The sequence below is a fragment of the Primulina eburnea genome, chromosome 1 (genome assembly GCF_022965805.1).
Source record: "Primulina eburnea isolate SZY01 chromosome 1, ASM2296580v1, whole genome shotgun sequence".
In the NCBI taxonomy this organism is placed as follows: domain Eukaryota; kingdom Viridiplantae; phylum Streptophyta; class Magnoliopsida; order Lamiales; family Gesneriaceae; genus Primulina; species Primulina eburnea.
In genome coordinates, this window is record NC_133101.1 from 125,271 (window position 1) to 234,406 (window position 109,136).

General features: G+C 35.5%; 9 protein-coding genes, 2 long non-coding RNA genes and 1 pseudogene across 21 annotated transcripts; 9 read left to right on the forward strand and 3 right to left on the reverse strand.

Annotated features, from left to right (window-relative positions):
* Window positions 1–1,021: 1,021 nt before the first annotated feature.
* Window positions 1,022–8,926, forward strand: LOC140824439 (uncharacterized). 9 transcript variants are annotated; one of them, XM_073186223.1, is made up of 13 exons: window positions 1,022–1,159; window positions 1,759–2,149; window positions 2,235–2,371; window positions 4,876–4,989; window positions 5,091–5,174; window positions 5,847–5,884; window positions 5,954–6,014; window positions 6,128–6,266; window positions 6,419–6,582; window positions 6,668–6,791; window positions 6,919–7,011; window positions 7,123–7,209; window positions 7,344–8,926. In XM_073186223.1, the coding sequence occupies exons 2-13, from the start codon at window positions 1,832–1,834 to the stop codon at window positions 8,688–8,690; spliced, it is 2,706 nt and encodes a 901-aa protein (XP_073042324.1). In that variant the 5' UTR covers window positions 1,022–1,159; window positions 1,759–1,831; the 3' UTR covers window positions 8,691–8,926. The 9 variants fall into 9 exon arrangements, with proteins under 9 accessions (XP_073042324.1, XP_073042160.1, XP_073042281.1 ...); XM_073186059.1 differs by having other exon boundaries at window positions 5,847–6,014; XM_073186180.1 differs by having other exon boundaries at window positions 5,847–6,014; window positions 7,353–8,926.
* A 4,623-nt stretch (window positions 8,927–13,549) lies between these two features.
* Window positions 13,550–16,605, reverse strand: LOC140809788 (protein FAR1-RELATED SEQUENCE 5-like). Its single transcript, XM_073167524.1, has 3 exons — window positions 14,186–16,605; window positions 14,025–14,089; window positions 13,550–13,950 (listed from the first exon to the last, which is right to left on the reverse strand). The coding sequence occupies exons 1-3, from the start codon at window positions 16,345–16,347 to the stop codon at window positions 13,931–13,933; spliced, it is 2,247 nt and encodes a 748-aa protein (XP_073023625.1). The 5' UTR covers window positions 16,348–16,605; the 3' UTR covers window positions 13,550–13,930.
* Window positions 16,606–19,757: 3,152 nt separating this feature from the next.
* Window positions 19,758–20,655, forward strand: LOC140809798 (uncharacterized). The gene is made up of 3 exons (XR_012113179.1): window positions 19,758–19,825; window positions 19,948–20,003; window positions 20,088–20,655. It is a non-coding gene; the product is annotated as an uncharacterized lncRNA (long non-coding RNA).
* A 17,797-nt stretch (window positions 20,656–38,452) lies between these two features.
* Window positions 38,453–40,549, reverse strand: LOC140825066 (probable adenylate kinase 7, mitochondrial). The gene is made up of 4 exons (XM_073186624.1): window positions 40,190–40,549; window positions 39,737–39,877; window positions 39,059–39,292; window positions 38,453–38,866 (listed from the first exon to the last, which is right to left on the reverse strand). Exons 1-4 carry the CDS (start codon window positions 40,514–40,516, stop codon window positions 38,702–38,704), a joined length of 867 nt encoding a protein of 288 aa, XP_073042725.1. The 5' UTR covers window positions 40,517–40,549; the 3' UTR covers window positions 38,453–38,701.
* Window positions 40,550–55,137: 14,588 nt separating this feature from the next.
* Window positions 55,138–57,513, reverse strand: LOC140825274 (ribulose-phosphate 3-epimerase, cytoplasmic isoform). The gene is made up of 8 exons (XM_073186987.1): window positions 57,400–57,513; window positions 56,919–56,923; window positions 56,771–56,833; window positions 56,578–56,684; window positions 56,199–56,296; window positions 55,985–56,077; window positions 55,859–55,900; window positions 55,138–55,576 (listed from the first exon to the last, which is right to left on the reverse strand). The coding sequence occupies exons 1-8, from the start codon at window positions 57,511–57,513 to the stop codon at window positions 55,421–55,423; spliced, it is 678 nt and encodes a 225-aa protein (XP_073043088.1). The 3' UTR covers window positions 55,138–55,420.
* Window positions 56,244–57,631, forward strand: LOC140825339 (uncharacterized). The gene is made up of 3 exons (XR_012116658.1): window positions 56,244–56,470; window positions 56,527–56,835; window positions 57,397–57,631. It is a non-coding gene; the product is annotated as an uncharacterized lncRNA (long non-coding RNA).
* A 1,514-nt stretch (window positions 57,632–59,145) lies between these two features.
* LOC140825203 (uncharacterized protein At3g27210-like) lies at window positions 59,146–61,731 on the forward strand. The gene is made up of 3 exons (XM_073186872.1): window positions 59,146–59,485; window positions 60,862–60,942; window positions 61,109–61,731. The coding sequence occupies exons 1-3, from the start codon at window positions 59,326–59,328 to the stop codon at window positions 61,567–61,569; spliced, it is 702 nt and encodes a 233-aa protein (XP_073042973.1). The 5' UTR covers window positions 59,146–59,325; the 3' UTR covers window positions 61,570–61,731.
* A 531-nt stretch (window positions 61,732–62,262) lies between these two features.
* Window positions 62,263–68,793, forward strand: LOC140825137 (histidine biosynthesis bifunctional protein hisIE, chloroplastic-like; annotated as a pseudogene).
* An 11,779-nt stretch (window positions 68,794–80,572) lies between these two features.
* On the forward strand, window positions 80,573–81,366 carry LOC140814433 (uncharacterized). Its single transcript, XM_073173414.1, has 2 exons — window positions 80,573–80,962; window positions 81,049–81,366. The coding sequence occupies exons 1-2, from the start codon at window positions 80,573–80,575 to the stop codon at window positions 81,364–81,366; spliced, it is 708 nt and encodes a 235-aa protein (XP_073029515.1).
* A 158-nt stretch (window positions 81,367–81,524) lies between these two features.
* LOC140814438 (uncharacterized) lies at window positions 81,525–82,145 on the forward strand. Its single transcript, XM_073173426.1, has one exon. It carries the CDS (start codon window positions 81,525–81,527, stop codon window positions 82,143–82,145), a length of 621 nt encoding a protein of 206 aa, XP_073029527.1.
* Window positions 82,146–82,922: 777 nt separating this feature from the next.
* LOC140825390 (F-box/kelch-repeat protein At3g27150) lies at window positions 82,923–84,988 on the forward strand. Of its 2 annotated transcripts, none has more exons than XM_073187179.1 (2): window positions 82,923–83,027; window positions 83,557–84,988. In XM_073187179.1, the coding sequence occupies exons 1-2, from the start codon at window positions 83,004–83,006 to the stop codon at window positions 84,817–84,819; spliced, it is 1,287 nt and encodes a 428-aa protein (XP_073043280.1). In that variant the 5' UTR covers window positions 82,923–83,003; the 3' UTR covers window positions 84,820–84,988. The 2 variants fall into 2 exon arrangements, with proteins under 2 accessions (XP_073043280.1, XP_073043364.1); XM_073187263.1 differs by having other exon boundaries at window positions 82,935–83,027; window positions 83,463–84,988.
* Window positions 84,989–85,395: 407 nt separating this feature from the next.
* Window positions 85,396–92,053, forward strand: LOC140825512 (ATPase family AAA domain-containing protein FIGL1). Of its 2 annotated transcripts, none has more exons than XM_073187451.1 (13): window positions 85,396–85,759; window positions 86,247–86,385; window positions 88,152–88,517; window positions 89,048–89,283; window positions 89,460–89,587; window positions 89,680–89,798; window positions 89,871–89,963; window positions 90,323–90,424; window positions 90,812–90,914; window positions 91,105–91,188; window positions 91,256–91,351; window positions 91,460–91,534; window positions 91,682–92,053. In XM_073187451.1, the coding sequence occupies exons 1-13, from the start codon at window positions 85,452–85,454 to the stop codon at window positions 91,729–91,731; spliced, it is 1,899 nt and encodes a 632-aa protein (XP_073043552.1). In that variant the 5' UTR covers window positions 85,396–85,451; the 3' UTR covers window positions 91,732–92,053. The 2 variants fall into 2 exon arrangements, with proteins under 2 accessions (XP_073043552.1, XP_073043480.1); XM_073187379.1 differs by having other exon boundaries at window positions 85,397–85,759; window positions 91,460–91,587; window positions 91,682–92,051.
* The last annotated feature ends 17,083 nt before the right edge of the window (window positions 92,054–109,136 follow it).

Consider the following 109,136-nt stretch of genomic DNA (forward strand, 5'->3'; position numbering starts at 1 on the left):
AGAAGTCTGTATCTTTTTCTTTTCTTCTTTTCTTTTGGTTATGGAGGAGTACACAGTTTTGATAGGAAGATACAACAATGTGGCAACTGCGAAAGCAATCAATGGATGAAGAAATTTCAAAATGTGACATGTGATTATTTCAATTGTGATTGTTTTGGTCACACGAAGATATATTGCCCTAACTTGGTTGATCAGAGTGGAGGTGGAGGCTCAATGCCAAGGTCTTACAGCTTAGTATCTTGAAGCTTCGAAACTAGTGTCGACTCGAGGAGTTGTCGGTGACTGGGATACGCAGATCGAGACGTCATCAGCCGGCTGATGACAGACGTATGTATAATCCTAAAGACTTAAATAGTGATTTAAGGATCATTATGAAGAAATTTGAAATAAGTTTATTAATTCTGGATCTGACAAGATAGTGATTTCATTATGTTAGTATTATCTAAGTTCAGACGAGTAGACTTTCTGTCAGCTTGTTTTAGTGAGATATATGATGTACTCATTGAGATATCCAAATGTAATATACATACTTATATATTTAATATTTATCAGTTGCATGCTATATGTTTTATGAAGAGCTCGACCAAGCACCTCCACCCACCTGGGTCGAACTCGAGCTCTTCACACATCGACTCACTCTCCTGGGTCGAGTTGGTCGAATTCATAGGTTGAGTTCGACCTAGTAAAATTCAAAATAAAAAGTTGATTTCTTATCGAAACGTGATTCTCTCGTTCGATTTTTTGTGGACGAATACGTTGTAGACTCATTGTTAGCCAGAGGGTCGAGAAGAATGATATATTTTGTGAAGATTGAGAAGGAATGAATTGAGATGTAGATTGAGTTGAATTGGGTAAGATTGTGTCGCGTAAATTTTTTATTTAATTAAATTATAAATTTTATTGTATTGAAAATTAAAATACATTAATAAAAAAATTAATTTTTAAACAAATTTCGAAAAAAGATTAAAAAAAAAAATTACATTTACTCTTTTTTTTTAATAAACACTTCCAACAACAATCCGTTTTTCCTTTTTTTACCTATTAAATGTGGTTTGCCTTTTCCTGTTGGGTTTCTGTATCTCTCTTCCTCTTCGTCAATCGCATAACGACTCGCGGCGTCGAGCTTCCTTTTATCTCTCGGTCGTTCACTACTTTTCAGGTATTCCGATTATATTTCTAGGATTTATTTCATGTTTTCAATTGACCGTGCGTCTGTCTTGTTAATTTTTCATTTTGCCAATTGTCTTTTTGGATTCAATTAATTGCGGTTTGCCTTTTCCTGTCGGGGTTTCTGCATCTCTCTGATTTCCCATTCTGTTTGCGATTGCCTTCCATTTTTCACTCCCCCGTTTTCTTCGTTGTCAAACGACATTCTAACTCGCTTTTCTGTTTCACTATTTAGTTTTGCCGCGTGAAATTTCTTCATTGTTTTAGGTTTTATGCCCCCCTCCCCCGCGAAACAAAAACAAACGTATTAATCAGGTGGCTGGGCGTTGAATGCTTCGTCATCTTATCTCTTTATCTGAAGAATGGTTGAGTTCCACAACGCATGGTTTTGACTATATTTGCTGAACTTTTTTAGAATCACAAATGTTATATAAGGACGTTCGTGGGACAAATATAGTGATTTTGGTTGAATCTGGTGTTTTCAAGGAACAAAGTTATCGCTCCGAGTTTGTATATTTTAATTTGGTGTATGCTTAACTGTTGATGTTATGATTTTTCTAATGATTTTTCTAATGATTTTTCATGTTGAAGGAATAGATTTGCTTGCTGAGGGCAAAATAGCCAATGTTCCATTGGGGACTCTTGTGATATTCTTTTTTGGAATATGACAGCCAATCAGCGGAAAAAAAGGGTGAATGCTTCCAGTTTGGTTGGCTGCAAATCTTATGAACAATATATGGTAAAAAGGAAGAAGTTGAAGCCACTGCAGCTGGCCCTGAATATGGCATCTACTATCTCTCTAGAGTGGGATAACAAGAAGAAGAGTGTTGTCTCAAAGAGGGATCAGATTGGTATTTCTCAGAGGCACTGGATTCCATTTATTGAGCCTGGGCCTCATAGCCATAATATATTGGCTGATGTTTTTTCTGTTCCTCAGGAGATATTTGAATTAGAAAATTTATCTGAGATTCTTTCCTATGAGGTAACTATGGATGCATGATTCCATAAGTCGTCCCCCCGCCCCCCCTCCGCAGGAATTTTTCTGTTCAATGAATTGTTATGTATAGGTATGGCAGAGTTTGTTCTCCAAAAATGAAAGAAGTCTTCTATCTCAATTTCTACCCAAAGAAGCTGAGCCTGATAGTCTTGTTCAAGAATTGCTTGCTGGGGATAATTTCCATTTCGGAAATCCTTTCCTCATATGGCAAGTCTTAATATGCATTCTTTTCTTTTGTACTATCTATGTTTCTGTATATTTCATTGAACAACTCTTGGCCTTTTTATCAAATAAATTTTCTTATTTTGTTTTGATCGAGTTTTAACACTTTTTCCTCTATCATATTTTTGGTTTTGTGTTGGTATCTCGTTAAATTAGTCTCTTTTATTTTTTCTTTAACTTATTTGGTGATATCCTTTCATCAACAATTCAGCTGTCATGGTTTGAATCTACTTTGTGAGGCCTTAAAGTTGTGCCTTTTGGTTTCATTTATTTTGAAGACTTATCCAGCAAGGACTGAGTCTACTACAACTCTACAAGAAATTGTTGTTGTTTTGTCAAATTTACAATGAGTGAGGGAATGCATCAAAAGTACATTGCACATATTTGTTAAATGCCCTCAATGTGTGTGCATATGCTCGAATTTAAGTGAGGCTCAGCTCTTGTGCCTCGACACATGCGAAAACTTAGTTTTTTGATGTAGTGTGCCTCATAAGTCTGTAAAACCAAAGTCTTAACCTTGGTGTATGCTAAACATCTGAGGTTTTTTTAATTGTGTGTTAATTGCATGGATAGTAAATTAGGTGTAATGCGAGATAACAATGCATCATCTTGTTCATAGATTCATGAATATTTATTCATTGTTATTCAACAGTTTTTAAGGTGTTATGAATTTTTCTTCAAATGTTAAGCTTTACAGTGTTACCCCTCTAGGTATTTCACTTTAATAATGTATGTGCCACGCCTTGATATTTGAGCCTAGGCTTATGATACCAATGCTCCTCAACACACATCACATTTCTTACAACTATGATATTCCATCTTACGAGGATCTGCTAGAATAATATCTTTAGCACATTACTTGTTGTTTTTCTGTATTCATTGTTTTCCCAATGCTCTCAGCATTACACGGATGCTTCCCTTTGCTCATCATTGAGTAAATTCTGAATTTTCTTTTTCCTAATTCAAGGGGTATTACTTTTGATGAGTTGATCGGGGTATCACTTTTCTAAGTTGATCCAGGTATTTTCGTAAAAATCAATTGGTGTCACAAAGTCGGACCATTAAAAGCCTCAACCTTTAGATATTCTATAGTGTGTCACTGAGTCGGACCACAAAGAACCCTATCCTTTACTATAGTATAAATAGATAGGATAGATACTAATAATAGTCCTTGTTCAGTTAGGTAATAGTAATTCTATTGCTATTAAGTTTCTAATTTTAGTGCTATTAGGCAGTTTAAAAAATAATCTACAAAATACATCAGGAAATAAAAAATAGAAAAATTATTAAACCGTGTTGCATCTATCTTCTACTCTCTCACCCTGGAGTTTCGTTGATGCAAAGATAGAAAGTACTGAAAGATGCTTGAGGCCTTGGAACTATTGGAGATGTCACGCACATGTAAATCTATTTTATAAGCATTATCTGAATCTTCTTGAGAACTTGGAAATGATCAGTTTTTTGTCCTTGTGCTTACTGTAAGTGTGGACTAGAGATTTGTTCTTCAGGAAATGTACAATTACCAAATCTCCCTCAGTAAAAATCTTTCATGAGTCACGACTAAGCTTGTCTGCATCCAACTTGTACGGAGAGTTAGCCTCCTTGAGATTTTTCCACTCTTCGTTGTGAATCTGTTGAATTCATTACAAAATTTACAAAATCCTCCGTATTATAATTAATGAGGAAGGCGAATCAAATGCGTAGTATGCTTTGGAACGCTAGTATGGACAACATTAAAAGATGTTTTTTTTGTAGGGTGTTTGTCACATTGTTTAAGGTGAACTAAATCTGTGGAAGGGCAGCGTTCTATTGCTCTGGTTTGTCACCACTAGGTAGTATCACGTTAACTAGAGTATGATTGGGGCACTTCGATTTGTCTGTATTACTATTCTTCAAGGAATGTCGAGCAACTCCAGGATGTCCTTCAAAAATGATTTAGGAATTCTTCATCCATATTAGAAGTTAGGGAATGTTGAACACCATGTAGATGCCCAATTTGTTGGAAATAAGCTAGAGATGCATGCGGGGCTTTATGGCAGGGCAGAAATCCTGGCTACTTTATTTCAACTGAGAAGGCTAAACCTGTAATATTTCTTTCTTACTAACCAGATTGCAGTTGGATAGTTGGGACTGTGGCATCAATGCAATCTTCTTTTTGAACCACTGAAAGGTGAAGGTATTATCACGATTTGAACGAATGACCTCAACATCGTAGTGCCAAAGTTTTCCATATAGTTTATGGCAGTCATTTATATCTGCCACATTGTACAAAATCTCATCTTTTTTAATTTCGCAAGTAACAAACAAACTTCACAAATGTTCTAGCACTTGAACTTCATGGTCCTTCGTAATCCGTGTGATTTTGTGAGGGAGGAATGCTCTTCATTTCTGAAGAGAATTGATGTATCCAATTTGAACGGCTTGGATGTGCTTTTCAGTTCCTTGAGTAAGTTTTAACTGTCCAGTGATTTTCAGTTTTGTTGCCGCAGGGGTGCTTCTCTCTGTTTTGGAGAGCTCCATCCTGATAGTGTTCTTCACGAGGAGCAGTGCCTCAAAGCTTGCAAGAAGGCCTATTACTCACATTTACGAAAGTATCATAACGAGTATGGAGTTTTGTCAACTATATATAGTTCTGTTTGATGAATATCTCGGATGTGTTTTTGCTTTAAGTTGTTTGTCTCATGACATGTCCTTCTTTTGCCAGCATGATTGGGAATTTGCAACTGTGGAAGGAAAAATGGGCTGGTTGTATGGATCCTGGAGTGGATATTGTGCATAAAGTACGGAGGTTGATCTCTTCCTATGCCTATGTTTTCATTATTGTCACATTCTATTTGTAAACTAAATAACCTGACTTGGGCTTTGTGTGTCTGGTTCTGTGTTTTAGTATGCTTGTTGGGTCGTTGAATCTTTGGGCTTTTCCACTATTCTCTTGGCATAATTTGGAAGGAATTGAGGTCAATAAATATATTTGGAATCGTATTACTTTGATAGTAAAAGTCTTTATGATGGTGTCACTTTGGAATTGTTTATTGACCCATGGAAGTTTTATACTTATTCTTGGTATGTGTACTTTAAATTCTTTTCGCATTTGGATTCTGTACCTTAAGCTGTTGCCAGCTCTGAACCTGGCTGAGGTTTTGTATGCCCCTATATTTCTGAACATAGTTTATCTTGTACCTGTTTGTTTTAAAGATGGTCCCTGCTTCCAAATAACTATGCTATTTACGTTCAACTTTTATAGCATTTTTTTCTTATATTACATTACAGCCTTCCTTTATCTTTTTAAGTCAGAAAAAATGGCATCTTAATTTTAAATCAACGAAATTGCCTCGTTATAAATGCATGTGATTTTTTATATTAATTTTTTTGTATACGAGAGACATTATACTTGATCATGTTGCCTTGTTTCTTTTCCTTAGGTAGGCTTTTCTGATTCTGAAATAAAATTTATGAGCAGGACTAGGAATTATGCTGAGAAAAATGTGCCTCTATCAGGTACTGGAATTTATGATGCTGAAGAGAACCTTGTTGCGACACCTGACTCTTGTTCTTGGGCTAATTCAGAGAAAGAGTATGGCAGTGATAACCAGAATCGGGAAATGGTGCATGGGGATTTTGAAAGAAGGTTATTCAGTTTTACTTCCTCCAACTTATCTTTGTCCCTCCTACTATGCAATCTCACAAGAAAGATCTAAGCAGATCTTGTTATCTGATTCTTTCATCTAATCAAATGTGCAGAAAAGTCTGCTTGAACAAACCAGGTGATTGTGAGTTCAGTTGGCAAGAAGTGGCTGCAGTATCTAGACAAGGAGGAAAGCTACACGTACACAATATCCAGCATGAAGATGATGGAGCCAAATACATGTCTTATGTCAAGGTGGTTTGGTGCAACTTTAGTTTTTCGGTGAAAAATTCTGGCAGCCTTTCTTGGTCGGCATTGCACAATTGTATTTTGCTCCCCTGTCTCATTTTGGGTGCCTTTTAAATATCATTAACGATTTTGAGGAAGTTTTACTTGAGGTTTCTCAGGTTAGCAAGCAACAGCATGAACGAGTTAAAAGTAGCATGAAACATTCTGGCATTAGCATTCAGCCTAGGTCTCTGAATAATGTTTTGGGTACCATTGACGCACTTAATGTGCAACCATTTGAGAAATTCGAGGAGGAAGAAGAGAAGAAGTTGCATGATTACTGGTTTGTTATTGATGTTATTTTTGTTTTTGAGCTTAAAATTTAAGCTCTTTAGCATCCTCTTTGCATTATGATATTCTCATTACAGGCTAAAATTGGTAAAACTTGACATCCCTGATGGTTTCGTTTACTGGAGAAAGAGTCGATCGTCGAGGCAGCAGTTAATACAGTCTCTAGGTGAAGAGATGGGAAAAAAAGTAAAGCCTGAGGAGGTTTGTTGTCTTTTCTTCCGCACTAAAAAATTCTGATTTTCATGGGATGGACCATTCATCAAAGACCTCCTTTTACAAAATTCAGAAAACATCCAGTACTGCTTTTTTCCTCGATACATTTGTGTAGGTTATTCTGGATAGGGACAGAGAACGTTCTAATAAGCTTATGAAACCCTCAGATGATAGCGCTTATGAATTCCTCCCTGCAATTGCTATTGAGGTTTATTAGCTTGGTTCTTTTCTTAATTTTTTATGATTTTCCTGTTGCTGACTCTTTTGAAAGTGTAGTTTCTTGTGCAATGAAACATTTAGTTCATATTTTTATGGTCAGGTTGTGGGGAAAGATCAATTTGATGACATGCTTTTAGAGCAGAGGGATAATGAGCTGGCAAACGATGAAATTGTGTCAGTACAGCAGGTTGATTTGGCTGCTTTTCTGTTTTTGTGTTGGCCCGAATATCAGATTTTGGAAATAGATATACTCAGTTAAGTGGCGGTTGATGAACTTTTCATGCAGTGTTCATTTATTTTTGTTTCTTATGTGACGATCAGGCTGAAAAGATTGAAAAGATGGATTGTGTATTTGCTGAGCAAGCGCAGGACACAGTGAAGATCGAGCGTGGTGATATGCCTGACCATGTTTGCAGTAAGGATCACCATCAGCAGCAGGTTGCTTCAATGGATAAAAGCTCTATGAATAGTGACGTGTTGATAGAATCATGCAACCCTGTTGTTCGTCAGGATAAGCATCAACAGCAAAATGGTTCAGTTTCTGGCAATCTTCAGATCAAATCCCTGGAGATTGAATCCCTTGTCAACAGTGCTAGTGCAGAAATAGATGATGCTCCCCCTTTTTCAACGTACATGGGAAATGTAAGTCGTGCGAATATTCCCGTTGACCAGCGGGTTCCTCTTACATCTGCTAGTGATGTTTGGCCAACAGGTGATGCTCGTGGTTCCTACTTTCAATCTGCTGCCGCTAGTGATGGATATGCTTCTCAAGAGTTGAAGCTTGGGAGAACACGGTTAATACAGGAGCTACCATTGCGAATACCTGATATGGAAACAGACAGGCAAGATAAAGATGCTGGGAAGGATATGCTTCCCAGGCGATCTGACCATTCGTCATTCTTCAACTCCTACTCTAACCAAGATCAAAGTGAATCACTCTCGTTCTTCAAGGGCCAGAATAGTTTATCATACCATCACGAGCAAAAGCACTTGGGTGTAGATTTCCAGCGCGCTAATGATCTGATGTACGCAGGTCAATTTGATGGGCATTTGATGGAACAAGTTCACCCATCACTTCATTTATGTCCAAAGCCGAAGATATTTAATGATTTTTACATGCATCAAACCCTTCAGGACAGTATGTATTCCGATGGAAGTCGGTTTAACATGCCAAGGCAGGAGCAGGTTCCGGTCAATATTCATGATTGGGCCGCTGTTAACTCGGTAAGCATGACAGCTACTTCTCAACCTCATTTGAACAGTGTAGAGTTGAATCAGAACTGGTATTCAGGTGAGAGCGGTGCCCAACATGTCTGGGCTCCCTATGAAAGTGGTGTCCATAGCTTTAGTGGCGGACGTAATTCAGATCAAAGCCTATTCAGCGTACTTTCTGAATGTAATGAACTGCGACCTTCTGCCAATTATGTTCCGATGCGCTCATCGGAGAGATTCATCCAGGCTGGAAACTACAGTGGAATTGGTGAAGGAATTCCGCCGAGCAGCCTGGCACAAGAAGCACCTAATGCATTTAACTACTTGAATGGTCACGAGGCAGGCACCGCTGGTGTTAAAATCAGTAGCCTGGGGTGGATGGGAGTCCCACAGCAGAATCCTGGGGTACATGAGTCATCCATGGATAAACCTTTTTTAAGGTCTTGGAATCAATAAGGACCTTGTTTGTTCGGTGCAACATCAATCAGGAGAGAGTTTCTGAAATATGTAATAGCACACACAAAGTTGTTCAGTTCAGCGCACCTGCATTTTGAAGCTGCCCTAACGTGGCGCAGAGTACACACGTAGAGCCAGTCTGATGCCATGTATGTACATATCTATATTTCTAATTAAGAATGGAGTGAGTGCCAGCCGTTGAATAAACGGGTACAAGGTATGTCCATTGCGTCAGATATTGCATTGTCTTATTTCCTAAATGAATACATTGAAAGTATTTTTATTATTTGTAAAAATAACAAAAAAATAAAATTATTAACATAAACCACACGCCACTTAAATTTTTTATTTTCGTAATTCCATTAATTGAAAAAAGCAAGGTTCTAAAAAGCATGAAGCGTTTTGAAACGTGGATGTCGAGTTCCAAGCTTTTTAAGTTTAAGCGAGATTAGCACGGGTTTAAGCGTGAAAATACGTTTTTATCTCGTAATTGTAATTATCTCAAACTAATAAATTGATAAAATAATACATAAATATGATAAATTTAAGTTTGATACATTAATTCTCATATTTATAAAAATATAAAAATCTCAAAATTACAATCTTTATTTGTTTTTGCAATTAGACTATATTAAAAATTACTAAATATTTGTCAAATCATTGTCATACATGATTAATCATAATTAAAATTAAAAAAAAAACATCTAAATTATAAACTTAATTTATTATTTTAAAATAAAAAACATACCTTCAATAATTAAAATTAAAAAAAAAACATCTAAATTATAAACTTAATTTATTATTTTAAAATAAAAAACATACCTTCAAAATATAAAAAAAAATGTGATTAATTGTACTTAAACACGTTTAATTAAACGTCTTTATTACACTTAATTTGGTCAAACTTAGTTTGACCGTTTTTTTCCGTTTTTCTCCGAAGTGGGGTGTTTTTGTCGAGCTTCAAGTTTAAACGTGCTTAAACGGAGCTTAAGCGTGCTTTTTAAAACACTGGAAAAAAAAATACTATGATTTACTCTTTCATTTTTATAGATGCATACAATTTTCAAGTTTTTTCCAAGTTCTTTTATTGCTTAAAATATTTAAGTTATATCAAATTATTGCAAAATGAAGCTATCGGCTCAATGGTCTGGATTTTTTTCCTTATCAATAAATAAAATATATTACCCGTATAAACACACTGGGTAGACGAATATAATGAAAGAATAACAATAATGTCAACTACTTGACAATCATAACCATATCCTATATAAAAGTCTTGGGTATATAGATTGAAATTCCAACGATAAACATGTAGTTTAATGCTAAAGAAGAATCTACCAATATTCACATCAGGTTCTTCAAATATCTTTACTTTCCTTGCTGTCCAAATCTATATTCACATCTATATAACTCTATGTTACCTATAATTATGATGACTTATAAAAATGTGGATGCTGAATAAATTTTTTGCACGGTGGTTTTACTACATTACTCAAAAATTATTTATTGTTTATATCAATTGTATGGGTATTGATAGAAAAAATATATAAAATTTAATGTCAAATTTGAGACATTAAATTTATAGAATTTAATATATTATTTATTCATTTAATTGGTCCATTTATTTTTTTAACTCATTAAACACATTAGGATCATAATAGTATTATTATTTTTTAATAGAAAATTGAAATATAATAAACTTTGAAAATAATATTACGTAAAAATTGAATAAATATTTGATAATAAAAATATATCAGAGAAATAACATTTTTTTATAGATAATTCTAAGAAAAAATATTGAAAGACTAAATCTTGGAATAAAAAATATATATTTTATTAAAAATATTAAAAGATAAAAACATTTAAATTTTTTTTTTTTTTTGAGAAATCTAATAACAATGATACATTAAAATATATCTATAAAAGTGTTCGTCAAAAGATAAAAATTACATCTTTATCAATACGAATCTAAAAACTCAATAAAGATATATATGTAAAATTCTAATTGTTGTAAGGGTAAAAATAAAATATCACATTTTTTAAATTTATTTCACCTAATATATAATTAATTAGTAGTCTCTTAATGAATTACTATTGCCTAAGAGTTTTGGTGATCGAAAAAATCAAAACAACACTTAACTGTTTCAAGAAAAAATGCAATCTTCTGTGTATAACAGGAACCAGTTCAACCGTCTAAACTTACAGCCGCCTAGTCTTCAACCGCTTACCATTCAACCATTTGAAGCAGAAGAATTTCAAACTTTTAAAGAACTTCTCAACCGGCTGTTCGAATACTTTAAATCGAGTCATTAAAGAGCTATTTATTGCTTACTTAATGAAAAATATTCTTTGACCGGTTCAGGACGTTCTTTGGTTTTGCACCGCTACGAGTCAATCATGTCTGCGCCAATCCCGATATTGATCTGCATTTATGTCACTGTCCCAGAAAAGAAAAATTACTTATATCCTACAAGTTCTGATGGTAAAAACAGTTGCCATAAAAGAATACTCAGCAGTAACTTTTGAAGGAATGAAATTCAAATCTATGTGAGCAAAGAGAACATTAAATGCTTTGCTGAAGAATATTTAATGTATTTGCAGCTGATACTGACACCTCATTCCAAGGTTACAGGTTAACGTTATTCATTTCTTTCCGACTGTTGGAATGACAGCTTATATAAGAAGAGCTGGAAGTATGCAAGACAAAGACACAATCGTCAAGCTTTCAACAGTGCGATAACTACAAGCCTCCATACTTAAAGAATCTGAGCGCAATGAAAGATCATATACATCATCACTCATCAAGCATGCACTCAACAAAAAAATATTTGATCATTCAAAGGACATTTTAGTGCTACGAAAATAGATTGTTTTTCTTAAATCAGTAACATTTGATTATTTGACTAATTGTGGTGTCTGGTGAACCGTTCAAAACAGGCAGTGCGATAAGTCCTGATTGGAGTGGATTGTTGCAAAGATTTTTGTAAAGCCAAAGTCTTTTAGTGGAATTCTTCATATAGAGGAAGAAGGGGTGACGTATGAGTCTTATCTCCGAACATCCATAAAAATCACGTGTCTTTACTTTTCGCAAGCTTTTGCATTTCTAACCATATCTTGCTGATTAGACTGTCAACCGGTTGAAACTATCGTTAGAAATATTGAAATTTTTTCCGCACTTTTCAAGTGATTCATATTTCTAACTATTTCAGAAAAAATTTCAATCGCCTAATAATAGTTGAAATCAAATTTTAAAAGCAAATATTTTCAAAGATTTTATTCACCCCCTGTCTAAACTCTTTCCCGATCTTAACAAGTGGTATCAGAGCGGGGTTCTCTCGAACATCGATATCTACAATTTATACATGACATCTTTCAACAAAATTCATATTTTTTGTAAAGAAGACTATGATGACTGGAAGATTCGTATGCAGACACATTTAGCAACCCAGGACGATGACATGTGGTATGTCAACACTGACGGGCCTATGAAGATCTTGAAAGTCAATCCAGCTGTGGTTACAACTAAAGGTGCTCTCCAAATGGTTGAAAATCATCGATCTGAATGGACATTTGAGGACAAAAAGAAGGCAAATCTTGATAACATTGCAAAAGACGCTCTTTATAAAACCCTGGATAAGAACATATTTGTCAAGATTAAAACTTGCTCGATAGCAAAAGAGATATGGGAAAAATGCACACAAATGTGTTAGGGAAACGACTAAACCAAAGAAAACAAACTGACAGTCGCTATCTAGAAATTTGACCATACAAGGATAAAGCCAGGAGAAATCATTGCAGAAATTGATGACTAGGAATCGGCTGAGCAAAAATATCCAATGTATGTACATGCTTATTTTATTAAATTGTATAACTAAAAAGTTACATAAATATTATCGTCAAAATCAATCATCAATAAAAACCCAAAATATGTAATGCATGAAAAAGGGATATTAATGAGTAATTAAAAGATATGGATGTTATTTTCTACTATAAAAATATATCTACATATATGAAAGCATGAAAAGTGCAAAACGGGCCTGTTTTTGTACGGTTCTCGGTCATCCCAAAAAACACTTGTTATACGCTGGGCTTCCCACCAAACCAAAAGCATTCTTTGTCAAGAGTAAATTGTTTGTTCCACAGATGTTGTAGCCGGTTTCCCCTTCTCCTTTGTTGCTCCTATCTGCTTTCCTCCTTTCTTCTCAGGTTTCTTCTCCCCTCCACCTTCTCTGTTGTAAGTCTCCTTCCCTACCTCCAATTACCTTCTGTTTTTTTTTGGCGCACTGTTTTACTTACGTGTTGTCTTTCCCCCTCCACCGTGCTCGTTGTTCGGCTTCCTTTCTACCGCCGGCTAACTTTCGGTTTGTTAGGAAAAAATGAGCTTTGTACTCATTTAGAATCCATAAAATAATTCGAACGAGCTACGTAGCGAACGGAAATATTTCTCGATTACCAATAAAGGTGAATGAGAAATTAATTGAGTTCAAATTTTATCGAATGAAAAGATTGAATCGAAAGGATTATATATATATATATATATATATATATATAGGGAATTGATACCCTGGGCGCCCTTTGATGAGCGTCCAGTGGGCGACAGCTGAGCTGTCGCCCACATGTGCAGTTTATTTTTTTTTTAAAATTTGACGTTTCGCGACGGTTTTAAAAATCCGTCGCAAATGGCGACGGATTTTAACAAACCGTCGCAAAGCCCACATGTGCAGTTTATTTTTTTAAAAATTTGACGTTTTGCGACGGTTTAAAAATCCGTCGCAAATGGCGACGGATTTTAAGAAACCGTCGCAAAACGTCAAATTTTTTTTATAAAAAGAAAAGAGGGGACAGAGGGGCGTTCCCAAATTTCGTGTCCCACCTTCGCCCAACAGCCCACAAATGCATTAGACAGGTGGAAATTAGAAATAATTTACTACGCGACACAAACATGATGTTTTACGTCGACCACAGCGGGTTTTTATACATGTTCCATAAGTCATATGAAAGAGAACGATACAACAATATGGCAGCAGGAAAATTAAAACACCAAGATTTCTTGACAGAGAATGGTTATCATATTGAATTTGAAAATTCTACAATGCTAATTCTTGAATTAAGCAGAGGATCCTTCTCATGGTGACAGAAACCTCAAAGCTCGATGTTTCATCCACGACAGAGGTTTGATAAAGCACTATAAAATGGTTACCCCATCGCACATATTCAACTTGATAAAATAATAACCTTTATCAAATCCAGTTGTTAGAACCTGTAAAATTCAAAACAGTTATGAATAAAAAAAATATTGATGATTAACAACATATATTTAGAGATTTAAATTACCATCTATCGATCCAAAATCTTCGTCATTTGAGCTTTCTTCTTCGTTTTTATTATTAATAGTTGACCTGAAGAACGTTGAGTATGCCACCATATATTAATTTTGATGATTAACCAAATATATACAAAAATACTAAAAATTTACATTGTTGATAAACACATACCCGTCTTGCAAATTTGGACAGTTACGCTTGTCATGCTGCACACCTCGGCGTCCACACCCACGACATTTTCTTCCCTGTGTGGTTGCCTTCTCCTTTGATGACTTTAATCTCTTCCCACATCCCTTTGTTCTAATTTTTTGAGGATCAACGATATCAACAGCCCTATCTGTGGCTCTTCTACATTGACTTCCACCGCTTACTGTTGTAGTCATATTCAAATCTTTCATTTTGTTGCCAATATAATCAAACTGTGCATTCAAGAAATTTGTTCCCTCAACAGTCAATGATGCAATATCAACTAATGCAGAAGCTTTATAGGATAACCTCAAATGTCTTGACATCAAACATCTTTCTGGAGCTTCAACCACATTTGGCTCATCTGTAGGAAAAAATTCTACATTCTTTGCTGCTTGCGTCCAACGTTTCAGTATATATTTATCAGGCAAATGAAAGACTTGGTTTATACGAAAAAATGCTAACATATGCCTGCATGGAATGCCCTCAAACTGAAATTTCATACAACTGCACAATATATCATCCCCTTGTATGACATGTGTAAGCACTCTTGGTTTCGAAGAAGAAGAAGCTTGAAAATTCATTACCTTGTAAATCCCAAACTCATTTCCCACAGATTCTGTTTGCACGTAATAACCATGACTCTGACTCATTTCTTCTAGAAACTCCAACCATTTCTTTTTCGTGTAAACCGTCACCATCTGAGATTCCATTGGCCATTTGGACTGTAGCTTGGGACGCTCATTCATATCGACATGATCTGCAACTAACTCATTGTGTCTTTGGTGCCGGAGTGCCTTATTGAAACGAATGATAAAATCCATCAATGAGTTCTTGCTAGATATATATCTCTTGAAAAAAGCATGTGAACTTTCGGACCGCTGACTACTTGACATACCCGCAGAAAATACATGATTAAAATATGCTGGCACCCATTTATGTCGCAAATCAAACATCAACGACAGCCAATCATGTTGTTCCAAGTTAGCATTAGACATAGCAGCTTCCCAGGAACTCTCAAATTCCTCATCTGTGGAGGAATGTAGAATGGCATTCCTTATGCTTTCGTAGTGATCACGGAAAGTCATTGGGTTTAATTTCTCAGAGAATTTGTTCAGTATATGCCACAAACAATATCGATGTGTTGTTCGAGGAAAAACTTGTGATATGGCTTTCGTCAGAGCCGGATCTTGGTCAGTGATAATCAAGTTTGGGGCACCTTGACACATGGCTTCTAGGAATTTATTAAGCAACCAAACAAAAGAATCTGTTTTTTCGTCACTCAACAATCCACAACCAAAAAGAATGGTCTGATGATGATGATTAACTCCTACAAATGGTGCGAAAATCATCCCATATTTGTTGGTGTTGTATGTAGTATCAAACACAACCACGTCACCAAAAGCAGTGTATGCCCTTCTTGACACATGATCAGTCCAAAAACACCTGGTAAATCTGTTGTCCGAGTCAGTCTCATAATCAAAAAAGAACAATGAATTCTTCTCTTTCTCAGATTCGAAGAAATCGACCAATGTTTCTGCATCAATACCCTTATGCTCATCCCTAACACTTTGCTCGTAGTTTCTGATATCTCTTTCTATGAAACCTACATGTTCAGGCCCACCAGACTCTATCTCAAATAATCTCATTTGTTGACAAGTTGGCACATTGGCTTCTGCAAATTGTTGACTCAACATTTTTTTTGATGCAGAAATACCGCGATGCGAGCGTAACAAATGCACCTTCGACGGAGTCGATAATGAATGATTATGACTTTCAACGAAAGTACTGACAACCCAACCCGGACCTGTTTGTTCCTTGACAACTGAAATCTTGGACAAACATCTGGTTCTAGTCTCACCACGGGCTCTTTCTTTTCTTGGTTGATCTTTTTTTGTCTGTTTGCTCCATCGAATATCATCTGTATGCCCTTCTTTAAAGCATACAAATTTCTTCCATACAATTTCGTTTGTTTTCTTACTTTTCTTGCTATTACTCATTCTCGCGCTAAAACCGGATTCTCGGGCATATTGGTTGTAGAATGAGAATGCATCCTCTAACGAATCAAATCTCATACCAATCTGGGGTTTCTGATCATCACCGACTTGGGGGATGTATGATTGTTCATCTCCACTATATTGATCCATTTCATCTACAGTGGCGCTAGGCAGACGTGGGGTGGTGCTCGAAAATCTTTGCGGGCGGTAAGGTGCTGGCGAGGATTGTCTGGGGATTAACCGAGCACGATTAGCGACGGTAACAATATAATCATATGAGAAACAACATCAAGTATAAAATATATTTTAACAAAACATACTAGAAATGAATAAATTTATAAATACTCCAGATACATAAATAGCTAGATCATCAACACCATTTCCTAGTGCAATTAATTAAATATGCAGACTTACACTTCACAAACATTAAAGGACATGTATGCCAATACACCAGAAACCTTCAAAATCATAAATTGGAAATTTCTTCGGAATATGAAATTTAGAACTACATCGATTTACCTTCTGATGTCGTCGGAATATTTCCCCGCACGAGAGCTCCAGAAGTTCGCTCAATCTTCTTAACGTAAAGATTTGAGCGTAGGTGGGAGAAGGGCTGTTGGGCGAAGGTGGGACACGAAATTTGGGAACGCCCCTCTGTCCCCTCTTTTCTTTTTATAAAAAAAATTTGACGTTTTGCGACGGTTTGTTAAAATCCGTCGCCATTTGCGACGGTTTTTTAAAACCGTCGCAAAACGTCAAATTTTTAAAAAAAATAAACTGCACATGTGGGCTTCGCGACGGTTTGTTAAAATCCGTCGCCATTTGCGACGTATTTGTAAAACCGTCGCGAAACGTCAAATCTTTAAAAAAAAATAAACTGCACATGTGGGCGACAGCTGGCTGTCGCCCACTGGGCGCTCACCAAAGGGCGCCCAGGGTATCAATTCCATATATATATATATATATATATATATAAATATATATAAGTTAAAAAAAATATTGAAATCACACGGCCAATGGCTATGTGATTTCATGAATTGAATTTGGACATGGCCGAAAGGCCATGTCTTTTGTATTGAAATGATGCTTCCAAAAGACATGTCTTTTGATTCAAGAGTTTTCATTTTCTATAAATAGGACCTCCCACATTTCATTTGATTGCACAATTTTCTCTTCTTCTCCTTCTCTCTCAAGTTTAATTCTTTATGCGAATTTTAAACACTAGCGCTTAAAGTTCAAATTTTCAAGATATAAAATCTTAAGTTTGAATTTTCTAAGCTTATACGCTTAATTCGAACTTTGGGATTAACTTTGAGAGTTGTCTTCTAGTTTTGAGTTTTTTAAGCATTTGCGCTTAAATCCAAGTTTTGCAAGATATAAACTCTTGGAATTGGATTTTTAAGTTTAACGCTTAGAATTCGAAATTAGAAAATTTTCATACCATCTTGATAGCGTTCTAAACATCTCAAGTTCATGTGACTTTAAAATTTGTAGTGCTACTATTTTAAAGTCGTAGTCGTTGTATCTTGGGAAACGAATTGCCAACAACCGTGAGAATCGGGGCGGGGCAATATCGTTTTAAGGAAAAAGAGTCAAACTCTTGCCTCAACTATTTTTCTCCTAGCCATTTGGTTCAACCATATCTATCCCCAAATTTCCCAAGTCAAAAGAATACCATACCAACAATCTTAAAACGATATCCGAACTAAAATGGCCTCAACAAGTACAACGACTCCTCCAACTGTCCATCATGGAGAAAAACCTGAAAAGTTCCATGGTGTTGATTTCAAGCGGTGGCAATAAAAAATGCTCTTCTACTTGACCACCTTAGCTTTGGCGAAATTTCTCAAAGAAGATCCACCTACTGTTGATGGAGGAGAACAAGATACTCAAAAGAGGGCGGCAAATTTGCTAGAATGAAACACTAGTCTAAATCCAGCCTTGACAAGTGATGATCCCGACACAAGATTCTTTCGAATATTCGGAACATGTAGCATATCAATAAGAGTTAGTTCTTTGTCGGATGTCATCTTGAGCACCACTTTTCCAAGTCCCACGATTTTTGACGTAGTAGAGTTACCCATGAAGAGTTGTCGTCCACTAATTGGGGTATAGGTAGAGAACATCTCCTTTTCGGCACAAACATGCCTTGTTGCTCCCGTGTCTATGAACCATTCTTTTGGATTGTCCACTAAATTGGCTTCAAACACAACCGCGAAAAGCATGAGATCCGACATGTCATTTGACAATTTCTCATCTTCGGTGATGTTCACTTGGTCCCTTGACTTCTTTTGATTACCTTTCTTTTCTCGGCAATCTTGTGCCAAATGGTTAGGCTTGCCACAATTGTAACAATTGCCTTTAAACTTTTTGGTCTTTCCTTTCTTTGGACCATTTCCTTGGTGCTTTCTCTTCTTGCTAGTGTTTTGTTCCACCAAATTTGCTCTCGCCTCAAAATTGCTCTTTCCGGCCTTCCTTTCGGATGCCCTGTTGTCCTCCTCAATTCTTAGGCGCACAATCAAGTCTTCAAGATTCATCTCTTTGCGTTTATGCTTGAGATAATTCTTAAAGTCTTTCCACATAGGAGGCAACTTTTCAATCATGTCCGCCACTTGGAATGAATCACTAAGGTTCATTCCTTCCGAATGAATTTCTTGCAGAATTACTTGTAACTCTTGCACTTGGGCCATAATCGGTTTGAAATCAATCATCTTGAAATCCAAGAATCGTCCGACAATGAATTTCTTCAAACCGGCATCCTCAGATCTATACTTCTTGTCAAGTGACTCCCACAATTCTTTTGTCGTTTTCACTTGACAATACACGTTGTATAGTGCATTGTCTAGTCCATTCAAGATATAGTTTTTGCATAGGAAGTCGCTATGATTCCATGCATCAACGGCCGCCCTTTTTTGAGTATCTTGTTCTCCTCCATCAACAGTAGGTGGATATTCTTTGAGAAATTTCGCCAAAGCTAAGGTGGTCAAGTAGAAGAGCATTTTTTGTTGCCACCGCTTGAAATCAACACCATGGAACTTTTCAGGTTTTTCTCCATGATGGACAGTTGGAGGAGTCGTTGTACTTGTTGAGGCCATTTTAGTTCGGATATCGTTTTAAGATTGTTGGTATGGTATTCTTTTGACTTGGGAAATTTGGGGATAGATATGGTTGAACCAAATGGCTAGGAGAAAATAGTCGAGGCAAGAATTTGTCTCTTTTTCCTTAAAACGATATTGAAGGTTGTTAAAAAATGTCTATTTTCTGTGTGACTTGATGTGTTGGTCGGGAAGTTCATATGATTTACTTACTCTGTTTGTTCCAAAATTCCTTTTTATCTATTGTTTTTCATTCAACTAGGTTTCCTTGAAGGTTAGTTTTAATCAAAAATGGATTTTTAATTAATTGGATTTTTAATTAAATCAAGTATTACGCATAACTTTCTTCATTTATGTGTTTGGCATGTTTACGTGATATACTGCTATAAATTAGGTATATATTTACCTAATCAATGCTCATATTTGTACTGTATGTAAGGTGCGAATTAGAACATTCTGAATGTCTGACTTTATAGCCTCAGTAAGAAGAGGAAATGTCCATGCGGTTCAATTTCACACAGAGCAGAGTGGAGGTAAGAATATTTCTCAGATCCCTGTTGACGGAATAGAGGAAATTGAACCGGTCTTTATGTGTTTTATAGTATCCTGTACATGAATTTATTCATCTGATTAATCACATTAATGAGTTTTGCAGATGTTTGCCTAACTGTTCTAGGAAGGTTTTTGTATCCCAGTCCAGAGATAACAAAGGTAACAAGTGCTCCAGTATTATTCTTTGTTTCTGTGGTTATTTGACACGGTACCTAACCAATAACAATTTTCATGTGAAGACAGAAGCCAGTCCCAGGGACAACATCTAAGCTCGCTAAGAGGGTGATTAATGCTGATAGCATGATATTGAAAAGCTTGGTCTGACAGTATGTTTTTCACCACTTGAATTCAGATTTATGGGATTAGAACATTCTGAATGTCTGAGTTTTGTAAGGGCGCCAAAACTAGCATACAACGAAATATAAAAATGGTGTAGACTTCATTAGAGGTTGGAGCATCATTTCATGTATTCATCCCTCATCTCTGCAACCCCAGCCAAAAAAAGAAATCAATGTTTTTAAAAAATGTCTATTTTCTGTGTGACTTGATGTGTTGGTCGTGAAGTTCATATGATTTACTTACTCTGTTTGTTCCAAAATTCCTTTTTATCTATTGTTTTTCATTCAACTAGGTTGCCTTGAAGGTTAGTTTTAATCAAAAATGGATTTTTAATTAATTGGATTTTTAATTAAATCAAGTATTACGCATAACTTTCTTCATTTATGTGTTTGGCATGTTTACGTGATATACTGCTATAAATTAGGTATATATTTACCTAATCAATGCTCATATTTGTACTGTATGTAAGGTGCGAATTAGAACATTGTGAATGTCTGAATTTATAGCCTCAGTAAGAAGAGGAAATGTCCATGCAGTTCAATTTCACACAGAGCAGAGTGGAGGTAAGAATATTTCTCAGATCCCTGTTGACGGAATAGAGGGAATTGAACCGGTCTTTATGTGTTTTATAGTATCCTGTACATGAATTTATTCATCTGATTAATCACATTAATGAGTTTTGCAAATGTTTGCCTAACTGTTCTAGGAAGGTTTTTGTATCCCAGTCCAGAGATAACAAAGGTAACAAGTGCTCCAGTATTATTCTTTGTTTCTGTGGTTATTTGACACGGTACCTAACCAATAACAATTTTCATGTGAAGACAGAAGCCAGTCCCAGGGACTAGGGCTGGGATCGGGTAGGGACCCGTCCCGTAACCCCCTAACCCGATCCCCGTCCCGATAAGAATTGGGAATAAAAAAAGATTCCCGATCCCGTACCCGACAAATATCGGGACCCGAATGTTCGGGATCCCGAATGTTCGGGATCGGGTCGGGAAGGGAGACAAAATCCCGATAATTTTTTTTTATTTATGTCCTGAAAAGAAGGCTCTTAAATCGTGTTTAGCTTCAGATTCAGGTACTACATATCAAGAAAACACTTCTTTTTCATAGGGATTTTTCAGTTCCTCTACATGTTCATGAATTCATAGGGAGCAAGAAAAGTGATCAGGCGAAGAAGAAGAACATAGTGAAATTCGGGAAAGATGTGATATTCAAGCAAGAAAATCGACGGTGAGTCGTACAAAAATGAACAGACAAAATTCAGAGAAATTCGAAAGAGTTGCGGTAATGAAATTCAGAAATTTCCTACAAATCATGTAGCTTTGTACAGTTGGATTGTAGTATCCCGATGCCTAATTTGAGTTAATTATTGGATTAAATATATTTCGGTGGGATCGGAAGGACTGAACAGAGTTCGGATCGTCCGAAGCGGGTTCGGATCGTCCGAAGAGGGTTCGAATCGTCCGAAGACAGGTGGCTGGACACGTGGAAGACATGCAGAGTTCGGATCGTCCGATCAGGGTTCGGATCGTCCGAAGACAGGTGTCTGGACACGTGGAAGACATGCAGGGTTCGGATCGTCCGATAAGGGTTCGGAAGGTCCGAAGTGTACAGTGGATCGGATCGTCCGATCGTTGTCTATAAATAGAGGCGCGAGGCTTCACTTTTTACTCGCCAATTCCGAGTGTTCCAAAGCGTTTTAGTCGTTTCTGATGGGTTTCTAGTCTTTTCCCGAGGTTTAGGCTCTAGCGGGGAGCTACTAGTCTTGTAGCGGAGCTGTGCTCTAGTTGGGAGCTAGCGGCATCAGTGGGCTGACTACGGACGCAGGCTTGATTCTAGGGCTGATTGCTAGGATCTACTGATTTGAGGTACGAAAGTACTATCCGAGATAGCAGGATTGAGTATGCTTTACTATGTGTTGCATGTTTATATGTTGCATTATTATCTGTCATATGATGCATGGTTTATTATGCGGCATTTGCATAATAATGTTGAGCCTGATTATCTTTGAGATAGCCTGTTGAGAGGGTGCTCAGCCCTCGTTTGTTGTGGATGGTTGGACCCCGTTGGCCGACGGTGGTCAGGTCACCGGTATATCCACAGGTTTATTTTGGTATGGGAGCCACCTCCTGGTGCGACGGCGCAGAGTGCTACATACCTTGACGTCATTTACCTGAGCAGTATTTCGATATACCCAGATCCTGGTATCCAGTACATTTTGCATACATGCATGTCATAGTCTTGTATACTCATGCTTTCGGTGCTGAGCGTTTTATGCTCACGTCCTCGGTTTATCTCTGTTTTGGACACCCTATTCGATGGGGCAGGTCTCAGGTTGGACGGTCCAGGAGGGAGTGGACAGGGAGCTGGCAGAGGTTGACTTGTAGTTGTTGGTATTTGTTCTTGATATTTAGTTCGATCTGGTTGTTTAAGTATTTTGTACTTACAGATTCGATTGGGTTATATTACTGTTTTTCCGCTGTTTACCTGATTCAGTTTAAATGTTAAATTTTGCATGCTTAAGTTCTGATTAATAGGTGATTCTGGAACGGGTCACTACATTTATGGTATCAGAGCATGCATTAAGATTTTGGGATTAGGAACTGTTCTTTTGGGTTTAATCTCTGGTAACTTTTGTAGCTAAGAGATGTCTGGTTTTGACGACGATGCTAGTAGTCATGGCAGCGTTGGACGCTGGGGAGACCGCGACGATCGGGAGCGTCGTCGAGAGCATCGAGAACGTCGTCAACACCGTCGTGATGAGCCTCGGAGTTTTAGTATGCATCGGTTCTTGCAGATGGGGCCGAAACCTCTTTCGGGCGGTGAGACTCCGGATGTTGCGGAGAACTGGCTCGAGAGGATGGAGAGCTGCTTCAAGACTTTTCAGTGCTCGGCGGAGCAGCAGATTGATACCCTTGATTTCTTGCTGGAGGGTGGTGCGCGCAAGTGGTGGAGGTCTACCTCTGCACCGATAGTTCAGCGACAGGGTCGAGTTCTTTGGGCCGATTTCCGAGCCGCTTTCATGCTGCTTTACTTTCCGCCAGCTCTTCTGCAGACCAAGGCGATTGAGTTGATCAATCTGAAGCGGGGAAGTTTGTCTGTTGATGAGTATCAGCAGAAGTTCTTTGAGTTGCTTCCGTATGTTCTGCATGTCAGTGACAATGCTATGGCCAAGTATAACCATTTTCTTCAGGGCCTCAATCAGGAGATTTATGATCGGGTTGTTGTCTGCGATGATCCGACATCGTATGAGGGTCTTGTGAATCGTTGTCGCCAGGCTGAGGGCAGTTTGCTGAGTGGTCGAGCCATGCAGTCTGCTCGTCCTACTAGTTCTTTGGGTCCCCGCGCCCAAGCATTCAAGAAGGCTGGATCTACTTCTTCTTCCTCTGGATCTGGAGGAATTCACCATTTTGGGAAGAAGAAGGGCCCGTGTCAGCATTGCGGGAAGGATCATCCGACGGAGCGTTGTCGCAAGGTTGCGGGTGCTTGTTACAAGTGCGGTGAGATGAGCCACATGAAGAGAGATTGTCCACAGACGGGCGGAGGATCAGGATCTGGTTCTCAGGCTTCAGTTCATCAGAGGCCACAGCAGGGACAGTCTACTCAGGGTTCTAACCTCCGACCGCGTACTCAAGGGCAGGTCTTTGCTCTTAACCAGGATCAGGCGGCTGAGGAGAACGAGAGAGTTATCGCAGGTGTGTTTTTATTATGTGGATTACCTGCTTACGTTCTCATTGACACTGGTGCATCTCATTCATTCATATCTGCGAGATTTGCTAAGCGTCATGCATTACCTTTCACTTCTTTGGACGTTGTGGTATCTGTTTCCACACCGATGGGTCATTCGGTGCTAGCTAAACGTCTAGTTTTGGGTTGTCCTCTAGAGTTTGAGGGTAATGTTTTAACTGCTAATTTGATGATTCTTGTGATGGAGGATTTTGATTGCATTCTGGGAATAGATATGCTGACTGTGTTTAGAGCTACTGTGGACTGTTATCAGAAGTTTGTGCAGTTTCGTCCAGTTGAGGGCGACAGTTGGTTTTTCTATGGAGAGGGAGCGCGACCCCCGATGCCCGTGGTTTCTGCTCTGAAAGCCTGTCGTGCTTTAAAGTCGGGCGGGGAAGGCTACCTTATCTATGCTATTGATTCATCCGCAGATAGTGTCGGTATCAGTGACATTCCAGTGGTTTGCGATTTTCCGGATGTTTTTCCCGAGGAGATTCCTGGTTTTCCTCCCGTTCGGGAAGTGGATTTCGGCATTGATTTAGTGCCAGGCACGGCACCAATCTCTAGAGCTCCTTATCGTTTAGCTCCATCGGAGATGCAAGAATTGAAACAGCAGTTGCAGGATCTTCTTGACAAGGGGTATATTCGACCCAGTGTGTCCCCGTGGGGAGCACCAGTTCTTTTTGTCAAAAAGAAGGATGGTTCTATGCGGCTCTGCATAGATTATCGGCAGTTGAATCGTGCGACGATAAAGAATAAGTATCCGTTGCCACGGATTGATGATTTATTTGATCAACTGCAAGGTACCTCTGTGTATTCCAAGATTGATTTAAGGTCTGGTTATCATCAGCTTCGAGTTCATCAGGGAGATATATCGAAGACTGCATTCAGGACCCGGTATGGGCATTATGAGTTTCTGGTTATGCCTTTTGGGGTGACGAATGCACCAGCAGTTTTTATGGACCTGATGAATCGGGTATTTCGGGATTTCTTGGATAAGTTTGTTGTGGTGTTTATAGATGATATCTTAATCTATTCGCATGATCAGCAAGAACACGTACAACACTTAAGGATTATTTTACAGACACTTCGCGAGAATCAGCTTTATGCGAAGTTGAGTAAATGTGAGTTTTGGATTGACAGGGTTGTATTCCTTGGTCATGTCATTTCTAGCAAGGGAGTTTCAGTTGACCCGAGCAAGGTGGAAGCGGTATTGAACTGGTCGCGTCCGACGACAGTAGCCGAGATCCGCAGTTTTCTGGGATTGGCTGGGTATTATCGCCGTTTCATTGTCAACTTCTCTCAGATTGCTAAGCCACTCACTCAGCTCACTCGGAAAGATGTTTCATTTGAATGGACATCAGAGTGCGAAGAGAGTTTCTTGGAACTTCGCAGACGTTTGACATCTGCGCCTGTTTTGGCTTTACCGTCTGGATCTGGTGGTTTCAGTGTTTACACCGATGCCTCTTTACAGGGACTAGGGTGTGTTCTGATGCAGAATGAGCATGTGATTGCTTATGCGTCGAGACAGTTAAAGCCTCATGAGGAAAACTATCCTGTTCATGATCTGGAATTAGCAGCGATCGTTTTTGCTTTGAAAATCTGGCGCCATTATCTGTATGGTGAGCGATTTGAGATCTTCACTGATCATAAGAGTTTGAAGTATCTGTTCACTCAGGCTGAGTTGAACATGCGTCAGCGTCGTTGGATGGATCTACTCAAGGATTACGATTGTGAGATCAAGTATCATCCAGGATCTGCGAATCTCACGGCCGATGCTCTTAGTCGCAAGGTGAGATTATCTGCTCTTCAGACTTGTGCTGTATCTGGGATTATTCAGGATTTCTGTTCGATGGGATTCAATTGTATGCATCGGAAGGGAACGGAGAGTATCCGTATAGCTACTATTTTGTCTGAGCCAGTTTTGTATTCTCGGATTAGATATGCTCAGATGTCTGATTCTAAGATTCAGAAATTAGCTCGGTTGGCTGATGGAGATAATACTTCTGGATTCCACTATCAGTCCGAGGGTCTTTTGTGCTTATCTGTTCGTGTTGTTGTACCGGAAGATGACACTTTGAGGGAGGAGATTTTGTCCCAGGCTCATCGTAGCAAGTTGAGTGTTCATCCGGGGAGCAACAAGATGTATAAAGATTTGAGGACTCGATTTTGGTGGAAAGGTATGAAACGTAATGTTTATCAGTATGTCTCCAAGTGCCTAGTCTGTCAGCAGGTGAAGGCTGAGTATCGACGACCCGGAGGTTTGTTACAGAATCTTCCTATTCCGGAGTGGAAGTGGGAGCATATCACGATGGACTTCGTGACTCACTTGCCTATGTCTGTGGGGAATAGAGATGCTATCTGGGTGGTAGTGGATCGACTTACTAAGTCTGCCCATTTTCTTCCGTATAACAGAGATTTCACTTTCGATCGGATGGCACGGTTGTACATTCAGGAGATTGTACGGTTTCATGGTGTGCCCGTGAGTATCGTTAGTGACAGAGATCCTCGATTTACATCTAGATTTTGGGGCAGCTTTCAGCAAGCTTTGGGCACTACCTTGAGTTTGAGTACTGCGTATCACCCAGAGACTGACGGTCAGTCAGAGAGGACTATTCGTACTCTTGAGGATATGTTGAGATCTTGTGTGATGGATTTCGGGCCAGCTTGGCAGGATCATCTGCCGCTGATAGAGTTTGCATACAACAACAGTTTTCATAGGAGTATTGGTATGTCTCCGTTTGAAGCATTGTATGGTCGACGTTGTCGTACTCCTCTGTTCTGGGAAGAAGTCGGAGAACGACAGGTCGAGGGTCCAGAATTGATTCAGCAGACCATGGACAAAGTTCTTGTGATCAAACAGCGGATTAAGACTGCTCAGGATCGACAAGCGAGTTATGCGAACACCAAGCGCAGACCTCTTCATTTTGATGCAGGCGAGAAAGTGTTTCTCAAGGTATCACCTTTTCGGAGGATTCTGAGATTTGGACTCAAGGGTAAGCTATCTCCGAGATTCATTGGTCCTTTTGAGATCTTAGAATGTGTGGGAGATTTGGCCTACAGATTAGCTTTGCCACCGTATCTGTCTAGTGTTCACAATGTGTTTCATGTGTCCTTGTTGAGACGATACGTAGCGGATGAGTCTCATGTTTTGCATCCGACAGAAGTTCAGCTGAATCCGGATTTGTCTTTCGTGGAAAGACCGGTTTCGATCTTAGACCGGAAGGATAAGGTACTGCGGAATAAGACTATTCCTCTTGTCTTAGTGCAGTGGCAGCGCCGAGGTACTGAAGAAGCTAATTGGGAACTAGAGAGTCGCACGCGGTCAGAGCATCCAGAGTTGTTCTAGTTGTAGTATTTTCAGTTATGATTGTAATTTCAGTTGTGCTTTCAGTTGTAATTCATTCTTAAGTTGAATGTATTGTTGTTCAGAATTGTCATTCTTCAGACTCGATTTCGCGGACGAAATCCTTTTTAGGGGGGGAGAATGTAGTATCCCGATGCCTAATTTGAGTTAATTATTGGATTAAATATATTTCGGTGGGATCGGAAGGACCGAACAGAGTTCGGATCGTCCGAAGCGGGTTCGGATCGTCCGAAGAGGGTTCGAATCGTCCGAAGACATGTGGCTGGACACGTGGAAGACATGCAGAGTTCGGATCGTCCGATCAGGGTTCGGATCGTCCGAAGACAGGTGTCTGGACACGTGGAAGACATGCAGGGTTCGGATCGTCCGATAAGGGTTCGGAAGGTCCGAAGTGTACAGTGGATCGGATCGTCCGAAGTGGATCGGATCGTCCGATCGTTGTCTATAAATAGAGGCGCGAGGCTTCACTTTTTACTCGCCAATTCCGAGTGTTCCAGAGCGTTTTAGTCGTTTCTGATGGATTTCTAGTCTTTTCCCGAGGTTTAGGCACTAGCGGGGAGCTACTAGTCTTGTAGCGGAGCTGTGCTCTAGTTGGGAGCTAGCGGCATCAGTGGGCTGACTACGGACGCAGGCTTGATTCTAGGGCTGATTGCTAGGATCTACTGATTTGAGGTACGAAAGTACTATCCGAGATAGCAGGATTGAGTATGCTTTACTATGTGTTGCATGTTTATATGTGCATTATTATCTGTCATATGATGCATGGTTTATTATGCGGCATTTGCATAATCATGTTGAGCCTGATTATCTTTGAGATAGCCTGTTGAGAGGGTGCTCAGCCCTCGTTTGTTGTGGATGGTTGGACCCCGTTGGCCGACGGTGGTCAGGTCACCGGTATATCCACAGGTTTATTTTGGTATGGGAGCCACCTCCTGGTGCGACGGCGCAGAGTGCTACATACCTTGACGTCATTTACCTGAGCAGTATTTCGATATACCCAGATCCTGGTATCCAGTACATTTTGCATACATGCATGTCATAGTCTTGTATACTCATGCTTTCGGTGCTGAGCGTTTTATGCTCACGTCCTCGGTTTATCTCTGTTTTGGACACCCTATTCGATGGGGCAGGTCTCAGGTTGGACGGTCCAGGAGGGAGTGGACAGGGAGCTGGCAGAGGTTGACTTGTAGTTGTTGGTATTTGTTCTTGATATTTAGTTCGATCTGGTTGTTTAAGTATTTTGTACTTACAGATTCGATTGGGTTATATTACTGTTTTTCCGCTGTTTACCTGATTCAGTTTAAATGTTAAATTTTGCATGCTTAAGTTCTGATTAATAGGTGATTCTGGAACGGGTCACTACATGGATTCTCAAGAATCGTGTACACAGAATGCAGTATTCTCACTAAATTTTCATTATTATGACCAAGAGTGAGTCATTCATTCTGTTCATTTTTTATTTTCATCATTTAATTTTATCATTATTGTTGTTAGATATGAGAAATTAAATTTGAAGAATGTTTTAAATATTTGCACTTTTTAATATGACCTAGAGTTTGATCAGATTTATATTTATAAAAATATATATTTTAAGTATAAAATTTAATATTTTTTTAATCAAATCAAATTAATAAGATTCATTTATGTTTTATTTTTTTGACGAATAAAATCAAATGTAGCTTGTTATTATAAAATATACTTAATATAAATATAAAATTACTAAAATGTTTTAGTATTATGATTGTATTTGAAGTAAATTACTAAAATATACCTAAGCGAAATAATATTTTTCATATATTTTAAAAGCAAATGATAGGTGCACAAATATACATTCTATACTATTCTTGATTTTTTTTAATTTCTTTTTGTTTTCCATTTGTTCTCTAACTACTAATATGACTAACTAATTTAAGAATATATACATATAAGTTAATAAAATCTTAAATATATATAAAATAACCCAAATAAGTATAAATATTATGTATAGATAAATTTTTAAAAAAATATTTTAATTCAATAAATAAAATTAAATTTTTATTTTTTTCAAATAAAATTAAATATTTAAATTTATTAATATATTCGGGTCGGGTCGGGTCGGGTCGGGAATCCGTCGGGTATATCTTATATTCCCGATCCCTTTCCCGATTCTGAGCGGTTCGGGAAAAATCCCGACCATTCGGGTCGGGAAAAATTCGGGTCAGGAAATTTTCGGGTCGGGCCCGGGTCGGAAGTCGGGAAGGGTCGGGAACTTTCTGATTTTTGCCAGCCCTACCAGGGACAACATCTAAGCTCGCTAAGAGGGTGATTAATGCTGATAGCATGATATTGAAAAGCTTGGTCTGACAGTATGTTTTTCACCACTTGAATTCAGATTTATGGGATTAGAACATTCTGAATGTCTGAATGTCTGATATTGAAAAGCTTGGTCTGACAGTATGTTTCTCCATGATGGACAGTTGGAGGAGTCGTTGTACTTGTTGAGGCCATTTTAGTTCGGATATCGTTTTAAGATTGTTGGTATGGTATTCTTTTGAGTTGGGAAATTTGGGGATAGATATGGTTGAACCAAATGGCTAGGAGAAAAATAGTCGAGGCAAGAATTTGTCTCTTTTTCCTTAAAACGATATTGTCCCGCCCAGATGCTCACGGTTGTTGGCAATTCGTTTCCCAAGATACAACGACTACGACTTTAAAATAGTAGCACTACAAATTTTAAAGCCACACGAACTTGAGATGTTTAGAACGCTATCAAGATGGTATGAAAACTTTCTAATTTCGAATTCTAAGCATTAAACTTAAAAATCCAATTCCAAGAGTTTATATCTTGCAAAACTTGGATTTAAGCGCAAATGCTTAAAAAACTCAAAACTAGAAGACAACTCTCAAATTTAATCCCAAAGTTCGAATTAAGCGTATAAGCTTAGAAAATTCAAACTCAAGATTTTATATCTTGAAAATTTGAACTTTAAGCGCTAGTGCTTAAAATTCGCATAAAGAATTAAACTTGAGAGAGAAGGAGAAGAAGAAAAAATAGTGCAATCAAATGAAATGTGGGAGGTCCTATTTATAGAAAATGAAAACTCTTGAATCAAAAAACATGCATTTTGGAAGCATCATTTCAATACAAAAGACATGGCCTTTCGGCCATGTCCAAATTCAATTCATGAAATCACACAGCCATTGGCCGTGTGATTTCAATATTTTTTTTTAACTTATATATATATATATATATATATATATATATATATATATATATATATATATATAATCATTTCGATTCAATTTTTTCATTCGATAAAATTTGAACTCAATTAATTTTTCATTCACCTTTATTGATAATCGAGAAATATTTCCGTTCACTATTTAGCTCGTTCGAATTATTTTATCGATTCTAAATGAGTACAAAACTCATTTTTTCCTAACACGGTTTTTTATCGGTATTTCGCTTTGCGTTTTTCCCTCGGATTCATTCGAATAGGGTGTTCCTCACTCGGTTTTTCTTTGAAAGACCTTGCTTTTTCCCCACGGTTATTTGTAGTGTTGTTGTTTTTAAATATTGCTTTACGATTTTCTCGGCTACTTTGTTTTTGATCTAACGCTTAGCCTCGACACCCAAATATCTAGGTTATGTTTGCCATGCGATTTTTTTGTGCTTATTAATGGGATTGATTTTATTTGTTATTGACCATAAGGATTCGATCTCCCAACTATCTGTAGCGTTGTTGTTTTTAATGATTGTTTGCTTATGCTTTGCGGTTTTTGGAGCCTGTTTTAACGCTTAGGTTTCTAGGATTCATTTGAATTTGGTGTTCCACGCTCGGTTTTTTTGGAATGACTTGTTTTTTTCCCCGGTTATCTGTTTTAACGCCTAGCTCTGGCAGCCAAACCATATATCTTTGATTTAATTTAAGAATTATAGTTTCACCTATGCTGATCAAAGGGTTGTATATTTTTTGTTATTCATTCGCAAGAATTGATTTTATTATATTCAACGAACACACACACTTAAACTATTTGGTTTATTTCTATTTCCCTTATAGAGAAAAAGCTCGACTCCCTTTGTTTTTACAAAGGAAAAATACAATCCTTTTAGGAAACATTGAAAAACTCAGGCTTAGATTGCTTTATGATTTCAGGGTATAAATTATTTTGTTTGCTTAGCCTACTACTGATTTGTTAGATTGGTTAGCTTAACTAATTTGTTATTTTGTTGACATATCCAGGTTCAATTTGAATTTGCTATGTTGAGGTAGCTGTTTTTTCCTTAAGAAGCTTAACCAACTGAAACCTATGGTGATTTCCTCTACTCGTACTGCGTGCAGGTTCGATCTTTTATTTTTGAGTTATTAGTTCATCTTCTATTACTCTTTACTTTGTTGTTATATATGTTGGTTTTTTTGTTCATATTTGTTATTATTATTTTGTTATAGAGAGCCTTTATTTATTATCTTTTGTGTTACTAAATCATAGTTCATAGCCCAAATTGTTTTTGGTATAACCTTGTCATATTGCTTAATATTATGAATTAGCTACGATGCCGCGGCAAAAAAAAAAAAAAAAGAAATCTCAGTAGATATAAACAATCCTAATAACTTTCGTAAATGAAAATTTGTTTGTCCAAATGATAGTAGGTTTGAAAAAAAATTCAGCGAGGATAAAAAAAAGAAAGCCATAATTTGCAAAAGGGTGATGTAGAAAATAATATGGGTGACCTATTATTGTGTATAGCAAATGGTCTAGATGTAATTCCGGCTGTGCCAGATTGTAAATATTGTGGTGCCAAACGCATATATGCTGAGCCACCGACATTTTGTTGATCTTCAGGAGAAATAAATCTTTTACCTTCAGAAATGCCTTCTGATTTGATACAACTATATACTGGCAATGATGACGACACAAAGGAGTTTAATATGTGCGTTCGTTGCAATGCCTAAATAACTTTTCTAATGTTCTTGGTATACAATTTCTTTCTGTTTGATATATCTATTTTTAACTATTTCAAGTTATATATAATTTAACATTTTATTAATGACTTAACTACTAGCTAATTTGTTTCGCTTCTTTGTACTTTTAGTCAATAAATGACATATATAACCTTTCAGTCATACTTATGCCGACTAAATCTCAACATATGGTATAGCTTTTGCAAATATATTGTTGTTTAATCTTACCTACGAACAATAATTTCTGTTCGTTAAGGGGAAAAAAATTTAATCAAATCCCCACATTTTCACCAGCTGTTTATTTCTATTAATCTAAATTAGTATGATTAGATTTCTAGCCTTTTTCTTTTATGATAGATTAAATTTCTACGAATATACACCAACTAATAAACTCGATTCTAACTCACCTTACCGCTGTCTTTGTTTTCTTCAGGTACAATCCCACAAGCGGAAACCAGGAATGAAATTATCTTGCAGTAATAGAAACATAACTAAGCTTTTTGGTTTTCCTAGACATGTGCTATCTAAATACAGTTCATCGAATTTATGTAAATTAGCATGCTATTATGATGTTTAAACTTTATTAATATTTTGATAACAATATTCAATAACGTATAGCTTGTCACTTAGCTTTCCTAAAAATATCAATATTCACAAAAACTAAAAAAATGAAACTTTTGGTTTATAAATACATAAAAATTCCTTTAGGTACTGTAGGACCGAGTGCTTACCGCTTTACCAAAAGCTATAGTTGGTGGTAATGGTGCAACTCAAATCTTTTAAACCGCACAGCAGCTCAAGCAGCACGGTTCGATCGCTCTACCAAGCAAGGACAATTATTGCACCCAACAATCTCCCTCCCAATAATTGCACTCCTTGCAATCAATGGGAATCGAACCCGTGACCTTGGCTCTGATACCAATTGTAGGACCGAGTGCTTACCGCTTTACCAAAAGCTATAGCTGGTGGTAATGGTGCAACTCAAATCTTTTAAACCGCACAGCAGCTCAAGCAGCACGGTTCGATCGCTCTACCAAACAAGGACAATTATTGCACCCAACAGGTACCTACAAAGCTTTTTACACACTTCATTATTTAACCAACTTAAAAAATTCTATAAATGTCACCCATTTTAAAAAAGGCTTATATAAATACATATATACAAATATGAATACATATTTAGCGTTTTTTAATTATAAACAAAATTTACCATTTACCATATACGAAATTGGACAAACACCTAACAACATTTATCATTTACCGCATAAAACCTTGGGTCAAAACATCAAAAAATTTGAGGTCCCTATACCTAGTATAACATAATCTTTATAACAAATATAAATTATAATGATCATTGGTTAACATTTGTCAAATTATTAGAGCTTTTGCATATGATATTTTAATATTTTTTATTTAATTATTTTGAAATTTAACTAACTAATTCAACAAATACAAAAACTAACATTTTTATGAAAGTTTCTTTGGTTATATTTCAAATTTTCATGGTGAAAATCAAAATTTTAGTTTAAATTTTTTATTTAATATTTATTTTTGAGTTTATTTGATATTTACTATATAATCTTATGCAATGTGTATTTCATTACACATGTTGATTTATTTATTATTTTAAAATTATATTTAACAAGAAATTAATAGTCATCGATGTAGTTTACAAAATATCGATTATGATATGAAATTAATTATATATGATATAGAATTATAAAAACAAAAAATAAAAATTTCCGTAGGAGGATAAATATTATTTAAATTGAATATTATAGGTTATATTTTAATATCAATATTATTATTTCATTAGTTTTAATATCGCTTTGATGAGTTAGTTACAAGTATTTTAAATTGATACTTATTTGTCATTAGTGCGCTTCACTTATGTAAATTATAATTTATGCATTTATAAAATCCATAATTTGGTTGATTTTCAGGTCATTATGCCTTATATGTTATTCGTCTAATACGACAATATATTAAACTCAGATTAATAACAAAATTATTCAAATTATTTTTTATAAAATAAATTTTTTAATTTTTATTATATAATTGGTATTTGCTTCATGCTATTACATATAAAAGTGTAAATCATCAGCTTTGTTTTACAACTATAAAAAGATAAAAATTACCTCCTTGTCAATAAAAATAAAAAAATCAATAAAGATATATGTATCAAATTATAATTTCTGCTATCATAATTTTATATTTATTTTATCTAACATATAATTAAAGGTTATTGAATTATAATTGAAATATACATTGATTGTAGTAAATTATATCATTTCAAAAATAAAATGTAACTTTCATATTAATATTATCAAATAATTCATCTTCATAATATCTATAAATATTTTATCCTTTTAATTTTCTCTTTACATGTATTTTTATAATTTTAATGCAATTTTATAATTATATTTTTAGTGTAATTTCTAATTAAGTAATAAATTATAGTATCACAAGAATATATATGAAAAAAATTAACTATAAATGCAATAGTAGAATAATATGATAAATATAGAATAATATGATGTTTAGTACTAACATATTTTATAGTTTTTTTTTAACTAAAAATTGAAAATAAAGAATTTAATAAACTATTTAGGAAAATTTATATCAATAATTATTGAAGCTAATATATAAATAATCTCATAAAATATGAATTTCTTAAAAAAATTCAGAGAGTTTAGGCTATGATAAGAGAATTTAAATAGAAATTTTAACAAAATTATATATCAGACAAATTTATAAATTCAATACACAAAATTTGGTATTATTTGAAACATCTATTGATATTGTTTAAGATTTAGATATTAAGGGTCTAAAAGTAAACCTGATGTTGGTTCTCAAAAACAGTGAAATCAAAATTGGAACTAAGATATTTTCTTGGTTTCAGTTCTAAAATCAACTCTCATAATATCTATATATATTTAAGGCATAATTGGTATTAAAAAAAAATTAGCTTCATTATCTCAGATGTTGTATAATTATTTGTATCAGAAGGCTTGATGAAAATATAAATTATGTTTTTTTAATAAGTTTTCGTTGACTAATTAAAATTATAGATTATAAAACATATATTTATTCATATATATTTTTCTTTCAAGTGAGATAAAAACTATCCAGATGAAAATTTACAATGTAATACATATATAATTATAATTTTAAAAGATAGTAAAAATTAAAAAAATATGTAAGAAAATTTGAAGAAAAAAAATTAACTATAACAAATGTATGTGTTATAGGCATTATTATTTTATTAAATTATATAACTAAAAATTTACATGCATTTGATCATCAAAATCAATCATTAATATAAAAAAATCTTAAATATGTAATGCATGAAAAGATATATTAATGAGCAATTAAAAGACATAGGAAATATTCTGACAGGATCGATTAGGGGGACCATCTTTGAGCTATAATAGCTCGATTCTTGAAATATTGAACACTGATTAAATAAATTGAGTTTGGTTTTCAAACCAAACGGAAGACACTCAAAATAATCCTTTGTAAATATCAATTAAATATTTTGTAAACCATTTAAAATATATGTAAGTTGAAATGAGTAAAAATATTTTGGTTGAAGTATTTTATGAAACACTTTGTATGCAAGATTTTGATATTGGAAGAACATATAAAATTCTTCAATAATGCATCTTTAAAAACAATGGAAATGATAAGTAAATGTAATAAATAAATAGACACGAATTTGTTTATGGATGTTCGGAGATTAACAACTCATACGTCATCTCTTTTTCCCTTTGGGAAGAATCCACTAGAAGACTTTGATTTATACAACATCTTGTACAAACTCATTTCAACTTAGGACTTATCTCTTTCCTAATTAAAACTCCTAGCACACTCTCGATTTCAGGCCGCAACCTCACAATCTGCATAATGTTTAACGTCTTCTATGCCAAGACTACAAACACAGTCTTCAATTTCTTTGTGTGAAGAATCACTCAGCTAATTTTTGAAGTTCATTTCTCTTGTATATATGTGAGTGATTGTGTGTGAGGAATTTATCATTTACAATGTACATCTCAAATGTATCCTCATACAAGGGATTGTGCTCTCAACTAGCAGATTTCTTTATGCTAATTGCTCATGCTTTGAATCCTTGTCAAAAGCTCTTATTTGATCTTCAAGATGTTGTATTTATAGGCCCCAACAATGATATATGCATTAGATACAAGAATATGACTGTTTGAAAAGTTTCTGTACAGTTTCTGAAATTGCGATGGTCAAATTCGCCTTGTTGGACATTTTCATGAGCCTAAACTGATCAACTATGGTCAACTGGTCAGCAACTCAACTGATCAGCAGCTCAACCAGTCAGCAGGTCAATCTGGTCAGCAGTTCAATCGGTCAGCAGGCCAACCTGGTCAGCAATTCAATCGGTGTGATAGGGACCCACTAGTTTTTAAATCCCCGCTTATTCCGCTAACACCGGATAAGCCGCATCTATCTAATAGTGGACGGGCAAAGTAAGTTCAATGGATTGAATCCAATAAAACAGAATGAAAAGCCCGGGTGGAAGCACAAAAGGCGCTGATTTCAGCTTGTGCAGAACCAATAACTTCACCATCATTTATCAGTATTTAAGCTTTGATTCAGACTTTAACTTATGAAGATGATTTGTAGATCATCGTCTTATCTTTCCAATGCATACTGAATCTCTTCATTCTAATAACCGAGCTGAGAAATATGATCAAAATACTGCAACTGTTCATACTCAACTGATTGATATTTTTGTGCAATCAGTTTGGTAATTCAGCGAACAGTTTGGCCTAGATAACATCCGATTTTGCCCAACCGACTTGCAATATGAATTGTTCCAAATTGAGTTTTCTGATTAGTCAATTTAATAGATCGTCATTTGAATCATCCAGCTGAACGATATCATCAAAAAACGAAGCTCGCCAAAAATCCAGTTTGGCTAAATTTAGTTTCAGTTTCTTTCTTGTGTTTGCAACTTCACACGTGAGTAAATATGTTAGAAATACAATAACAAGTTTTGTTAACCTTAAAATAAGATTGCGAACATGAAATGTTCCAACATATTCTACTGTAGAAACAATATATGACATAATTCTTATAACAAATATAATTATAATTATAATTGATTAGCATTTGTTAAATTATTATAGCTTTTACATATGATATTTTAATATATTTATGTAATTATTTTGAAATCAAAAAAATTAATTCAACAAATACAAAAAATAAATTTTTTTAGCGAAGTTTATTTCTTGAGTAATATTTAAAATTTTAATGGTGAAAATCAAACTAATAATTTAAAATTTATATTAAATAATTATTGTACGAGTTTATTTAATTTTATTTGATATTTACCATGCATTTTCATTTGAATATATATTCCATTACATATGTTGATTTATTTATTATATTAAAATTATATTTAACAATAAATTAATAGTAATCAATGTTAGTCTAAAAAAATTGATTCATTTATAAAATTAATTATGCGTTATATAATTCTAAAAACAAAAGATAAAAAAAATTACGTATTAAATATTGTTTAAATTTATATATTTTATTATCAATATTATTATTTCATTATAAGATTTTAAATTGATAATTATTTTTTCTTAGTGTTGACACAAAATGGATCCTCGCTTCTCAAGAAATCACAGACGAGGGATGGTGACCTTGATGAATGAGATTCGCCGATGAAATCTATCCACCTTGACTTCTCCCGGTCATCTCCAACTTCTCTAAAGCATACTTGGATATCAAACAAGAATGGAAGCCTAAATGCTGTAAGATATCAACTTTCTCGTGGACGTATGAATGAATAGTGAATAAACCCTTCACTCTGGAACCAGCAAATTCAGTTTACCAAGTGGCAGAGATGAGAGAACGTTGTTAACTTCAGCAGTACTGACATGCAAAGGCATTAAGTTGTGTGTTTTTCTCTTCGTACTTTTTCTTCCCTCTTCTTGAGATTGCGTTTGATGTACACGCAGGAAGAATCTGTTGCAAACGAATTTCCTTTTTATGTACATGTTATCGATCGATTTTCCCTCGGTAGTTTAGCTCGTTTCTTCTCTGTTTTCAGATTTTTGATCAAAACCAGAAAGGAATCATATCGTCAAACAACCCCATTAAACCAAACTATAGTAACATAAGGAAAAAAACAAGAGTGCGATGTTCACAAAGCTTACTTAGTGGGCAAAAATATTTTCCAAGAAAGATGCTACCATGAATTTACTCATTCAATCTCATGGAATATACCGTTTTGCAAAATTTTGCTCTCGGCTCAATCAGTTTACACTCAATTCGGTAAACATATACTCAAACAAAAAGAAGACAACAGACGTCTCTCAAACAAAACTGGATATACTTGCAACAAAAACCATCCAATGAACTCTTTTCTAAAACACGCATATTCTTGCAGATGCATACAATCACACCAGGGTGAAACAATCAAAATTAGTTTGCCATCATCATGCAGTCAATTTCTGTGACGACTTGGCCCTCGATGAGACAGAACTCATGTGCTGCAGCTGCAATGCAGCCAGAAGACCTGGCCAGGTATCTCCAGGTGCACCAGCCACTTGAAAGTCTAGAAGTTTCTTCTGTTGCTTGTAGTATTCTTCGACAGGCTTCCTCTGAAGAACAGCAAATTTAATACAACAGCATCGTGAAAATAAAAGTAATGACAAAGAGTCAAGGCATTATGGGGTCAAAATCACAGGTGTTGAAAAGAAGTTTTAAGGATTAGCCAAAACCCCATATATATATATCAAAGGCAACCAAGATTAAAGGGCCATTGTGCATGATTTAAGAGATAATGGAGGTACCAGTTCCATATGCACGCGAAGTTTCTCCTTCCAGATGGCATCCGATTTGGAGATGGAGGGTTGCAAGCGACCAGCCTCTGGATGAAAACTTAGATTAAATCCCGAATTAGACATGCGATGGAATTCTGGTGCAGGAGAGTAAATTCCGTTGCCTACAGGCTTCTTCACCGAGAACTCATCTGAGCACTTGAGATTCAGCACCAGATCAATATCAGCTATTTGGTCGAGTATCTCCTTCGAGGACAAAAACAAAGACAGGTTCAGGAATTACTGTAAAATGATCAGATACCTATCATAAAACAAGTTAAGAAAAAAAAACAAAAGAAAGGAATGTCACATTTGTGAAAAGAACGCACCAGCTTCTGAAAAAATAAAATATTCTCCATCCTAAGGAGAACGGGATTCACATGCATGTGTAAAAACTCATAATTCATACTTTTAAAATAAGAACCAATTGAAGTTATTACTCAATCAAATCTTGATCATTTGAAAATTATCACATATCCGGAAAATAACAACGTGAGGAGGACTTCAATTCGAAAATTGCTCCATAGCTCTTTATCATTTGAAATTATCAGAGTACATAGGTCATCCAATATCTAAAACAGTAAGATATCCAACAAAAAAAGGGAAGGGGTCGCCGTTAAATGATATAAGAAGGGGGCAAGTAATACTTACAGCTTGCACCCTGGTTCTGGGAATTCCATCTAAAATGAAGCCACTTTCACCCCTGCAGTAACCTTCTTCCAGTCTCTTTGACAGAAGCCCAAAAATTACATCTTCCGGAACTAGCTTCCCTTGGTTCACCGAGCTAGCAATCTGGATCAACACCAACTCATAGGACAATTACAATGTCAAATTCTAAAATGGAAACATGTCCCAAAGAATAATCATAACCAATGTCCCAGCAATAGTATGGTAGTTAAAAATAAACAAATCCAAAAATTGTAAATTGCAAATTCATGCACCTAAAGATGACTTCAATTTCTTATACACTTGATCATTCCTTCTCCAACAAAAGAGGATTATAAATAACAATCAAAACTTTCAAGATTTCATATTTTTCCGTAAGATGCAACTTTCTTGGAAGAAACAGTGGGGCACTTTAAAGCAAGGAAATTGAAGGCACACCTGTTTGTAGAGAGGAGAGTTAGGATTGAGTTCTTGACGCACAAGCGAGCCCATGGAAATATGAGGAACCTCCAAGAGCTTCGCGAGCCGCTCCGCGTACACGTGTCGGTTCACCATTGGGTCTCCCATGATGACCCACTGAACGCCCCTTCCCACGGTTTCCCATTCCTCTAGGTCCTCCATTCCTTTCCGCTGCACTTGATCCTCAACATCGTCGTAATCGTAGTCCAGCTGAACGGCGGAAGCTGATCCGTAGCGGCGGCCGTTTGGCAGACGCATCCGAGTGGACAGCCGCGCTGCCACGCTGATCCGGCGGAACACTGACATGGCGGGTCACAGATTCGGAAAGGGTTTGGAGGTACGGAGATTTGTGGTTTTAGAGGGCCACTTTGCATTCATTAATTGACATTGGTTTTGTGTGATATTACAGTATCTGCCACTTCCATGGGAAATTTGCATCTGTTACGTCTATGGACCGGAGCATACAGAAGATAATAATATATACGCAATTGTTAATCAATTTCTTTCTTTGAAAGTTCTTAAAAAAAATCTTTAAAAGTTTCCAAAAAAAAAAAAATTTAAAAAAGTCATAAGTAAAATAATATGTTATTTTTGGGAAACTTTCCAATCTGACTCGTAATCCAAACAGTGTGAATTTTCAGCTCATTTCAAAAAATAAATTGGTCGAACTAAAGATAAAATGTAGCATTTGATATTGCATGTCATTACGAAAAAAGAATATTGTTTTATCGATATATTATGATTTTTTGTTAAGTAAATCTCTGAATTTTTCTACAAAACATATTAGCTTTGGTAATGCGCGTTTGGAGGAGTGCTTAGCATTATGTTTTTGATTATCACAACAAAGATCATGATGGTATCTGGTTTTTATCATTGCAGTGTTTTGTCAAAATTTTTATCAAAATATAATGATTTTGTATGATTTATCAAACTAACCCGCTACCCAGCCTCTTCTAGGGGTGGGATAAAAATGAAATCAAATTTAATCAACATTTATCTCCTTTCGTTTGTCTCTCAGAACTCTTGTTGTCTTCCTCAATACAATATAACAAGAGTTCTGAAAGATTATTGTTTTCTCCAGTTGTTGCGGAGACAAATGTTGTCGAGCATGGTCAAAACTCGAAAAGGAGAAACTTTATCCTTCCAACAAAAAAAAATAGTAAATAGCACAAAGTTTTGTTATGTGTATCTTCTTAAAAGTAAGGATGAAGCAATGGAAAATTTTGTCCATTACAAAAGTGAAGTTGAAAATCAAATTTAGCAAGAAAATTAAGGTGCTAAGAAATGATCGTGTAGGCGAATATGTATCATCATTTACTGAGTTTTGTGCTTAACATGGTATCAAACACGAAAGAACTATACCTTATTCTCCTCAACAAAATGTCATTGCGGAGAGAAAGAAGTGCATTTTAAAAGAAATGATGAATGCATTGTTATTAAGTTCTGGTTTACCTTAAAACATGTGGGGTAAGCTATTATAACAGAAAATTACCTTTTAAATAAGGGGTTCCGAAAGAAGTAAGATAAAAGTCCATACAAGTTATGGAAAGGTAGAGGTCATTCCTACCAATACTTGCGAGTGTGGGGGTGTCTTGCCAAGGTAGTTGTACACACTCCAAAGAAAGTAAAGATAGGACCAAAAACTCTTGATTGCATTTTCATTGTATATGCTCAAAACAGTAGTGCGTATCGTTTTCTTGTACATGAATATCAAATACCCAATATTCACCAAGAATACGATAATGAAATCAAGAAAAAAAGTTTCGTTCTTTGAACACATGTTTCCTTACAAATCTAAGGAAAAACCAAGTTCATCCAAAATATTATATGAGACGATTGTAAATAAACATGAGCTTAACCAAGATATTGAACCTAGACGTAACAAAAAAGCTAGGACTGAGAAATCCTTTGGTCCAGATTTCATCACTTTCATGATGGAAAGTGAACCTGAAAGCTTCAAGGAAGCAGTGAGTTCATCTGAGGGACCTCTATGGAAATAGGCTATCAATTCTGAAATGGAATCCATTTTACAAAACAATACGCGGGAATTAGTAAATCTTCCACCTGGAAGCAAACCACTAGGCTGTAAATGAGTTTTCAAAAGAAAAATGAAATCAGATGGAACCATATATAAGTATAAAACCAGATTGATAATCAAAGGTTATCATCAATGCAAATAGTTTGATTACTTTGACACATGTTCTCCTTTATCGAGAATAATCTATAATCATGTGATACTTGTGATTGCCGCCTTGCGAAATCTTGAAGTACATTTAATTGATGTAAAGACACCTTTTTTAAATAGAGATTTAGAAGAAGAAATTTATATGGAACAACCTAAGGGATTTTCTGCGACTGGGCAAGAAAATAAAGTTTGTAAACTTGTGAAGTTTCTGTATGGCTTAAAACAAGCACCAAAGCAATGACAAGAAAAATTTGATAACCCCATGATAGAAAGTGGATTTAAATTCAGTGAATGTGACAAATATGTATACATAAAGATTACTGAAAATGGACATGTCATTTTATGTCTTTACGATAAGATGATTAAATCCACCAAGAAGTTATTAAACTCAAGATTTGACATGAAAGATTTGGGCTTAGTCGATGTGATTCTTGGAATTAAAATTCATAGAACATCCAAAAGTCTAGTTCTAAATCAGTCACATTATGTGGACAAAATACTTGAGAAATTCAATAAAGATGACTCTGCATTGGCTAGAACTTCGATAGATACCAGTCAGCATCTATCAAACAATCGAGGTGAGAGTATATCTCAATTAAAATACTCTCGAGTCATTGGAAGTCTGATGTACTTAATGAGTTGTACAAGACCAGACTTAGCTTATGCAGTAAGCAAATTGAGTAGATTCACAAGTAATCCAAGAGTTGAACAGTGAAAAGCAATTATCAGATTGCTAAGGTTACTTAAGGTACACTAATGACTTGTACTGCATTATACAATATATCTCGTTGTCATTGAAAGATATAGTGATGCTAACTGGATATCTGATATGAAAAGCTCAAAATCTACAAGTTGATTTATATTCACTTCAAGAGGTGCAACAATTACATGAAAATCTTCTAAACAGAATGTAATAGCTAGATCCATGATGGAATCTGAGTTTATAGCTCTCGACAAATGTGCTGGAGAGGCTGAATGGCTCCGTCAATTCTTAGAAGATGTTCCAGGATGAGAAAAACATATGACATCTATTTGCATACATTGTGATAGCCAATCTGCGATTGGAAATACACAAAATAATATGTATAATAGTAAATTTAGGTATATACGTCATAGAAACAATATCATTAGACAATTACTCTCAACTAGAGTTATCTATGTTGACTATGTAAAGTCAAAAGATAATATAGCGGATCCACTAACCAAGAGATTAAACAGAGAGTTATTTGTGAAATCGTCAAGGGAAATGGGGCTCAAGCCTCTAGAATAAATTGGTGCGAAGGAAAACCCAACCTACGCTGATTGGAGATCCCAAGAACTAGATTTAATGGACAACCTAATCGCATTGATTTGGTATCACTGTGGGAGTTATCCTTTGTCCATTCCTATTATGAAACATTGAATGTTGAGGATTAGCTTACAGCTTTTAATGATTCTGATGAGAAGAATATAGAATCACCTATGTGAGAGAAAATTGGGGCCGCTTCGAAGAAATTGTTAGGCTCAATTCTAGACCCTCTCGCAGAACCATGCATGTGTTCATGGCCAAAAAGAACACGATCATGAGAACTAAATAGTATCAGGGAGAGTCTTGTGTATAGTATGTCTTAATTTTCATAAACGGCAGAACATTTCAAGGACATCATGTCTACTGGTCAGCTAGTAAAGCAAATATATTTCATAAGGGAAGGTTCAAAGGATAACACCTACCTATCATATACAAGATTCAACTGTAGAACTTTGCCACCAAGATTTGTATCAATTTTCATTCTTGTGGGGGGGATGTTGGAAATTTCAAGTCAATTTAAAGATTGAATAAAAATTATGTCTCCTGAATGTGGGAGTGTCTTTTGACTTTCTACATTCTTGAGTTAATTGAAGACTTTTGGCTCTTCATATTCTTGAGTTAATGGAAATAATATTTGAGTTAATTAATCTTGCATGACACTTGGTGTGCATTTTAGGACTTATAAATTATAAATAGTCTTCATTTCCTCTTTCTATATGCATATAAAAATGGTTTTTACAAACACTGAAGATCTCTTTCAAACATTCTCTTTCATTTCATATTGTTAGTTTTCCATTTGGCATCCGTTAAATTTCGGTGATAAAGTGAAGGTATGTTTTCGGTTCGCCAGTGTAGTTTCTCCATGCTAAGTTGCTATGAGGTTTTGCCGTTATATCCTGGGAAACAGTTGTCCGCTGAGATCCTCGAAACACCATCGAAGGAGACAAACCTATTTTAAGGAAAATTTACTTCGTACCGGACTCGGTTTGATTTACTGTTTTATTGTTGTTATTTTATACACGATATTCATACTTTCAATAGTATGCTCATTTTCGTATATTGTTTTTGATTGTCGACTACCGAGACCTCAACAAGGCCTGCCCAAAGGGTGAATTCCCTCTGCAAAACATGGATATACTTAATCAACGACAGTGGTTCGAAAACTTTTCATTTAAAGATTGCTTTCGTTCCCTATTTCTATATTTCTGTTATTAACAATTTGGCTAACATTTCTTGCTCTATTTAGCTTCGATTTTGGAAGTTTTGAAGCTCGAATTCATCTTATATTGGTCGATTTGCGGGCTGTATCGAGCGAGAATTTTACTCATTCGATTTTGTTCGACTTTCGACTCATATATCACATTAATATTATTTAGTAGTTAGTCTATTGTTATAGATTATGAAATTGTGCGAATTTGAGATAAAATTAGATCTCTAAAATTGTGTCCATTATTTAATTGTGATTATTTAAATTGTCATAATATTGATGTTTATGAACATTTTAGTTTGTTTTTAGTCTAAAAAATCTATTGTTTTGAATTTTGGAAAAATAATTCATCGGTGTGATAGTTGAGAATTATTTATGTTACATTTATTATTGGATTTTTATTGTGATTTCTCCTTTTAGAAATAAACGGAAGTTGAATAATTGTGAAATTAGGTTTTTTTTTGGGGGGGAATTTTTTAGATTTATTATTGTATGTTTCTTGTTGGATAACATCATGAAATGAAGCAAAGAAAAACTATGGAATGATATATTTTAAAAACATGTTAAAATAGCTCTTTTATCAAGATGGTAGGAAGATTTTTAGTAAATTCTATGATTATTTACATTAAATGGAATGGGTGTTGATTGAAAAAATGATAACAATATAATAATTAATGAGTCTGATTATAAGAAGAATTGAAAAGTATTGATTCAATATAATATTAAATAATTTTGTTCCATATTAAGAGTAGGTCTCTCGTGAGACGGTCTCACGAATCTTTATTTGTGAGACGGGTCAACCCTACTGATATTCACAATAAAAAGTAATTTCTTAGCTTAAAAAGTTTTTTTTTCATGGATAACCCAAATAAGAGATCTATTTCACAAAATATGACTCATGAGATCGCCTCACACGAGTTTTTGTCTCATATTAATATCCACATATTTTTATTTTTATATTTATTTGAACTAGAAAAATGCACGTGCGTTGCACGTAAAAACTTAAACTGCTGAAAATATATGTGCGAAATTTTGATAATATTTAAATGAATTAAAACATGACTAATAATTTTTATCAACTGAAACAAACTAAGCCATAAAAAATAAAAAAATCATGACCATAGACGGTATATGAATAAGAGAAATTATCTTATCCACTTGACACACTTTCAAATATGCTTCTTGGTTGATTTTGAGAACTCAACAACTCTTTGTCGTAGTTTGTTATAATATGCATATAACTATTTTAATATGCTCAGCAAGTATCTGATCGTCTTTAACATATATTATGTTATTTACAATCCTTATCCGGGATCTGACATGCTCATAGTTTGCTTCTTTATCACGACGTTTTTTCGGTTTTCTACATTGTTTTTATCTGATAATCTTAGTTTTCTGGCTATTTTTTTGTTGTTAAATGATTTTTCAGCTTTTGATAATCATCAACTATAACAACTAAGAAAAAATGTTTTTATTCGCGATAAGTTTTCACTGTGACTAAAAGTATGTATAACTTATATATTCTTCAACAACATAACCAATGAATGGTGTTGCACCTTCTTCAAATATTGTGATATTTGTGATATCATTTTTATATATTTAGTATCAATATTATAAATATATAGCTATAAGGTTAATAAATTTTTAAAAACTATTTCTCAATCACTGTGAGAAAAATAATTGAAATCTCTTCAAATGGTCATATCTTTGAATTGTGTCCTCATTTAATTTGACGCAATTCAAGAAAGTCATCTTCATCGTCATTTTTTGGAAGCTTTGAAATAATGATTGCGTGCATCATGTCATGAGGATGATATAGTTTCAATCTCATTTGTTGTGTTTAGAATGTAATATTATATCATTCATTGAAACAAAATAAATTTTCTTCTATCGAGCTTATATTTTTTTTTATAATATTTTATATCTTGTGGAACGATATACAAACTTAATTATTGTATTTTAAAAATATTGAGAAGAGATACGAATAATGTAATTAAGATATGCAAATGAGATATCATTCAAATATATGTCAAAGTATTTGTTATATTCAATATCTCATCTAATAATATAACCATTTAGATTTCATGGACGAGGAGTTTTCTATGATACCATCATATATGTTATGAATTAGTGGTTAGACACTTTGACTAAAAAAAAAAACAAAAACAATCTCGTAGTCACATCGAAATATATCGAGATAATATTGGAGGAAATAAAGTGAAACTGGCTTAATGTCTCAATAAAATGCACAAAATTGATCTATTATATCGTGTCAACAAAGTTTTAGAATTGTTCTCATACCATTATAAATAGAATGAGAATTATGCACAATTTGTTTTTTATGTATTTTTTTTTCTGAATGAAGAATTTTTTTCTTTTTGAAAAACTATTTTATTGAGAAATATTGACATTTTATATGACATTCATATGTCGGACAACCATGAAGTAACAACATAATCATTATATAATACTTAATGTATACATACAATTCTTCAATTTCTTCTTCATTGTGCTTCGTTTAAATTTAAATCTGAATCATTCTTGATCTTAATATTTTGCTTTAAATATGATTTAATATATATGTATATGTTTCATGTTACTTAGTTGAACCCAATTTCAAATATCTATAAAAAAATGTGCTTGAATTATATCATACAGAAATTAGGACATAGTATGTAAAACCGAGCGCTTGTCGCTTTACCAAAATCTATATTTAGTAGTAATGGTGCAACTCAAATCTTTTAAACTGCACAGCAGCTCAAGCACCACGGTTCGGCCGCTCTACCAAGCAGGAACAATTATTGCACCCAACAATCTCCCTCTCAATAATTGCACTATTCGCAATCAATGGGAATCGAACCCGTGACCTTGGCTCTGATACCAATTGTATGGCCGAGCGCTTGCCGCTTTACCAAAAGCTATAGCTAGTAGTAATGGTGCAACTCAAATCTTTTAAACCGCAAAGTAGCTCAAGCACCACGGTTCGACCGCTCTACCAAGCAGGGACAATTATTGCACCCAACATAGTAATACACAACATTATTTTTTTTATTTAACATGTTTATTTTTTTTTCATTCACTATGTTTGTCTTAACTTTTTTGTTCAAAATTTGACGCATTTCGTAGACTATATGTATGAAAAACCAAAAAATTATATAATTCACAGAAACCATTTATTATTCTCTTCGTAGAACAGAAGACCCAAAATACGTGGCTTTGATTGGTATACTCTTATACTTATTTTTATAAACAACAAGACACATCATATAATATCAGAAAAATCAATTACCGCCAACAATACTAACCAAAACGAATAAAAAAATCATAACACAAACAACCTCGATAAGGAAAAAATGATAACTCAAAGTTTAAAAATAATTTATTTAGTACAATAACAAAGAAATTGAAGTATATACGAGCAATAAAAAGTATAAATCACTCTCAAATTAAATATTAACTCATATTATTCATAATTTGTATAAATTTTCCAATATTTTTTTCAAATAAAGAGAAGACACCTTATTAATGTCATCGTTTTATAGATATTCATTCCACTTCTTTAAAAAAACACAAATGAAAAATGGTGCCTTGAAATCATAAGAAAACCATTTAGAAAAGGAGCCGTACAAATATAATACAAAGTCATACAATTTTTCTTAAACCATAGAAAAATATTATACTATCGACAAATATATCTAGCAACAACAAAGCATGTGTTAACTTGTGATATAATTAAAACTTAGAATCATGCATAATCATTGAATTAGAACAAAATCGCATGCCAAAAATATACTGGATATTATAGATTTTAATAATTTATCCATATTTGTCGTTCATCAGAGGACTCTTAGACCTACCAAATTTTGTAGTTCACCTATTATTTTCATAATAGATAATATCACAAAAATAATATAAGCAAGAACATAAAAACTCAAATTAAAATGTCTTCTATCAATCTAAGTAAAAAAAAAATTGATTAGAGAATATAATAATGTCGTAAAAAATTTAAATATTGATTTATGGACAGAAGTTTGGAAATACAATTGTCTCAATAAATAAAAAATATTATCTCTTGATATTCTGAGACATAACGTAAAAACGAAGAATTATTTCAATTTTTTTAATATTTTATAAGTCACTTCAAACTAAGTAATCTAAGCAAACAGAAAACATGCATTATGTGTTTAAAAATTAACAAAATATCTCAACAATAAAAAATTGAAAAATTACCATTTTTGTTGGATATTTGATTTTGTTTCTCTTTTCTTCGTGCAAACAACAAATCACATAAACAATCCAAAAACAATTACATGATCAATACAAATGACATATAACAATCAAACATGTTAACGCTATGGTAAAAAAAACTCCTCATTGCAAGAACACAAAATGATCAAATGGAGCATATTATTTAGTAATATTTATTTAGCAGCATTTATAAAAAAATTGACTAAATAACTTAAAAACAGTGTTTGAAATCACTTACGTACAAACATTTCTCTCAATCACATATCTATATTCACACATAAAGAGTTTGAAAATATTTTTATTCTAAATGGGAGAAAGAAATTTTGTATGGCATTAATATTTATTAATAATTTATTTTTATTCAGTCCGACTCATCTCCCTTTGTCTTCCTATTATTATTTGACGGCAATATATAAATTTAAGTGATTAAAATTAAATTTAAAAGTAAATTAAAATAATAATTTGTTTGATTGAGTTAAATACACTATTAATGATCTTATTAAACTAACATAAAAAAATGACTTAAATAACAACATTAACATGACAAATTGTAAAACAAAAAAAATAATATAATAGTAAGCTCACAAATGAAAGTCATATATTTAATAGATTAATTAATAGATATTATATTATTTAATAATATGTATTTAGCATCATATATTGAAAATTGATTAAATAACTTAAATGTTTGCAATTAAATCACTTACATACAAACATTTTCTCTCAATCACGTATTTTGTTGATACATAAGTAATCTATATATATCTACCTTCTAAATGGGAAAAAAATGTTTTATATGACCTTAATATTTATTAATAATTTAATTTTATTCAATCACACTCATCTCTATTTGTTTTCCCATTATTACATTAATGTTCGTAACATTAACAATTTATTTAAATTTATAACATTATGATAGTGATTTTCTGTGAATTTGATGTCAATGTAAATATTAAAGTAAATAATTAAATTTAAAAATAAAAACATATTAATGATTATTATTAAATGAATATATGAAAAAAAAATATATAATTATGATAGTGATTTTATGTGAATTTGATGTCAATGTAAATATTAAAGTAATTAATTTTAAATTTAAAAATAAAAATTATTAATGATTATTATTAAAAGAATATATGAAAAAGAAAATATGTAGTAATTAATTTTAAATTTAAAAATAAAAATATATTAATGATTATTATAAAATGAATATATGATAAACAAACAAAAAAATAAACATGTATTTATGATAGTGATTTTCTGTGAATTTGATGTCAATGTAAATATTAAAGTATTTAATTTTAAATTTAAAAATAAAAATATATTAATGAAATGATTATTATTAAAAGAATATATGAAAAAGAAAACGTGTATTAATGATTATTATTAAATGAAAGCAAGGATATTTATGTAAATTATTATTATTAAATGAAGGTACGGATATTTATGTAAATTCACAATTCACATTCATATATTTAGATTAGTATTAGCATATAGATATAAATATAGATTAAACATCGACATATAAATTTAAAATTTCTTATTTTCTGTTTTGTTAAATATAAATTTTTTTTGTATTATTTGTAGAAAAACTAAAATTATGAAAAATATAATCAATACATAAATTATAAAAATAAGTTCGAAACCTCTATTAGCATAATTTTTTGTATTATTTATTTTAATAAAAGAATGTATAACACTATTACTATTATTTATAAGGTATTTTCACAAAATCAAATAATTTTATAAATAATATTATTACATATTGATTCGAATCATTAGTTGTTGAATAAATACTTTGATATTATTTGTAGTCATGCCATGAAAGTGAGTGAAAGAGTAATAAATAATAATTAGTCAATGGATTAATAATAATTAACTAATTACATAAAATGAAGAAAAAATATCATTAGAGTACAATATTATTAAGGATAATAGAGGAAATTCACAATTCAATCCGTATATTTATATAGATATAGATTTTCTTCTAATAGTTGGTCTGTCTCGTTTCTTCCGCACAAATAATTCAAAACAACGGATTCTTCTTCTTATTCTTACTCGCAAATAAACTTCGTGTCTATCCACAAAGTCAAATCGCGTTTTGATGATTGCGGAGGTGCTGATGGATTCCGACGTAGATGGGTTGCTTTGCTTGGAGGATTTCGTGAAGATTGTAGAAGGCGTAGGAGAAGAAGAGAGGGCGAGTGATCTGAAGGAGGCCTTCAACACCGCAGGAGGATGCATTGCGCCAAGAGTTTGAAAAGAATGCTGAGTCGATTGGGAATTTGTTTCGAGGAGTTTAGATTATAATGTCCGCGTAGCTTGAATGATATTGTTTGAATGATACATATATAATAATGATCTTCTAACATTTGCTAACACCACTGCCGCATCAAATGAATAATTCTCCCCCAGTGAATCATCCATCCATTCCTTCAATCCCCTTGCATCCTCTGACGCCAAAACATGCTTGATCTCATCGGAAAATTTCACAAATTTCACTTACCCTACGTCGCCTTACGTTGTTATCGGTGCTTTCCTCGATAAAACCTTTAGCAAAATCACTCCATAAGCAAATATGTCAATATTAGGGGTGATCATACCTTCATTCACGTACTTTGGTGCCAGGTGTTAAATGTCCCACATCGGTTGGATAATTAACCTGAGAGTTGTATATATGGGCTTGGACAATCCTCACCTCTTGAGTTCATTCCTGGGCGTGAAAGGGATGTGTTAAATGTCCCACATCGGTTGGATAATTAACCTCCAGGTACCCTTTATTCCATCCTACGGGAAGGCCAGGATAGGATTCTTGACCCTGATCTGCTCCAAATTCAACCCACTTGGTCATGCCGAAGTTTTCGATCTTTCTTCGTCCAGAAACATGTTCCAACTCTTGAGGTTTCTGTGGACATTGTTGGGCATCATTTTCTCGCACCCAAAGTACATCGAAAGTTTTAATTTTTTTTTTTTGACATTCGAAAATATCCTTGTGCGTCATATGTTAGTAGAAACATTCATAGGGCGTATAGATGCTATACCTGCATGTATATAACGCTTGATTCCAAAATGTTCCGATTTTTAAGTGGATATAGTCCTTTTTGTAATTCCCTATAACGGATCTTCGAATGGTTGATCGTCAAATTAGGTCCACGATCAGAAATCACGTTCCTCGCTTGGATTGCATTGGAAATCGTAAGTGATTTGTTCGTTGAGACTATGAACTCCGAATTTTGACGTCATTCCCAAAAAAAAAAAAAAAAATAAACAGGTATGGAAGATATAATTGTAAATCTTTTGTCATTTTTTTCTTAATGATTTAGAATATAACAAGTATTCAAATGTAAGAGAATGCATAAGTAGTTACGTCTCAGGATTTCGAATATCCCAAATTTTTCTTTGAGCCAATGCGACGGCAAAGGCGTGGAGACGGAAGACAATTGATGGCCGAAAATATTGTTTCAAGGACAAGGGATGACCGAAACTTGTTAAGGGAGGGAGAAAGGTTTTTGAGAATTTTGTGCTCTAGTATTGTGTGCAAAAACTTCGGTATGAATTATGACCCCTTACGGTATATTTATAGAGAACGACCCCTGATCTCATCAGGAGTCTCTCTCCCACAAGGATTCATAATCATTGTCCCACTAGGACTCTATGTTTTCATTATACTAAAATTCTCATATTATGAATATATAATATATTTATGAACTTTTGATTATGCATGACATATTAATACAATATATACACATACTGTATATCACAATATAAAATTTATACACACATGCCCTTTTATAAATGCATAGATATATTAATTAAATTAATAACCATTATTTAATTATGTAATTAACTTATTAGTTAATTATCTAGACTCCTAAACATTTTATGGGAATTTGTACATATTAATAATCACTATTACTAGTACCATCATTTAACAATAGATTCACAATTCACTAAATAAATGATTCTGGACTCATTATAACCCTGATCGACAATCCGAGAGCGTCGATGTATCAATGATACAAATCTTGTTCATATAATGAAAATTGAAAATTGTGAACTCATTCATTAAAACAGACAGTTTCATTCTCCTTTCTTAATCAGCAATTAAACTAACTTTCATTTCTTATATCCTATGAAACCAACTTATGAACTCTTTTATAAGCATCCTATTTGATCTCCATCAAACAATAGTCGCCAAAACTCCTTGAATTTTGACTTTCTCAACAGGAGAAAAAAAATCCGATACTTGTGTGACCATCAATGGTTCAGGGATACAGCTAGTCATCATACATCGTTTCTGATTGCACCCATCGGATCATGGTAAGAGCGTCTAGCAGCATCGCCCCATAATCTCCTAGGTATCACTCCTGCAAAAACCTTAAGTCGTGATTAGCGTACAGTACAGTCCTTTCAACATATATATCTCGATCGGATCTACAATCATTGGTTTATCGAGAATTGCATATGAATTTAATAATGATATGATTTATCTTTGAGCAATAGTGTCATGGTATGTGCAACTGATCATCTTTCCAAACTGCACATGTCTTATTCTGGCTAGAGATTCCTTACACTATTAACTCATCAGACCATATAAGATATCTCTACCCGTAGACAAACGACAAATTTTCAACTGCAAATGCATTTGCTCCTACGTATTTCGAAAATATATGGATGTCTAGCTAAGAAAACAATGTGAAGGCCAAAAAAGGGATGTCTAATATAAATTTATACAAGGCTGTCTACAAAATTACAAGGAATTTTGGGACATGATTCTCGATCTTAGCATTTAATGTTTTTTTATTAAATTTGAGATCTCTCATTTTTTATTTTTATTTTTTGAAAAGTAAACATTCATCAAATCGGTAAATCCCGAGTTTACAATACTAGAAAGCCAAGATGGAATATTTTCATCTTGCCAAAGTAAATTAGAAGAGCTACTGAATGCTCTATGAGCAAGAGAGTGTGCCACGGAATTGGCAGAACGGTGCATATGCTTGATCGACACAAAATGATTCACTAGGAACATAGAATTAACTTCAAGAGCCAATGCACCACAAGGACCAGTGTCCAAATCTGGGTTGAGAACTACACGAACCGCCTCTTTGGAGTCCGAATAAATACAAACAGAAAAAACACGTACTTGTAGACAAATATCTATACCACAACGAATAGCCAGAATTTCAGTTGCAAGGACACTACCAGGATTACAGATGATAAGAGCACGTGCACCTCTAGTTACTCCCCGTGCTGGATGTTTCAAGAATAATAATCAGCCATCTTGGGATCAATAGTTACCCAGAAATACTACAATTAAGCACAAGAAAGAGAGATCTCACTCCCATAATAAATTTAGTGTGGGAGCGAGATCTCTCTTTCTTGTGCTTAATTATAGTATTTCTGGGTAGCTATCGATCCCAAGATGGCTGATTATTATTCTTGAAACATCCATAACGGATTGAGAGCTTTGATTTTTTTAAAAGGTAATAGAGATTTGTTTGCTCCCAAAGTCCTATATTCGCTTTGTACATTAAACGTAGTACTTCATCCATAACAAAAATTGAACAAGCTTTTCTAATTTTCATCATTATGTCAAAAATTCATTACAACATAAACATTAAATTTTTAAGTTCGCCGTGGTGCATCCCATTCTGAAATTATAAACAATTCATGCACGATTACAAATGTATACTAAACCTAGCACACATAAATTTGTAGGATTCATAAAATAATACCATAATGCATACCATTCCAAGGTGCGGCTCCGATGCCAAAAAAAACTGCACTTTATCTATGGAAAGTTTTTGAGTTAGCACTGAAATCAACACTTTTCTTGGGTGTCGGGGGCTGCACACGTGACAGCACGTGAAGACTACACACAAATACACATAAAATGAATTTATAATTCAAATGGTGTCTAGGAACTGTGGTATCTTGAAATTTGGTAATAACAATTCTTCAAAACCCTTTCCACTCAAAAATTTTATGGTGAAATAAAGTAGAGGATATAAGGCATGATTAATAATCACCTGCCGTCGGAGAGTACAATTTTTTCCACAAATACCATGTAGGAGAGCTACACATTTCTTCGTCACCGTGTTTATCCAGTATTATTCAATTTACCACTAAATTCTCTTACCAACAACCTCATGCATCTATGAATACAACAGTAGTTAACAAAGGGTCCGCAACTAAGTCTGTGCAACAATTTTTTTATTCATTCTCTGTTGCTGAATTTCCATGTGACGAATAAAGTACGCAACATTGTGCAATAACAAGGAATCAATCACTCTGCAGTTCCTGCTCCACACTCTTGCGCAACAGAGCTATAACCTGAGCAGGGTCTGGAGCTCCAAAAACTGAACTTCCCGCCACAATGCAGTTAGCTCCTGCTGAAGCTGCCGTATCAATTGTTGAAGGGCCTAAACCACCATCCACCTGCAAACTCACAAATTTTTCTCAGCTGCAAAATCAAAAGTATAACAAGAAAGCCCCGTTGATAATAACATTGGTCTCTTGAACAAGTTCAATGATACATGACATATCAAGTTCCAGGACTCCAAAAGTTATCAAGAGCCAAACTTGGTAAATATTTTTCCACAGACCATAGCTTGGGAGTGAGATTGCACTTCGCAGCTAATGAATAATGCTGAGATCACCACCTTAAAACCTATGATATGAACAGAAATTAAAATTGGTACAAAACCTACCGAAACTCACCTCTATATCAAGTGATGGATACTTCTTCCGCAAAGCACGAACCTAAAGATTCACTTGAAAATATGCATCACACAAACTAAACTTGAGTAATTCACAAATGAATATTGAGGAGAATTATTCATGCACCTTATCCATCATTTCCGGCATAAATTTCTGCCCACCAAATCCAGGTTCCACAGTCATAACTAGAACCAACTCCACAGGATTTTCGTCTTCAAGCTAGCAAGTATGAGAAAGGAATAATTTTCTTTTAACAGTATTTGATACAGAAATAATTCTTCAGTCTCATGCTGTCCATTTACGTCTAGGTATAGCCTTAGGAAATCAGAAGGGATCTTACAAGTGGATACACTTCTTCAATAGAAGTTCCAGGCTTCAAGGAAACACCAGGTCTCATTCCCTTTGACTTGATCTTTTGTACAAGTTCTCGCCAATTACCTGGCAAAGATACCTAATTATCATTTTTATTATCATCCTTTGCACGTGATCAATCTACAATGACAGCACATCTTAAAGTCACTGAACATAATGTATGACTGCAATTTGAGTCAATTGGTTTTCCACTCATAGTCTACAGCAAAATTTTAACATAACCAAAAGATATTAACTTGAGTCAATTGGTTTTCCACTCATAGTCTGCGGCAAAATTTTAACTTAACCAAAAGCAGCTCAATTCATTACAGTGATAAACGAGATATGTCCAAAAGATACTACTACACCTTTGGAGACCTCCACGTGAAAAGTGAAACCAGAAGCACCAGCTTTTCCCAATGGTTCAACATAATCTAGAGGATTGGTGACCATTAGGTGGCAATCTAAATATGCGCTGCAAAAGAGATGCTCATGATTGACATTTAGACAAGGAACACCACAAAGGTATGCCATTTGTATCAGTAAGAACGGAAAGTTTACTCTGTATGCCTCCTCAGGCTTTCAATGACTGGAGAACCAATTGTTAGGTTCGGAACAAAGTGACTGTTGAATAAAGAATAAACATAAGTCATAGAATTCACCAGTTATGAGTGTACATATGTGATCGTTGACAGAGAAACCAACCTACCCATCCTGCAAAACAACCATCCAAAATATTTATATCAGAAATCATGATAATGTAATCAAGCAATTTGTTCCAATAAGCTGCAGGAAGCAACAAACAAAGTTCCAAGTTTGAAGACGGATGTCATTAAGAGTCATAAGAAGCTGAAGAAAGCCATAACGTAAGCGGAAAAAAATATACTGAAGCATGATAGCTATCAAGTACCAAATTTCATGTTTATACAGCAGATAACTTTACTATTCCCCTGCATATCATTGTTGATTGTCCTTTGACATACAGTCCACAATAATGTACACTCACCCAGTTACATCAATGAAAGTGCCTCAAAGATTAAAAAAAAAACAAAAGAAACACGATACATTCGGCATAACTAGACTGAGTTAAGAGTTGGCGAAATATTAATCACCATCCAATGTATAAAGTTCAAATCCATTGAACTTTGTGCGACAGAATTCTGAATATATTTGCAAGGAAGGGAAAGTACCATTATATCCATGTGAAGCCAATCCGCGCCGCATCGGACCATCCGCTCCGCCTCCGATGCCAAATTTGCAAAGTCCGATGACAGCATGGACGGCGCAATTTTCGGCTTCAACATCGCTGAATTAAATGCAGCTCAGGCAAATCTACAGAAAATAGTACCGTTCTCAGCTAATCGATCGAAACAAATCCTCGCTCTATACCACCAAGAATTCCAAGAACAAAATGAATTGCTTGAAATCCTATTGTATTTGGGCGAAAATTTCATTCACCTCACTCTCTCTCTAAGAATTTTCAAACCACTCTGTCTAAATTCCAAAGTTGCGGATTTGATTTGTTTGGTCTGCTGTGTGCAATCTGGACTATCGGGAAAATGCTACGAAATAAGTGGGCTTGTGGGCGCCAAGGCGTAAAAACTAGAGGCCCGACAAAATTTTCGACAAATTTAATGCTAAGCTAAAATTCATATGAATATATATCTACATTCCTATTATATAAAAAAATCTTTCATTTAGTGGACATTGTTTTTGTTTCTAAAATTGTCCATATACAAATATTTTTTTCTCAATATTGTCATTCAAATTATTTTCAATATTATATTACTCCTTCAAATTACATTACAATTATAATTTTATACGCACCTTGTGTGCATAATTTACTAGTATATATTAAAATTTTGCAAGCCCAATAAAATTAAGGAATAAAGATGTCTTCTTTAATTTTGAATTTCATGTTCAACAGTTCGCTAAAATTTTATAACCAATTTTTGCAATTTGTGTGTTAGTTTGTAGACGGTAATATGTTCGAAATAATATAGGTAAACCTCATGTTGTTTACAAATCGATTTCTCGTTATTTCCTTTGTTAAACATTCTTTTTTTAGAACATAAGTTTGGTCAAATAGTTGGTAATTAAATCCATATGTGGCTCGTGATTGTTCTATGCACAATATGTAGCATGATGATACAATTGTTCATGGAGTGTCTACAGTGAGTTTTTGCTGGAGCACCATATCATCTAAGCTCATGTACATAATCCGGTTGATAATAAACAAAGAAATAAAGTAGAATATAGGAGTTTAGTACCAACGTAGACTATCAGAAAATGTTAGTTGCCTAAAGATCAATTTTTTGAAGGGAAAAAAAATTTCATGTTAAAAATAACTCAAACAGTGGAGGTCATAATTATAATAAGAAGAATGCATCATGCAATATGAGAAAATACTTGTCTGATGGGGGATCACCAGCCAAAAGGTCAAGGAACTAGCCATACCCTCGATCGAGGATCATGGGCTATGAGGTCCCATCATTATGATATGGGATCATGGACTATAAATTCGAATGATGAATTAGTTCTCAAGATCGTCTTATACAGATTTGAGGGATCAATAATATAGTGGAATATTGTTGGATTTTAAGCCAACGTTGGAGGACCATGTTTCCCAAGATCAATTAACCAGCAATGCCCCAAATGATTTGGATTATTATTGGTTTCAAAATGGAATTTTTTTTTTTTGGGTTATTAAATTTTCATTATATATTTAGAATATTGTAAAGGCACCATTAATTACGATTATTATTATTATGTAATGATAATTCTATCCATTTTTGTTTCTTCAGCCGGTTGTCGGCATTCACGAGAGGACAAATATGGACCCCAAATGACAATTGTATTTTTATTCAGAATCTAGAAGAGTACAAGGATAACACCACGCAGGCGAATGCTATTGTCGCTATTGATGAAATAAACTGCTCAGTGAGTTTATCATGATAATCAATTATTATTGTTGATTGGCTGCGAATGAGTTTTCACGTACACTTCTGCTCTCTCTCTCTCTCTCTCTCTCTCTGAATGTGGAGCAGCTCAAACAAACTACTTCTAACCCAAAACAAATATGGCAACCTTATCTATGATTTCGTAGGGTTGTGCTGATGGGTTCGTGTGTTTCGGTGCACAGGGAGCCGGAATCTGCCATGAGACTCCGCCTCTCATTCGGCTCCAAGAATGACAAGGTATTCATCCCCGATACGGTCAACGCCGGCGATCGCGCCGTCGCTGTGGTGCCAAGCAACTCTCAGTGGTCGCGCTCCGGTATTGTGATCATTTTCATGATTTCCTTTTCGTCTTTTAATTTCATCATAGGCGTTTTTGTAGTTATATGCATACAGCTTGCTGTGATGGCCTACCTTGTCTCCAGTTTGTTCTTTTCCACGACTCCCGATTCGCCATTAAATTTCTTTTCTAAACAATATATCTATATACTGTACTGTACTGTACTGTACTACCAAGATTTGATTTTGATTTCTTGTCCACTGCGTTTATGATGTACGTCTTGTGAAATTTTTATGATTATTATATCTTATCTTATTAAAAGAATGAGAATTCCGAAATGCTTTGACCGTTGTAGAATGGACTAGTATAATCAGTGAAAGTTGTAGTTTTGAAAATCACAGCTTCGATTTGTATGTCCTGGTTGGTTTTTGTTTGTTTTTTGTGTGAAGATTTGGTATCAACTTGTTGGTGAGTGAACTATCGAGGTCATTCGAATTCTATTTCATCATGTGGCTTAGGCTGAGATTCATGATAATGTGAACAATAAGTGTTGGAATCCGACAAATCCCCCACCTTACTTTGTCTAAATTTGAAATATATTGTGGCTTACAAGTTGCAGCACTGAGTTTTATAAGATGACCTTTAAATCTTGCGTTAAATTTTGCACATGATGCTTGGAAGGTCTGTATCTTCTGTTCTTGTTATGGCTTATATTTTTTCATTTACAAATAAGTTCTTGAATCCATTATCTGTGATTTGTGTTTTACTTTTAAGCATTTCCTGTCATTTACCAAACTAAAGGCTGAGTGACCCCTAACAAGAGACTCCCTAAACCTAACACTTGTCATTTTACGGACAAGGCCATTGTTGTTGATGTTAAAGGCTCTGCACAGTATGTCTCCCACCCAATGGGGCCTTTCAACAAATATTTTATTGGAATTGATGAATGCGGTTATATTTCTTTGGCGAAGTTACTTGTTTCTTTTAATTTCTGACAATTGCCACACTATGAGAAGAAGGGGCAGAATATTGTGGTAGCAGACAATAGTGAGCTAGTTGTTGTTTTTCTTCTGACATGTTTTGAACATTTCTCATTGATATTATTGGTATATTGATGGAAAAAGACTATGTTGTTAAACATTGCTTCCATGTGATTCCCAGGGCACTCTGTGACCTGTGTGTTCTTGTACGTTTGATGAAAAGTTCATAAAGTTATTTGAAAAGGTTGCGAGTTTGTTTTCTTATGTTGTGGACAATGAAGCCATCTGGATGCCAATTTTACGCAGTTTGAGTTCTGGCTTAAAGAAGGCCTACATTTAGAACTCACCGACTTCTGGTTTCCGCTGCATTCTGATGTATAACTTTTAACGAATTGATTTATGATATGATGTGGGATGGTTCTGATTTTTATGCAGGTAGTAAAGAGGAAGCCTTCTTTGACTCTCAACCTTGGTTAGATTCAGATGGTGAAGATGACTTTCTCAGTGTTAATGGTGGTAAGAAAAAAAAACCAACAGCATTGTATTTTGCGAACAAAATTTGACCTTCAGCTTCCAGCCTTCCACCGTCATCCCCATGGCCCCAACTAGAATTCTGTCTTCGCGGCAAAATCAATTACTTTTCATGAAACTAACCCTGCATAATGGTACCTTTTCTTTGCAGATTTCACCCCTTCTCGGGGGAATACTCCAGTTCACCCCAGCTTCTCAGTTGGTAACCCAAGAGTAAATGATTCACTCGTTGTGGAAGGAACTTTTGATTCCATACATACACCATCTAGTCCGGATAAGAAAAACAGACTTTCTGATCTGTTTAAAAAGAGTTTACATGCTGACCGGTACGTTGATCAAGAAAATACGGCAGGGGGCGAAAATGCTGTTCCTGCAAATGTCGAGACTAGGGTGGCTAATGTAGGTCTCCAATATCCAAAATCTACAAATGGGGCCCCTCATCTCTCTGGAGCTAACTCTAGGGGCAGTAGTGAAAGAACTCCCAATGGATTGTTCGAAGCAGACGACAACTCAGTGAAGTCCGCACAATGTTGCCTTCCAAGGTTGCTTTCAAGTCGTAGCTTCAACGAAAGGAGAAAGAGGATGAGCCCTGGCCGGAATCTTGGCTCATAGATATTGGCTTCTATCTAAAATTTGTCACCGACAGATTCCCTTCACTTTTGAGAATGTGTCTAAATGTAAAAAATGAGAAATATGTTTAAGAATGCTAGAACCTCTCAAAACTAAAGTCTTGTGTGACCTTGGAATCAATACAAGTACAAGAGAACCTTGTCATAGTTCACTAATATTTCTCGTGTCTGCCTTTTTTGTTAGGCTGGCCAAAGGACATCAAGTGCGTGTGCACATTCTTTGTTGTCGCATCATCCGGGACAGTTTACATTAATTCGAGTCTGCACATTCTTTGTGGTACGGGAATAGATCTCTTGATGTAACATAGAGTGAACCAACGGTTTGTTTTGATCGATTGGCCAATAAGCAATGCAGAAGGGTAATGCCATCTTGTTGGGATACTTTTGAGTTCCAATAAATATCACGATAATTAATCGTATGAAATATATTTAGTTAGTGCGTCAGTCACCTATGACTAACAAAATTTTTGTTGGAAGTTGATTTCAAAATAGATTTATATAATAAAATTTCATGATTGATGCTTGAAATAAAAATATTCAATCAGACAGCAGCAAACACTTTGTTGATCTCTAAAACTTTTTCTTTTAAAAATTTCCAAAATGAAAATTGAAAAATCATTTTTCAGAAAAGCTGCACACTCCCTATAAAGAAATTTCAAGTAAATTAAAGAAGAAATTCAAAATGGAAATTGGGCCTTTGCTTTATTTGAGGCCCACCCAATTTGAGCAGAAACCCAAATACTCGCAGGCTCAAATGTGTCCTGATCGTTGAAGAAAAGAAGTAGATGAAAAGCTAAAGCGGCTCGGCTCCAATGGCTGCTATTCGGCGCAGATGAGGCTTTGGAGAAGGGAGACTGATCGGAGTCCTCGACTCTCGTAAGAATTACCCCGTAGACGAGGCCTTCAGTCTCCGTAAAGCCGCTTCTAAACTTGGATTGGCTTGGCGATCCCTGATTCTAATCGGTACAAAATATGCTTGCCAAATTGACATAATGTTAGAAACTACAAGTTTGTTTGAGGATCTTTTGAGTCCTATCTGTTATTGTGGATGTAAATTTGATTTGAAATTGCGTGTTGAAGTGATCTTGGATATCTATTGAGCTGTAAATGGAGATATATTTTGATTGTTCGATTTCTTTTGCAGTTGCTTTAATCTATTTTCTGCTTTTGCATCTTACAATGTTTTGAACTTTGGAATTTGGGGAAGAAACAACTATGAAAAAGTTTGGTTCTGAAGGAAAACACCAAGTAAATGCTTGGAAATATTTTGTAGTTTGTACTTTTTCACTTGCTAAAATTCGATGCAATTTAGCCTATGAAGTAATAGTTATCATCCAACAGAAAATGAATATACAAATTTTTTGTTTATCATATGGAGCAATATTTGCACAAACTCGATTGTTGTTTTTTGTCGCCCTTCGTTGTCCTTTCTGGCAATATTAATTTGTGCAACGTTAATTCATTATTACGGGCATCAGACATTCTTTCGTAGTCGTACCTAGCTGGTTTTGATTTATAAATTTTTGTTCCTTGCTGGTAAATTATGTTGATATGCATCTTTTATGCATCAGTCAAGCATTTGAACAGGCAGGAAAGAGTCCAGACTACATACTCATTAAGGATCGACTTTAAGCCCTTACCTCTTTGCTTTGGTTATGCATGAGCTGACGTGACATATTCAGAATTAGGTACCTTCATGTGTGTTATTTGCAGATGATATTGTCTTTATAGAAGAAACTAAGGAATGTGTAAATAAAAATTAGATAGATGACATTAAACATTTGAGGGTAAATGTTTTAGAATTAGCCGCGAAAAAACGGAATATTTAGTTTGTAACTTTGGTTTTGAATCTATACAAATGAGTAGCTCAATTGAGATTGACGGTCGAGAAGTCCCAAAGTGTTAAGCTTTTTGCTATTTCTATTATCCAAAAGATCGGACATTCGAGATGATATAGACCCTATGATTAAAGTCGGGCAGATGAAATGGAGGATGACATTAGGAGTCTTGTGCGTTAGAAGGATGCTTGCGAAATTTAAAGAAAAGCTATGTTTTATGGCTCGGCGTGTTGAGCCGCTAGAGAACTACATATGCATAAGATGACAGTAGCAATAATGCGTATGTTAATATGGATGTGTGGCAAAACGCGGGAGGATAAAATTATGAATGAATTGATTATGAGCTGTTTGGGTATAGCTCCATGGAGGTAAAGATTAGGGTTATAACGTCTAACATGGTTTGATCGTGTGAAGATGAGATAAAAAACGACCCCAATCTTACATATCTTACATTAGCAGGTTAATGAAATGTGTAGAAGGAGGGTTAGCCTTGTGGGTAGATGAAATTGAGGATGACATTAGTAGCCTTGTGCGTTAGAAGGATGCATGTGAGATTGAAAGGAAAGCTGTGTTTTATGGCTCGGATTGTTGAGCCGCTAGAGAACTACATATGCATAAGATGACGGTAGCAATAATGCGTATGTTAAGATGGATGTGTGGCAAAACGCACGAGGATAAAATTATGAATGAAATGATTATGAGCTATTTGGGTACAGCTCCGTAGAGAATAAGATTAGGATTATAACATCTAACATGGTTTGATCATGTGAAGAGGAGACAAAAAACGACCCTAATCTAACATATCTTTTATTGGCAGGTTAATGAAATGTGTAGAAGGAGGGTTAGCCTTTGAAAACTTGGTTAAAGGTGGTTAAGGAGGATGTCTTTGATCTTGGTTTAATAGATGACACGCTAGAAAGTCGCTTAGTTTGGAAAACTAATATCCATGTAGCCAACCTGCAACTAACGGGAATGCGCCATGATGATGATATATTTCTTCCTCTTCTCCTTATCTTACTATTGTTGGTGTTCCCCAAGAACCAAAACCAAAAACTTAGCACAAATTAAATTTTTCGTTACATTAATTTTTTTTTAATTAATAGAAATTGACCGTACGTAGAAACATGTATGAGTAGAAGTATAACTTGTAATGTCTATCGAGGATGGTACAAAGGACTTGTCCTAATGTGACCGTAACTGTAAGCTTTGCTGCTACACACGATCTACCAAAATCAAGTTCATCGACCGAAATAATCTACCGCAAACAGATGTCATCAGAAAATATTTGAGATATACAAACTAGATATTTGATATCATCTAAAATAAACAAAGTCAAACAGATGTATAGTATGTGTAAAGCATGAAGAGCGAGGTGGATGGATCGATTGCCAAAATTTTATTAGAAAATATTCCTCCTTTCCAAAAAGTGGCGTGCAGGATAATGGAGAAAGAATAAAAAAAATTGATTTTAATTTTGAGTTTTAGTTGATTTAATTAAGGTTTTATGAGTATAAGCAGTTTATGCTTTTAACTTGATTTAGAATTATTTCCTAAATAGGTAACTGGATATACTCCAATAAAATATTTCATACCAATCATAGTCCAGAAAAGTAAATCGAAAATATTTCATGACTAGTGCAATGTGCTCATTATTACGTTGTCCATATAATCAATTCTATTTTCGAGACCCCTAAAAAATTGAAGCTTTCCAAAAGTGGAAATTGTATTGTGACCCTTAATATTTTAGATGTATACTAGACATGGGATACCAACTTTTTCTTAATTTAGAGTCGAACTCATTTGTTATTTTGTGAGTACTGCCCACATGCCCATGTCGATCAATTAAACTCATTTAATTATCGATAACATAGGCAACAAATGTAATTTTCCAGACAGGGTAGTTTTTCCTGCCAATCTTTTTTCCTTTGTGTAAACGAGTATGTGAATAAAACATCTTTCAATTTCCGTTGTGTGAAAATGAGTATGTGAACAGAACAACTTTTAAAGATGGAGATTGAGTTAGCGTTCCATTACGCCCCCTCTCTGTAGAGTTCAAGATCGAAAGCTTTGCATGAACGTTGAAAGAAGATCAATGATGACCCTATCCTAAAGGAGAACGCTGAACAGAACCTGCTAAAGCAACTCCTATAAGAGGATTGAGAATAACTCTGTTGAGAGACCTTTGCTTATTCTTGAATAACTGTGAAAAAATGGACATCACATTGGTTAACACGGATTATCAATTGTTACGAACAAAGATGATGAATCACATAAAGAAGTGCCTTGAAAAGCAAAAATTAAAGAAAACTGACTAACTAATTTAGCCAACTCCTCAAGGATCTAACTAAAAATTAACTTCTTATATTTAATAACAATCAATAATGAAATGGTTAACTATATCAATCAAATAATAAAATCCATTAATAAAAAAACAGTTAACACTAATCACACACACATGATTATCAACAACAGAGTGGTTCATATATCACTCAAAACACTTATCACACACATGATTTCATACATCAAAACAGATCTGAAATCAGATCGAATGTGCAGATCTGAAATTATTAGGGAGTTCAACATTATTGGAAAAAAAAGTTGTACAATTCTATCACCTATCTCCTTTTTTGTCAGCTTCCATCTCCTTTGTCTGTCCTGTCTCCATTTTGCATCATTTCCATCACTTTCTGTTGAAATAATTGTGTTCCTTTTATCTCCTGACGTTTGATATTGATCATTTCCTGCTCGAATTGTTCATTAGATGCCATCTCTTCTTTTTTCAGCTTCAACAGTTGGTCTAACTTCTTCTCGGCGTTACTCTCAGTGTTCGACTCGATCTTGACTCGACATACGAGACGATGGGTGCTTAAAAGTGGTGAGGCTGTGACTTCCATCGTCTCGTATGTCGAGTCGAAGACTGACAATAATGTGCTTCATGAAGTTGAAAGTGAACATAGTTCCTATTTTAATTCAAGTGAAACACGGTTGGGCCCATCCACACTATTATGGTAAGTTCCATATTCGTTGGTTAGGACATAGCTAAACCCTGTATGGTGCCTAATCTTCTGTAGGATTGTTGAAAGAAAAAAAAGAAATTTTAAAAGAAAAGAAGTGAGGAAGGCAAATTATCTTCTTTTTCAGTGTAAAGGTAAGGTTTTTGTTCCAGATATTTCTTGTTTTAGAGAGCTTAGATCCCAATGACACCTTTTCTGCGATCCGAGTTTTCAATTTCTTTTTTTTTTTGTTTTATTTATCTTATTTGAAATTTGGAAAAAACGAATTTTTTGGGAAATTAATATTGAATCAATGGCAGGCCTTTTTTGCTCGATTTCTAAACTCATTCATCTTTTTATGCATCTCATTCACAACAAATTTTTATTGTTCTTTATTTCAGGGCTTTTCAAAATAAATGGCACTTCCATACACTAATTGTTTTCAACTTCCGAGAATTCCTATGAAATGTCATCTTTCTGTTTCTCCTATGGGAACACAAAGCCTGGCCCCTGGATGTATGCTTGCCTTAAAACTTAGGATCCAGCCTTTCACGGAGAAGCCAAGGTGAAGTGATGACGACATTTGGATTAGATTGTTATCTGTGAATTTACATTGAGCTTATGCTTGTGATTTTTTAGCTTGATCTTGACTTGAGGTAGTTTTTGTGCTTGAATTTAACTTAATAAAGATGAACAATTGAGCATATCTTCAGAGCTTGCTTACTTTGATTAAATAGATAGTCATTTTACAAGCATTATATGCGGTTTGGACTTTGGACACGAACCAGAAGTAGTTTTAATTATCTTAAAGCTAGTGATCACTTGACTTATTCCGAGTTTTAGCAGTTGTTAACAATTTCCACATGATCATCAATTTTCTGGTTAATAATCTTACAATCACTTCCATCACTAGTAAGAAGATCTAATATGCCTGTGGGACAGGTATTGTTCAATTGTTCCAGTATGGTATTTTGCCAAGTCTTGTAAAGATTAATAGTATAACGCAATATCTAAGGCTTATTTATTGTTGTTTGTTTCATTTTGTTATAACTAGTCCTGTATAGGTTAGTCCGTTGCTGGATGGAATCAAATGGGATGACAGGTTTGATGGTGGCAATAGCTCAAAATGTTGATACCGGAGCTGTATTAATGCAAGGGTTTGCTGACAGGGAGGCACTTTTAGCAACCATTTCCTCCAGAAAGGCTTTTATAGCAGGTCAAGATAAACTTTGTGGACAAAGGGAGAAACCTCAATGAATTTCATCAACGTCTGTGATATCTTTCTTGACTGTGATCGTGATTCTGTAAGTTCGCCTTGTTTTCCAGGTAATTGAATCTTTGTAGGTGATTAGGAGTGTGCCTGTTATTGTCTGAATGAGAGTTTGATTCATTTACCAGATCATTTTTCTTGGCAAACCTGATGGGCCAACTTTGCCACACTGGATCCGAGACTTTCTATTATACATTGGTTGATGAAGTCCTAAATGATCCACGGGTAACAGTCGAGCTTCATGATGAGTTTCTTATTTATTCAAACTAGAATTAGTTTAGTTTTTTTTATCTTTTTGGATAACTGTGAGGATTTCGATAGTACATTATCATATGTTTCTCTTTTGGCAGGTTGATTGTAATAAACTCTCATTAACGACTTCGTACTCTTTAGAATCAATTATATGCAAACGAAACTTCAAGTTTTGAGAGCAAACCATCCTGGACTAAGCGCTTACTCCTTGATAACAAGTTACTATTCTAAAAAATCAGGTGGGATTTTCTAAATTTTGCAGATGTTTATTTACAAAAAATTTCAAGTTCTAATTACAGCTGTATTGTCTACTTGTACTTGTTGCATTTACAAGAGAGTGGTATACAAGTTTCCTGAATGAAGTGAGTGGTCTGTAAGCTGGTTAAAAGATTTCGTTAAAGACTGGTTCAATGCTTTTGTTACAGAGAGGAGGCAGATGAGTTATGTCGGACACTGGTGGAAAACGAGAATCCATCAAGGACAGCTTCTGAGATGGCAGACTTTCTGTATCATTCAATGGTTTTACTGGCTCAGAAAGGAGTAAAAGTTGAAGAGGCTCTACAATTTGCACAATCAGGCATTGAAGAGAAAACCAGTCGCAACTCATAGAGTCATAGTACTGAATGATAGTTGAGAATTTGCCACTTCTGATTAACTCAAGATGCTGAACATCGAACGAAGAAATACATTGCTGTTGTTTCTTGGTTGAAGATGGCTGAGTCGAAGTGAAGGTAATTTGAGGGTGGCATGCTGTGAATTTGGTGCCAAGTGTAACTTCGTAAGTTGTGTCCTTATGAATGAATTACCATATCAATGTAGTGGATATTATATCTAAGGATATCAATTGCCGATAACCGCAAGCATCATAGCTGAGTAATATTATCTTAAATACAAAAAAAAAAAATGTCTCGATCGAGTATTTTAATGGAAATTTTAATTTGTTACATGCATGATGGATGCATCCAGATTTTGATCGAGAGCAGTAAACAAAATAATTTTTTTCCGAATTATATGCATATGATATTACAAAAGTTGTTTCTCTCTATAGTTGGAAATGTATTTATTTATCAGTCATTTAAATAAATTGCAAAACACAAGATGAATTATTCATGTTGGTGGTGTAGATGAACATGTGATAAATGATAATGAGTTTGATTTTTTTTTTTTTTTAATCAACATTTTCTTATTTGAGTCTGTTATAAAAGAATGAGGTTTACTCGATTTATATAGTTTGCATGCTACAGTGTTAAAAAACTCGTAGATTTACCTATTGCCCACCCCAAAAATAGCTGATGCAAGTTCTCTCTCACAAACAAAAAAAAAATTAATTGGTAATACAAGATAATTCCAATAACTATATTAAACCATCACACTTTATGATTTCCACGAAAGATAAAGCACCAAACTAAATTAACAACCCGATAAGTAAAGCATTAACTTTCTTCCTCTCCAATTGGAATTAGTGCTACAAAACGTAATCCAATCAGCTTTCGAATTAGTGGAATGCCCCTCAGCTTGTCTAACATTAATGGTATATATAATAGTAATTATTGAGCCTTTTTCATTACTATAATCTTTCCAAATCTGTGGGTTTAAAGCTGCCAAATTTGGCCCAATCCCAGGTTCCTTTTATTAATGTAAACGAGTCAATTTTCGTAAAAAATCTTCTATTTAAATCACATAAAGAAAAATATTATTTTTTATTACATATATAGACAATATTGACCACATTCTTAAATGAGTTTTGAAAGAAAAAAAAAAAACCTTCACAAATTTGAAATCAAACGTTTACTCACGTGTTTTTTTAAAAAAAGATATATAGATATAAATTTTTATTTATAAACTCAATTAATTAGTTAGTTTTAAAATACAAAAAGGAGAGAAAAAGTTCCACCAACTAATCAATGGACAGACAACACATAAAATTTGGAATAAACAATTTGTTGAATGCTGTGATGCAACAAATGACACGTCCAATTACATTCCACTATATAGGTTTGGTGCCTAAACAATTTCTCTTTACTTGGTCCACATATTACATTATGTTGAAAATAAAATATTGAGTGTTGGAAATAAGAGTTATAAATATTAAAAATTAGTGTTTTATAATGTATGTAATGATGTATTTATTTTTTGATTATTTTCAAAGCAATTCTATAAATAGATCTCTCAATTTGTGAAGTAAAACACAATTAAGTAGACAAAATTTTATAAAGTGTGTAGTTTAATATATTTTGTGAGTTTGAGATTTTTACTTTTTATCGTAAATTTTTACTTTTAACATGTTATCAGCATGAAACTCAAAGCTTCGGTTATTCATATTTTTCCAAGCTTCAAAACACAAGAAAAAGATAAAAATATTCAAAATTAAAAATATTTATTTTACTGTTTATTTATTTTTATTGTGTATATATATAATATCATGTTATTATATAAAAAGAGCATATGACACCTCATTATAATAACGTGGTATGATTATATTATTACACAGCTTATATATATGGCAGAAACTTGTGTGAGACGGTCTCACGGCTCGTATTTGTGAGACAGATATCTTATTTGGATCATCCATAAAAAAATATTATTTTTTATGCTAAGAGTATTACTTTTTATTGTGAATATTAGTAGAGTTGGCCCGTCTCACAAATTAAGATCCGTGAGACGGTCTCACATGAGACTCACTTTATATATATTTATTATATATATATATTTGAATAATACCATGTTATTATATAAAAGGAGTCTGTTACACCTGATTATAATAACGTGATGTGATTATTTCACTGTTTATATATTTTTATTTTGTTATATAATAATTATATATATTTGTATAATGTCAAAATATTAAATAAAAAGAATCACTGACAACTGATTATAATATTGTGATGTGATATATATAATTATTTAAACATGATTAGCATTATACACATCATATTATTACCATAAAATTTACATATACATACATTTAATTTTTTAAGATTTTGTAACGGTCATAAACGGCTAGTTTTTAATATATAAATATGACTTTACAAATACATTCAATCACTCCAAACTTACTTTTCTTCTCTAAAAATTTTCTTCATCTAAATTTTCGAAGAAGAAGAAGATGGCTCTTTCAAGATTATTTTGTATAATTATTTTGGTTATTATATTCACTAATCTTGTATTTATCGGAGAATATACGCCTCGTGTTTTTTCTTTATTTTTAATAATGATTGTACTTATAATTTATCCGTCATTTTTTATTGTCATATTAATAGATTTAGAACATAACTAATAAAATGCATTGTTATTTTTCTAGTATCATCATGTCAAATTTGGAAAAAGCTCGAATTTGTTGCGCTCGACATTACGGGAAAAAATGATATGCCATGGACTCTTGATGTAGAAATGCATCTTGAGTCATTGGGTCTATGTGAGACCATTAAATAAAATTATATCTCATCATCACAAGAAAAAACAAAAGGTATAATATTTTTGCGTCGAAATCTTGATGAATGATTAAAATACGAATATTTCATTGAAAAAGATCTCATGGCTTTATGGAAAATTTTAAAGAAAGATTTGAACATATAAGGGAAGTTATACTTTTGACCGCCCGTGATTAATGGAATGCGTTAAGATTCCAAGATTTTAAAAAAGCCAGTGATTACAACTCGGCGATGTATCGAATAATCTCGCAATTAAAATTTTGTGGACATGAGATTACGAAATCGGAAATGCTTGAAAAAACATTTTTCACTTTTCACAAATCAAATTTAACTCTACAACAACAATATAGAGTGTGTGGATTTGCGATACATTTTGAACTTATCACATGTATTTTTGTGGTGGAAAAGAACAATGAAATGAGAAATCATCAGTCCCGACCCACTGAATCAACAACATTTCTAGAAGTAAATATTGTAAGTAAACATGAATATAAACCTGAAAACCAAAATCAAATTCAAAGACAATGTTTTGGTCGAGGTCGAAATCGAGTTGGTCGTGGTCGTGGTCGTGGTCGTAGTCGTGGTTTTGAAAACAATCGAGATAGTTACTATTATATATCATCTCAAAATCGCGTCACGAAACACACACTGAAAAGGCATCATGAGAACATGAGTGTTGATGAAAATCACTCAAAACGATTCGAAAGTTTTTGTTTCAGATGCGGCACTCCAGGACATTGGTTTCATATTTGTCGAGTCCCCGAACACCTTTATAAGCTCTATAAAGAATCAATAAAGAGAAAAGAAAATAGACCAACTTCACTTAACACAGTGGTCGTTTGAGTGATTCAACTCATTTTGATGTTGCAGATTTTCTGAATGATTTTTCTGAGAATGATTAATATATTGGAGGAATTGAAATGTAAAATATTTTATTTTTCATGTGCTCATATGCTAATATTTTATTGCATAAGTATTATATACTTTATATTTTTCAATAGATTATATATATATGTCAGTAATTTTTTCATTGCATATTTTTTTTGAACAAAGCTAAACAAGGAAATAATCTCATAGAAGTTTGCATACCTGATAGTGGTACAACGCACACTATTATCCGAGATAAAAGATATTTCTTGGAACTAAAACCAATAAAAACAATGGTGAATACAATGTCAGGTCATGTAGACTTGATTAAAGGTTGTGGTCAAGCACATTTTTTGTTACCTAATGGTACAGAATTTCTGATAAATGATGCTTTGTATTCACCACAAGCGAAAAGAAATTTGTTGAGTTTTAATGACATATATTCACATGGGTATGATACTCAGACAATGAATGAAGGATATGAGAAATATACGTGTCTTATCATATATAAATCAGGAAATAATGTAGTTGAAAACTACCAATGCTCCCTATCGGATTGCATTATACATATAAGTCCAATTAAATCAAACATTGTAGTTGACAATTCTTCAATATTAATCAATTGGCATGATCGATTAGGATATCCTGGTTCAACAATGATGCGAAAAATTATAGAAAATACATATGGTCATCCACTGAAAAACCAGAAGATATTTCAAAATAAAAAATTTCAATGCAAAGCATGTTTTCTTGGAAAACTTATTATAAAAACATAACCAGCTAAAATCCAAACTAAATCACCTTTGAAACGTCCACTACTCGTTTTTATTTAAAATTAAATCAACCAACTATTATTTGAAAATCCACAAAGAAAATAATTCGAAACATAAAATCATAAATCATCAACCAAACCTAACTTTAACACTTTCAAAAATAAGCCTAACTCTAACATCGTTTCAAAAACCTCTCAAAAACATCATAAAAGTTATAAAATGTTTACGTAATCATAAATCATAAACTTATTTTATTTGCGAAAAACTAGCGCCGATCCTCGGGTTGTGTGCACCTTCAGTCCAGCTAGTTCAGCCATCAAGTCCTCCATTAACATCAACATCAACATCATGCTCACATGCATCGATCACACCTAGTGAGTCTATTAATCCAGCATACCTTAGTCAAGATAACAAGTAATATATATACAATCACATGTAACAGTAAAAATACTTTTTACTTAAAATAGCTTTTCATGAACATGCATAAACATAAACTTTTTTCTTTTCATCATAAAAATTTTCCTTTTCATCATATACATATGTGTTTTCCCTTTTATTGAATTTAAATCGTTAATTGTGACTTTTGTATCAGCTGATGGTCGCTGGATCCATCTATGTGTAACCATGGTACTGGGCGGTGGGGACATCAACGACACTTTCACCCGTCAACGGAGCCTTGGCCTTACATATCATCATATTATGTCGATGGAAATACGATCGTCGGGCTCTCTCTGGGACCTTCTCCCGTAAACAGGTTCCTTCTGGGGCCTTTTCCCTCACGATATCTCCAATCATATCATCATATCATCGTATTAGTCAAAATTACTTTACCTCCTCCAATGTTTTATATCTCATCACTTATAAAATTCGTGCATATATAAATCATTTTTCTTTTAAATCAATCATGCAACACGTCTTTTAGCGTTAACGTTTCATCATAAAATTTTATAAACATTTAAAATAAACATACTAACATTAATTACAACATTCAAGACACTGTCAAGACGTCTAACATTTTTCAAGCGTAAAATGACTGGTTTACCCCTAGAAGCATAAATTTCCCTATTTATACATAGACCTCGAAGCGACGTCCCAAATCATTCCAAACCTAACTTTTACCTTAAAACACTTCCTTAAATATTCCTTAGGCTTAAAATTTAGGTTTTCGATAATTTTCACGATTCGTTTTTAAAATTAGAAGTGCATCCCGGTTTTGACTCTTATTGACTCGAAACTTAACTAAACTTTACCAAACTTGAACCAAAGCTTAATAACACCTAAATAAACCATTTTCAACCCAATTCAAGCCCAAAAATTCCTTAGATCATGCCTAGGGAGATGCTGTATTTTTTAGCACAAGAGTCCTAGTTCTAGTGCGAACCTAGGCTAGCTTCGACCCCAGCCCCTTAGCCACACGACCAGACCCTTGGCCACCCTCTTAGGACCATAACCAAACCCTAGGTAAGCTTCTAGATAGACGCTGACCCGCCTAGACGTCGCAGCCCCTCGACAACCGCAACCTCCCTTGTATGTGCGGCCCTATAGACGCACGATCACCCTTGCCCTCGACTCTCTCATCGTGCAACCTATCTAAGACCCTGTCTCGACCCTCCTAAGACCCCTGGACGTGCTCTTATAAGCAAATAGCAGCCACATGCCCTAGGAAACCCTAGCCGAAGAGTCCAAGCGCCCAAGGAGTCTATTTTTATTCAGCCATGAAGCCCTCACGTCCAGCCCTTGTGCTGACTCCTAAGTGGCTCCTAACCATCTAAAATTCATCCCTTTTGGTGTACCTACCATGTCAGCCCCTTTAGGTATCCTTAACATGAGTTTTTGAATCATAAAACATGAGTTATATGCATGTATGCCCATAAAAACGAAAATAAAACTTGTGCCACATATTTTTCATGCAAAGTCTAATCAAACAAACATAATATGTTGTGAAAGATGTTTAAAAGAAAGTTAAGGCGTGCCTTTGTATATATTACGCACGAAAAACGGCTTGCGATGCGAGGACGTCGACGTGGAAGCGACCCTATGCTGAATTTCCTTCAAAAACCATGGCTTTCCCTTCTAAAATACGTGTATGTGTGTGCTTGGCTTGTAGAGGAAGAGTCATTGTATTGTTTCAAGAGGTGGGGCGTGAGTTATGTGTGTTTTTTGTAGGTTTTTGGCTTTTTATTTTGATTAAACACTCAAGTGCAAGCCTAGGCCCATTAACCATGGTATATTAGGACAATGAAGCATATTACTAAATATTTAAAATATTTTGTTAAGGAAAATTCATGAAAATATTAGTCGAGTTCTTAAAAAGTTTATATTTTTTTCAAAAATCGAATACCATTAAAAATAGGACTCGACGTATAAAAACACATCATTTTAAAAAATATCATATAGCACAAACATATTTTAAATAATTAAAAACAATTATTTAATAAAAATGTTTTCCCTTTTTCAGCATTCGGTCTTCGTTCCTCAATCGCATCTCAAATAATCTTTTAAAAATACAGTTTTATGCATTCATGTATAAATTATATTTTAAACATGTAAAAATGGCTACCACATTTAAAAAATGCAATTAAAATAATTTATTTAAAACACATAAGAAATTTGATAATTTTGCATGCATGTGGTTCACGTGGACGTTCGAATTTTTGGGATGTTACAACCTATGTTTCTTTAACGTAATCATGGTGATATTTGTGGACTAATTCATCCACCATGTTGACCATTTAGATATTTTATGGTATTGATCGATGCCTCCAGTAGATGGTCATATGTATGTTTATTATCAACTCGGATGTGACATTTACAAGATTACTTGTTCAAATAATAAAATTACTGAATCAATTTCTCGATCATACAATCAAGAAATTATACTTGATAATGCTGGTGAATTTACTTCCCAGACATTCAATGATTATTGTATGTCAATGGAAATCACTGTTTAGCATCATGTAACTCATGTACATACAAAAAAGGGATTAGCTGAATCATTGATTAAACGTCTACAACTGATTGCTAGACTAATGATTGCGAACACAAAACTCCATGTTTCTATATGGAGACATGCCATTTTATATGATGCTGCATTAATTCGTATCAGACCAAGTGCATATCATAAATACTCTCCATTGCAACTTGTCTTTGGTAAAGAAATCTGAGAATTTTTGGATGTATGATATATGTCCCTATTGTACCGCCTCAACGAACAAAAATGGACCTTAAAGAAAGATCAAAATTTATGTTGGTTATGATAGCCCATGAATAATTTGATATCTTGAACCTCAGACAGGTGACGTGTTTACAGAACATTTTGATGATTGTCATTTTAATGAAGAAATCTTCTCAATTTTAAGGGGAAAAAATAAACATATCAAAAATAAAATTACATGATATACATCATCATTGTTACATCTGGATCCAAGAACTAAACAATATAAAAAAGATATACATCAAATTGTGCATTTGCAAAGAATAGCAAATCAAATATCAAATGCATTTGCAAAAACAAAAGGGGTAACTAAATTATATATACATATTGTAAATGCTCCTGTTCGAATTGAAATTCTAAAGAAACAAATTGAAAACGATCATGATGTCATAAAACGCTTGAAGCGTGGAATGTCAATCGGTTATAAGGATAAAAATCCTCGAAAAAGAAAAAGCATAGAAAAACATGATGATCACAAAATAGAGAATGATATTCCGGCAGAAATACATGATGATGAAAATATTCTGTTAGAACCACAAACTAATGAGAATCGTGAATTCTCTATCAATTATATTAATACTGGAAAAATATGGAAACAAATAGATATAAAAAAATTGATGAGATATTTTCTTACAATGTGGCATTTGACATCATAAATGGCAATGAAGATCATGAACCAAAATCTTTTGGTGAATGTAAAAATCAACCAGACTAGATAAAATGGAAAGACGACATCCATGTTGAATTGGATTCGCAAAATAAATGTAACGTTTTTGGACCTATAGTCCTTACACCTGAAAGTATAAAATCTGTTGGGTACAAGTGAGTTTTTATTCGAAAGCAAAATGAGAAAATTGAAATAGTAAGATATAAAGCTCGATTTTTTGCACAAGATTTTTCTTAAAGGCCTGAAATTTATTATGAAGAAACGTATTCTCCTGTTATGGATGCAATTACGCTTTGGTATTTGATTAGTTTGGATGTATCTGAAAATTTAGAAATGCGTCTTACTGATGTGTTAATATTCAAGATGCGTCTTTTTCTGTGAAATTGCAAAGATCATTATATGAGTTAAAGCAATCCGGTCGAATGTGGTATAATCGGTTAAGTGAACACTTAATGAAAAGGGATATGTTAACAATTCAAGATGCCCTTGCGTTTCATTAAGAAAACAACATCCGGATGCGTAATTATTGTTTTATACATTGATGATTTAAACATCATTGGAACTAATAAGGAAATTCAAATAGTTGTGTCGTATTTGAAGGAAGAATTTGAAATGAAAGATTTTGGAAAAACAAAATATTGTCTGGGTTTACAAATTGAACAAAAAAATGTGGAATATTTGTTCACCAGTCAAATTATACAGAAAATGTCCTTAAACATTTTAATATGGATAAATCAAATCTTTTAATTGCTACAATGGTTGTTAAATCATTAAACATATAAAAAGATCCATTCCGTCCATGTGAAGATCATGAAATTATTCTTGGTCCAGAAGTACCATATCTAAGTGTTATTGGTGTCATTATGTATCTTGCAAATTGTATAAGACCTGATATATCTCTTGCTGTAAATTTATTGGCAACATTTAGCTTATATCCAACAAAGAGACACTGGAACAGAATTAAACATATATTCTGTTATCTACGAAGAACGACAGACTTGGGATTTTTGTCTTCAAAAGATACAAATCAAAGCATAATTGGTTATGTTGATGCTGAGTATTTATCTAATCCACACAAAGCAAGTTCCCAAACCGGATATGTATTTACTCATGGAGGCACTGCAATTTCTTGACATTCATAGAAACAAACACTCGTAACAACTTCATCAAATTACGCCAAGATTATTGCACTACATGAAGCAAGCCATGAATGTGTGTGGCTAAAATCAATGATCGAACATATCCAAATTTAATGTGGATTATCATTCGACAAGAAACATGTGATACTATATGAAGATAATGTTGCATGTGTTGCTCAAATGAAAGAAGGATACATAAAAAGCGACAGAATTAAACATACTCCCCCTAGTTCTTCGAATTATCCAAGAGCTTGAGAATAATAAAGATATTGATATTCATCACATTCAGTCAAGTGAAAACTCGTCAGATCTCTTCACAAAGGCACTTCCTACGACAGTTTTAAGAAATCATATATATAATATTGGGTGCGCAATCTACGAAATTTGTGAAGAATCATTCGTGTTAACATGAGGGGTTGTTTACGCGACTTCACTATTTTTTCCTTACTATGGTTTTTATCCCAATGAATTTTTCCTAGTAGGTTTTTAACGAGGTAGTATAAAAACACGTAATGAAGACCATTATGTATCATGATCATCATCACAAGGGGGAGTGTTAAAAATATTTTGTGAGTTTGAGATTTTTACTTTTTACCGTAAATTTTTACCTTTAACACATTAAAATTAATAGGTTTCATTATAATAATTATTATTACGCTCCTTCGGAACATTAAAGTTTAGAACAAAATATTTCCTGTTTGCTTGCTCCCAATGGTTAAAGATCCAAAATTCAGTGTAAGAAGACAATAATCTCAAACAAAATATGAATATTTCAATCACCAATGTTGGCCTTGAAATTTTGTTTAACCCAAATAAAAAACCATCAAGCCCCCGTCAGGGGCGGATTCACTCTAGGTTCTATATACTATATATTTTATTATTTAGTATATATATTATTTGACCCATAAAAAAAATAATAAAGTATCTATAATTAGTCTAATGGTTAAAGACTTTCAAAGTTTACACATGTGGTCCGCGTTCCATTCTTCTTAGGCGTTGTTTTTTGACATTGCTCTGCAATTTTTTTTTTTTGAAAACCTAAATAAAGGCCTAACTTAAAACCTGCGTAGTTGGTTAACACAAACACAATCAAGAAACCTATTTGAAATAATAACATAACCTTGTACAAAACATCTGCCATATTGTTGTTTGATGAGTGAAATATTGTGGGACACGAGTTCGGAGACACACCGGAAGGAAAGACGAGGATTCGTGGAATTTTTTCCGACGTTTAAGAATTGGGCAGCAGAGAGGTAAAATTATTGCTAATTTTCTGCTTCATGTTTTTATATGAAAAAGGTTTTTAAATTTTAAAACAATACATTATATCTTATGGATAAGCTTTTATTTCTCCTATTTTTATCTCGAATTAAATGTGATTACATGGTTGAAGTACCTTATGGGTAAGCTTTTTTATGATTTTTTATACTATTATCTGTGATTCTTAATGATAGGGTTATATTATAGCATTTTGGCTAGAGAAATGACTTTTGACTGATGTTAGAATTATATGAGCAAATGCACAAGAATTCTGCTGAAGCAAAGCAAAGGGAAGAGAATATATACCGATGTTAGAATGATATGAGCACCTTGCAAGTTTGAATTTTATGAGCTTGGAAAGATTTTAATAGCTAAAATTCGACTTTTTCATTGTCACATGCTTCATATACTTCAAATGGGAAAATCAATTATAATTGATAAGTTTTTTCAAAGGAAGAGAATAAATGAACTAGATACATCTACTATTTTGACCTCATCAACAAGATCAAATAACAATGATCTTACATCTTAAATTTCTCCTAAAAAAGATTCAAAAATATAGAAATTGAGGAGATTGATCTCAATTCTTTGGAGCGTGATCCAGGATTGCGTCGACAAATTTGGGAATATCATCATAACCAACGTGAAGAGATTCGTCAAACTTATTTGAATATAAAGGCATATCAACCTATTCTTGGATAATATCCACTAAATAAAAATATTAAGCACCTTCGAAGATTTCAGTCTACTTGGTATGATAAATTTCCTTGGTTGGAGTATTCACTCGCTAAATTTAAGGTATATTGCTTTCCATGTTTTATCTTCAACAAGCCATCAGGATGCACAAATCAAAATGCATTTAATGTTGACGGGTTTGATAATTGGAAGATAGTTAGAAATGGAAAAGCTTGTGCTTTCTTAGGTCATATAGGGAAAGATAATGTATATTCACCCCATCAATGCTGAAACGGAATATAATGATTTGATGAACCAACCACAACATATCTCAAGGAGATTCGAAAATTTTAATGCTGAACAAGATGCAACTAATCTTCTTCGGTTAAAAGCTCACATACATGTGGTAAGATTGCTTGCACTACAAGGAATTCCATTTAGAGGTCATGATGAGAAATCTAGTTCGTTTAATCGTGGTAAATTTCTTTAATTCTTGCATGTGCTAACCATGTACAATAATGATTTTTCAAAGGCAATTGCGAGAGCTCCAAAGAATGCCAAGTATACAAGTCATGATATTTAGAAACAAATACTTCATGTGCTTTCAATGAGAGTGAAAAATGCAATTCGTGAACAAATTGGAGTGGTAAAGTATTGCATAATTGTTGATGAAGCACGAGATGAGTCAAAAAGAGAGCAAATGTCTATAGTATTGAGGTTCGTGGATACTAATGGATTCATTCAAGAACATTTTTTTGGACTTGTTCACGTATCTGATACTGCTGCTTTGATTTTAAAGAATGCTATATATTCTGTTTTGGGTCACTACAATTTGGATGTTCAAAATATTAGAGGTCAAGGTTATGATGGTGCTAGTAATATGAGGGGTAGGTTTAATGGATTACAAGCTTTGATTGTAAAAGATTGTAAAAGTGCTTATTATGTTCATTGCTTTGCTCATCGGTTACAACTGGCTTTAGTTGCAACATCAAAAAATGTGACATCTATTCATCAATTTTTTGATAAATTAACTTTTATAGTTAATATTGTTGGTTCTTCATGTAAACCGACGATGAATTGAAGAAAGCTCATGCGGATGATATTGCACATTTGATTGCTATTAATGAACTCGAGACTGGGCGTGTACTTAATCAGATAGGTACTTTACAGCGAGCTACTGATACATGTTGGAGTTATCATTTGAGATCATTAGCCGGCCTAATTAAGATGTTTAGTGCATCGTGTACGGTATTGCTTAATGTTATGGAGGATGGACTTCCTTCTCAACAAGCAGATGCTACATCTATATATGATGAAATGACTTCTTTTGATTTTGTATTTATCTTGCATCTTATGAAAGAGGTTATGGGGATCACAGATATCCTTTTTCAGGCTTTATAAATTAAGTCTCGGGATATAATAAATGCAATGGAACTTGTAATATCTACCAAGAATTTACTTCAACATATAAGGATAACAAGTGGGATGATTTGCTCATAAAAGTGAAGTCTTTTTGTGAAGTTCGAAATATTGATATTCATGATTTCAGTGCTCCGTATATGGACAGACAAGGTCGAGTCCGTCTTCGTCAAGGCAATTTCACCATTGAGCATCATTATCGGGTAGACCTCTATTATGGTGCAATAGATTCACAATTACAAGAAATTAATAGGCGCTTTAGCGATGATGCTATGGAGTTGCTCATTCTGAGTAATGCCTTAAATCCTAAAAATGCGCTAGAGTCTTTCAAAATTGCAGATATATGTAAATTAGTTGAAAAATTTTATGCACAAGATTTTACAAGAGATGAAAAAGAGCAATTGGAGATTCAATTGAAGCATTACAAATATAATATCGTCAAAGGGTCTGACTATAAAAGTCTTTCAACCATATCAGAGTTATGTCAATGGTTGATGAAGACTAACAAGTCTGTGACACACAATCTCATTTTTAGAGTGATTGTACTTGTGCTTACTCTTCCGGTTTTCAATGCTGCTACAGAACGATCATTTTCTGCTGTTAATATTGTGAAAACAAGACTTCGGAGCAAAATGAAGGATGATTTTCTCTCGAACGCATTAATGATATATATTGAGAAAGAAATTGCTAGAAATGTGAGCATGGAAGATATCATTGAAGATTTTGAAAAATTAAAAGAACGTCGAATTCTTTTTAATTAAAAATTTGTACTTGATACTTAATTGAGTATATCTTTCAAGGAACTTTTGGCTTCCATCTTTTTGTAATATCTTAATATTACTTTTAAATATTATATTTTTTTTAGTTATTGTATTCTTATTATTGAAATTTATATGCAAACATATAATAATTATTTTCTTATTTTTACATGTGTGGGTTGAGTCAGTCCCTCACACATATAATCTTGCCCGTTGATGCAAAAAGATGTTGGTTGTTGCCGCGCGGAAATTTATATAGTTGTGAGATTAAAATATTGTAATTTCAAGAAAGAAAAAAAAGGAGCTTTAGATGTATTCTGCCCACTGTTATACAAATATATATATATATATATACACACACACTGCGCACTGTCCAATTGAAAATTCCATGATTAATGCTTGAAAAGAATATTCAAACATACAGCAGCAAACACCAGCAAGTCAGCTGCTGTACAGCCCGCTTTTCCCTCCCCAATCTTTTTCCCCTCACAGAAAAGGCCTTTTTGAACACAAGGAAATATAATATAGAGAAAAACCCCACCTGCTTTCCGAAATCGACGATGAAATTGTTGGTTTTGCCGTTTTTTAATAATTTTCCCAAGTTTTTTAATCGTCTCAGCAAATGGAAGGGTCCCATTCTCTCAAGAATCCAGTCCCGGTTCTTGGATTACTTGAGCCTCTCCTCGCCTCAATGCCCGCACCCCCCACCCCCTCTTTTCTTTTTGCAATATATATATATATATATATATATATATATATATATATATATATATATATATATATATAGCTCCTTGTAGGGTTTTGCAAAGTCGTTGTGTGCTACGGTTCTTGAGGGTTGAATGTGTGTGTTCTTGGTTTTTTATGCCTCGGCTTTTGAGTGCGCTGGTACGTTTATTTCAAAGTGTTTCTGTTTGTATTGCTAGCTCTTGTATGTAATTAATTAGTGGCGCATAAATGTACATGTCGTTTGTTTCAGGAATATGCTTCCAAGTATGTTCAGATTTTGGTATTTTGTTTTTATGGTTTGAATATTATTGCGTGGCTTTTTTCATGGGTTTTAGGTTTGGGAGTATCTAATGATGCTTTTGTGATTCAAGCGTGTTTGGTTAAATTAAGGTCGTTTTGTAACGTGACCCACTCATGGCATCTAATGATTCCATAAATCAGTTGATATGAAAATTTTGCGTGAAAACTTTGATCTTGAGAACAAATGTTTTCCACCATCCATTTAGCAAAATTTATTTCTTATTTTAACTGAAAAAACGAACCATCGTAATGAAAAAAGTTCCATCTTCCATAATTTTTTCTTCTGCTTCACAGGATCATGTGTGTTGAAAATTTGGACATGGTTTGGTGGTGTCGTATTTGATAATAATTTCTTATATTCTACAAATGTCTGACGGAAACTATATAGCTAAAGAAGAAGAGAGATTTAGAAGAACCTGCTGATTCTCTGCTCAAACTTCATGGGCCAGATTTGAATCATAGTAAAATTGATTGGATTCATACTTCTTACCCCAAAAGTAACATGATGCCCGAAGATGAGGAGTGGTCAGATCACAGAGGATTTAATCCATCTGGGAATGATAATATGGTCGATTTGTCCAATGGACCTCAGGATGCAGATTATCCACGCATGTCTCTTAGCTACGAGTTAGAGAATCTTATTTTCGCCAGGTTCCCAAGATCAGAATATTGGAAATTATGCTTTGTGAATAAGAGGTGCTTGAATCTTTTAAGAAGCGGTGAGCTTTACAAGATCAGGAACGAGATTGGGTTCAAAGAGCCTTCTGTTTTCATGTTCACTAGTGGTGAGAGTAGTTGGTGGGCATTTGATCGTGAATTCAAGTCCCGTATGCGGCTCCCGGTTCTGCCATCCGACCCTTGTTTTGCTTCTGGAGATAAGGAATCGCTCTGTGCTGGAACTCATCTGCTTGTTTCTGGCAGAGAGATAGATGGCCTAGTTATTTGGAGGTACGAATTGGCTAAGAACATTTGGTACAAGGGTCCATCAATGATATGCCCACGATGCTTGTTCGCTTCTGCTACATGCGGTAGCCGTGCTTATGTTGCTGGTGGGATGGGAACAGCATTGAGAAGCGAAGTCTATGACACGGCTGAGAAATATAATCCCGACAGTGGTTCGTGGGAACCTCTCCCTAAAATGAAGAAGAAGAGGAAGTTTTGCTCCGGTTGCTACATGGACGATAGGTTTTACGTGATTGGAGGGAGAAACGACGATGGGGAACTAACATGTGGTGAATTCTTTGACGAAACTAGAAACAGATGGGAGCTTTTACCAGAAATGTTAAAAGATTTTCCTACACAGTCATCACATTCACCACCACTTCTTGCTGTTGTAAAGAATGAGCTCTACTCACTGGAAGCTTCTTCCAACCAGGTGAAGTTGTACTTGAAGCATTCAAACACATGGAAACAGTTGGGGATGGTTCCAGTGAGAGCTGATTACAACAGAGGATGGGGAATCGCGTTCAAGTCTTTGGGCAATGAGCTACTTGTAATAGGATCGTCATCTGTTTCTCCTGCTGGTAATCACATGGCTATTTATACTTGTATCCCGGATTCTGATTCGGATGAGTTGCGGTGGAAACCTCTGGACTGTGGAAGCAATGGGCTTAGCCACTTCATCTTAAACTGTTCTGTTATGGTAGCCTGAAGAGGGGGATACAAAGAGTGTATTGACAGTATGTTCTGGGAATCTTAATACTAAGTATGTATGTATGATGTATCCAACTACTTTTTCTTCTGATGTATATTGTAATTTGTACTTTATTGTTTTTTGGGCAGTTTATGGTTCAATGGAATTTGAGACAAAAGATTATTCATTCTTGCTTCCATGTAATAGTAAGTTTCTGTCTGCAATAATTTAAATCAACTGAATAAAAAACTAGTTCCTGGCAATTTTGAAACCAAAATAGGAATGACAGATTTGGTATAACCATTTGTTTCTCGAAAGAGAGAGAAAATAAAGACAAAAATAGAAACGGTTTGTTCTTCCAACTTTGTTCTTATAATATCAATATTACATTTTTTTTTTATTTCAACAAACAATTTTTTAAATTTCTACGATTCAAATAGTATTTTATTAGTATTTCGATAATTTATCAAATTTCATTTTAATTTCTCGATAATTATAAAAAAGATTGAACATATTTGTGCGTGTAAAAATAAAGTCAGGCCTTACCTTAATAATGATAGTGGGCCGAGCCCATTTGAGCTGAAGGATGGCCTGAGAGTATACCCAAGAGCTGTCTTTGCTACTCTATCTGCTCGAACCGGTGGTGGAAAATGGCGGGAAAGGAGCTTCCTGCTGAAATCGCGAAACCGAATGTGAAATCCGATGGCGATTCGACGACTTGCTGGAGAAAAGAAGTAGATGAAAACCTCAAGCGGCTCCAATCGCTGCTATTCGGCGCCGATGCGGCTTTCGAGAAGGGTGATTTCTGGTCCGCGCAAGTGCTAGCTCTCGGGCTTATCGGATTCCTTGATTCTCGTACACATTCCCCTGTAGACGAGGCCTTCATTCGCCCCATTCTCCGTGAAGCCGCTTCTAAACTTGGATTGGCTCGGCGATCCCTCATCCCTGATTCTGATCGGTACAAAATATGCTTGCCAAATTAACGTAATTTTTAGGAATTATAAGCTTGTTTAAAGAATTTTGAAGTCCTATTGTTATTGTGGATTTAAATTTGATTAGTGAGTGTGTGTTCGTGGATATCTATTGAGCTGTAAATGGATTTCCATTTATTTGAATTTTGATCGTTCCATTTCTTTTGCAGTTTCGTTAATCGATTTTTCTGGTTTTGCATTTTACAATGCTAATTTGGGTAATAAACGACTATAAAATGTTTCGATCTGAAGGAAAACACAAAGTGAATGCTTCGAAAGATTTAGTAGTATGTACTTTTCCACTTGCTAATAGCACTTCGTTGTCCTCTCTGGCAATATTAATTTGTGCTGCGATGTTTATTCGTTATCTACAGGCATTAAAACATTCATTCTTAGTCGTGCCTATCTGGCTTCGATTTATAATCTTTGTTCCATACTGATAAATGATGTTGATATGCATCTTGCATACATCAGTCAAGCATTTGTACAGGCTGGAAAAAGTCCAGACCACATATTCAGAAAGAGTTGTGATATTGACATAGAGAAAGTCAAGCAGTCCAAGTATTTTCGTGCTCTTTTACAGCACTCATGCCAAAGTCCTACAGAAGGATTGGTACGTTTTACTAATCATATATACCTTCCTTCTGTACCTATCTTATTATTGTCGTCGTTCCCCTAGAACCAGAACTAAAACTTAGCAGAATAAAAAATTTTCAATTCATTTGTTTCGACTCATACAAATTATCCATACTTAGAAATATATACTAGTAGAAATATAACTCGAGAGGTCTATCGTGGATGGTTCAGAGGGCTTGTCTTAATGTGGCCACAACGATAGACTTTGATGCTACACAAGATCCGCCAAAATAAAGTTCACCACCCAAAACAATCTACCACAAACCTATGGCATTAGATAAACATTTGAGGTATAAGACAAGATATTTGGCATCAACTCAAAAACAAGGTCAAACCGATATATAGTATTTGTAAGTACCGCTTAAAGAATTTAGAATGAGGGACATTATGTGAATTCATGCTATAGGGATCTATTGAGTGTGTGAACGTTCGTATATCTGTCTAATGAAATGCATCAATGACTCACCATGAAATATGAATATTGGTCCATACTCCATAGTTATTTAGGGTGCAAGGCGCACTAAAACGTTAGAGTACCCAGGAGCCTGAGGTGCAAGGCGAAAAGTATGCTTTATCAAATTAAAGTGCATTTGGCATAGCTTTTAAAATTTGATATATATAAAGTGATTATACTATAAATCTATAATATTACATAAATTAAATATTTTTCACAAAGATAATAAACGTTATAAATAAAAATTCATTAATAGATAATTTAGCATAAATCATACCAGAAAAAAACTTAATTATCTATAATTCATTAGTAAGTTATCAATTCATAATATATTGAGAAAAAACTTCAAATATCTAAATCATCAAATTCTTCTTATCTTCCTCAACTATATCATCATCTTTCAAAACCGCGGTGAGTCAAGAGTGTAGAAAAAATTAAAGTAAAAGTTTGAATAGAAGATTAAAACATTATCTAAAGCATCAAATTCTTCTTCATCTTCCTCGACTACATCATCATCATCATCATCATCATAAGGGGAGATCATCATCATAGGGGAGATGACAGTAAAAGTTAGCACAAAGGACTTTTGAACTTTTTGATAAAAAAATCTTGCATAAATGAGCGACAACAGGGTTTTGTATCATTAAATAGCCATGATCTTTACTAATTGAGCTTCAAAATTGGTTGAGTTTGAGTTAATTTTTATTTAACTACAAGATATCGGCCCACTTTTTTAAAGCGCGTGCTTCTGCGCATGTCGACACTTTAAGCGCCCTTGTTTCAAGTGCTACACCTGGGTAATAACCCAGGCGCAACCGTGTGCCTGGCTTGATTGTCGCCTAGGCGCAGCCAGGCGCACATTTTTAATTACCATGTACTGGTCTTTAGCGTACTAGTCAATACACTTATTATTAGACGGCTTATCAACCGTGAATATATTTATAGATAATAATCTCCAAGGAAAGCATTTTATAATTGTCAACCCATTCTGCAACAACGTTTCACATGGGCTACAATAATCTTAAGGAGTTTATCTATACAAAAGAATGAACATACAAATAAACTTGCCAAAACAAAATGATCAATTACTGAATAAAAAATGTTTTACAAAATAGCATTATAAATCACCCAATCATAAGTTTGCTTGATGAGCATCTAGTCTAACAATTATTTCCCAACTTGAACTCCAACTTGTGTTGAGCCATTTTCTTTTAATTCGCTTGTGCTTGAGCAAATGTTTTGTGGTGTTGCTATTATCTATAACTCATGAAGTTTACCATCTTTTCCAGCGAAATCCATTTGACAACCAAGAAAATTTAAAGACCTCGAAGACTTTTGTGCAGACAAAACTGACATCCTTGTATGGGAATGCCTACAGAGAAAATCATGGAAATTTAATTAAAGGTGACAGGTCTGAGGATTGTGTTATAATCCGAAAAAGTTATCAAAGTCAGAGCTCCCCCAAAAATTATTTGGCGCCTAACTTTGCTAAAGAGGAAGAGGACAAAAGAGCTCGTGGATTTAATTTTGGAACTAAAAGGTTACACAAGCAACCCATCAGTCCTAGAACTGAAAATTTAAAATCTCCATCATGCAGTGAAGAAGCTGAGGCTGATGGCTCTAGCAATGGGTTTGTTACTGCTAGAGCAAAACTTGTAAGTATTTTGTTTACGAAAAAAATCTCGCAATCTTTACTTCGGAGTTTGCTCTTTTGTAATTACTGTGAATTTGACACCTTAAATAATATGCTGTCTTTGTTTTACTAATACAGGCTCTACATTTTGAGAAGGTGATTACAATTCATGTTATTCCAAATTTCTTGTTGATTTTCGCAGCCATTATACACTGGATTTACCTGCAAGACCAGTGCCAAGAATGTTGGGAAAAGAACTGTGTTATAGCATTAGAATTTTCTGGAAACCTTTTGTATTGACTTGGAGAAACATAGGACTTAAAGGATGAAATATGATCTTTACAAGGAAAAGCAGAAAGACATATCTTCAATGACTTCACATCATCTTGCATCAACATCATTTTGTTTTCATAACGGAGACATTTGTTTCTTGTAATGCTCGATGTTTTCAGTCAAATTAGAAGCATCACAAATTAATCTTAAATTATTTAAACTAGGAAAGCCTTGTGATTTATTATAAATCAATGTGATGGATCTGCATCATGCCCCCAGGAAATGGATGCTAAGCAAAAGCGAGGCTTAAATGATTCGCCAAGTGCTCCTGTATCACCGCAAATTGATGCTGGAAGTTACAAGAGTAATGGAATCAGATGTTATGGTACTTCTCGTCGTGGAATCAGGAGTAATTTTATTCCTCCTGTCAAATCCAATGGAAATAGTATAGGCAATGTGACTTCTCGTGTGGCTGGGAGGGGTGAAGATGCAATAGATGACTCAACGAAAAGATGGTATAACTCATCTGACTCAATAACCTCAGTGCCTTTCTAGATGTCAAAGCTCGCTATATCTATTTATTTGGGAATACTTAGCGTGCTTGCCCTTCCCCTTTCCAGCAGTGGTGAAAACAGGAAGAATAACGTTCTGTACTCCACGAGCAATGTTTTATACTTCCATGTTTTTGTAGTTTGGAATTACTCTGTGGCTCTGATGGCGAGCTTCCTGAAAAGTTGAGAAATTTAGAACCACGGCTTATCGAGCACGTGAGCAATGAAATAATGGACAGGGATCCCAATGTTCGCTGGAATGATATTGGTATGCAAATACAGGCTTATGACTTCTTCAAATGTCGAGTGTATTCTTTTGCTGATCTGGATCTTTTTTCCTTGATTTTTCTCATACTGTAGCTGGATTGGATCATGCGAAAAAATGTGTCACCGAGATGGTTATATGGCCTTTGCTGCGCCCTGACATTTTTAAGGGCTGCCGTTCTCCAGGCCGCGGTCTTCTTCTATTTGGACCTCCTGTAAGTAATTGTAATCAATTTAAGAGATAAATCAACAGACTCACTCCTTGTCTCTGTTTGTTCTTGCTGAAGGGAACTGGTAAAACTATGATAGGAAAAGCCATAGCTGGAGAGGCTAGAGCAACATTTTTTTACATATCAGCCAGTTCGTTGACTAGCAAATGGGTATGTATCTCTGCCAAAAACCTAAATTATGATCTGATGCAAGAAAAATTATCGTCCATGAAATCTGGATATTTATTTTTGGTCTTAAAAGCCATAAGCATCAACTGTTCCTATATTGTAAAAGAATCTCCTAATATCGATTCCGGTGAACTGATATACAGCTATTACCACACTTTCCAATATACAACCAGATCAATCAAGACTAAGGGCAAGATAGGAATCCTTTTCCATTTATTCTACTTGCTGCAGAGACACATAGCTGAGACCAATATGAAAATCTAGTTGTTATTGCTTTTATGCACATGCTCCTGTGTGAAGTTGACAAAGTCAATTGACCAATTTTCCATCATCAATTGCAGATAGGCGAGGGAGAAAAGCTTGTAAGGGCACTTTTTGGTGTTGCTAGCTGTCGTCAGCCTGCCGTGATATTTGTGGATGAAATAGACTCTCTTCTATCTCAGGTGAAATGTTGATTATTTTATCAACATAATCTTCTTTTGATCAATTGCAAACCATGTCCCAAGATTCTGAATCACTTTGCTCTGGTCGTTGTTTGCTTTCTCAAGTTCTTGTTCTGCAGAATTAAAATGTTAGTTATTTGAAAATCGTGGTGGCGATTTACTTCGAGTGTAGTCTTATTAAATGTTATCTAGGTGTTGCTAGGCCAGTAGGGGACATCTAATGTATGAATCATTGAAAAATAATTAATAACCGTCTTCATCTATCATAGAAGGAGACTTCTTATCATTATTATGTTGTAGTGCTTGTTTTCTGCTTATTCTTTTGCAATCATGCCATTATCACTTGCAAATTAAGAAATAATTATAGCATCCACGTGTTTGTTGCAGCGCAAGTCAGAAGGCGAACATGAATCCAGTAGGCGTCTGAAGACACAATTCTTGATTGAAATGGAAGGCTTTGACAGCGGGAACGAGCAAATACTTTTAATAGGTGATCTGGAACAAATTATCTGCAAGGCTATTGGAATATGTTTAAGGCAGAAGCAATCTTAGTTGCTGAATCATAATATCACCGAAATTCTTCAGATCCCTCTCATAAAATCAACGATTCCCCGATTCTGCACTTATGTAAAACTTCTGCTTGTTGTTTGACAATTTTTTGTTTTTTTAAACCGAAACAGGTGCAACTAATAGACCTCAAGAACTTGATGAAGCTGCAAGGAGGCGCCTCATGAAGAGACTCTATATTCCACTTCCCACCACAGGTCCGAATTAGAACCATCCACAGAATGTTCTCCCAGCTACATCTTATATTATTTGTCTGATACGCAGAAGCAAGGGCTTGGATCATAAAAAACCTGTTGGAGAATGATAAATTGTTTAATCTGTCGAAGGAGGAAATTGATACTATCTGTAAATTAACGGAAGGTATCTTCTTTACAGAATTGATTGCTAAACAATTAGCACCCCTAGACGGTACAAAAGCTGTTGTTTCTTTCCTTAATCCCTTCATAAGCTTTATCATTTTTTTATCAGGGTACTCGGGATCAGACATGAAGAATTTGGTGAAAGATGCCTCCATGGGTCCTCTTAGAGAGGCTCTCAAACAGGGTATTGAAATTACGAATCTTAAAAAAGAGGATATGAGACCAGTAAATCTCCTGGTATTCCTCAATGTGATAGAATTCAGATTTGTCATTCTAAGTGGTTAATCTACTTTATCAAACACTTGGTTAATCCAAATTTTAACTTGTCCAGGACTTCGAGAAAGCATTACAAGAAGTGAGGCCTTCAGTCTCATTGAATGAACTCGATACGTATGAGAAGTGGAACGAGCAATTTGGTAGCTTATCCTTGTAAAAGCCTCATGGACGGGAAGGCTAAAAAATTCAGTGAGACTTGTAAGCTCAGAAATAGCATGCTTAATTTCTTCATCATTTTAAGAATGAAAAGTTTTATTTTTACGGTGCAACTTTAGCTGGGTTGAGTTTAAAATTTTTCACAGTAGAGTAGCAAACTAAATCGGTGTTGCTTCCTCTTAAACATCTTGAACTTCGAGTGTTTTGGCCTCTTAGCAGGCTTAGGGAGGTTAGAACTATGATGTCTTTATATATGCATGTGAGCTTGAGATCTTTATCGAAGAGGGAAACGAATGCCAAGTACTGTTTAGTCTCACAATATATATATAACAGCCCCTGGCGTACGTATAACAAACAGCATGTGAAAGACCTTGATTCCAAATAATCTAGTCAATCTCTATGGTCCACGTTATATATGATATAACATGGACCAAGAAGTGAACAATAAGGTAGGAAATAGTGCAAAACTGGTTGAATTATCAGTTTCAATAATTAAACATGCATGTAAGTTATTTGAATCAAGGTTTGTCGCATGCGCGACGGGGCTCTGTCACTTAATGAAAGAGTTGACACTTTCTCTTGAAGCTAAAGACAGAAATCACATTTTTTTTTGTATGATTTGAATATGATGATTATTTTAAACTTTGATATCACAATAATGGAGTAATTGCATCCCTCGTTATATATGTTTATATAATGTTTTATTGAATATTGTTGTTAGTGTAAATAAAATCAATAATGTTTTATTGCTTTTTCTTGCTTACATTACGAAACACTCCTCCGTTGGAAGACATAAACCTGACCATTTGCGGGGCCTAATTAACAACCAGTGTAGGAATTAAAGAAAAAGATTCAAAAAAAATTAACCAAATTAATTCGAATTCCTTTCGTTCGCAGGTCCGAATAACCAACAATAATTGGCACACACTTCAGTTTTGGGAAAAAAAACGATCTTATATGGTACGTAGACAGTAATTTTATAATCAAAAAATGATTACGTTCTCAGATATTATTGCAAGTGGCTAAATGATCGTACATGCATCCCTTGTAACAACAAAAGATGGACTTCGTTTCGCCAGTCGCACGGCACCACATGCTTGAATGCTTCCATTGATTATTTAATTGACAAGATGATCACAGCATTAATTTTCACGACTCCACTCGATCTATTTCCTCAGGGGCCCATGCAGGGATACCAGACACAGCCCAAACGCATCTCGATGCCAACTAGCTAATTAAAATTCAAACCAGAACAATCAAATTGCTCGGGACTTTAAAGTTCTTCGTCCATATATACTGTAAATAAATGATTTGGTGAATATTATGCTTATTAATTACAACGAATGATCATTACAAGTATATATATACTTGGTGGTGATGTACAATGATCCTATTCTAAAGTCTATGATTAAGCTAAATCATATACAGATAAGGAAAGAAATATTAGAGAATAATCTCTAATATAGACTACGTACTATATGGCTATTTTACAGCTCAACTTCCTTTAACACTCCCCCTCAAGTTGGAGTGTATGTTAATGACACCCAACTTGTTGAGTAAAATTTCAAACTGCACAGTGCTCAAAGGCTTGGTAAATAAATCTGCTGGCTGATCTGAAGTGTGAATGTGAGCAGTCCGAATCATTCCATTTTGAATCTTTTCACGCACTAAGTGACAATCTATCTCTATGTGTTTGGTTCGCTCATGAAAGACTGGATTTGCGGCTATGTGTATGGCTGCTTGATTGTCGCAGTATAAATTCACTGGTTGTATATGACTCACTCCCAAGTCTTTTAAGATGTTTTTCAACCATGTGATCTCACATCATGTAGTAGCCATAGAACGATACTCTGCTTCAGCACTTGAACGAGATACAGTTGTCTGTTTCTTTGTCTTCCAAGAAATTGGTGCTTGACCAAGCAAGATGCAAAAACCTGTAATTGACCTTCTCGTATCCTTGCAACGAGCCCAATCAGCATCACAAAATGCTCTTAATTGAAGAGAACCTGTAGATGGTAATAAAATACCTTGTCCAGGAGTATGTTTGATATACCTAAGGACTTTGTGGGCTGCCTCCAAGTGTGGTTGTCTAGGTTTGTCCATAAACTGACTCAACACTTGAACAATATAAGTGAGGTCTGGTCTAGTTATGGTTAGATAAACTAACCTCCCTACTAATCTTCTGTAAGCTGATGCATCATTTAAAAGTTCTCCATCCGAGTGCGTGAGTGACAAATTTTGATCTACCGGAAAACGAGAAGGCTTAGCACCCAAGAACCCGACATCTTTTAAAATTTCCAAAGCATATTTTCGTTGTGATAAACTTATTCCTTGTCTTGACCTTGCAATCTCTATGCCGAGGAAATATTTAAGCTTTCCCAAGTCTTTAAGTTTGAATTGCTTGGATAAGAAGGTCTTAGTTTCTTCTATATCTTGCAAATTATCTCCAGCCAATATCACATCATCAACATACACAAGTAATGCCAAAAAAGTACCTTGCCGCTGTCGGACGAATAAAGAATAATCAAAAAGAGACTGGTGGAATCCCGCAGCTTTGAGTGCATTGGATAACTTTATAAACCACTGTCGAGAGGCTTGTTTCAATCCGTATAGTGATTTATGAAGTTTACAAACGCGAGTCTCCCCCTTTCGTCCGAAGCCAGGAGTGTGGGGACCCGGACGCTAATCAAGTTCTTAATCATCATTGGGACAAATTAATCAATTATAGTAAACAGGGTCTAATTTTTTTTTAAAATGCGGAAGGTAATGGAATCAAACTCCTATACATATCAGTATAAAAGTATAAATCTGATAAAATATACAATCATACATACTCAGGTTCAACAACTACTATCAAGTTTTTAAACCCTATCTCTAGTCCAAGTCCGGTATCACCACTCTAATCTCGGTCTGTCTTCATCTCTGTGACCCTGTACCTGTCCCACCTGTTGTCATGCACACATACAAACAAGACAACAACCGGATAACTCCGGTGAGATATAAATATCCCAGTATAAACAATGTATTAAATGCAATCATATAAAACATATATAAAAGCATAAACAAACATCAAAACATGTATCTAATCTGATTACATGAATCAATGACTCGTGATCTATTCTTATCTTATCTCAATTCTAGGGATCCCAATCTAATTTAGACTTTGGTATGCTGTATCGAGTGTCTGAGATAGACGTCGATCTACATCTAAAGCTCTTCGATACACCGTAAGTCTAGAGTCTTATCGGTTCTGAGAAAGACTCGGCGGTTCTGCCCTAGCTAGGATGTCTGCCCTAGACTCGGACTCTGACTCTGTTCTAAGTCAATACATTAACATATCAATCTGATAAGCTGCAAATATCAATGCAATAAAATAAAGTATGTGATTTAGGGAAACTCAAGTCAAACCTAACTCGAGTTGTGCAATCCCGAATCAACATTTATTTATACCTTTCTTGATGTCGATCTGATACAATCAAATTCTTGATTCGAAGTCTGTCACTGTTCAATCTGGCAATGACAATACCAATATTCTGTATCAATATTCTAATCAAATCATAACATCTCTGTTTTATCAAATTCTGACAGTACAGCAGTACAATCTTGCGATACTGATAATACTATATCAGTCTATATCAATTCCAATCATTTACAATCAACCCCCGTTCAAATCTGATATCAATTCCAGTCAATTTCATTCTGAAATTCATAACAATTCCATATTCAGTCCGTTTCTTAATCTGACTTCGATTCTACGATGTCTAACATGTCAAGAACAACATATATGACGTGTATTCAATTCTAACAACATCATAATTTCCAAACATGTCAAAACGTAATAAAACTTACGTCCTGTAGTAGCTGTCGTTGCTAGGAACACGGTGTCATATTCGGATTCAAGTTTGGACGGACGGATCGAAATATAAAGGCTTAAGGATTTTCTAAAAGATTTCTCGATTTCTTCTTTCTTCGTTTCTTTGATTTCTAAAGAAGATATGTATATATATATTCCAATTGCATGTTAAGGCAACGTGTCTTCTTTTCTTGAACTTGGGTCGGCGCTCGAGCGGTCAATCTTTACCGCCTGAGCGCGGCACCTCTCTGTCCGGCAATTATAAATTGCACCCTTGGCGCCCGGGCGGTCAAAAACTACCGCCCGTGCGCCACATCTTCTGCCCGCGACATATATTTGATGAACACTGGCGCTCGGGCGGTCAATAATTACCGCTCGGGCGCCAACAGTTCTGTCTCAAAAGTTGTGTAATTTATATGTTTGGCCAATCTGGTCTCGTAATAGCCCGTCTATAATTATATCAATTCAACTTCAATAATCTTTGCTTAACATGATATAAAATCTAGGGCATTACAAGGAGGTAAGGACATGTATACTTCTTCATCAAGCTCACCATTCAGAAATGCGTTATTAACATCTAATTGATGTAAATGCCAACCACGCAGTGATGCCACACTAAGCAAGACACGAACTGTAACTAACTTGGCCACAGGTGCGAAAGTTTCCCTGTAATCAATGCCCTCAATTTGACTGTAACCTTTAGCCACCAATCGTGCTTTGTATCTCTCCACCGTCCCATCAGCCTTTAATTTTATTTTGTATACCCATCTGCAGCCGATTGGTTGCTTGTGAGATGGCAGTGTTACTAAACTCCAAGTCCCATTATGTTGCAAAGCAGAAATTTCTTGTTGCATGGCCTGGCGCCATTTTGGATCTTTGACAGCCTGTGAATAACTAGCAGGTTCTTTGTGGAGAGATAGCTTAGTAGCATATGTTTTATGAGCTTGGGAAAGTTTGGTATAAGATAAAGATTGGGATAGCGGATGAACAATACCTGAATGTCGAACCATGCTTGTGGATGACGTTGGTTCAGTTCTTGAAGGGAGGGCCATCTCAATATGGAAGTCTTGTAGATATCGTGGAGCTTGAATGGCGCGACCTCCACGTCGGGGTGGTGGAACAACTCAAACAACATAGTTATTATTTTGATTTTAGTTGTTATTATTATTATTGTAGAACCCGTAAATCAGTAGACGTATAAGCCATGCATAATTCTAGATTTTTAAATTTAATTAACTTCATTGCATGATTATTTTTTTATGCGTTTATTTGAAGTTAATTATTTATTTATTCAGTTCAGTAGTTGATTTTCAGCATTTCAGTTATTTCAGTGAGGTCGGACCAGAGTTGGAGTTTTGAGATAGAATTTAAGATTCGAGAAATATTTCCAGGACTTACTTTAGCTAGCAAGTAAGTTAATTTAAGTTAAAAAGTAGTTTAAGGAACTATTTTTAATTATTTAGGGTGAGTAGAAAATTAGTTCATTTAAGTTACTTAATTAAGAATTTTATTCACTAAATTATTTAAGGGATTAGTGAGGCTTTTAAGAGTTATTAATTTAGTAATTAAACAACCCTCCCCATCCATTTTAATTGAAGATTTCGGCCACCCCTTGTGGTATCTAGATTTTTCTTTGCCAACTCACCATTGACCAATTCTTTGCCATCTTTTAGCATGCTAATAATTCTAATTATCTATCAACCTCCATTTATTAATTAATTAGCATAATCCTAGTCTAGATTAGGATGGATATAATCGGCCACTACACATTCTAGAATCACCCAAGTAATCTTTTGTTAGCAACTAGAATTCAAATTCAAAAAAAAAAAAAAAAAGACTTGGTCATACCTTGGTGTCCCTTTATTATTGGACCTCCCTCACCCTCCTAACCATTTCCCATCCCCCACCACCGATTATTTGAGAGAATTTCAGAGCTTGATCGTGGGTTTAGTGAGGAAATCGAGAGCTCATTAATAGAAAAAAAAAAAGAATCGAGTAGAAGGAAAGGAAATAAGCGCTCCGTCTCTTCCGTGCCGCGTCGTCGTCTCTTCATTCGTTTTTCATTAAAACGAAACCAAGGCATGTCTATGTTCTTTTCTAAACCTCAATCAAGTCCTATAGTGTTTTTATAGCATCTCATAGTCACGATTTTACAGCATGAAACCGATTTATTTTGGCAGCAACATCATTTAAAAATTCTGCACAGATTGGTTAGTTCTTCATGCTTCACGTTTTCTGTTGGTTTGTGAGTTTCAGGTTATGGATCGACTCCAGGCTCCCAAGGCGACATCTATACACGTAATAGGATGCATTAGGATCAGATTAGTCCATTCATTCTAGCCCCTTGCCGCTGGAAACTCAGAATTTGACAGCAACTTCATTCTAGACAGATTTGCTTTTCGAAAAAATTCAGTTTGGTGGTCAAGGGGATTGAATCTGATCTTGGCTGCCCTAGGGCTCATAGCCGTGGTTAGATCACTCCCCTAGCATGTCTAAGACGTGAATAAGTCGCCCTTTTGGTGGCTTGGTCCATGGCTCCTCGGTTTTAAATAAAAACATGACAGCAGCCCCTCCCCTTTCTTGGCCCCTTCATTTTGACAGCACTTGTGTTTCGGTTTTGGGTTGGCTTGGTGTGGATCTGGCTTGGCCTTGTGCCCTTAGCTACGGTTCATACCACACCCCAAGATGTCTAGGTCGTGCCATGGTCCATTAATGGCTACTGGAACGACGCAATATAACCCACGAAACAAGAACAGCCCACACTCCCCTTCTCGGCCCTTCATTGTACAGCACATGCATTTCGGTTTTGGTTGCTTGGTGTGAATCTTGGTTGGCCTATGGCCCATAGCCACGGTTCATACCATGCCCCTACATGTCTAGATCGTGCCATGGTCAACCAAATGGCCACTGGAACGACGCAAGACATCGATCAAAGCAAGACACTACACTTGCACAGCTGCTGGAAATTACAGCAACTTGCTGTGTCGATTAGGAGGCTTGTTTGAGTTCTTGGTTGACTTTTAGCCTATGGCCTTGGACTGGACAGTGCCCCATTGAGTTAGGAAGGTCATGTTTTTGACCGTTCGTGATTCGGATCACTTTTGAAGTCGTTCGAGAATTTACGGTGCGATGTGCCAAATTGACTCTCGAAAGAGCGTTTCATGTTTTGGCCTCCATTTCACCTAGATTTCGACCCTCATAATTTTAGGAGCATAAATTCATAATTTTAAACGTATTTTAATCATGACGTCACGTTGGTTCAGTGTTGGTTCGGGTTGGTTTAAAGTCATGATTAAATACGAGGTCGTTAGACGTAGTTGTCGCATTTTAGGAATTTAATTGCATAAATTTGCCTAAGAAAAATCCATTGCATATTTTCATGGCATTTTTAGGTTGCAGCGAGCCTGGGGACGATCCATTCCAGTTGGTAAAATTTCAGGATATTTTCATTATCGTCAGTTAATTATTTTACGTGCATAAAAACAGAAAAATGATTATTTTTGAGATTTATGCGATATGGCTTGTGGTTCATTCACTATGTGGGAGCATTATTATTATTTATACGGTCGCCAGTGACCGCTCAGTTCAGGTTGGTACCATCGGGTCTTCAGTGACCGCTCAGTTCAGGTTGGTACCATCGGGTCTTCAGTGACCGTTAGCTCAGTTCCAGGCTCCCCGGTAGTCAGTTACCGATCAGTTCAGCTTAGTGCAGTGGCCACAGGCGTAAAACATAATCTCAACAGAAAATTTTACCAGTCATTTCAGTACAGGCTCCAAGGAGCAAATATTTTTACTGTGATTATCAGTTCAGTTATGCACGTAATTTAATTGCTCAGTACAGATTATTTTCACAATATCTCACGAATATTTTACTTCAGATTTTACTCGTTACCTGCGATATATGCATGCTGAGTCTTTAGGCTCACTAGACTTGATTGTTGTAGGTACTGATGAGGTCAGGGCCGAGGGCGGGGACCAGTGAGCCAGCTTGGGTCGGCAGTAGTGGCACCCGAGGACCTCAGCACAGCAGTGTTTATTTTATTCCGCAAACAATTTTATTAGTCGTGGATATTTTTAAATTTAAATTGTTGGCAAACTTTATTTTCTTCCGCTGCTTTATTTTTAAACATTGAACTCGGTTCACCGATTGATTTTATGAGAAAGGCCATTTAAGTTCTTTTAAAAATAAAAATTTTAAATTTCCGCAAATTTTCAAGCAAGAAGTTTTAGGGCCTTTACAGTTGGTATCAGAGCGGTGGTTCTGTATAGGGTTTCACTACTACTGAATGCGAGAAGCTCACGAAGCCACGTCTTCGGTCTGTAAGTTTTCAGTTCAGCATTTTGTTCAGCAATTATTTAAAGCATGAATTTATTTTGTCAGCATGCTTCCAGACATTCAGTATTTCAGTATTCAGTTATAATAAATTATGGAATTATGTATGTTAGTTACGTACGGGTTATGTATGGAACAGTATGCCCCCTAGACGCCAAGTTGGACGCCCGAGAGGTGGTGGCGAGCACCGTCGCGAGGACGATGATCAGAGACAAGAGAGGCAGACACCTCCTCCTCCTCCTGCACCTCCTCCACCGCCCCCACCGGACATGAATGCCCAGATGTTAGCTGGGATGACTCAGTTCTTCGCACAGTTTGCGGGGAACAATGCTGTGGTGACTAGGCCGACAGGGCCCGAGGCCGTCTATGAGCGATTTATGAAGATGCGCCCAAAGGAATTCTCCGGGACATCTGACCCCATGGTTGCCGAGGGATGGATCAAGTCCCTCGAGGTTATCTTTGATTTCATGGAGCTGGGAGACGCCGACCGAGTTCGATGTGCGACCTATTTATTTACTGGAGACGCCCGCTTATGGTGGGAAGGAGCATCAGTAGCCTTGACTTTGGCTACACTTTCTTGGGCCCGATTCACGGAGGTTTTCTACTCCAAGTATTTTGGTGAGGAGGTTCGCACCAGACTGACCACAGAGTTCATGAGTCTGAGGCAAGGGGATATGTCAGTTACGGAGTTTATCCGTAAGTTCGAGAGGGGCTGTCACTTTGTGCCCCTGATCGCGAATGATGCCAGAGCGAAGTTGATGCACTTTCTGGTGGGACTCCGGCCGATCTTGCGCCGGGACGTTAGGGTATCTGACCCTGCCACTTATGAGATCGCAGTCTCCAAAGCCTTAGCCGCTGAGCAGGATCAGCGGGACATCGAGAGAGACCGCCAGGGTAAGCGCCCAATCCAGGCACCCCACCGCCCTCCTCCTTATCAGCATCAGCAGCAGCATAAGAGGCCATTCCATGGGCCGCCTAGAAACAGAGGTCACCAGCCGCACCTCCAGCAGCAGCAGCAGCGGGGACGCCAAGCCCCGAGGACTCAGGAGTACCCAGTCTGTCCGAGGTGCTCTCGCCGCCATCCTGGAGCATGTATGGCTGGCTCAGGAATGTGTTTTAAGTGTGGCAGTCTAGACCACATGTTGCCACATTGCCCTCAGAGGAATTTGCCTACTCAGGGCCGAGTTTTCGCTCTACATGCCGCGGAAACCAACCCTGAGACCATGTTATTGACAGGTACCTTTAAGTTTAGAATTATTATTGAATTTCAGTGTTTTGGAATCGGGATTTAGAATTTGAACTTAGAACCGCAATAGGATTGCATGCTCTACTTAGTATTATGTTCGGGACTTAGTTAGAAGAACTTTGACCTTTGCATGCCTATAAGCTTAGCTCCTATGATCTTTGGGTTCTGCTTAGTGTTCCGAACTTTCAGGGAGAATTTTCATAGCCGGCAAAGCTACCAAGGCCTTGATAGATTCAGGGGCCACTCACTCGTTTATATCGGAGGTCTTTACAAACTTTCTGAAGATCAAGACCATTGGGCTAGACATAGCCTTTTCAGTAGTGTTGCCGTCAGGCGAGGAGATGGCAGCCACCAATGTTATCCGAGATATAGACCTTGAGCTGCACGGTAAGCTTGTATATGCGGATCTGATTTTGCTACCGATGCCGGAATTCGACATCATCCTAGGGATGGATTGGCTACTGAAGAACAGAGTGTTGATAGACTTCCAGCGGAGATCTGTTCTTGTCCGACCGCCTGGAATGGAGCAGTTCTTATTTGAGCCGGACAGGTACTTTTCGTTACCGCGCATTATTCCATATGTTCAGGCTAGGAAACTCATGCATAGAGGGTGTCGAGCATTTCTAGCGACCTTTTTAGCTGTCCCCAAGGAACCCAGCCAGTCATCCTCTGATGTTCCGATTGTCAGAGATTTCTTAGACGTTTTTCCCGAAGACGTCTCTGGTTTGCCACCCGAGAGAGAGGTGGAGTTTTCCATCGAGCTTATGCCAGGTACGGCTCCGATCTCCAAAGCGCCGTACCGTTTAGCACCGACAGAGATGGCAGAGCTTAAGAAGCAGATTCAGGAACTTCTCGACAAGGAGTTCATTCGTCCGAGCTTTTCACCATGGGGCGCGCCGGTCTTGTTTGTTAAGAAGAAGGATGGCTCGATGAGGCTTTGCATTGACTATCGGGAGTTGAACAGGTTTACAGTTAAGAACAAGTACCCACTACCGAGGATTGAGGATCTGTTTGACCAGTTGCAGGGAGCTTCGATTTTCTCCAAAATTGATCTGTGTTCTGGTTATCATCAGTTGAGAGTGAGAGATGCTGATGTCTCAAAGACAGCTTTCAGGACTCGTTATGGTCACTACGAGTTCCTTGTGATGCCGTTCGGTCTGACGAATGCGCCAGCGATCTTCATGGATCTCATGAATCGCGTATTTCAGCCATACCTCGACCAGTTTGTGATAGTGTTCATAGATGACATACTCGTCTACTCCAAGAGTCGGGAGGAGCACAGCAGGCATCTGACCACAGTGTTGCAGACATTGCAGAAGCACAAACTATTCGCGAAGTTCAGTAAATGCGAATTCTGGTTAGAAAAGGTGGCGTTCCTAGGCCACATCGTCTCCAGCAGTGGCATCGAGGTAGACCCCGCAAAAGTTGCAGCAGTCAGAGATTGGGTTGTGCCTCAGAATGCATCCGAGATCCGCAGTTTTCTTGGGCTGGCAGGATATTACAGGAAGTTCATTCAGGGATTCTCATCCATTGTCGTTCCACTCACAGCACTGACAAAGAAGAATGTGAAGTTTGTGTGGAGCTATGAGTGCCAGAAGAGCTTCGATACTTTGAAGCAAGCTCTTATTTCAGCACCAGTTTTGGCCACACCGTCAGGACCCGGCGAGTTCGTTCTTTATACCGATGCTTCGAAGCTCGGTCTTGGCGCAGTATTGATGCAGCATGGGAGAGTGATAGCATATGCTTCTCGACAGCTGAAAATCCACGAGAAGAACTACCCCACCCATGATCTGGAGTTAGCAGCAGTAGTCTTTGCTTTGAAGATTTGGAGGCACTATCTGTATGGAGAGAAATGCCAGATCTTTACCGACCACAAGAGCCTCAAGTATTTCTTTACGCAGAAGGAGCTGAACATGCGTCAGAGGCGTTGGTTGGAGCTTGTGAAAGACTACGACTGTGACATTAGCTACCACCCGGGTAAAGCTAATGTAGTTGCGGATGCTTTGAGCAGGAAAGTCGCAGTGATGGCTCATTTGACGATGCAGAAACCTCTTCAGATTGAGATGCAGAGGTTTGATCTGGAGACTTATCCTCGAGGTAGAGTTCCTCGTCTATCTACCTTGACCATTCAGTCTTCCCTTTTGGATCGTATTCGCAGTGGTCAGGCCGTAGATGAGCAGTTGGCACAGTGGAAGAAGAGAGATAAAGCCAAGGGCAGTGTCTTGTACACAGTCAGCGACGGTATTGTGAGATACCGAGATAGGATATGGGTTCCTAACAGTGATTCTATCCGAGCAGACATCTTATCAGAGGCCCATATGTCCCCGTACTCCATTCACCCTGGGAGTACGAAGATGTACAAAGATCTGCAGCTATTGTATTGGTGGCCAGGGATGAAGAAGGACATCAGGAGTTTTGTATCCGAGTGCCTGACTTGCCAGTTAGTGAAAGCCGAGCATCAGAGACCAGCAGGTTTGCTCAAGCCTCTTCCTATTCCCGAGTGGAAGTGGGAGAACATTACCATGGACTTTGTGACCGGATTGCCGAGGTCAGCCAGAGGATCGAATGCCATTTGGGTGATTGTAGATCGTCTTACCAAATCAGCGCACTTCTTGCCTATTAAGACGACTTTCACCATGGTTCAGTATGCAGAGTTGTATAACCGGGAGATAGTCCGACTTCATGGTATTCCAGTTTCGATCGTATCCGACAGAGATCCCAGATTCACTTCCTCATTTTGGAAGAGTTTGCATTCGACTTTGGGTACGAAGCTGCTGTTTAGCACAGCTTTCTATCCGCAGACAGATGGACAGTCGGAGCGAGTTATTCAGATTTTGGAGGATCTTCTTCGCGCTTGCGTCATCGATTTCTCAGGGAGTTGGGAGACGAACTTACCATTGGTTGAGTTCACTTATAACAACAGCTTCCAGTCTTCTATTGGTATGGCTCCGTATGAAGCGCTGTATGGACGCAAGTGTCGATCTCATGTTCATTGGGATGAGGTAGGAGAGAGAGCAGAGTTGGGTCCAGAGATTGTTCAGCAGGCAGCAGAGGTAGTAGCCAAGATCCGTGATAGGATGAGGACTGCTCAGAGCCGGCAGAAGAGTTATGCCGATCAGCGGAGGAGAGACTTACAGTTTGCAGTGGGCGACCATGTCTTCGTGAAAGTGGCACCTATGAAGGGTGTCATGAGATTTGGGAAGAAAGGGAAGCTCAGTCCGAGATTCATTGGACCGTTTGAGATCCTCGACAGAGTTGGGACGCTAGCGTATCGTGTGGCTCTTCCGCCGAATCTGGCCGGAGTACACAATGTCTTTCACGTCTCGATGCTGAGAAAGTACATGGCGAACCCTTCGCATGTGCTGAATTTTGAGCCGTTGCAGCTTACTCCGAACCTATCTTATGAGGAGAGACCCGTGCAGATCCTAGACAGACAGGAGAAGAAGCTTCGGAACAAGCTTGTTAAGCGAGTCAAAGTCCAATGACTCAACCATTCAGAGGAGGAAGCTACGTGGGAATCTGAGTCAGAGATGAGGGAGCGTTACCCCGAGTTGTTCGGTGAGTTCTAATTTCGAGGACGAAATTTTTTTTAAAGGGGGGAGGATTGTAGAACCCGTAAATCAGTAGACGTATAAGCCATGCATAATTCTAGATTTTTAAATTTAATTAACTTCATTGCATGATTATTTTTTTATGCGTTTATTTGAAGTAAATTATTTATTTATTCAGTTCAGTAGTTGATTTTCAGCATTTCAGTTATTTCAGTGAGGCCGGACCAGAGTTGGAGTTTTGAGATAGAATTTAAGATTCGAGAAATATTTCCAGGACTTACTTTAGCTAGCAAGTAAGTTAATTTAAGTTAAAAAGTAGTTTAAGGAACTATTTTTAATTATTTGGGGTGAGTAGAAAATTAGTTCATTTAAGTTACTTAATTAAGAATTTTATTCACTAAATTATTTAAGGGATTAGTGAGGCTTTTAAGAGTTATTAATTTAGTAATTAAACAACCCTCCCCATCCATTTTAATTGAAGATTTCGGCCACCCCTTGTGGTATCTAGATTTTTCTTTGCCAACTCACCATTGACCAATTCTTTGCCATCTTTTAGCATGCTAATAATTCTAATTATTTATCAACCTCCATTTATTAATTAATTAGCATAATCCTAGTCTAGATTAGGATGGATATAATCGGCCACTACACATTCTAGAATCACCCAAGTAATCTTTTGTTAGCAACTATAATTCAAATTCAAAAAAAAAAAAAAAAGACTTGGTCATACCTTGGTGTCCCTTTATTATTGGACCTCCATCACCCTCCTAACCATTTCCCATCCCCCACCACCGATTATTTGAGAGAATTTCAGAGCTTGATCGTGGGTTTAGTGAGGAAATCGAGAGCTCATTAATAGAAAAAAAAAAAGAATCGAGTAGAAGGAAAGGAAATAAGCGCTCCGTCTCTTCCGTGCCGCGTCGTCGTCTCTTCATTCGTTTTTCATTAAAACGAAACCAAGGCATGTCTATGTTCTTTTCTAAACCTCAATCAAGTCCTATAGTGTTTTTATAGCATCTCATAGTCACGATTTTACAGCATGAAACCGATTTATTTTGGCAGCAACATCATTTAAAAATTCTGCACAGATTGGTTAGTTCTTCATGCTTCACGTTTTCTGTTGGTTTGTGAGTTTCAGGTTATGGATCGACTCCAGGCTCCCAAGGCGACATCTATACACGTAATAGGATGCATTAGGATCAGATTAGTCCATTCATTCTAGCCCCTTGCCGCTGGAAACTCAGAATTTGACAGCAACTTCATTCTAGACAGATTTGCTTTTCGAAAAAATTCAGTTTGGTGGTCAAGGGGATTGAATCTGATCTTGGCTGCCCTAGGGCTCATAGCCGTGGTTAGATCACTCCCCTAGTATGTCTAAGACGTGAATAAGTCGCCCTTTTGGTGGCTTGGTCCATGGCTCCTCGGTTTTAAATAAAAACATGACAGCAGCCCCTCCCCTTTCTTGGCCCCTTCATTTTGACAGCACTTGTGTTTCGGTTTTGGGTTGGCTTGGTGTGGATCTGGCTTGGCCTTGTGCCCTTAGCTACGGTTCATACCACACCCCAAGATGTCTAGGTCGTGCCATGGTCCATTAATGGCCACTGGAACGACGCAAGATAACCCACGAAACAAGAACAGCCCACACTCCCCTTCTCGGCCCTTCATTGTACAGCACATGCATTTTGGTTTTGGTTGCTTGGTGTGAATCTTGGTTGGCCTATGGCCCATAGCCACGGTTCATACCATGCCCCTACATGTCTAGATCGTGCCATGGTCAACCAAATGGCCACTGGAACGACGCAAGACATCGATCAAAGCAAGACACTACACTTGCACAGCTGCTGGAAATTACAGCAACTTGCTGTGTCGATTAGGAGGCTTGTTTGAGTTCTTGGTTGGCTTTTAGCCTATGGCCTTGGACTGGACAGTGCCCCATTGAGTTAGGAAGGTCATGTTTTCGACCGTTCGTGATTTGGATCATTTTTGAAGTCGTTCGAGAATTTACGGTGCGATGTGCCAAATTGACTCTCGAAAGAGCGTTTCATGTTTTGGCCTCCATTTCACCTAGATTTCGACCCTCATAATTTTAGGAGCATAAATTCATAATTTTAAACGTATTTTAATCATGACGTCACGTTGGTTCAGTGTTGGTTCGGGTTGGTTTAAAGTCATGATTAAATACGAGGTCGTTAGACGTAGTTGTCGCATTTTAGGAATTTAATTGCATAAATTTGCCTAAGAAAAATCCATTGCATATTTTCATGGCATTTTTAGGTTGCAGCGAGCCTGGGGACGATCCATTCCAGTTGGTAAAATTTCAGGTTATTTTCATTATCGTCAGTTAATTATTTTACGTGCATAAAAACAGAAAAATGATTATTTTTGAGATTTATGCGATATGGCTTGTGGTTCATTCACTATGTGGGAGCATTATTATTATTTATACGGTCGCCAGTGACCGCTCAGTTCAGGTTGGTACCATCGGGTCTTCAGTGACCGCTCAGTTCAGGTTGGTACCATCGGGTCTTCAGTGACCGTCAGCTCAGTTCCAGGCTCCCCGGTAGTCAGTTACCGATCAGTTCAGCTTAGTGCAGTGGCCACAGGCGTAAAACATAATCTCAACAGAAAATTTTACCAGTCATTTCAGTACAGGCTCCAAGGAGCAAATATTTTTACTGTGATTATCAGTTCAGTTATGCACGTAATTTAATTGCTCAGTACAGATTATTTTCAGCATATCTCACGAATATTTTACTTCAGATTTTACTCGTTACCTGCGATATATGCATGCTGAGTCTTTAGGCTCACTAGACTTGATTGTTGTAGGTACTGATGAGGTCAGGGCCGAGGGCGGGGACCAGTGAGCCAGCTTGGGTCGGCAGTAGTGGCACCCGAGGACCTCAGCACAGCAGTGTTTATTTTATTCCGCAAACAATTTTATTAGTCGTGGATATTTTTAAATTTAAATTGTTGGCAAACTTTATTTTCTTCCGCTGCTTTATTTTTAAACATTGAACTTGGTTCACCGATTGATTTTATGAGAAAGGCCATTTAAGTTCTTTTAAAAATAAAAATTTTAAATTTCCGCAAATTTTCAAGCAAGAAGTTTTAGGGCCTTTACAATTATTATTATTATTATTATTATTATTATTATTATTATTTGTAACTTAATATTTTTTCATTTTGTTTGTTTTATAATTTGTCATGTTCATGAAGTTCTTTAAATTATTTCTATATTAGTTTAATATGTTTATTAATAGATAGTTAACTCAATCAAACTATTTATTATTTTAGTTTTAATTTTAAAATTAATTACTTTAATTTATATATTGACATAAAATTCATAGAAAATCACTATCATGAACTTAACTCAATTTAGTTATTTATTATTTTATTTTAACTTTTAAATTTAAAATTAATTATTTAATCTTTACATTGACATTAAATTCATAGAAAATCACTATCATAATGTTATACACTTAAATAAATTGTTAATATTACAAAAATTAAGGTTATAATGAGAAGACACATGGAGATGAGTGTGATTGAATAAAATTAAATTATTAATAAATATTAAGGTCATATAAAACATTTTTTTCCCACTTAGAATATAGATATTTTTAGAGTACTTATGTATCAAAAGAGATACGTGATTGAGAGAAAATGTTTGTATATAAGTGATTTCAATGCAAACATTTAAGCTATTTAGTCAATTTTCGATATATGATGCAAAATAAATATTACTAAATAATATATTATCTATTAATCTATTAAATCTATGACTTTCATTTGTAAGCTTATTATTTTACCATTTTTTTGTTTTACAATTTGTCATGTTCATGCTGTTATTTAATTATTTTTTATGTTAGTTTAATATGATCATTAATAGTGTACTTAACTCAATCAAACTAATTATTATTTTAATTTACTTTTAAATACATTGCTGTCAAATTCATGGAATATCTCTACTATATTAATGATTGGTAATAATGGGAAGACAGAGGAAGATGAGTCGGACTGAATAAAAATAAATTATTAATAAATATTAAGGTTATACAAAACTTCTTTCTCCCATTTAGAACAAAGATATTTTCAGACTATTTATGTGCCAATAAAAACCCTTAAAAAGACATATTAATTTAATTTGCTAACTTAAATGAACAAGAAAATGTAAAAAAAATAATTTTTTTGGCATAAAATTTAAGGAATAATGAGGAATGTGTATTAATGTCCAAATTCATTTAAGATGGACAATGAATCACAGAAAAAAAAATCCTTAAGATAACCTAATAATTTAATTGGCCAACTTAAATTAACAAGGACATATAAGAAAATGTACAATTGAAGTGGTATATTTATTTATTTATTATT

Coding starts and splice junctions, on each gene's coding strand:
- LOC140824439 (XM_073186059.1), top strand. CDS start 1,832: ATGACAGCCAATCAGCGGAAAAAAAGGGTGAATGCTTCCAGTTTGGTT. Junction 2,150..2,234: donor CTGAGATTCTTTCCTATGAG/GTAACTATGGAT, acceptor TGTTATGTATAG/GTATGGCAGAGTTTGTTCTC. Junction 6,583..6,667: donor AAGAAGTTGCATGATTACTG/GTTTGTTATTGA, acceptor TTCTCATTACAG/GCTAAAATTGGTAAAACTTG.
- LOC140825390 (XM_073187179.1), top strand. CDS start 83,004: ATGCCTCGGCTTTTGAGTGCGCTG. Junction 83,028..83,556: donor CTCGGCTTTTGAGTGCGCTG/GTACGTTTATTT, acceptor GAAACTATATAG/CTAAAGAAGAAGAGAGATTT.
- LOC140814433 (XM_073173414.1), top strand. CDS start 80,573: ATGAGAGTGAAAAATGCAATTCGTGAACAAATTGGAGTGGTAAAGTAT. Junction 80,963..81,048: donor TAGTTGCAACATCAAAAAAT/GTGACATCTATT, acceptor GATGAATTGAAG/AAAGCTCATGCGGATGATAT.
- LOC140825203 (XM_073186872.1), top strand. CDS start 59,326: ATGGGTTCGTGTGTTTCGGTGCACAGGGAGCCGGAATCTGCCATGAGA. Junction 59,486..60,861: donor CTCTCAGTGGTCGCGCTCCG/GTATTGTGATCA, acceptor ATTTTTATGCAG/GTAGTAAAGAGGAAGCCTTC. Junction 60,943..61,108: donor CTTTCTCAGTGTTAATGGTG/GTAAGAAAAAAA, acceptor TTTTCTTTGCAG/ATTTCACCCCTTCTCGGGGG.
- LOC140825066 (XM_073186624.1), bottom strand. CDS start 40,516: ATGTCAGTGTTCCGCCGGATCAGCGTGGCAGCGCGGCTGTCCACTCGG. Junction 39,878..40,189: donor ACTCTCCTCTCTACAAACAG/GTGTGCCTTCAA, acceptor GTGTTGATCCAG/ATTGCTAGCTCGGTGAACCA. Junction 38,867..39,058: donor TTCGCGTGCATATGGAACTG/GTACCTCCATTA, acceptor GCTGTTCTTCAG/AGGAAGCCTGTCGAAGAATA.
- LOC140814438 (XM_073173426.1), top strand. CDS start 81,525: ATGGACAGACAAGGTCGAGTCCGTCTTCGTCAAGGCAATTTCACCATT.
- LOC140809788 (XM_073167524.1), bottom strand. CDS start 16,347: ATGGATCAATATAGTGGAGATGAACAATCATACATCCCCCAAGTCGGT. Junction 14,090..14,185: donor TGTCCAAATTTGCAAGACGG/GTATGTGTTTAT, acceptor AACGTTCTTCAG/GTCAACTATTAATAATAAAA. Junction 13,951..14,024: donor AGATTTTGGATCGATAGATG/GTAATTTAAATC, acceptor TGAATTTTACAG/GTTCTAACAACTGGATTTGA.
- LOC140825512 (XM_073187379.1), top strand. CDS start 85,452: ATGGCGGGAAAGGAGCTTCCTGCTGAAATCGCGAAACCGAATGTGAAA. Junction 86,386..88,151: donor AAAGTCCTACAGAAGGATTG/GTACGTTTTACT, acceptor CATCTTTTCCAG/CGAAATCCATTTGACAACCA. Junction 89,588..89,679: donor TGTTCGCTGGAATGATATTG/GTATGCAAATAC, acceptor CTCATACTGTAG/CTGGATTGGATCATGCGAAA.
- LOC140825274 (XM_073186987.1), bottom strand. CDS start 57,513: ATGTTGAAGCCGAAAATTGCGCCGTCCATGCTGTCATCGGACTTTGCA. Junction 56,078..56,198: donor TTGAAGAAGTGTATCCACTT/GTAAGATCCCTT, acceptor CATACTTGCTAG/CTTGAAGACGAAAATCCTGT. Junction 55,901..55,984: donor TGCCGGAAATGATGGATAAG/GTGCATGAATAA, acceptor GTGAATCTTTAG/GTTCGTGCTTTGCGGAAGAA.